Source organism: Cannabis sativa, chromosome X (genome assembly GCF_029168945.1).
Source record: "Cannabis sativa cultivar Pink pepper isolate KNU-18-1 chromosome X, ASM2916894v1, whole genome shotgun sequence".
Taxonomy (NCBI): Eukaryota; Viridiplantae; Streptophyta; class Magnoliopsida; order Rosales; family Cannabaceae; genus Cannabis; species Cannabis sativa.
Genome location: NC_083610.1, coordinates 5,134,382 through 5,278,560, shown reverse-complemented (window position 1 = coordinate 5,278,560; position 144,179 = coordinate 5,134,382). Strand labels below are relative to the sequence as shown.

Genomic DNA, 144,179 nt, shown 5'->3' with positions numbered 1-144,179 from the left:
AAATAGTCTCTGACAATGGAAAGCAATTCGATTGTGAGGAATTTACTGACTTCTGCAACCAACACGGAGTAGTGAAAAGCTTCTCCGCGGTGGCCAGACCTCAAACAAACGGTCAGGCGAAAGCAGTCAATAAAATCCTGAAGGTCACCTTGAAGAAAAAGCTGCTGGCCTGCAAAAATAACTGGCCTGAAGAGTTGCCAAGGGTGTTATGGGCCTACCGGACGACCCACAGAACCACGACCGGTCACTCGCCTTTTTCAATGGCGTACGGTTATGAAGCGATGGTCCTGGTGGAAACGTTATTCCCATCCCACAGGAGGACGACTTACGATCCAGCCACGAATCAAGCTTTGCTTTAAGAGGCTTTGGATCAAGTCGAAGAACTCCGGGATGAGTCTCAAATACGGATGGCGGCTTATCAGAAGAAGGTGACCAAGTATTTTAACTCTAAGGTTAAAAACAGAAAATTTGCTATTGGGGATATGGTCCTAAGAAGAGTCTTCCCAGCCACCCAGGAACCCGGAGTGGGGGTACTTGGGCCAAATTGGGAAGGACCATATGAAATCGAGGACGAAATCGGCTCCGGCACTTACAAGCTAAAAAGAATGGATGGAACCATTGTGCCAAGAGCCTGGAATGCCGATCACCTCAGAAAATATTACCAATAGCAAAGATATAACTTAGACTTTGTTCAAAGAGTTTGTATCGTCCAAATGTATACCTCCTCTACATGTTGAATAAAACTGAGTGCCTTAAAAACAAAGTTTCTATGCCACTCAGGGGGGTACTAGGGTATACCGCACGGACAGACAGAAAACAAACTAAGTAAAATATCCTGACCCAAAGGGCAGGTCAAAAAGTATGCACAAAAATAAAAAGCATATGTATAAAAATCCTGATCCAAAGGACAGGTCAAAAAAAAAAAAGAGAAATATGTGGCAAAAGAGATCACATATAAATATCCTAGCCCACAGGGCAGGTCAAATATATACAAGTGGCCCAGGGACAGGCCTTAAAAAATTGACTCCCCTTCAAATAAAAAACAGCTACCTAAATATATTGTCCCAAGGTAGCAGCAACTATATATATAAAAAAATAATAACAATAAGAGAAGTGGGTGGAATCCTGGTTGTACTGGGTTCATCTCAAGCGGCTCAATCAATACGCGGAGGAAGGCGAGGTCCGATACGCGCCTCTACCATGACATCAAGCTTCTTCTTCTTCTCCCGAAATTTGGCAATCATTTCCTCAGGTTTGGGGTAGAAAGTAAGCTTGATATTTTGGTCGTTGGTAGACCAAGCCATGAAGACTCCATCATCGAAGCGCTTAGGGCACCGGCCGCAGGAAATGGGAGAGAGAAGCTCGGCTCTTTTTGCCTTCTTGGAGGCTTGTTCCTTGAAGTCCCTGAGCTCCTTCAGCTCCGCGGCTAGGGCGGCCCTGGACTCTAAGTTTGCTTGGTGAGTTTCCTCTAAGGATCTCACCTTGGCAACCATCTCGTCCAAGGCTTTCCTGACCTCCCGGAGCTCCCGCTTGGCCTTTGCAGCGGCCTCACTTTCTGCCCTCGGCTCGTCTTGATGCTGGGCCTCCAGCCTGTCCCTCCGCTGGGCCTCATCCCAGATCATGGCCTCCGCCTGGGCTTCCCTCCGCTTGGCCTCCTCCTCATTGGCCTTGGCAGCAGCCTCCCGGCGCTCAGCAGCCTCCTGGTAAAGCTGCCTCTCCGCAGTAAGATCCTGAAGGACCTTCCTGACGTCGTTCATGTCCCCAAAATCAGACAGAACGAAGCCGTGGTTAATTATGTTCTTGGAGAGGCGGCCAGCCTCAGCAGCAAGCTGAACAACAATACAAGTGTAAGAAAAAATCCCCCCCCCAAAAAAAAAAGAAAAATAAAGGGAAAAGCAAAATTACAAAGCACTTACCACAGTGAGGGAGTGGCAGAGGTCCTGGACCTGGAAGATAGAGTTCAGGGAGGCACAAGTTGCGAACCGCTTAGGTGCGCACTGGGTAAGTTGAGAAGCAAACTCGCCAGTCATCTCCGCGGCGAAGGAAGCCAAGGTGGGCCCAAGGAAGCGACGGAACCAGTCCGACAGGGGGTCTAAGTTTAGGTCCCACGGATCCTGGTACTCCGGGTTGTTGATGGTTTCTTGCACCTCAACCCGCAGAACCCTCCTAAGGGCTTCCACCTCGGCAAACCCCCGGGAGTATTCGTCCATGGCATAGTTATGCTTGGCTATCCGGAGCTCTTGCCTCGCCTCGTCTCCAGGAACCGGAGTCAGCACAATGTTGGGAGGAGCAGGATGCTCTTCCATGGGAGAGACCCCACCATTAAGACCGTGGGCCGGAGTGTCAGCTCTCCGAGGCCGCTTGGGCTCTTCCTGGGCAATCATTTTGCCCTTACGCTTGCGAATCAGAGCAATTTCTTGCTCTTCTTCACCTTCTTCAACTTCCTCAGGAAGAGCCCGGAGCCCTCCTGCACCTTCGTTGACTTCCTCAGAAAAGCCCCATTGCTTTTCTTGACTTTCTCCCGGCAGCACTTCCTTGTCATCCACTAAATCAATAGTGTCGGGGGGAGCGCTGGAAGAAATCTTTAGAGCAGGGGCCATTGGGGAAGAAGCAAAGGCAGGAGGAGCCTCAGGAGTATGAACCCCAGCAAGTTGATCCAAGATGGCGTCCATGGAGATACCTGCTACAACAAAAATAAGCAAGTGTTAGAACATCCGTGGGAAACCACCGACGCAAGATATGGCAAATAAGCTAGTCCTACCCGGACTTCCTAATTCGGCCCTAGCAAAGTTTCGAACTTTTATGCTGGCAGCATCATCTCCGAGATAGCTGTCCGAAGGCCGGAACCAGCTGGATGTAATGTAAGCTGAAGGACCTAAGGGAACGGGCTCCGGAGGACCAGAACCCATCCGAGACCGACCTAGGAAATCTCCTAAGTTTGAAAAATAAAATTCCTTCAAACGATCCCCCCACCGGGTCGAGGGCATCCTAAACCTATACAGATGCTCGTCGAACCCTACGGGCCTACGACTGGCATACTCGCCAACAGAAGGAACATAATGAATTACCAAAGGAGACTTACCGCCGGCGCCAGAAGTGCTGGCACCAGGAGCCCCAGTGTTTGGCTCTGGAACCGAAGGCTGTGGCCTGGGAGCCCTTCTCTCCGATGAATCCCCAATGTGAAGGGGCTTCCCGGCACGATGATCTCCAATCTCTTCTTGAAGAGTCTTGTCAAAAAATTTAGCCTCGGACTTCCCGGCAATCGCCTGACTTCTTCTCTCCACCGGGCTCCCCACACGGAGCGCCCTCCCGGAGGCCGCCTGGGCCTTAGAGTACGCCTTCTCCTGGGCCTTCCGGTAGAGATACTCCTGGTATTTCTTCTCTGCCGTGGCGATGATCTCGTCCCGCAAGGTCTTCTCCGCGACTGGCGCCCTCACATTTGGACAGATGACCCGGGAGAGGTTAGAGTCCTCCACGGATTGATGCAGAAGGATAAGTTTGGCCTTCCTACAGTTCTCCGTAGTGACCAGACCCCCGACGTCAAGATCGGCCCGGTCGTAAGAGGCAAAGGCCTGGGCTCTCCGAAGAAAGGCCTGGGTAGGGGCAGTCCGTTCATATGGAGGGATCCTCACCCACTCAGTGAGGAGCTTCGGATGGTCCATTGCCCTAAATCCGGAGGAAAAGAAAAAGCGATGGCGATACTCCTTAACGTGAGTCTGCCTATTATACGGGACCACCCCTTCGTTAGCAGGGTGGGCCCGGAACCCATAAAAACCGTCCTTAAGTTTGTCCCCCTTCTTGGGGACGGAAACAAGTTCATAAAAATACAAAATTTCTGCCGGGCGGGGAGATCCCCATCCTCAGGCGGCATAAAAAATAAATAAGCCTGAAAGCAGGCGGTAAGCTTGGGGAATGAGTTGGTATGGCACAAGGCCGACAAAAACTAGAAAATTAACAAAGTAATCCTGAAGAGGGAGCATGGCACCGGCCATCAGGTGCGTTTGGCTCCAGGCTCCGAAGCCGCCGTAGTTGTGGTTGGGCGTCTCCGCGTCGCGAGGTGGCCGGTGATAGGTTCCTGAAGTGGAAGGCTTGATTCCAGCAACCTCCACAATGTTCTCCAGTTGGTGGGGACAGGTCAAGGTCGAATGAAGCTCAGCCGCTTCCCATCCGGTCGCTCGGGACTTATACCCCTCTTGGGCAACGGGTCCCAGGGAGACCTCCTCGAGGGTAGCCATGCGCTTACCACTTTTATTTGAGGACTTTGACCCGGAAGCAGACATTTTTCTATTCTGTAAAAAAGGGTAAAATTCCAGCAGTTAGGCCCCGTACCAAACCCTAAATCAAGAAAAAGGGAATGGGGGTCCCCTAACCGCTGGAAAGAGGCCCCCTCCGGACACGTGTCACACAAGAAACCCTAGAAGGATTCCCTGAACAAGTGTCGGGTGCAGTAAATTCACAGAAGACGGCTTTACACGATAAGGAAAACAAAAAGAAAAGATTCTGTTCTATGCCCTAAGCAGCCATTAAACGAAGAACGTATGGCTTTCTACAAAGAAAAATGCACAACAACAATAGAGGCATGACAATGGCGATCCTACCACTAGAACAGTAAATTCAAACAGACTACATGAAGAACTTAAACACTTGCATGCCCAGAAATCTCGAATGCAAGCCCAGAAAAGAACAAACAGAATAAGTAATAGCATGCCATTCAGTAATAGAACAAAGGATGCAAGAACTTACGATGAAGTGTTGAACTGGGGGTCCTGATACAAGTCGAGTGAAGACGAGAAGGACTGATAGCAACGAGCAAAGAAGAACTGGGAAAATCGCAAAGTGTTTGAAGGCTTCGTTCTAGGTCTGAGAATTTTCTCTCTAGGAAATTCGAGCAAAGTTGGCAAGAAATGGGAAGTAACCGAAATGAAGAAAAGATGGTGGCTTTTATAGGCAAAAATGCATGAGGAACAGGCGTCATCACCTACCAATCGAACGGTGAGGGAAGCGCACGATTCAAATGCCCAAAGATCAACGGACCAGATTGATTTACAATAAAGGCGGTGGAAACGCTTGAGTATCCGTCTGACACCATTAATGCGCCGTATCAATCAATGGGCGCGAAACGAATCGACCTCTGCAAAAAGTGAATCGCTGCATTAAATGCCATCATTAAATACACCCTCACGCGCTCAAGGCTCGTGCCAGGAAACCGAGGAGTCAACCGGAGGCACTTGAGCAAGCCTTGTTTCATTTTTTCAAATAAACAAGACTTGGGGGGTAAATGTTGCCCCTAATTTTGCCCAATATATGTGGACCAATCAGACAGGGACACGTGGATCAAGCAATTCACAATATTTGCTAAGTCTTTAGGCCATAAGGTAACGTCCCGGACGTAGGTCCCGGAGAAGGCATATGGAACTCAATATGCTCCCGGAAGCTCACATAACGCTAAGGCGTCTCCGCGAAGTGTCAGGTTTCTCCTGAGTAATCAAGTCGCATTAAATGCCGCATGGGAGGAAGCGTGTTGGGACTGCTACACGCAATAAAGTCTGACGGCACAACCTCCAACCAGCAGCGCCACAGTAATGATCATTTAAGTCTAGCGACGGCTACACTGTGAAGAGTCACGTCAATCAAAAGGCAATAAGGACATTCCACATAAAGCCCTACATCACCTAGGGATTTGACCATGCATTACCCATGGTATATTCATTGGGAATACCCAGCTTTATGGATACTTACAGATACACTTGTAAGGACAATTCTAGGGATTACCCCACCAAAAACACTATAAATACTCCCTCAAAGCTCATTAAATGGGATCGAGAATCTTGGGCTGCATATGAGCAAGTAGAGTAAATACTCACCAAGAACATTCTCTGTATTTATAAGGGTGAAATTCTCCCAAGTATAATATCTGTATTAAATACATCCATAAATAACAAAGACTCGTGGACTAAGGCTCGTTAACGCCCCAACCACGTAAAAATCCTTCTCTCACTTTCTTACAGCTCAATAATTTTATAATATTTTATTAGTTGCCGAAAATCTCGGTCAACAATAATATTACATAATACTAATATTTTATAATACGTTATCAGCACGAGCCTCTAACCAAGTTTTCTCCATGACAAACCTTGCAAAACTTGATTTTGTGGCACTTGATATTTCTGGAGAAAACTATTTGTCATGGATTCTTGATGCTGAAATCCATTTAGATGCTATGGGTCTTGGAGACACCATCAAAGATCAAAATACTGAAACAAAACAAAATAAGGCCAAGGCTATGATTTTCCTTCGCCATCATCTCCATGAGGGGTTAAAATCTGAATATTTAACCGTAAAAGATCCTCTTGTGCTTTGGCAAAATTTGAAAGAAAGATATGACCATAAAAAAACTGTCATATTGCCAAAGGCTAAGAATGATTGGTTGCACCTGAGGTTGCAAGATTTTAAATCAGTAAGTGATTATAACTCTGCAATGTTTAATATCACTTCTAAATTAATGTTGTGTGGAGAAAAAGTTACTGACTATGAAATTTTAGAAAAAAACATATACTACTTTTCATGCCTCTAATGTGCTCCTGCAGCAGCAATATAGAGAGCGAAATTTTAAAAAATATTCAGAATTGATTTCATGTCTTCTAGTAGCTGAGCAGAATAATGAACTTTTGATGAAAAATCATGAATCTCGCCGAACTGGGTCTGCTCCATTCCCTGAAGTGAATGCTACAATTGCTGACAATCATAATCATAGTCGTAGTCGTGATCATAATCGAAGTAATAGACGTGGTCGTGACCATAATCAAAGTCGCGGTCGTGGTCGCGATCGCGGTCGAAGCAATGTTTGGCATCGTAATGGTCAAAATAAAAATTCATATACTCCAACGAAAAGCACAACTACTGAGAACAAGGGAAAAGGTCCTCAAAATAATAATCATAGAAATTCTGAAAATTTATGTTCCAGATGTGGAATAAAAGGACACTGGGCACGTGCCTGTCGTACGGCAAAACACCTTGCTGATCTTTATCAAGCATCTGTGAAAGGAAATGAGAAAATAGAAGCAAATTTTGCCTATCAAGATGATGGTTTTCTCAAAGAGCCTTTGGATATTACGCACTTAGATGTTGCAGATTTTTTTAATGAAGATCTCATTAATAACAACATGAATATCGATAATGGAGATGTGAATGTGCACAATTAGTCACTTTTCTTTGTTATGTTTTTTTATTATTATCATTTATTTACTTTAAGGTGTTTATTTTATTTGGCATGTTTATGTAATGAACTTTTATTATTTAAGCATTTATATTTTGAACTTATTATGTTTTTTTTTGTTAATGAAGTAATGGACATTTGTCATTCTATACATGATTCTATAAATAATGGTGATGATATGTGTTTGGTGGATAGCGCAACCACTCATACAATACTTAGAAGTGATAAATATTTTTCAAATTTATCAAGAATGAAGGCAAATGTTAATACAATATCAGGCACTGCAAATTTAATTGAAGGCTTTGGAAGAGCCATTATATTGATGCCTAGAGGAACAAAAATTATTATAGATGATGCCTTATTATCCACCAAATCAAAAAGGAATCTGTTGAGTTTTAAAGATATACGTCGTAATGGATATCATATTGAGACAATAGATGAAAATAATTTTGAATATCTTTGCATTACATCTATTGTTTCAAGAAAAAAGTGCATATTAGAAAAATTACCTGGTTTGTCTTCAGGTTTGTACGTTACACGTATAAGTACAATAGAAACTCATATTATTGTGAACGAGAAATTCACAAACCAGAAAAATTTATTTGTTATTTGGCATGACCGGTTAGGCCATCCCGGTTCAATTATGATGCGTAGAATAATAGAGAACTCACATGGTCATCCATTGAAGAACCAAAAGATTCTTTTATCCAGTGAGTTCTCATGTGCTGCTTGTTCTCAAGGAAAGTTAATCATTAAGCCCTCACCGGTAAAGGTTGGAATTGAATCCCTTGGATTTCTTGAACGAATTCAGGGCGACATATGTGGGCCTATTTGCCCACCATGTGGACCATTCAGATATTTTATGGTATTGATAGATGCATCAACTAGATGGTCACATGTTTGCTTATTATCTACTCGTAATGTAGCATTTGCAAGATTGCTTGCTCAAATAATCCGATTACGAGCATAATTCCCAGACTATGCAATCAAGACAATCCGCCTTGATAATGCTGGTGAATTTACATCACATGCTTTTAATGATTATTGTATGTCAATAGGGATAAATGTTGAACATCCTGTTGCTCATGTACATACACAAAATGGTCTAGCAGAATCATTTATTAAGCGCCTCCAATTAATCGCAAGACCATTACTTATGAGAACAAAACTCCCAATTATAGCTTGGGGCATGCTATTTTACATGCTGCGGCACTTGTACGCATTAGGCCAACATCATACCACAAATTCTCCCCACTACAATTGGCTTTTGGTCAGGAGCCAAATATTTCCCATCTAAGAATCTTTGGTTGTACAGTATATGTTCCGATTGCTCCACCACAACGAACAAAGATGTGTCCTCAAAGGAGGCTGGGAATATATGTTGGGTATGAATCTCCATCTATCATTAAATATCTCGAACCCACAACTGGAGATGTATTTACAGCACGTTTTGCTGATTGTCATTTTGATGAGACAAGTTTCCCAGCTTTAGGGGGAGGGGAAAAGAAACAGCTGGAAAAAGAAATTATATGGAATGCACAATCATTATCTCAATTTGATCCTCGTACAAATCAATGTGAACTTGAAGTTCAAAGAATAATTCATTTGCAAAATATTGCAAATCAATTACCAAATGCATTCACCGACCCAAAGAAAATTACAAAATCACATATTCAAGCTGAAAATGCTCCAATTTGAATTGAAGTCCCAGAAGGACAATTAATTAATGCTTCTAAAGCACGTTTGAAACGTGGTAGACTAGTCGGTTCCAAAGATAAAAATCCTCGAAAAAGAAAGGGAGCAAATAATCAAGATGGCCCTAATGAAGAGGCTGAAAATTTTGAGGAAGATGTTGACATAAACAAATCTCTTGAAGAGATTCAGGTACCTAAAAATATTAGCAATAATGAGATCTCAATAAATTATGTCAATACAGGAAAAGAATGGAACCGACTCGAAGTAATTGTCGACAATATTTTTGCTTATAATGTAGCGCTAGAAATTATGAATGAAAACGAGGATCTTGAACCTAAATCTATCAAAGAATGTCAAAATAGAAAAGATTGGCCAAAATGGAAAGAAGCAATTCAAGCAGAATTGAATTCACTTGCTAAACGCAAAGTATTTGGACCTATAGTCCAAACACCTGAAGGTGTGAAACCCGTTGGATACCAATGGGTATGTTTACGTAAAAGAAATGAGAAAAATGAAGTTGTGAGATACAAAGCAAGACTTGTAGCTCAAGGTTTTTCTCAAAGGCCAGGTATTGATTATGAGGAGACATATTCTCCTGTGGTGGATGCAATAACATTAAGATATTTGGTTAGCCTGGCTGTGAGTGAAAAACTCGATATGCGATTAATGGATGTAGTCACAACTTATTTATATGGATCACTAGACAGTGATATTTACATGAAGATCCCTGAAGGATTTAAGATGCCTGATGCATATAATTCAAGCAATCGAGAAATGTGCTCAATTAAATTACAAAGATCATTGTATGGATTAAAACAATCAGGATGCATGTGGTACAATCGACTTAGTGAATATTTATTAAAAGAAGGATATAAAAATGATCCTATTTGCCCATGTGTTTTTATAAAAAGTTCAAGTCCTGAGTTTGTTATCATTGCTGTATATGTTGATGATTTGAATATTATTGGAACTCCTGAAAAACTTTCAGAAGCTGTGGAATATCTAAAGAAAGAGTTCGAAATGAAAGATTTAGGAAAAACAAAATTTTGTCTTGGTCTACAAATTGAGCATTTAAAATGTGGAATTTTCATTCATCGACCTAACTTATACTGAAAAAATTTTGAGACGGTTTTATATGGATAAATCACACCCATTGAGTAGCCCAATGGTAGTCAGGTCACTTGATGTAGAAAAAGATCCTTTTCGACCTAAAGAAGAACATGAAGAGCTCCTTGGTCCAGAAGTACCATATCTTAGTGCAATAGGAGCATTGATGTATCTTGCTAATTGTACAAGACCTGATATAGCTTTCTGTGTCAATTTATTAGCAAGATTTAGTTCTGCTCCAACATATAGACATTGGAAAGGGATTAAGCACATACTCCGCTATCTCCAGGGTACTATTGATAAAGGATTATTCTATTCTAATAATTGTGGGTCACAACTTATTGGCTACGCAGATGCAGGATATTTATCTGATCCACATAAAGCCAGATCTCAAACTGGCTATTTGTTCACTTGCGGTGACACTGCTATATCCTGGCGATCAACAAAGCAAACTCTGGTGGCTACTTCCTCAAATCATGCTGAGATACTTGCAATTCACGAGGCAAGTCGAGAATGTGTTTGGTTAAGATCAATGACACAACATATTCGAGGAACATGTGGATTAACATCTAATAAAGAAGTACCAACAATTCTCTATGAAGATAATGCTGCTTGCATCGCTCAACTTAAAGGAGGGTACATTAAAGGAGACAGAACTAAACATATTTCACCAAAATTCTTCTTTACACACAATCTTCAAGAAAATGGTGATATCGATGTTCAACAAATTCGATCAAGCGATAATCTTACAGACTTATTCACGAAGTCATTACCAACATCAACTTTTGAGAAGATGGTTCACAAGATTGGAATGCGTCGATTAAAGGATCTCCACGAATGCCAAAATGAGGGGGAGTAATTTCATACTGCACTCTTTTTTTCTTGACCGAGTTTTGTCCCACTGGGTTTTCTCGGCGAGGTTTTTAATGAGGCAGTTATTATGGACATCCAAGGGGGAGTGTTATAAATAGTATTAATTATGTGGATGTCCAAATCTTTTATTTATTACCATTAATGTAATCAACATTCCATTTTTCTTAGTTTCCCTTTCTCTTAGTTTCTTAATATTTGACTCTTGTATGTGTATAAATAGGAGATCACCTATTGGAATAAAACACTCAGAAAATTCTCATCTCTTCTCTATTTTCTTTCTCTAAATTATAATATTACATAATACTAATATTTTATAATGGTGATGATATATTTAGTATCATTAGTCTCAGAAAAGTATGAAAATAAATATATTGTTAAGGGAAAAGATAGTTAAGCAAGTGGTTAATCAACTTGTTTTTCTTCTTGATTTATCTTGCTCTATTTTTATATATAATGTACTTTTTGATTTATGTTTAAAATCATTCTAATTAATTATGATAATATGAGGCTTTGCAATATGCTATTTTGTGTAGAGACACTACTACAAAAACTACCTATAGAGGCGGTTTTTAAGCCCTTTCAGCGTCGGTTTTCGCGAAATTCGCTACCGACGCTGATCAGGGCGACGCTAAAGGGTTTATATGAACCGACGCCATATGTACCCCTATGGCGTTTGTTATTAGCTGGGAACCGACGCTAAAGGGTTACCTATGGCGTCGGTTCCTAACCAATAACCGACGCCATATGTGGCGTAGCAACCGACGCCATAGGTACGCGAATTTCAGTTTTTTCATTTTTTTTAATTTAATTATATAATTTTAATTATATATTTATTAATTTATATATTATTTTATTTAATTTAAATTACATATTTATTTTTTAAAATGTAAATTAAATATTATTTAAATTTGGGTAAAATACATAATTTAATTTCATAAAAGTTATTAAATATTACACAAACACTAATGTAAAATTAGTTAAAAATATTAATAAGTTAATAAATCTAACTACAAGTTAATCTATAAAAATTACATAATGAAGAAAAATTCTTCGACCTTTCAACCTCAATCGTCACCGTGAATCACCGCCATCAATTGTTCGATCCACTTTCGCTGTAGTGGTAACAATTCTGTTTTTGGATCGTATTGCTTCTTACCCCTAAATTGTTAAAAAAATTAAAAATTTATATTAGTTTATGTATATGTATATTATATATTTGTTATTATAGAATTTATATACTATAATCAATAATTAAAACTTACAGCTTTTTGATCTTGTATGTAACGGCTGGGGTTGGCACGTGCGACGATGTCCGTGATATATTTCAAAACATAAAAACCGCATTCTTGGCTTTTAGGTTGTCTTGGACAGTTTGCTTGGTTAATTCCTTGCCACGGGCCAAGATACTCATGTGCGTTCCCTATATACATGAATGCCCTGTTTGGGAAAATTACATTAGCATTTCAATTCGTTAGTTAATTTAAATTCGTTACATAAGAAGTCATTAAATTATTACCTTCCGATCATTTGTTCTATTACTTCGGGAATTGGGCAGCCACTTATAGGGTTTAAATGGATAATTTTCCTTGGCGTAACCAGCACTAGCGTCCAATGCATCCTAGAAAATTATATTGGAATATAAGTAAGATAGTGTAAAAATAATTTGAAGACATAATATAGAAATGAACAATTAGCACTAAAGAATTTAATAAAGTTTACCCGATATTCCAAGGAATAAAGAACATTTGGTGGTTGTTGTTCATTAATGATAACCAATTAGCCAATCGTCTTGCCACATCGTTAAAAGACTGACTCTTTTCTTCATCGTTGATCCCATGCACTATGAGAAGCTCTAGGTCGTAAAACTTGAAATTTTTTCTCAGACCGTTGATGCTCTCCCATATGTGCCTGCCAAAAAAATTGTTAGTGTCTTATAATAATTTAACTATAATTTGATATAAGGTTAATTAGATTAAAGAAGAGTATACATCATTCCAAACAGCATTCCCTGGTTGCCGATGTAGTCACACGTAGCAACCTGCTGTAAATCCTCTCCAGATAACGTGATCTGGGTACGCGGTGCAATGAATCCTCGGGGGACAGGAATTGTGATTATATCACGTTTATCTTTGAGCCTCAGGAATTCATGAATCATCCATTTTAGCGAATTAGGGATCAACGCCATCTTCTCTTCCGTGGACAAGTCATCTTCCCGTGCACCACGGCCTTGTGGAGAAAGCATCGGAGCTTTCCCCTTTGACGCATCACGTCTTGAGGGCGGTTGAGCGAGTGGACCCTAAACAAAACAGAACATAATATATATATATATATCAAATTTTATCCAAATTCTACCGAAATTTCGGCAGCATAACGGTTGTAATTGAATGACCCCAAAAATTTTGAACATGGTTGTATAACGACAAATAACACATATATAATAGTAGTTTGTTCATCCATCCCACCGCAGCACATATATTCGCAGAACCTACTTCACTACGGATGAATATTGAAGATATTCAAACTCCACTAATCATTAATAATTAATTTGAGTTGAGAAGTTACCTCGGTTGTTAAAATTAAGTATGGTTGATCAATACATTATGAGATAGGTATGGTTGACTTATTGTTAAAAGTCAATGGAAAATAAATAGTTGGGTTACGATAACCCATGGTAGGTTTGAAGTTATTTTAAAGGGGTTATTAGTGCGTTTTTTTTTAATACGTATATGGTATAGTCTTAAGTAAATAATCAGTATAGGAATGTATGTTTAAGAGATTTGGAAGTTTTAGAGGTACAATTAAGAAGTTAAGATATGTTTTGGCGAACTAAAAAGAAGCGCAAGATACAGGGCATGAATATGGCTGGAATAATCAATGGTATGATAAGTATGAAGTTATGTGATACCTCAGATAGTTAGTATTACAGAAGAAGTGATCATTGAGCATAACTACAAATTTATCAAGACTACAGATTTGACCACTATGGTAAAGTATCACAAAAGTAGACAAAAGTTATTGTGTAAAACTAGCTAATCTCATAATTAAGTCGACTTGATTGACAGAGTATTGGAGGACCAGGAACTAGAGGAGAGATTAGCAAATAAGATACAATGAAGTGGTAAAAGAATCAAGAGACTACAATAGGAATTAAAGTCTATGCTATCCAGGAAATAAAGACAAGTGCAACGAGCATACTCCTAAATGAGTTATATCCAATACCGATTGGTGGCTTAATGGATCATTAAAATTATATAAAAGGAATTTTAAAGGGCACAAGTGATTATTTTCCTGCGTCATGAGACTACTATTTATCATTGCTAAAGTAATAACCACGAAACTATAATAATGGAATTGTAGCTTTATGGAGGAAAAAAAAAATTAAGTTTTATGTGCATAATAACATTCAACGAAAGAGTGGGAACAATTAAAGAGAAGTTTACATAAGGTCTTCTACCCTACTCCTTGTGTTTATTATTTTGTATTGTATAATGTGTTCTCAAGTGACATGTAAGGATGTTCATTTAGAGAATAAATAGTTTTACTCTTAATGGCATGTAAGGATGCTCATAGAAGAATAAATAGTTTCACTCTTAATGTCATGTAAGGATGGTCATAAGAGAAGAATTTTTTTTTTATAATATTACGAGCATGCTATTGCAAAACTTATGTATTTAAAGCATGTATATGTAATTTATTATGATAGAGTACGTTTTGATATTTAAGTAATGTATAGAGAAATAGTAATGCTTAATTAATAAGTTATTTGTATTATATGTGTTATGAATTGATCAACAAGATATAGGTTAAATGCATATGTGTTGGCTCAATATAGTAGATAAGGAGGTAATGCGGTAAGTGGTGAAAGATATGAAGACTCAACACCCCGAGTGTTGGTAAGTTAAATTTCGAGGACGAAATTTCTTTTAAGGAGGGTAGAATGTAATACCCAGTTTAAAATAGTATTTATTTTTTTTTTTGTTTGGATATTGATTGTGTGAGGATAATTATCTTTTATTTGTGTTGTTAGTGAGTTGATATTATTGCTTAGAGTAGTTGTACCAATTTTCTAAAGAAAGTTAAAGTTGTATTAACTACGAAAGTAAAATATTATGGTATTTTCATAAGTACGTAATCATTTAATTAAAGTCTGATATGAAAGTCCATTAGGTTTTCTTTATAATATATTTATTTGATTTAAATAATTGTATAAGTGGTATTAAATAATATTATTATTTAATTAATGTGAGAAAATTCGTAAGTTTAGAGAAATTCGTAGGTTTAGAAACTGTTTTACTAAAACGACCATATCTGGAGTTTTATAACTCCGATTGAGGTGATTCCAGTGGCGTTGGAAAGATAATTCAAAGATCTATAAATTTTGTTGAAATAGCTATATCAGAATTCGTAATTTGTCTAGGTCAAAACTAAGCCCTAAAGTTACAAGATTGAGAGCTTACAATTTAAATTTAAAAGTTAGATATTTGTTTATTTAATAATTTATCATATTATTATTGTGATTATGTTAATATTATTATTATTCATAAAACTAAACGAGGTCAGATAGTATAGGTTTCAACCCTAAAATTATATCGTTCTATTCTTCCCACCTGAGCAAGACTAACCCTAAAATTTTCAAGTCATCTTTCCATTACATCCTTAGCCAAATCTGTACCACTCTTCACTCTCATCTTTTAGCTTGATGTATTTGAGGTAAAAAACTCTACATTTACTTATTTATTGATCACAATAGGAGAATATTCGTTGGTCTCCTTTTCTTATTTTTCAGAATAAAACATGTCTCAGTAAAACTGTCATATCTCTTTAAATACTCATTCGATTCTCGCAATCTTGGTGTCTATAGAAAGCTTATTGAATTTCCCATAATTCTTATGAAGAAAGGTTTTACTGAATCGAAACTTATCTATGTCAAAAATAACTATTTCTACGTTGTTTATTGTAAATCGTTTTTCATATTTTCTATATAAGTTGTCTCAGTAAAATCCGAATATCTCTCTGAATAATGATCCGATTCTAGCAATCTTGGTACCGTTAAAAAGATAATTCAATTTTCTAAATGTTTTAGGAAGAAACCATTCACCAATTATTGATTATTCTAAGTTAAAATTATTGTTTTATTGCTATAGTTCGAAATCCATTTGTTTCAGGATTTCTAGAAAACTGTTTCGGTATAATATCTATATCTCTTACGTTATAACTCCGATTTTAAAGATTTTAGTGTCATTAGAAAGGGAATTCGATTTTCTAAAACTTTTATGAAGAGAGTATTCTCTGATTTGGAATATTTTAGTATCAAAACTTTGGATTTCCGATGTCTACTGTGATTCGTTACTCCATATTCCTTCTCAGAAATAGTTTCAGTAAAACTATCATAACTCCCTTAGTTTTAATCTATTTTTAATGATCCATATATCATTGGAAAGATAATTTAATTTCCTATAATTTTTATGAAGGAAACTTTCACTGAATTCGTGTAGTTATTGGTCAAAAATAGTGTTCTTTCTGCTGTACTGTAAGAGTGCGAATTTTAATGTTAAGGCCTTGACCCATGTGTTGTTATAGGTAGTAGTGACGAGATAACAAGTCTTAAGCAGCGTAATTTGAGGTAAGGTAATTAGATAGTTTTGTATGTGTTTATTTGCATAAATTTAAATTCTTTATGTATTGAAATATGATTTATGATTTGTTATTATGAATATGTATATGGTACTGAGAATGTGTGGTATGGACACAATATGAGTTTGTGAATTGATACATAGATTATGGTTGTATGACTTGTATATGTTGTATGTTGTATTTGTATGTTTTAGGTTGTATGTTGTATGATGTATTTGTATGTTGCATGCTGTATGTTGTATGCTAACGTCCCAGGTAAAGTGGGGGTACCACGGTGGGGTATGATACGGGATAAGGCCGTTGAATGTAGAGATACCCTACCCTGCATTTTACTGAGTCGTGTATGAGATTGTTATGGTGGGTATGATACAGTGATGTTACTGTTGAATATAGAGATACCCTATCCTATAACAATGGTAGGGCTGCATAGGCCCATGTTATTATATGGGCAGATTAGGCCCAGATATTGTAGGGTCAGGCTAGGCCCGGGTTATGTAAGTAATGGCTATGATATGCCAATGTTATATGTAAAGTCCTTTTTTGGCAAGTTAGGTGACAAAATAATTTTTCCTTTTTATGGTAAGATTGCTATGCATTCATTTTCGATTTCTTACCTTTTTAATTCGGTTTTTAGTTGCCATTTTCCTTGTTTGGAAAGTTGCACTTTCAGCTGAACTTTCCTTTGTTGAAAACTTCTCAAAAGAGAAGGAATTCTCTTTTGGAAAGTTGTCTTTTTTAGGGAAACTTTGATTATTGCCTTTTCCATATTAATTTCGATTGTATCTTGATACAATCAGAATATCTAATCTGTTTTTGGCAGGAATCAATCATTGATAGAAGATCGGACCCGATTTTAGTAAGTTTCCCGTTTCTGGTCAGATCTGCTGCGTCAGCATCCGAATCTGATGTAGCAGATCGTGTATGTTTTTGGAAAGTTTTTGTACAGCTGCTAATTCGAACTTGTGGTTGCCTCTTTGGTTTCTATGATCTATAAATAGAGCCTAGAGAGCAACCATTCGGATTACCTCTTCCATTATTCATTTTTTGCATTTATCTTTTGAGAGAAGAGAGTCTTTCTTTGTTTTGTGAGAGCCTAGTTGTTCATCTAGGTTCTAGTTGTTCTATTTCTGTTCTTACTCTATCCTAGAGGTTGTGAAGAACTACTTGACTGAACAAGAGATTGGTCTTCGGGAGAAGACTTGATAAAGCCTTACTTCGGGAGGAAGTAAGCACTTGGTCTTCAGGAGAAGACTTGTTGAAGCCTTACTTCGGGAGGAAGTAAGCACTTGGTCTTCGGGAGAAGACTTGTTGAAGCCTTACTTCGGGAGGAAGTAAGTACTCACACTTCAAAGACGAAAGAAGTTCGGGCTTGAAGGTGTTTCAAGAAGTCAGATTCATAAAGTGGATTACAAAGGATTGCGGCAATTCTTTAGAGGGAGTCTAAACTTGTTTAAGTCAATTGTCTTTGTAATTTTGATACTTTATTAATTGATTTCATTCTCTGGGCGTGGCCCCGTGGACTAGGAGTGTTCGGGAGAACACTGATACCACGTATAAATCTCTTGTGTCAAGTTATTTATTTTTCTGCAAATATTTTATATTCTGCCTATTCAGTTTTGCTGTAGCAGATTTACTTTCTGCTGCTGCAAACACTTACAGTTTTTATATTTTCTTATATACAACTGACATTTGTAAAAACACGGTTTTTCAATTGGTATCAGAGCGGGACACTAAACTCTTAGTGTGGTCCTATAACGTTTTTGTGTTAAAATGTCATTTTTTGCAGAAGGAAGTTCTATTTCTAGACCACCGTTGCTTAATAATTATCCTTATTGGAAAGTTAGAATGAGGGCCTTCATCAAATCTCAAGATGAGAAGGCTTGGAGAATGGTTCTATCAGGTTGGTCTCTTCCAGTTGAGACAGATTCTTCAGGTAATACTACTATAAAATCTGACCTGGAATGGTCTATTGAAGATGATAAACTTTTTGCCTACAATAGCAAAGCCTTGCATGCTATCTTTAATGGTGTAGGTGAGGGTTACATTAAACTTATATCATCTTGTGTTTCTGCTAAGGAAGCTTGGGAGATCCTTCAAACTCAGTTTGAAGGAACTTCTGATGTGAAAAGATCTAGATTTATCATGCTTCAAACTAAATTTGATGAGCTTAGAATGTCTGATAATGAATCTTTAACTGAATTTTATGAAAAATTATCTGACATTGCTAATGAATATTTTGCTCTTGGAGAAAAGCTTGATGATTCTGTTCTTGTGAGAAAAATTGTTAGAGTTCTTCCAGAAAGGTTTGATACTAAACTTTTGGCAATGGAGGAAGCTAAAGATTTTAGCACTATGAAGGTGGAAGAATTGATGGGTTCCTTACGTACTTTTGAATTAAATCAACAGATTATACAAAAGGACAAACCCAAATCCATTGCTGATAAAGGTAAAAGTATTGCTTTGAAAGTTGTTGATAATGAAAATTCTGATAGTGAATGTGATGATGAGATTGCTTTATTAACTAAGAATTTCCAGAAATATATGAAAAAGATGGGAAATAAAAAGAACATATCGAAAGGTTCAAAAGGTAATACTTTTATTAAACCATCTGTCTCTAACAAAAAGGGAATTCAGTGCAGGGAATGTGAAGGTTTTGGGCATATTCAAGCTGAGTGTGCAAACACTTTGAAAAATAATAAGAAAAGTTTCAATGTCACTTGGAGTGATGATGAAACCGAAAGTGATGAAGATACTGCTGAAAAGGTTGCCCTAACCTCTGTTATGACTAATGTGTTGTGTGATTCATAGGTGAAAGCTAGATTGGTATGTCTGAATAATACTACCGAACAAGAGGAATCAGATTCAGATGAGTCTGAAATCTGTGAAGAGTCTCTTGCTGAATCATACAAAGTTATGTATGAAAAATGGATTCAGGTTGCTTCTGAAAACAGAGAGTTGAATAAATTGAATAAAAAATTGTCTCATCAGATTGAAATGTGTGAATTGAAAATAAAAGAGTATGAGACAAGTTTTTGTGATAAAGATGAAAAAATCACTCTCTTAAAGAATGAACTTGAAAATTTTAAGAAAAATGTTCAAATGCTTAACCCTGGATCTTCTATTTTTGAAAAAGCTCAGAATGCAGGTCAAAGAGGTTTCGCAGGCCTTGGTTCAAATGGAATGGAAAGTTCTGGAGTCACGAAGTTTGTAAAATCTAATGTTCCAACGAATCACTTTGAGGCTACAAATTCTGCCGTAACAGTTTCACAGCCTGTTGCAGCAAGAGCAGCTTCTGATGCTGCAAAATCTCCAGGATTTTCGAAAAGAGTAAGATCTCAGGTAAAAAGATTTGTTCCCACTTGTCATTTTTGTGGTAGAAAAGGACATATCAGACCTAAATGTTTCACGTTGAAAAATCTGTTTAAAACAAGGTATTTTGATAATTTGGAAAAATCTCAAAAGAAACATAAAGGTTTGAAACAAATATGGGTGAAAAAGAATTGTCTAGCTGGTTTTTCTGATAAAACTGCTGCATCTCAAATGTGGTATTTTGACAGTGGTTGCTCTAGACATATGACAGGTGACAAGGACTTTTTGACTAACATTCGGCCTATGCAATGTGGAGAAGTCACTTTTGGTAATGGCCTATCTGGAAAAGTTGTTGGTATGGGAACTCTAAATTTTGAAGGGTTACCTAGACTAAAAAATGTGATGTTAGTTGAAGGACTGAGGGCTAATTTACTTAGCATCAGTCAAATTTGTGATCAAGGGTTTACTGTTTCTTTTGATAGTGATCATTGTTATGTTCTGAATGATGACAATGAATGTATCTTGCAAGGTTTTCGATCCAATGATAACTGTTACACTCTAACCCCTGTGTTTACCTGTCATTCAGCTATCAACAACACCACAGATCTGTGGCATGCCAAGCTTGGGCATATTAATTTTAAAAACCTGAAAAAATTGTCAAATGCAGGTATTGTTCGAGGACTTCCCAAGCTTGGTAAGGAAAGTGAAGGTAAGTGTGAACCGTGTCAACTTGGGAAGCAATTAAAAATCACTCACAAGCCTGTGTCTGACATCAATACCTCAAAAGTATTGGAATTGCTTCACATGGATCTTATGGGTCCAATCCAAGTTGAAAGTTTGAATGGTAAACGATATATCTTTGTGTGTGTTGATGATTTCTCTCGTTTTACTTGGGTAGATTTCTTAAGAGAAAAATCTGACACTTTTGATGCCTTTAAAACTCTTTGTCTGAGATTAAGAGTTGAGAAAGGTTGTAATATTGGGAAAATTGTTTGAATTCGAAGTGATCATGGTAAGGAGTTTGAAAATTCTGTGTATGATGATTTTTGCAAGTCTACAGGTATAACTCATGAATTTTCAGCTCCCAAAACTCCTCAACAAAATGGAGTTGTTGAGAGGAAGAATCGAACATTGCAGGAAATGGCAAGAGTGATGTTAAATAGCAAGAATTTGACAAAGCGCTTATGGGCTGAAGCTATTAACACAGCTTGCTACATAATAAACAGAGTGTTTATTCGTCCAGGTACCTCAAAAACATCTTATGAAATCTGGAAAGGTAAGCGCCCCAATGTAAGTCATTTTCATGTTTTTGGATGTGTGTGTTATGTCTATAGAGATCGTGAGCATATTGGTAAATTTGATGCTAAAAGTGATGTTGGTGTGTTTATTGGATATTCCTTAAATAGTAGAGCTTATCGTGTTTATAACATGAGAACTCAAACTGTTTTGGAATCAGCTAATGTGGTTGTTGATGATTTTAAAGATTTTTCAGAATTTTCCACAGAAGCCAAGATAGATAGTCTCATGGATGCTCCTCCAGAAGCAGCAAAAGCAGATCCTGATGCAGCAGAACTCATTGCTGATGCTGCAAATGACAAATCTGCTGCTGCAACTGAGACTGGAGAACCAGAACCGTCTATCTTGACTCATCCAAACATCATCACTGATTCTATTCAGAAAGAACCAAGCACCAGAGTCAAATTGAATCATCCAAAAGATCTCATTCTTGGAAATCCTGAAGAAAGCATGGTAACTCGCAGAAGGTATGTTAATTTAATCAGCTTTCTTTGTTTTGTTTCTCAATATGAACCGAAAAATGTGAAGGAAGCCATGACCTTTGAGGAATGGCTCAATGCAATGCAAGAGGAACTCAACCAATTTGTTCGCAACAAGGTATGGATTTTGGTCCGAAGACCAAAAGGTATAAATGTAATTGGAACAAAGTGGTTATTTAAAAATAAAAGTGATGAGTTCGGTACAATTGTGAGAAACAAGGCTCGTTTGGTGGCACAAGGGTACACACAGGTAGAAGGTATTGATTTTGATGAAACTTTTGCTCCTGTTGCAAGATTAGAATCAATTCGTTTACTTTTGTGTATTGCTTGTATTTTGAATATTAAATTGTTTCAAATGGATGTGAAATCTGCCTTCCTAAATGGTATTTTGAATGAGGAAGTTTATGTTGAGCAACCAAAAGGATTCGAAGATCCTCAATTTCCAGACCATGTATACAAGCTTGAAAAAGCTTTGTATGGTCTGAAACAAGCTCCTCGAGCTTGGTATGAAAGGTTGACTCAATTTTTACTTTCTCATGACTATCACAGAGGTAGTGTGGATAAAACTCTTTTCATCAAGCATATAAAATCTGATTTTATCATTGCTCAAATTTATGTTGATGATATAGTTTTTGGTTCTACATCTAACCATGAAGTGCAGGTATTTGTTGATCAAATGAAAAGTGAATTTGAAATGAGCATGGTTGGTGAGCTTAATTTCTTTCTGGGTCTTCAAGTGAGACAAATGGAAGGAGGTACATTTGTATCTCAAAGTAAGTATGCTAAGAACCTTGTCAAGAAATTCGGCCTTGAATCGGCTAAGCAGGTAAGTACTCCAATGAGCACCACACTGAAATTAACAAAAGATGAGAATGGAGTAAAGGTAGACACTACACTCTATCGTAGCATGATTGGAAGTCTTTTGTATTTAACTGCTAGTCGTCCTGATATCTGTTAGAGTGTGGGAGTGTGTGCTAGATATCAAAGTAATCATATGGAATCTCATGTATCAGCTGTAAAAAGGATTATTAGATATGTTAATAGCACCCCTGATTATGGAATTTGGTACTCAAAAGATACTAATTCAAATCTTGCTTGTTTTAGTGATGCAGATTGGGCAGGCAATGCTGATGATCGAAAGAGCACAAGTGGAGGGTGTTTCTTTCTTGGGAATAATCTAGTATCTTGGCATAGCAAGAAACAGAATTCCATCTCCTTGTCCACTGCCGAAGCTGAGTACATAGCTGCTGGCAGTTGTTGTACTCAACTATTGTGGTTGAAACAAATGTTGATTGATTATGGGTTTGAATTAGGTGTTTTGACTATTTTTTGTGATAATACTAGTGCCATAAATATTTCCAAAAATCCTGTTCAACATTCTAGAACAAAGCACATTGATATAAGACATCACTTTATCAGGGAACTTGTTGAAAATAAATCATTGCAATTAGAATATGTTGATACTGAAAAACAATTAGCTGATATTTTCACAAAGGCCCTAGATGCAAGTCGCTTTGACTCCCTCAGAAAGTCTTTGGGAGTTTGCATTGTTTAATTTTATCATGTTCATAATTTTTGTACAATAGTGTTATGTGATTCTTCTCTAGCTTTTAATCTCCTATCATTGTATCTTGACAAATCATGTTTATGCTTTTGGATTATAATCAGTTAGGATCTCATTCTGATCATACTTTGTGATGTTGTGTTAAAAGGTTCATGTTACTCTTTATTTGTGTCTAGGATTAAATAATGTACTTATACAGAGTTGAGCAATTTTTGTTTCAGTCTTGTCAGGCCCCTTGCTGGAATAGAGCTACCCATACTGAGGTGTGAAAGCCATCTGTTGAGTAAGCTGGAACATTGTAATTAGCAACTATGATGAGGATGCACTACCATAGAAAAGGGCTACCTTCAGTATGGTGTGAAAGCATCCAGTTGCGGGATCAAATTGAAAAAGGCAAAAATGAAAAATCTTGCCAAGGACAATGATCCTATTTTCACTGCACACACTTATGTCTGACAAGTGTGTTCAAATCTGTAAGTCTCCTCTATTAAAATTAAATTGATAATCTTTACAGTTCACAATTTTTAGTAACATGCATATCTTTTTCCTCAACATCAATTAAGTATGAGTATTTCCTGAGATACTAATTAGTTATTTTCCTTAAAAGCATAACATGTATTTTATTTTGTCAATTGTCAATAATATTTGATTTCTTTGCTTGATTCGAATCACATATATTTATTGTACACATTGTATTTTATTTTCGATTTTAATTTAAAAAAAATAATAAAAAAAAAAGGGAGGAGAGTGTCTTGCTTCATGGGTTAAGGAAATCTTGTGCCTAAATGGTAAGTATCAACATTCATTCTTCTTTGATTTATTTTGATACTAGGGAATAGATCCGCGCTTCGCGCGGTTTTAATAATTTTTTTAAAATTTTACATGAAAGAAATTAATTTTTAGTTACGAATAAAATCTCAATTCACTCTAATACTATTTTATATTTTTTTTATGAATAATATAAAGGGGAATTACCCCATATACTGTTTTTTTTTTAATTTTTTTTCTTTCAAATTTACGGTTTGGGTTTCTAAAGTGCTTGCAGCGCTAGTTGCAATAGGGGTTTCTTTGTAGAATTCTGTAAAAAATGTTAAAAAAACTGTTTTGAAGTGTAAAAATAAAAAAATTCCTAATATAAAATTATATAATATATTTATGTAAAATTTCTTTTATTTGTAATTAGCACAAATATTAATCATATACAATAAAAATAAAAGCACATTTCGAATAAAGTTATTTATAATAATTAAAAGGTATTAAAAATATAATTTTTTTAAATGAATCAAATATTATAATGGTATAAATTTTTCTGTAATTAAAAAAATGATACTCATTTATAGTAAAATTTAATTTGTTGTTCATATATTTAAATTAAATATTTTTATAGTTTTTTTATTTATATAAAAATATTAATTTAAGTATTAATAATTTAAATATTGTAAATTTTTAACGTTTTTATTGAATGAGAGGTAGATATTTTAAAATATTATTTATTTTGTTGCAGCGCTTCATTAAATTAATGAATCATGATTTGTTATCTTTTTTATTACTATTATTATTTATAATATTAATTGTTTGTATCAATTTTTTAAGTTAGAATAATATTATTATTTTAATTGATGAATATTTTTATCTCTTCTCTTTCTTAGTGCCATATTTTTTAAACTCAATTAAGATGTATATATACATAAACTAATTAAGATGTATATTCAAAGTAATTATGAAATAAAAAAAAATTACAACTATTATAAGTAAATGGATAAAAAAATAATCAAATCTATAGAAAAAAAATATTAATTTTTGGATATTTATGTAAAGTTGATCAATTGAATATATATATTTTTATACAAATATATAAAATTAATTGAGTAAGGTATTCAATTGCCCCTACAAAGAGAAATATTAATTTTAGACAAATCGGTGTGAATGAAAAAATATTTTACTTGTAGTATTTTCTTAATGAAATAAAATATATATTGTGATTACTTGTAGTTAATAAGTATAATACTCACATAGTTTGTAAAGAGTGTGAGACTCTTACAAAATATATGTATATATACATTACTTAGAAGACATATTATAAAATAAATAAAATATTAATAGATAAATAGTAAAAAAATGTTCATAAGATGACATCTCATTTGATTTATATTTTTCTTTATATATTGAGAAAAAAAATAATGTTTAATTTCATTTTGAATAATTTAGTTTGAATATTTTTTGGGCTATTAAAAATATAGAATTATATATATAATCTTGAAATAAAATTAACTCATAATAAATTGTATATTATTATTATATATTACATCAAATATAAAAAACTTATAAAATAAATATTTATTAGATAATTACTTTTAAAAATATAAATTATGAAATGTATATTAAATGAAAGATAAAAAACTATAAGACATTAAAAATAAGATAATAAAAACTCATAGGGTAAGAAATTAATCAACCACCCATAAACAAAAATACTTTTGGATGAATTAATATGACATAAAAAGAATAATATTTATAACCTACATGGATGATGCCTACATCATTTATAAACAATGTGGGACATTTAGTTCCATGTATTTTTGTAGTTGTTTTCTAAATAAAATAGAAAAAATTCACAAAATTTTAAAATAGAATAAAAAAAATCTAAGATGCCACATAAACTTATTTTGTGCTTTCCTTTATATTATATACAGATTTTTCCAAGTAAAGATTAATCTTTATATGGTAATGTGCCTTTATTCTTGAAAGATTGATTTATTTTTGGAAAATTTTTTGGCAATTCTAGTTTCCTTTTATTTTATTTTTTTTTTTAAAAAAAAAGGGAAAGGAGTTGAGGAGTGGACGGTTTCCTTTTAAGTGTTCATGGGCTGGCGGTTACCATTTAAATTTTCAAAATTTGGTTTCCTTTTCTTGTCTTGCTTCCATTTATATAAACCAATATTTGTCATTTAACTCACCACCTACCCGAACATTTTCTCTTGTTTCTTGTATTGTCTCTGTTCATCTTCTCTCTCAGTTCCAAAATGGTGAGAACCAAGAATCTAGGGCACATTAAAAAGTTAGAAGAAACCGTTCCAACTCCTTCCAATGCACCCCCTGCTGCTTCAGTTGATCCTCCTGCTGTTGCAAAACCTGGAGATTCATCGCTTCCCCAGCGTGAATCTCAAACCGAGAAGCCAAAACGTCCACCCAAGCAAGTTGCTCGCAAATCGGTAAGACCCATTCGCACCTGGACTTCTTCTTCTGAATCGTCAAAGGAATCTCCTCCTCCATTGGCAGTTCCTCCTCCTGCTGCATCAATGCCTGGCTCCACTCCAACAGGCCCTTCTACTCGAACTCGAGCCCAGCAAGCCTCTGCTGAGAAGGAACTTCGAGCCTCTCAATCTCGTGAAAAGTCAGTCCCTCCAGCCAAGAAGAAACTCAAGACTAATCCACCCTCGGCCTCATCAAGTTCCAGTTCAGAAGAAGAGGATCCCATGGAAGTTTCTTCAGACAAATCAGTGTCTCTTCACTCTGAGAAGGACAGTGAGGACACAGAACTCGAGCCCGAGCCTCCTCGACCAAAATCTGCTTCTGCAGCAAAGGCCTCTGCTGCTGCCAAAGGCAAGCAGCCCATGGAAGATCCTTCATCTGGTAATATCCCTTCCTCTCTTTCTGGCTGTCCTCGTTTTTATTATCGAGACAATGAGCGTGACTGGAATTTATATGCAAACCGTAAGTTTGAAAGTGAGAGGAATTATGATTTGCATGCCCATCGTGTTTATGGTATTGTAAAGTTCATTCAATTTCATCAATGGGAAAACACTCTTACTGGTTTCATTGGATACATTGCAAACATTGTTAAGGATTTTTATGCTAATCTCACTGATGATTTCCTTGATGAGAATTCTAGACTTTATCGAAGAGTTTATGTTAGGGGTCATTGGTTCTCTTTTTCTGAAAAGGATATTGCTCAAGCTTTGCAATTGCCCGAGAATGTATCCAATGCTGTGATGTCCATGGATCGTGAGTTGATGCACTCTGAACTCACAGGGGCTCGTTCAGAATTGAAACCAGGGGAGAGTCTTCGAATCACTCACCTCACTTTTGCTCATGCTTCTCTTATGCGGTTTGCCTTAAGCAATTGGGTTCCAAATTCTAACAAAACCGTGGTATCTCAAGATGTGGCTTCACTCCTTTACCGAATCACTTCTGGAACTTCCATTGATTTGGCCTCACACATTCTGAACCAAATTGTCTCCTTCCGAAGAGGTAAAAAGCCAACCTTTAAACTTGTGTTTCCTAATCTAATTTATAAGGTTTTATCTTCTCAGAAGAATGTGGCTCAATCACATGAAACACTTGAGCCTCCTATCAGTGGCCCTACATTCCAGCCCTCTGAATACTTTGATGGTGTGTTCCAAAAACGACCCAAGGCTGGTGGTGCTGCGCCTGGCTTCTTTGCAAGTTCAGGTTCTGCTGCAGCAGAACTCCTGGAAGTCAAGTCTGAACTTCAGAATGTGTATACTCGCCTTGGAGCAATGGAAGAAGTCCAGCATGATATGTCCAGGCAACTGTCCTCTTTGATTAAACTCTACCGCGATTAAGTTGTTTCTCTTTTGTCGTTTTGGATTGAACTTATATCTATTTTTCTTTCTTTGTTTACTTTGGCACTACGATAAACAAAAAGGGGGAGAGATATTTATTTTTAATTTGTTTGTTGCCCAACTCTGGACCGTTTTTCCAGGGGGAGTTGTGGTTGGTCAGTACTTGTGAACATAATGTTTAAAGTTAGCATGTTTTTGTTTTTATTGTGATATTCGATTGTCTTACTCAGGGGAAGTAGTATCCTTTGCTCTTGCTAACTTTGCCTTGCAGGTACTTTATGTTAAAAATTATTTTGTTCATCTAAAGTGCCAAAGGGGGAGATTGTAAAGTCCTTTTTTGGCAAGTTAGGTGACAAAATAATTTTTCCTTTTTATGGTAAGATTGCTATGCATTCATTTTCGATTTCTTACCTTTTTAATTCGGTTTTTAGTTGCCATTTTCCTTGTTTGGAAAGTTACACTTTCAGCTGAACTTTCCTTTGTTGAAAACTTCTCAAAAGAGAAGGAATTCTCTTTTGGAAAGTTGTCTTTTTTAGGGAAACTTTGATTATTGCCTTTTCCATATTAATTTCGATTGTATCTTGATACAATCAGAATATCTAATCTGTTTTTGGCAGGAATCAATCATTGATAGAAGATCGGACCCGATTTTAGTAAGTTTCCCGTTTCTGGTCAGATCTGCTGCGTCAGCATCCGAATCTGATGTAGCAGATCGTGTATGTTTTTGGAAAGTTTTTGTACAGCTGCTAATTCGAACTTGTGGTTGCCTCTTTGGTTTCTATGATCTATAAATAGAGCCTAGAGAGCAACCATTCGGATTACCTCTTCCATTATTCATTTTTTGCATTTATCTTTTGAGAGAAGAGAGTCTTTCTTTGTTTTGTGAGAGCCTAGTTGTTCATCTAGGTTCTAGTTGTTCTATTTCTGTTCTTACTCTATCCTAGAGGTTGTGAAGAACTACTTTACTGAACAAGATATTGGTCTTCGGGAGAAGACTTGATAAAGCCTTACTTCGGGAGGAAGTAAGCACTTGGTCTTCGGGAGAAGACTTGTTGAAGCCTTACTTCGGGAGGAAGTAAGCACTTGGTCTTCGGGAGAAGACTTGTTGAAGCCTTACTTTGGGAGGAAGTAAGCACTCACACTTCAAAGACGAAGGGAGTTCGGGCTTGAAGGTGTTTCAAGAAGTCAGATTCATAAAGTGGATTACAAAGGATTGCGACAATTCTTTAGAGGGAGTCTAAACTTGTTTAAGTCAATTGTCTTTGTAATTTTGATACTTTATTAATTGATTTCATTCTCTGGGCGTGGCCCCGTGGACTAGGAGTGTTCGGGAGAACACTGATACCACGTATAAATCTCTTGTGTCAAGTTATTTATTTTTCTGCAAATATTTTATATTCTGCCTGTTCAGTTTTGCTGTAGCAGAATTACTTTCTGCTGCTGCAAACACTTACAGTTTTTATATTTTCTTATATACATCTGACATTTGCAAAAACACGGTTTTTCATTATGGTAATTACATTATTATTTATAGTATTGATATGATTATGTTATGAATATGATACTGGAGTTGTGATCTCTGTATATATGTATGGTGTGAACAATTATTATGGACCTATATGATAAAGGTTTCTATGTATACAGTTATTTAGTTATGGTTATAAAATAAGGTGTATGATATTGCTAAAACTTAATAAATACATTAATGGTATGTGTGATATTATATGGTATTGTATGATAAGCATTTCCTTACTGAGCTTTTAGCTCACCCCCTTACTTTCCCCCTACAGGTATTAGACAGGGAAGTATGTATAGTGAGTAGAGTCAGATCTGGTACGTATACTGTGAGCGGCTACGGACGGGCAAACGATCTAGAACGTCGGTGGTGCCTTAGTTTCATTTTAAGCAGTTGATAAATCTAACACAGTGGAAATGCATTATTTAAAATTATTTACTTACTGTATCTTGTTTTACAAATGAAGGATCCTTCTCTGTTGCATTTTGATTTTTAAAATCCACTGTTGTATTTAAATTATTTTTTTTTCATCTTTTCAAATTATGCATGAAAATAGTATTTTTTTTTTTTGTAAAATAAGGCAAAATATCGGGGCGTTACAATTGGTATCAGAGCCGATCATCCGTTAGCTCGAAGGATACTCACGGTATACATACAGAAGACTGAAAAAGATCCCTCTCACTATAACGTAAGTGTTGCTTTAATATATTTGGTATTGCCATTAATAGTTTTATATGTGATGCGCAGATTTTTGATAAAAATATGCCCCCTAGAATAAGAGCGTCACGTGATGTGGTACTTAGAGAAATTAAGAGCATCTTATCGCTTAAGATCGACCAGGTTTTGGGCATGGAAGATAAAATACTTAGAGCTTTGAGGGAGATTATTGCTATTAATGGGGAGATCAATAAAATAGTAAGAAAACAGGGAGCTTTGATCTGGTCACAAGAGAAGTTTTTAGTATTAAGGGTGGCACTGTCTCACGTCCCCGAATTGCTTTATTATATCGATAGCACTTGGCCTAGTACCATAAAGAATGTTAATGAGACAACTAGGTACACAATGTTGATACGGGAGTTAATTAGCAATGAAATTCCATAGTTTCTCTTTTGAGAAGACTTATACTGCAGAAGTCAATGGTGTGGAGAAAACATGCATCAAGACCGTACGGTACAAACTTAGTGATAAGAGTAAGAAAGATATTACCGATTCCATTGACCCTACAACTGAACGGGACTGTAAGGAAACAAAAAGGCCTGACTATTTGGAGGTGATAGAAAATATGTTAGTAGTGGAATTGAAGAGCCTACCAGAAACTGATGTAGAAGAGATAATTGAAAGGATGGAACTCCTTTTGGACTCAAAATCTGAAGATGAAGAGATGGTAGAAAATTTAGACGAATCAGAGTATTCCCCATCGTTAGATAATGAGGAATTAGAAAATGCAAAACTGTCTCCAACAACAAATGATAACAAGTCAAATGGAGATATACCGGATTATCATTTCGAGGTAGAGATCGGAATCAGAGTCAGAAAATGAAAATTTACCGGCATACCATCCATCGCCAGGACAAGAAGTCTCAGTTGCACCAACACCAATTTAAGAGGATGTGAGAATGGTAACACATTCAGAAAATGGGCATGAAGAGTCAATAGTTGAGTCATGCGTGGAGGACAATTAGTTATTGAGAAATTTTTTTTAGTTGTTTAGCTATTTAGTTTGTTTATTTGCTTTCCACTTTTAAATTTTAGAAGGAAAGGAATTTAACCCTTTTCTCAAAAATTTAGAATTTATGTTATTAGGAATTCATAAGACTTTGTTTGATAAATAGAAAAATATGTACTTGTTATTTTTTTGCAACATTAAGTTTAGATGTGCATGGGATCTTCTCTCCCAAGAATGAGACCCTTTTGTACCTATTAAATCAAGCTTTCTTGTAAAAGCTCACAAATACAACTAGAAAATCAATTAGAATGAATGTGAAAGGAACAACCAATAGAGGTGGGGGCTAAGGATACGTGTTCCGCTGACCCACAGATGGTTGATGTTCCAAAGAAACCAATAGTAGTTAAGGCTAACGATCTAATAAAGGCCTTGGAAGGAATACGAGCATGACTGAGACGATTTGTTGAAGAGTTTTCATAGGCTCAACGCCATAGATCACCAACACTGGTAGTGCAACTTGAGGCACATAATAAAATGTACCAATAGCTAACTAAATACCGATGCATAGGATTGTACCTGTCTACAAATGGTTAAAGAAACAGTCCCCACACCTAGTTATGAAAGAAAGCCGAACCTATAGGAAGTAGGTAATGGCTTAGGATAGTTGATGCTATACTAGACTGGGATAGGGCATTTCACCAAACTCGATTATTAAGAAGGATGAAAAAAATATATCTTTAAGGAAAAGTACTATCTTGATGGATGTTTTATAAGTTACACACTCCTAAGTTAGATAGTAAGAAGTATGTATGTGAAGACTTTAGAGATATGTCTGTTATAGAAATTAGTCCAAGGAGGACAATGCCATCATGTAAAGGAGTGTAGTATGCTGAATAGAATCTAAGATAAGAAGTTAGAGAGTAGATCGCAAATTCAAAACTTGAGGAAAAGGAGAAATTTACATTCAAGGTGACATTCCTAGATTCCAATACTCATCGATACAACAACAACTGTGTGGAGCATCACTCAAGGAGGAGAGGTTTGGAAAGCCTCGCTTAGGGATGAGAGACAAGGGAGACACAACTAAGACTAAAGTGACATGTCTTGAAGAATTTTATGGCATGGAAAGGACGATACTGGTTTCAGAGAAGTGTTGGGATTATTAAATTCTCAGGCAACATACATGGATTCAAGGAACAACATAATCAAATGATACTACAATCTACTTATGATTCATGGAAAATAGCATAAGTATGTTGGAGTGTCACCGCAAGGAGAATTAAGAGGTAAACTTTCAATGAGTGCCAATTTTTGGTTAAAGAGGTGGCATTTTAGGTCTTATAGTGCTCGAGAAGAGAATGAAAACAAATCTCTTAGAAAGATAAAGCCATTAAGATTTAAGAATTTTGACAAATATTAGGAGATTTTCTCGACCTGGAAGGCTAGTCATGGGGACTTTTAGATGGACTTTCCAAATTCAGAATACTCCATTAACAAACGTCTATACAAACAATTGAAGATCATCCAACTAGATATGGGGAAATAAGAAGAAAAGAACAAGATAGGTATTGATAATTTGGTTGCGCTTGGATATAAAATGAATTGATTAAATAAAGTATCGACTTGTGCTTAAAGGTAGTATGGGAAGTAAGAATCAAAGATCCCTCACTAAGGAATTATAAATAGTGAGTCTCTAGTAGTAAATCAAATACAAGTGGGGGTATAGGAGGTATAATAGAGATGGACAGAATAAGGTTTGTTCGGCATAGTTTGTCAATTATATATATAGTATCCTTACTCTAATAACTTGGTTGATCAATACATTATGAGATAGGTATGGTTGACTTATTGTTAAAAGTCAATGGAAAATAAATAGTTGGGTTACGATAACCCATGGTAGGTTTGAAGTTATTTTAAAGGGGTTATTAGTGCGTTTTTTTTTAATACATATATGGTATAGTCTTAAGTAAATAATCAGTATAGGAATGTATGTTTAAGAGATTTGGAAGTTTTAGAGGTACAATTAAGAAGTTAAGATATGTTTTGGCGAACTAAAAAGAAGCGCAAGATACAGGGCATGAATATGGCTGGAATAATCAATGGTATGATAAGTATGAAGTTATGTGATACCTCAGATAGTTAGTATTACAGAAGAAGTGATCATTGAGCATAACTACAAATTTATCAAGATTACAGATTTGACCACTATGGTAAAGTATCACAAAAGTAGACAAAAGTTATTGTGTAAAACTAGCTAATCTCATAATTAAGTCGACTTGATTGACAGAGTATTGGAGGACCAGGAACTAGAGGAGAGATTAGCAAATAAGATACAATGAAGTGGTAAGAGAATCAAGAGACTACAATAGGAATTAAAGTCTATGCTATCCAGGAAATAAAGACAAGTGCAACGAGCATACTCCTAAATGAGTTATATCCAATACCGATTGGTGGCTTAATGGATCATTAAAATTATATAAAAGGAATTTTAAAGGGCACAAGTGATTATTTTCCTGCGTCATGGGACTATTATTTATCATTGCTAAAGTAATAACCGCGAAACTATAATAATGGAATTGTAGCTTTATGGAGGAAAAAAAAATTAAGTTTTATGTGCATAATAACATTCAACGAAAGAGTGGGAACAATTAAAGAGAAGTTTACATAAGGTCTTCTACCCTACTCCTTGTGTTTATTATTTTGTATTGTATAATGTGTTCTCAAGTGACATGTAAGGATGTTCATTTAGAGAATAAATAGTTTTACTCTTAATGGCATGTAAGGATGCTCATAGAAGAATAAATAGTTTCACTCTTAATGTCATGTAAGGATGGTCATAAGAGAAGAAATTTTTTTTATAATATTACGAGCATGCTATTGCAAAACTTATGTATTTAAAGCATGTATATGTAATTTATTATGATAGAGTACGTTTTGATATTTAAGTAATGTATAGAGAAATAGTAATGCTTAATTAATAAGTTATTTGTATTATATGTGTTATGGATTGATCAACAAGATATAGGTTAAATGCATATTTGTTGGCTCAATATAGTAGATAAGGAGGTAATGCGGTAAGTGGTGAAAGATATGAAGACTCAACACCCCGAGTGTTGGTAAGTTAAATTTCGAGGACGAAATTTCTTTTAAGGAGGGTAGAATGTAATACCCAGTTTAAAATAGTATTTAATTTTTTTGTTTGGATATTGATTGTGTGAGGATAATTATCTTTTATTTGTGTTGTTAGTGAGTTGATATTATTGCTTAGAGTAGTTGTACCAATTTTCTAAAGAAAGTTAAAGTTGTATTAACTACGAAAGTAAAATATTATGGTATTTTCATAAGTACGTAATCATTTAATTAAAGTCTGATATGAAAGTCCATTAGGTTTTCTTTATAATATATTTATTTGATTTAAATAATTGTATAAGTGGTATTAAATAATATTATTATTTAATTAATGTGAGAAAATTCGTAAGTTTAGAGAAATTCGTAGGTTTAGAAACTGTTTTACTAAAACGACCATATCTGGAGTTTTATAACTCCGATTGAGGTGATTTCAGTGGCGTTGGAAAGATAATTCAAAGATCTATAAATTTTGTAGAAATAGCTATATCAGAATTCGTAATTTTTCTAGGTCAAAACTAAGCCCTAAAGTTACAAGATTGAGAGCTTACAATTTAAATTTAAAAGTTAGATATTTGTTTATTTAATAATTTATCATATTATTATTGTTATTATGTTAATATTATTATTATTCATAAAACTAAAAGAGGTTAGATAGTATAGGTTTCAACCCTAAAATTATATCGTTCTATTCTTCCCACCTGAGCAAGACTAACCCTAAAATTTTCAAGTCATCTTTCCATTACATCCTTAGCCAAATCTGTACCACTCTTCACTCTCATCTTTTAGCTTGATGTATTTGAGGTAAGAAACTCTACATTTACTTATTTATTGATCACAATAGGAGAATATTCGTAGGTCTCCTTCTCTTATTTTTCAGAATGAAACATGTCTCAGTAAAACTGTCATATCTCTTTAAATACTCATCCGATTCTCGCAATCTTGGTGTCTATAGAAAGCTTATTGAATTTCCCATAATTCTTATGAAGAAAGGTTTTACTGAATCGAAACTTATCTATGTCAAAAATAACTATTTCTACGCTGTTTATTGTAAATCATTTTTCATATTTTCTATATAAGTTGTCTCAGTAAAATCCGAATATCTCTCTGAATAATGATTCGATTCTAGCGATCTTGGTACCGTTAAAAAGATAATTCAATTTTCTAAATGTTTTAGGAAGAAACCATTCACCAATTATTGATTATTCTAAGTCAAAATTATTGTTTTATTGCTATAGTTCGAAATCCATTTGTTTTAGGATTTCTAGAAAACTGTTTCGGTATAATATCTATATCTCTTACGTTATAACTCCGATTTTAAAGATTTTAGTGTCATTAGAAAGGGAATTTGATTTCTAAAACTTTTATGAAGAGAGTATTCTCTGATTTGGAATATTTTAGTATCAAAACTTTGGATTTCTGATGTCTACTGTGATTCGTTACTCCATATTCCTTCTCAGAAATAGTTTCAGTAAAACTATCATAACTCCCTTAGTTTTAATATATTTTTAATGATCCATATATCATTGGAAAGATAATTTAATTTCCTATAATTTTTATGAAGGAAACTTTCACTGAATTCGTGTAGTTATTGGTCAAAAATAGTGTTCTTTCTGCTGTACTGTAAGAGTGCGAATTTTAATGTTAAGGCCTTGACCCATGTGTTGTTATAGGTAGTAGTGACGAGATAACAAGTCTTAAGCAGCAGAATTTGAGGTAAGGAAATTAGATAGTTTTGTATGTGTTTATCTGCATAAATTTAAATTCTTTATGTATTGAAATATGATTTATGATTTGTTATTATGAATATGTATATGGTACTGAGAAAGTGTGGTATGGACACAATATGAGTTTGTGAATTGATACATAGATTATGGTTGTATGACTTGTATATGTTGTATGTTGTATTTGTATGTTTTAGGTTGTATGTTGTATGATGTATTTGTATGTTGCATGTTGTATGTTGTATGCTAACGTCTCAGGTAAAGTGGGGGGTGTTGGAAATTATTTTACCAGGATCTTAGATCTACTCACAAGTATGTTTATTAACATCCTAAATAAGAACTTTCTAAAACGATAAATTAAACACATATAAAGTTTAAGAAACCTTACATTGGGTGCAGCGGAATTAAATGACTCCTTCCGTTCAGATCTCTAACCCTTGAATCCTTTCTGTAGCAGAGTATTATCAAGATCTGAACCTGGATCTCTTTCTCTGAATCCTTGATGCTGAATCTCCTTTGTTGATGATCTTTCTTCACGATCTTCCTCACTATGATTGAGGTATTGCTTGATGTGTGTGGGCACTACTCTAATCACTAAGGTAGGTTCGAAATATGAAGGAAGAATAGAGAGAGAGAGAGTGGCGGCTAGAGAAGAGAGAGGAGGCTCAGGTTTTTCTGATTCAGAAAGTGTGAAGTGTAATTTTCCTGAAGCCTTCACTATCTATTTATAGCATTCCACTAGGGTTAGGTTTGAATTATTTTGGCATTAAAATAATGAAAATATCAACTTAAAAAGCCTACAAAGGTGGCCGGCCATGGCTTAGTGGATTGGGCCTTACTTTTTGAATTTTGCAATTTTAACACCTTTTGTATCTGATTTTCTCAAAAATGCCATTTTCCTAATTCAATCATTTAAATGCCAATTCTAACTATTTAATAACTATAAATAATTATTAAATAATATTGTCATTTATCATATTTATTAATTGAACCATACAAAGTATCATAATTAACAAATATGCCCCTTATTAACTCTTTCTTTACAATTTCGCCCTTACTTAGTGAAAATTTCACAAATAGACATTGTCTAATTTGTGAATTATAATTGATTAATCAAAATCAATTACATGAGTCTTACAAACAATATTATCTCAACTAGTGGGGGGACCATGGGTCTATATAACCGAGCTTCCAATAAGTAGATCAAGAATTTAGCACTAAAATTCACTAACTTATTAATTCTTCGTTGAATCCACGCAAAGAACTTAGAATTGCACTCTCAGTATATAGAATGCTCTATATGTTCCACCATATAGACACATCATTAGTTATCCATTGTTATAATCCTAATGTGATCAATGATCCTCTATATGAATGATCTACACTGTAAAGGGATTAGATTAGCGTAACACCCTACTATGTATTTTATCCTTAAAACACTTGACCCCGTATAAATGATATTTCAGCTTATGTGAAATGAGATCTCCACCATTTATTTTCGTTTGGTCAAGCTCGAAGGAGATCATCCTTTGCTTGCTATTTGCCAGATAGAAGCTATAGATTCCATGTTTATGCTAGCGCTCCCACTCAATTGCACTACCGTGTTCCCAAAAAGTACGTATCACCCTGACCTAAAAGTAGGCTTAACTAACAATTCAAGGAACACGAATAGCCTCTTGAGATTGAGCCTAATCATAACAGGATTAAGATCATTTGATCTAGGATCAACTTGGCGATATTGAATTGAATAGATTTTACGGTAAGTTTAATTAAATCTAAGTCAAAGTTCAATATCGGTCCCTTCCGATACATACTCCATGCATCCAACCTGAGCTTTACTTTAACCAATGTTCTGGAAAGAACATAGTATTTTTCCAAATACAAGTAAACTCTTGTTGTAGATTATCATATCAGTAAAACCCTGTGTTTGATAAATCTAGGAAACTTTATTCACATAGTCATGTTTACTTTCCAATGTGATGACAGCACAATAAACATGATCAAGTATGTGAAAAGGGTTTAAGATGAATTTATAAATCAAATAGACAAGCAATTGATAAAGTGAACCAAAACATACACAAATGAATGAAAAATACTTCTGTTTCTTTATTGATGTTGAATAAAATAGATTACATTGAAATGGAGTTTTATTTAGGGCATAAAACCTAACAAACTCCCACTTGCACTAATATAAAACTAATTAGTATATATCAATTAATCCTAAATTCTGACGGTGCTTTTCAAAGGCTGTCACGGCCAGGACTTTGGTAAATGGATCAGCTAGGTTGTCCTCTGTGTCAACTTTCTCAACTAGTACATCCCCTCTTGCCACGTATTCTCTGATAATGTGATACTTCCTTTCAATGTGTTTGCTTCTCTTGTGGCTTCGAGGTTCTTTACTGTTTGCTATTGCTCCATTGTTATCACAGAGTAGTACCAGAGGCTTTTCCATTCCAGGAACAACTCCTATGCTGGTGAAGAACTTTCTTAGCTAGACAAGTTCTTTAGCGGACTTCCATTTTCTTGCTATATATTCAGCTTCCATAGTTGAGTCTGATATCGCGGTTTGTTTAGCACTTCTCCAAACCACTGCTCCACCCCCAAGAGTAAACACCATCCCAGATGTAGATTTCCTGTCTTCAAGACTTGCCTGGAAATCTGAATCAGTGTAGCCTATGGGATTTAAAGCACCACCCTTGTAGACTAACACAAGATTCCTTGTACTCTTTAAGTATTTCAGAATATACTTAACTGCATTCCAATGTTCTTGTCCTGGATTAGACTGATACCTGCTCACGATTCCAACAGCATAACAGATGTCAGGTCTAGTGCATAACATTGCATACATTAGACTTCTAACTGCAGAGGCATATGGAATATTCGCCATGTCTTCTATCTCTTGAGGATCAGTCGGTGACTGTTCCTTAGATAGACGAATACCATATCTAGAAGGCATGTTTGCCCCATTGGCATTGTTCATGAAGAATCTCTCTAAGACTTTGTCTATGTAGGTTGTTTGAGAGAGAGCAAGAGATCTGTTCTTCCGGTTTCTGATAATCTGAATACCAAGAACATAGGCTGCTTCACCCAAATCTTTCATATCGAATTGAGTGTTGAGCCATTCCTTGATGTGAGTCATTTTCTTGACATTGTTTCCAATGATCAAAATGTCATCAACATAAAGGACCAGGAATACTACTATTTGGTCTTCCTTGAGTTGGTAAACACAAGGTTCATCTTCATTCTGAAGAAAGCCGTAGGTCTTGATGATTTCATCAAACCTCTTGTTCCATGAGCGAGAAGCTTGCTTAAGTCCATAGATAGACCTGTTTAACTTGCAAACTTTCTTTTCCTGCCCAGGAAGAACATAACCTTCTGGTTGCTCCATATAGATGGTTTCTTCAAGTACCCCATTAAGGAAGGCAGTCTTGACATCCATTTGCCAGATTTCATAATCGAAAGCGGCGGCCTATGGAGAGAAGAATTCGGATGGATTTGAGCATGGCAACAGGACTAAAAGTTTCCTCATAGTCCACGCCTTCTCTTTGGGTATAACCCTTGGCTACAAGTCTAGCTTTAAAAGTTTCGACTTCGCCTCCAGCTCCTCTTTTCTTCTTGTAAACCCACTTGCATCCTATCGGATGATAGGCGTCAGGTGCGTCTACATATTCCCAGACTTTGTTCTTTTTCATGGAATCCATTTCTGAATCCATGCCGGCTGACCATCGTTTCCGTTGCGGACTAGCCATTGCCTGTTTATAGGTTAATGGATCGTCATCAATACCGTCACCTACGACCATATTGATTTCACCATCCAAGCCATAACGAGCAGGTTTTGTTGAAACCCTCCCACTACGACGAGGTACGGTTGTCTTCTGAACAGAAACTTTAGTAGTAGATTTCTTAGTTTGTTCAACTGAGGGAGTGAGATTTTCTTCTTCACGAGTGGAAGAGGACGGAACATTGGAAGGACTTATATCTGATAGCAATTCCTCTAGAACAACTTTACTTTTCGGTTTGTAGTCTTTAATATAGTTCACTTCAAGGAAGGTAGCATTTGTAGAAACAAACACTTTATTATCCTTGTGACTATAAAATAGTCCACCCCTAGTCTCTTTAGAATTTCCGACAAACATGCATACGTCGGTACGTGATTCAAGTTAGCCTTCTTTCTTTCTTAAGACATGAGCAGGGCACCCCCAAATTCTGTAATGGCGTAAACTAGGTGTTCGACCATTCCAAAGTTCGACGGGTGTCTTAGGGACTGCTTTAGATGGAACAACATTTAGAATGTCATTTGCCATTTGTATAGCATATCCCCAGAAGGACGTAGACAGAGTTGAATAACTCAGCATAGACCTAACCATTTCCAAAAGAGTGTGATTTCTTCTTTCTGCAACTCCATTTTGTTGTGGAGTGGCTGGGGCAGTGTATTGGGATTCAATTCCAAGTTCAATTAAATGATCTTTGAACTGCATATCCATATATTCTCCACCCCTATCAGTTCGCAAGATCTTTAATGATTTACCTAATTGGTTTTGGGCCAAAGCATGAAACTCCTAAAACTTTTCAAACGTTTCAGATTTCTTTTGCATTAGGTAAAGAAAACTATATCTAGAGAAATCATCAATGAAAGTGACAAAATACTCATAACCACCTCGGGCTTTGACATTCAAAGATCCGCAGACATCGGAATGCACTATCCCTAGAGGGATTTTGGCACGCTCTCCCTTTGCAGAGAAAGAACGTTTAGTCATTTTCCCTTCTAGGCAGGACTCGCATACTGGCAATTCACCTAAGACGACATTTTTCAATGGACCGTCTTTGGTGAGCCTATTGAGTCTATCAAAACCTATATGACCTAAACGTAAATGCCATAGATAAGTTTGATCATCATTATCAATCTCTTTTCTTTTTAGGTTTCTAGGTCTAGCTACACCGAAAAGTTCACTATTTAGTGAGATTTGAGTACTCGGTCTTAAAACATAAAGCCCTTGTTCCATTATAGCAACACATATTTGAAATCCATTACGAGAAATTGAACAATTTTTACTCGAAAAATTCAATATATAAGATTGTGTTTGCAAACATGAGACACTAATCAAGTTTCGACTAAAGTTTGGAATAAATAAAACATTTTCTAAAATTAAAAATCTTTGTTGAAACTTGATGCGGGCTTTTCCTCTAGCTTTGACCGATACTAATTCGCCATTGCCAACTTTAAGCTTTCACTCTCCTGGAAGCAGATTTTCCCAAGTTTCAAGCAACTGCAGTGAAGAACATGCATGGTTAGTAGACCCAGAATCAACAATCCAGATGGATTTGTCGTTCTCTAAAACACATGATTCAAAGACAAAAGCATTACCTTCGTTTGAATTGTTTAGAAGCCTGGGACATTGTTCTTCATGATGACCCTTTTCATTACAATTCGAACATAGAAGATTATGTCTGATAATTGTACTTGAAGAAGCAGTTTTGCTAGATCCTTCATACCTAGTCCTTTTCCTTCGATTATTGATTGCAAACCCAGGGGGACCCATTGCAATCAAGTTCCGTTCATGGGCTCGTAATTCTGCTTCGAGCTTGTCCATGTCGGAGGAGTTAGAATTGTTGATCATGTAAGAGATAACGAATTCGTTATACTCCGGAGGAAGACTATTAAGGATAAGTTGGACCCATTATTCTCTTGATAAATCAATTCCTAGTAGATTTACCTTTTGGAACTTCAGATTCATCATCAACAGGTGCGAGTTAATGCAACTATCAGGATGCATTTTCACACTATAGAGTTCTTTTGCTAAGATAGTAACTAAGAGAGGATCGGGGTGCGGGTTATTCATAATGACACTACAACACATCAATAAAACAGAAGTAAAGTTTTGGCTCATAAATTCATACACAATTTAGAAAATAACAAGTAATGACTTATGTTATACTAAATCTAACATAGTTTATTTTCCAAGGTATTTCAACAAACTGATACAGTGTCCCGTTTAGGCGAGAGTCAAAGCATCATCCATTGAATAGAGTTGTCAGCTCATCTAAAATGATAACCATTCTAGCAACCTTTTATTCGATCAAGATTGGAATTCAGCGTTGTCCCGTTTAGGCGAGAGTCAAGGCAATTCTATCTTATGAGCTCCCACCATTGTTTCATAATTTGCAAGTCAAGTATGGTCGCCACCATTAGGGTGATCTATACCATACAAAACACTTACAAACTACTTATCATGCGAGGTTAAACGTTGCGAAATTGCTAATGAACGTTCCTCCATTAGGGAGGATTACTCACTAAAACAAACGCGGTGTAAAACCCACAATGGAGATCGAATGTCTCTTGATTAAAAGCTCATTATTTAAAAAATATTATATGTATTTTGTATAATCATTTAAATTCGATATTATAATAATGTAAAATTACAAACTAAAGTTGGTTTAAATAAAAAAATCAACTTTAATTAGTTTTCAATTATTGTTTAAATTTGAAAATAAATTCAAATAAATATCGAACAAGTTCCATAATATAATAATGAAAAATCAAAATTGATTTAAATAAAAAATTAACTTTAATTAATTTTTAATTATTAATTAAATTCAAAAAATAAATTTGAATATAAAATGGAACAAATTTGAAAATATCTTGTTTAAGTTGTTTTAGAAGAATCTAAAAAAAATCAACTTAAATATCTTTCAAATCAGATTTAATTAAATTTAAAATTAAGTTGTAACCACTTAATTTGAAGATATTCCATTTTAAGTTAATATTCGAAAAGATATTAACCTAAAAAATATTTAAAGAATCTTAATAACCAATGCCTAAAATTCCTCAACTTAATTTTGAAATTTTAAATCCAAAAGATATTCAGATTTAAGTTGGTTAGTTGTAAACAACTAAATATCAACTTAAATAGGAATATTTAATGAAAATTTTAAATTAAGCTTCAGAAAGAATCTAGATGGTTATAATTCTATATTTAATTAAATACAAGAAAATACATATAGTTTAGCTTAGAATATAAAATTCTTTAAACTATGATTTTCTAAATTAATTTCAAAATAAATGAAATTAATTATGTTGCTAATCAATTTTAATTAGGTTAAACTAGTGTAATTAACCTAGTACAGTCATTCAAATCAGACAAATGGGCCTTCACAATTGGGGTGGTTCATGTGAGGGGAGGCTGGGTTCAGTATGTCGTACCCACTTCTATGGCTCCCAACTCTCACACAAGGCCCAAAAGAGAGGAATTTAACCTTAATAAGAATAACTGTTATTAATTGAATAGGCCCAAAAACTAAATGGGCCTAAATAAATTCTATCAAGAACTATGATAATTTATTAACAACCTACATGCATCTGTAATAAAATTAAACACATAGGCTCACACAGGCACACTTTGGATGGGTCCTATCATGTTGCTAGGTCATACACAGATGAAAGAAGATTGTAAATAAACCTGTTACAAATTATTATCTTGACCAAGGGAGCCATCAGAGCATTAGATCTGACAAAAAGTAACCATGGCTATTTGCAATCAAGTAATAATAGGTTTTTAAAACTTACATACAAGTTAAAACACATACTCCTGCAACAAGGTTAGTTGGATAGTTGGATGTAGGATTTATTTAATTTTAAATTAAATAATTAATTTCGAAAAATTATTAAAAAAAAGTTTTCGAAAAATTAAAAAAAATTTAAAAAAATTTCGAAAATTAATTAAATATTTAAATTTAAAATTAAACTTACAATTTTGAAAAATTAGGTTTCAACCAACCTAAATATCATTTCAAAAATTTGCTAACTACTTTTAAATTTTAAATGTTATTTTATAAATAAAAATTAAATTAAAAATTAGAAAAGATAAATGAATATCTTTTTCAAATTTTAAATGTAATTTAAATAAATAAAATAACAAAATTTTAAAAAAAAAAATTAGCAAAATATCTTATATCATTTAAAAATTACATGATCATAATTATCTTATTTTTAAATTTAAAATAAGATAAGATATAATCAAATTTTAAAATAAGATAGATTTTTAAGCAAGAAGATAGATATTAATTCTATTCAAATTCAAATTACACTAATATTTTGAATTAAATTTAAAAAAATATTAAATTAATTCAAAATGATAATTAGAATTGAATTAGGAATAGTAATAGTATAAATATAGAACTACACAAAAAATCGGAAGTTAATTCCATGAAAAAGCATGAAAAATCGAAGAAAAACGAAAAAATTGTGAGCTGTACGGACAGTTTTCGCGATCGCAGGAAAATTTCAGCACGTCCCGATTTTTTCAAATCTTTAAAAATTCATAACTAATTCAAATAAAATCGAAATTGAGTTCTGTAAAAAAGTAACTTGCTTAATTTTTCCATACTATCCAATAAAAATAATTCCAGAAACAGAATCGCAATTATTTTTCACGAAAATTTACAAACATCAATCAATCATCAAATAACACTCAATACAACATGATACCATCCAAAAACATACAAACAATCGTTTTAAAGTCCAAATTTCTTGCAAGTAAATCAATTACCATGGCTCTGAGGCCAGTTGTTGGAAATTATTTTACCAGGATCTTAGATCTACTCACAAGTATGTTTATTAACATCCTAAATAAGAACTTTCTAAAACGATAAATTAAACACATATAAAGTTTAAGAAACCTTACATTGGGTGCAGCGGAATTAAATGACTCCTTCCGTTCAGATCTCTAGCCCTTGAATCCTTTCTGTAGCAGAGTATTATCAAGATCTGAACCTGGATCTCTTTCTCTGAATCCTTGATGCTGAATCTCCTTTGCTGATGATCTTTCTTCACGATCTTCCTCACTATGATTGAGGTATTGCTTGATGTGTGTGGGCACTACTCTAATCACTAAGGTAGGTTCGAAATATGAAGGAAGAATAGAGAGAGAGAGCGGCGGCTAGAGAAGAGAGAGGAGGCTCAGGTTTTTCTGATTCAGAAAGTGTGAAGTGTAATTTTCCTGAAGCCTTCACTATCTATTTATAGCATTCCACTAGGGTTAGGTTTGAATTATTTTGGCATTAAAATAATGAAAATATCAACTTAAAAAGCCTACAAAGGTGGTCGGCCATGGCTTAGTGGATTGGGCCTTGCTTTTTGCAATTTTGCAATTTTAACACCTTTTGTATATGATTTTCTCAAAAATACCAATTTCCTAATTCAATCATTTAAATGTCAATTCTAACTATTTAATAACTATAAATAATTATTAAATAATATTGTCATTTATCATATTTATTAATTGAACCATACAAAGTATCATAATTAACAAATATGCCCCTATTAACTCTTTCTTTACAATTTCGCCCTTACTTAGTGAAAATTTCACAAATAGACATTGTCTAATTTGTGAATTATAATTGATTAATCAAAATCAATTACATGAGTCTTACAAACAATATTATCTCAACTAGTGGGGGGACCATGGGTCTATATAACCGAGCTTCCAATAAGTAGATCAAGAATTTAGCACTAAAATTCACTAACTTATTAATTCTTCGTTGAATCTACGCATAGAACTTAGAATTGCACTCTCAGTATATAGAATGCTCTATATGTTCCACCATATAGACACATCATTAGTTATCTATTGTTATAATCCTAATGTGATCAATGATCCTCTATATGAATGATCTACACTGTAAAGGGATTAGATTACCGTAACACCCTACTATGTATTTTATCCTTAAAACACTTGACCCCGTATAAATGATATTTCAGCTTATGTGAAATGAGATCTCCACTATTTATTTTCGTTTGGTCAAGCTCGAAGGAGATCATCCTTTGCTTACTATTCGCCAGATAGAAGCTATAGATTCCATGTTTATGCTAGCGCTCCCACTCAATTGCACTACCATGTTCCCAAAAAGTACGTATCACCCTGACCTAAAAGTAGGCTTAACTAACAATTCAAGGAACACGAATAGCCTCTTGAGATTGAGCCTAATCATAACAGGATTAAGATCATTTGATCTAGGATCAACTTGGCGATATTGACTTGAATAGATTTTACGGTAAGTTTAATTAAATCTAAGTCAAAGTTCAATATCGGTCCCTTCCGATACATTCTCCATGCATCCAACCTGAGCTTTACTTTAACCAATGTTCTGGAAAGAACATAGTATTTCTCCAAATACAAGTAAACTCTTGTTGTAGATTATCATATCAGTAAAACCCTGTGTTTGATAAATCTAGGAAACTTTATTCACATAGTCATGTTTACTTTCCAATGTGATGACAGCACAATAAACATGATCAAGTATGTGAAAAGGGTTTAAGATGAATTTATAAATCAAATAGACAAGCAATTGATAAAGTGAACCAAAACATACACAAATGAATGAAAAATACTTCTGTTTCTTTATTGATGTTGAATAAAATAGATTACATTGAAATGGAGTTTTATTTAGGGCATAAAACCTAACAGGGGGACCATGGTGGGGTATGATACGGGATAAGGCCGTTGAATGTAGAGATACCCTACCCTGCATTTTACTAAGTCGTGTATGAGATTGTTATGGTGGGTATGATACAGTGATGATACTGTTGAATATAGAGATACCCTATCCTATAACAATGGTAGGGCTGCATAGGCCCATGTTATTATATGGACAGATTAGGCCCAGGATATTGTAGGGTCAGGCTAGGCCCGGGTTATGTAAGTAATGGCTATGATATGCCAATGTTATGGTAATTACATTATTATTTATAGTATTGATATGATTATGTTATGAATATGATACTGGAGTTGTGATCTCTGTATATATGTATGGTGTGAACAATTATTATGGACCTATATGATAAAGGTTTCTATGTATACAGTTATTTGGTTATGGTTATAAAATAAGGTGTATGATATTGCTAAAACTTAATAAATACATTAATGGTATGTGTGATATTATATGGTATTGTATGATAAGCATTTCCTTACTGAGCTTTTAGCTCACCCCCTTACTTTCCCCCTACAGGTATTAGACAGGGAAGTATGTATAGTGAGTAGAGTCAGATCTGGTACGTATACTGTGAGCGGCTACGGACGGGCAAACGATCTAGAACGTCGGTGGTGCCTTAGTTTCATTTTAAGCAGTTGATAAATCTAACACAGTGGAAATGTATTATTTAAAATTATTTACTTACTGTATCTTATTTTACAAATGAAGGATCCTTCTCTGTTGCATTTTGATTTTTAAAATCCACTGTTGTATTGAAATTATTTTTTTTTTCATCTTTTCAAATTATGCATGAAAATAGTATTTTTTTGTAAAATAAGGCAAAATATCGGGGCGTTACATGATGACTGGCCCTACAGACCAACACGAGTGTTTCCAGCATGCTTTGTCCTCACTCGCACGCTTCCTGGGAAAACTTTCCAGGAGGTCACCCATCCTAAAATTATTCCAAGTGAAGCACGCTTAACTGTGGAATTCTTTCATGATGGGCTACCGAAAAACAAGATGCACCTTGTTGATATAGGTAGTACCAATCAATCCATTTAAGCTCTCTTCAACTGTGCAGTCCCATACCTATACAATCTCAGAATCTTCCCACTTGACCTTCCCCAGGCAATGTGGGATTGCACAGCTTACCCGGTATTTCCCCTTACGGATCACGGGACTACTAACTGTATCATACCAGCACTAATGCACCAGATCCCATCAGAACTCCGCAGTTAAGCGTGCTTGACCTGGAGTAATTTTAGGATGGGTGACCTCCTGGGAAGTTTTCTCAAGAAGCGTGCGAGTGAGGACAAAGCATGCTGGAAATACTCGTGTTGGTTTGTAGGGCCAGTCATCAGTCTATGAAGTAGCCAAAATGGCGTACTCGTGTATAAGTGTAACGCCCGCATTTTAAATTTACTAGACTCAAAAGATAACTTTAATATATTATATCTTTACAACTATATGGATCGGGATCCCGAGTATCAAAATACAATTTAAAAGCATTTTACTAATGTGTACATACAATATTTTTTTTTCACTCGCTAGCATGCAACATCAAAATACAGACTGCAAAATAGTAAAAGACCGAAACCCTCCAGGTTGCACTGCCGCGATATGTACAATCACTATCGAGCTCTAACTCACTGTTCCTCCAGCTTTGCTTTTCCTTTACCTACACAAGGTAGCAAACTGATGAGCCAACAGACTCAGTAAGATATGCAAGATATATATATAAAAATAATGCGATGCCGGCTTTATGATTAAACCGCCGTGAGCTCAATAATTGAGCTCACCAAATGGATAAGAACGTTCTTAAGGGAAGTACGACCACTGTACCAGATGCACTAAAGTACCAACCCTGTACTCGTGTTGGTAGAGCCATAACTGTACTCCCGAGAATTACTAAGTGTTGTACCACATGCACGACGTACCCCTGGTACTCGTGTTGGTAACACCGTAACCACATTTATAAACAACACTATACTAACACTCTATAAACCACATTCATACTAGTGCTAGTAGTGCAAACATCTAAAACAAGCATATATTCATATATATATATATATTCTTATGCTATCTTACCTCGTTCCGTGCTCAAGTGTGCCGGTCAGCCTGAGTGGAAATTGCAGCTCGACGCTTTACAGGGCCCTAAATCATAATTTTAAGAACTCGGTGAGAGACACGCTAAAACACTTATCGGGGATGTAAAATCCAAACTAAGATTAATCCTATCGATAATTAGGATGCCAATACCCTAAATTACGCAAAAACGGGAAAAACTAAGGCTCGGGAAAAAGCCCCAACCGGCAGACCGGTTGCCAACCAGAAGTCCGGTTCCTGGCACCAACCGGTCGACTGGTTGCAGCAGGCCCCCAGGAACCGAAATTCCGATTCTGAGCTGGGAACCCAAAATTCTTCCCCTTAAATCAAATCAATCCCAAATCTTCCCAAAACTTCCAGAATACCTGTATGCATTATACTAAACCAATCCCAAGCAATAGAACTCAACAAAACACACAAAATCCAATTCCACCATTAGAGAGCTATGTTTGAGTTCTTAAGCTCAAACTTTGCTCAAATCTCAATTCAACCCATAATTCCAGCTCAAACTAACTTAACCAATATTAAACAATCTCCAGATTACCAAATCAAACCCCCTTAGAACCTACAGCAACTTAAACACCAAAATTCATGCTATATACAACCTAAACTTAGCTAAAACTCAAATAAAATACCTAGGGGTTCATACCTTGATTGGAGTATCAAATTCTTGCTAGAACTTTGAGAATTACAGCAATGAAATCCCTCTTTCCTTGCGAAGCTTGGTGGTTCGAAAGAGAATGAGAGAAAGACTTAGGAAATGTCTAGGTTTTTCTCAATTTTCTATTTAAGTAATTAGGTTCCTTCTTTCTTTTTTTCTTTTTTAAAAAATATTAAACCTATATTCAGCATATATCACCATAAAAGACAAAACAAGGCTTAACTCAAAAAGACCACTATACCCTTCTAGCTATTTACTAATTAGCTACTAACCCATAAGGGTATTTAAGTCATTTTCAAACCCCTGGTAACTCCAACGCTTCAAATATCTAACAATGATACCTCGAATAAACTCTAAATCATATAAAATACGACTCTCTATAGGCCTAACGTCGCTTTCCACAGCTTCCGAACGCAATTACAGAAATTGAAAAATTTACATAAATAGCATAATAAACATATACGAACTCAAATAAATTCCCATAATTTGTATTTTTATTAATAATAACAAAATCTCATACATAAACCCTAATTATTTAATAATCCAAAGTATTAATCATATGCGGTCTTTACAATAAGAGCCATCATTCTGTGGGTGTAAGGGCCCAATAAGCTTGAAGCAGTGACGTTACATCAATATTAACTAAATAATAACTAAAAATCATCCAAACGTATATTCAATATAATACGATTGAACAAAATACCTATAAATCACTTATACTTCAATTCATAGCATCAATACAAAAATTTACTCGCTTAAAAATAACTAAACATAAACTCAGAATTATACCCATAAAAAAAAATGTAGTTTTTTTTCTTGAATGAATAAATAACGTAAGACAACCCTACTTATTACTAACTAGTGAACAAACTGCGCTTCACGTGCTGTTGTATTTATTTTTAGCAATAATTAATTTATAAAACTATGTTAAATTTCAAATTTTGATATTTTTTTATATAATATATATGAAAAAATAAGATTTAAAAAATATTACTTATAAATCTATACAAAACTCATCATAATTTTAAAATTATTGTACTCATCTTATCTTACTTTCACTATATCTCTTATAAGTTGTAATCATTATTATATTAAAGGTCATTGTCATCATCGTATTAACAATTAAGAATAAAACAATGAAATAAAAGTTTGAAAACGAAGATGACCGTGTAGACTATAAGATGATGGTTAGATCTTATGACTTATGGTATATACACACATAAATATTGTTTTAAATTGTAGATGATTTATTTTTTAAAATAACAATATATATAAATTGTAGGTGAATGATATATATTTAAAAATTAGCATATATTTTTTTTCTTTCAATTAAATAATATTAATATTTATGAAATTTTAATATAATAAAAAAATAAGAAAGTTATAAGCGTACATGAATTTTTTAAAATAAGAGTGTATATAATTGTTAAAAAAATAAGAATATACATAATTTTTTCTTTAAAAATAAGAATATATATAGATTGATAGTTTTTTTTTTTTGAAAGAATATAGATTGATAGTTGTAGCATATTTTTTTAGTCTCCCTTTGTGCGGTGTGTTAGGTATTTATTTTTGATAGTAAAGATATTTTTTTTAATTATTTATTAATTTATTTTATATTTTTTTAACTTATTATTAATAAATAAATACTATAAAAATATTATACAAAGTATGATATAATAAAATAAATAATATTGCAAATAAAAATAAATCATATAATATTTGATGGATAATTTATCATAGAATTCTAGATCCATAGCATAAACACAAATAAAATAAATCATTGTTGGATAAGAAATAATAATTTAATAATTGATGAGTAATTATAATGTAATTTAATGACTAAAAAATAAATATTTATTTTCGATAGCTAAGATATTTTAATTTTTTAATTATTTATTAATTTTATATTTTTTGAGTTAGTATGATAAATAAAATAAATCGTTGTTGGATAAGAAATAATAATTTAATAATTGATGAGTAATTATAATATAATTTAGTGACTAAACAAATAAACTTATATTATTTATTAATTAGTTAGGAATAGCTTTCAAATATTTCTAGATATGTATTCTAAATTATATTTATATTTGTACCTATTGTAGAAAATTTTGATCTATTATCATCATCCAACCTTAAAGTTTTTTAGATGGTTTTTTGCAAGTAAATTGATAGTTGGGGGGTTTGCCGCAAATTACTCTTAAAGTTTTTATTTTATTTTGTAAAATATGGCCACATAGGATAATTTTTTAGTAATTTGTCATTATCACGTGGGCAAAATTAAGACTTAACGAGGCTGGATAGACGATACCTTAAAAATGTAAACGGAACAATACTTTGGAGGATTTTCCAACCAAAATATGAGGTTGGATGATTTTTTACAAGTAAATTAATAGTTTGGGAGATTTTGCCGCAAATTACTCTATTTTCTAACAAAATGGTAATTAAATATGCCAAGTTAAAAATCCAATGAACTAAGTATAAAGAGAATATTTCATTTCATTCCATTCCATGTACCATTAGTGAAATAATCCCCATATAACATATTATATAATATATTTATATATGGAAAACTTATGGGTATTACCCATTAATTGGTAATAAACAAATTTAACTATAAATATTAATTTTAAAAATATTAAACCATTACATCTTGGTCCGATAGCGAATAATAAAAGAGAAATTTGAATTTCTATGTTTACTTTAGCAACTTAATTAAAAAAAATATATATCAAAAAATACCTCTTTTTTACACTATAAAAAATATATTTTTATCTAAACACTATAAAAATATATGTTTACTTTAGCAACTTAATGTAAAAATATATTTTTTACATTAATGGGGTGTTTGTTATGGAGATAAGTAGTTGTACATGGAAAGTATTTGAATTAAATTCTTTGTTCCACAAATAGGTAGAATTATAATTTAGTACACTTTAGTTTCACATGCCCTCACATGTAATTCTGTTACCTACATACATTCTCAGGCCATCTCCAATGACACGGCAAAAACTTATATATACTGTCATTTTTCCCTCAAAATGCTCCAACCACACTGTAAAAGTCAACATATTTTCATGGAACTCTACAGCGTCCCACTAATAATGGTGGGCACTGTAGACTACGGTATATATTTTTTTAATGATTAAATAATATATTTTAATATTTATTAATATAATTTATTAGATTTAATAAATATTTAATATTAAAATATTTTTATTATATTAATTAAATAATAAAATGATAAAGAATATATTTTTAGTTTTGTGATTGGAATTAAAAAAGAATAGTATTGAAATAGTAAGTTTTTGGTGTAGATTTTAACACTAAATATGAGTTTTATACTGAAGATGGCCTCATGTAATCACTGAGATTACATAAGCATAAGACGATTTAAATTTTGAGGTCATTATATAAAACTCAATTTTTTTTTTTTGATAAATCAAGAAATTGTATTGCACAAAACAAACTTCTTACAAACTAAACGCACCCAAGCAAAGGGCCGAAACTCTATGTATACATTTATATCAAGATGGGAATCAAAGAACAAGATTAGAGACAAAAATGTGTTATGAATTACAAAAGGAGGAACCATTCTCTATCCTTAGGCTTGACTTTTTTAGGCATCACTCTATCAATCCGAGCCTTAATGTTCCACTTTGTTTCTTCAACAATTCTAGTCGGGTTAACTCGACCATTTTGCCAAATAATTTCATTCCGAGACTTCCAAATATTATACACCAGCCCTACAATAGCAGCCGTGTATACACCCTTTTTAAATTTGGAAAGTTTTGACTTCCCAATCCACTTGAGAAGTTGTTGGAGGCTGCTGGTTTGGGCAAACCAGCTCAGCCATAACTTCAGAACCTGCAAACAATTCTCAGCAACAGAACACTCAAAGAATAGATGCTTACAGGTCTCGGGTTCCATCTCACAAAGGCAGCAGGTCCCCTGCACTTGCATACCAAATTTCAGCAATCTATCTTGTGTCTTTAACCTGTTAAGCATTGCTAACCAAACAATAACACTATGCTTTGGGATGTTAAGTCTAGACCAAGCCTCTTTACTCCAATGCAGCCTAGTTATAGGAGGAGAGAACATTTTGTAACCTGCTGCAACATGATATTTTTGCTTATGGAAAGTATCAAAGTCTACCTTGTCTCGGATATGATCTTTCAATGCCACCATTTTCTTCCAATACCAGCTGGAATGTATGGAAGGAGAGTAGGTCTCCCATGATTGACTCTTTATATAGACACTGTGTACCCATTTAAGCCATAAACTCTCTTGTTTATTTGAGATTGCCCAAATATACTTACTTATTGCAGCCTTATTCCAAGTTTCCAAGTCCTTGATCCCTAATCCTCCACCAGCCTTCGGTTGACAAATGAAATGCCAAGCAACAGAACCAGCACCTTGAAACATAGAATTCCCTTTCCAAAGGAAAGCCCTACAAATGGCTTCAATAGATCTCAAAACTTTCTTTGGAAGGATCATGATTTGACTTCAGTATGCTTGTATAGCAATGAGAACAGAGTTTATTAATGTGGTCCTCCCAGCAAAGGAAAGATTCCTAGAACTCCAAGTTCTGATTCTAGCAGTCATTTTCTCAGCTAGGATATCACATTCCTTTCCTGAAATCTTTTTCCCACAGATTGGTATCCCTAAGTAAGTGAAAGGCATTTCCTGTCTACTGAAACCAGATATCTGTATAATGCGATTGAGTTCAGCAGGCTTCATGTTACTACAATACAGGGCAGTTTTGGTAGCATTAGGATATAAACCAGATGTGAGTGAGAAAGTTTTGAGTGCCTGTAACATGTATAAGATACTCATAAACTCCCCATGACAGAATAATAACACATCATCAGCAAATGCAAGATGATTCAATTTCAGACTAGCACATCTGTCATGAAAATGAAATCCCTCTTTTTCCCCCACTTTCTTCATCAGTCTCGATAAGTATTCCATTCCTAGAACAAAAAGCAGAGGAGAAATTGGATCACCTTGTCTGATCCCTCTTTGAGATTCAAAAAAACCATGTAGACTTCCATTAAACATCAAAGAGAATCTAGGAGTTGTGATACAGTTCATGATTAGATGGATGAAGTTTGGAGGAAAATTCAATCCAACTAACATTTCTTCAATGAAACTCCACTCAATTGTGTCATACGCCTTTTGCAAATCTAGCTTTATCAAGCAACTCGGTTTGTTTGCCTTTCTACCATAGTGCCTAACCAAATCTTGACAAATCAAGATATTATGCCCAATAAACCTCCCTTTAACAAAACCACCTTGAGATTGTGAAATTATTGAAGGAAGGATGTTATTGATTCTAGAACTCAAAAGCTTGGTAGCAATCTTGTAAATCACATTGCAACAAGCTATGGGTCTAAAATCTTTAACAGAACTAGGACATTTCACCTTAGGCACCAAAGTAATTATAGTAGAATTGATTTCTTTTAAGATGTTACCTGAACTCAGAAAAGATTGCACTGCAGCACATATGTCCTCACCAATAATCTCCCAGTTGTCTTGATAAAATCCACTAGAAAATTCATCTGGCCCCGGAGATTTGTTTGCAGGTATGCTGAAGACTGCCTTTTTGATCTCATCCTTAGTGAACACCTGTATAAGTGAATCAGCCTGACTTGGAGAGAGAATCGGGCCATTTCTAAGAACCTTGCTATCTACAACCTTCCTCTGCTCTCTTTTAGTTCCAAGTAAGCTTTTATAAAACTCTAGGAATGCTGATGTAATAAGTTCAGGATCTGTAACTCTGCTGCCCCCTTGATTTTCTATGGAAAGGATTCGGTTTTGCCTTATTCTATGCTTAATGCAAGCATGAAATAAGGCAGAATTTGAGTCTCCATCTTGAATCCACTCCAATTTAGCTTTCTGTTTTAGAAACATAGAATAAGCCTGCTGCTTTTGTATCAACTGCTCACGGGCTAACCTTTCCATCTGATGTAAACTCTCCTCAAGTGGCTGTTGTTGTAGTTGACTTTGTATATTATCCAGAGAAGCCTTGGCCCCAATCACTTGCTGATGAAGATCACTAAATGCTTCCTTGTTTAAGTTCCTCAATCTCTCTTTAAAATACTTCAGCTTGCAAACAACTTGATACATCTTACTACCTGAAGTTCCCAAGCACCAAGCATCCTTTAAAAAAAGGTCATACTTAGGGTGAGATTTCCACATCCGAAAATACTTAAACGGCTTTTTCCCCCCAAATATTTGAGGATGCAAGGTCAGAATAGCTGGAGAATGGTCAAAAAGTCCCTCATTAAGAAATACAGCTTCAGCAAATTCATATTTCCCAATCCAAGCTTGATTGGCCATAATTCTGTCTATCTTAGAATAAATTCTATCATTCCCTGGTTGCTTATTGTTCCAAGTGAAAAAATTTCCACTAGCTTTAACATCCTCAAGCTGGCAAGAATTCACACAAGTAAGGAAATCAGAGTCAGGATGAGTCCTTACCCTATGCCCCACTCTCTCTTCCTTGGCAAGAATATCATTGAAATCGCCCATTATACACCAATTTTCACTAGTAGACAGATCACATAAATCCTTCCAAAGACCTTTTCTCTCTTCCCTACTATTTGAAGCGTAAATAACCGTGAGTAGGCTATTAAATCCTTCAATAGTTGAGATCCTCAAATGCATTAGTTGACTAGTACATTTGATAATATCAACAGTAAATCGGCAAGGATTCCACGCAATCACAATTTTCCCTCCCGAGTGCCAAGCAATATTTGAAGAAAAACACCAACCATTAAAAACATTTGAGTACAAGGCTCCAAGTTTTGAAGCCTTTACCCTTGTCTCGAGGAGACCAACAAAATCAATCTTTTGAGCCAAAATAAAATGCTTGATTAACTGTTGTTTAGATTGATGATTGGCCCCTCGGACATTCCAACATAACAATCTATCCATTGGAAAGAGAGGGTCCTCCCCCCCTCTTGTATCATCAAAATTCTGTTCACCATTGCTAACCATGTCAACACCATATTCACCATATCTTTCCTCAATGTTCCCATCTTGTTCTTCAAAACTAAGTGCCTGAAAAGTGTTCCCCATCCTTACTGTAGTAGGCAAGCTCTGTTCTTTATTTTTGTCTACTCTCGGGCCTGAAGCAATCTTGGTAAAGCCATCAGAATCTACCTCAGAATGTTTCTGTTTTCGGTTATCATTCTTGACCACCCATTGTTGCTTAAGAGAGGCAGCAGATTTTTTACATTCCCCAGCCGAATGACCAATCCCAGTACAATGAGAACATGTGATCGGCCTCCACTCATACTTGACACTCACTGAAGTAATACAACCATGTTCATTTTCGAATTCAATCATGGATGGGAGGTGTTGATCCATCTGTACTTCAATTAGAACTCGAGCATAGTTCAGTCTTTCCCGATTTTTAGTAATAGAGTCCTCCAAAAGAGGCTTACCAATCTGCCCAACAATTTTAAAGAGAGACCTTTGGCCCCAATATTTCAGTTCAAGATCTTCAAGTTGTATCCATATGGGTACACACTTGACATCCTCTTTCTTGAAATTAATATTAGGGTTCCAAGGTTTCAAGATTACAGGTCTTCTATTAAAGAATACATAGCCCCCATTCATAACCTGATCTCTAAACTCAAGAGATGTAAATCGGATGAGAAAAATTCCATGAGCCAAAGCTTTAACCCTGTCAACCTGATCAGACCATATCCTTTTGGCAAAACCTTCAAGAATGTGCAATGGAGGATTAACTCCAAGAACATAGCACACAATTGAAGGTTTCCAAAACAAAATTTCCTCTTCAATGTCATCAAAAGTGATTTTTACTTTCCCATTCGCCTGCTCTGTATCTTTAAATGAAGTTTCTAGGTTTCTCATCACAGAATTTGAACGCAAAATAGGGGGAATGGAATCCTTACCTTGTCGCAGGTCACTGTTACATTGGTTATTTGCCATGAGAAAATGTAGAAAATCATTTCGAGCATCTTCCCTAACCTCATCTTGCTTCTGAATCATCCTCAGAGAAGTATCAGGGGACAGAGGTCGAAACTCATGTCGATCTTCTCCCTCAAAGAGCCGATCCTCCCCTGGCACTTCCTCTTCATCTGTGACTTCCAGTGGATCAATTTCATCAATTCGCTCCATCGCCTCAGCAAGATCAGCATCAGCGTTGCCATTGCCAGCTTTCTTTCGTGAGATTTTAGTAGCAGATTTTGATTTTCTATGATTCTTGGACCTTGTTTTAGCCATAGCACCAGCCTCCCAGCTGCAAGGGCAAAAACCAGAGAAAAATCTAGTGGGGCCTCGATATAAAACTCAATTTTACTTATAAAAAAGTCAAAACATGTAATCAAGACTATCTTTACAATTTTAACCAATTCAAATCAAATCAAATAATATTTAAATGAACACAACGTATATTATTGAACACACTTTGATGATTTGATTAATAATTTTTTATCCCTTAATGTTAAAGATATGAGTGTGGTTGTGGATTGTGAAAAAAAATTAATCAAAGAAAGCTTATGTCTACATAAATGAAGGAAAGAAAAAGAAATGGAAAGGAAAAAAAAATTAAAAGTTGTTAAAAGTTAGGATTTAAATTTAGAAAGTAAAATTAATTCAAATAAATTTTCAAGCTTATAAAAACTCAACTAGAAATTCACAACAATATCTTAATAAATAAATAATTAAAATAAATTATACATTAGCCTACTATATCCACCCACAAATAGAATCACTTTATTAAAATATAAAATCCAAAAGAATATACATTTCATTATAACTAAGAGTATTTAGTCATTTAAAAATTGTAATATCCAGTTTATATACATATATTGGTATTTGGTATATTAAGTGTGATACAATTATATTATTATTATTATTATTATTATTATTATTATTATTATTATTATTATAATTATTATTATTATTGTTGTTGTTGTTGTTGTGCGTGTGTGAAGCATTAGATTAGTTAGTTTAAAATTTAAAATTTAAATTTAAATCAGCATAATTTTATCTCATTAGTTAGATTTTTATTTTTAAATTTAAACCTATTATACGATATGTTATATACGTATATACTCTAGAACCCTAGCAGCCAGATAGTATCGTATTCTTTTATTCTCACCATCTCTCAATTTTTTTTATCCTCTCTATTGAACCAAATCAATTGTTTTAATCTTAAGAGTTTCGGGGTCAGCAATCAACCGATCATCGTTCCGTGTCTTCGAAATCTTCAGGTAAAATTCGTAGTATGTTTTATTTTCGTTTTCAGAGAAATAGGTTTTCATAAAACTACCATATATCTCTCCTTGTATGTCCGTTTTCAGTGATCTAGGTACCGTTTTGAAGATAATTTAATGTTCTACATTTTTCATGAAGAAACTCTTTCCTAATTCTGATTATTTCGATGTCAAAAAATTCATGTTTTACACTGACTGTTGAATTACAGTTTTTTTAAATTTCTTTTCGATATTGCCTTAGTAAAAGTGTGATATCTCTCTCGATATCTATTATTTTCAAGCAATTCTTGTACTGTTAGAAAGATAATTCAATAATCTATATTTTCTTTGAGAAATCTTTCCCTAATTCGGAGTTCTTCCCAGTCAAAAGTTAGTATCTTTACTCGGTTATGATATTTCATTTTAAGTTTTATTTCAGAAAAAGTGTCTTCAGTAAAAATTCAATATCTCTCTCACTTTTGATCCATTTTAAAAGATCTTCATCTCATTTTAAAGCTTAGGAAAATAGCTACATTTTTTATGAATAAAGTATTATCTAGATCGAGGTGTAACTATTTTTAAAACTTTTATTTTTGGGCTGTATTCAGAAATCGGCATGATCCAGGATTTATAAGAAACTGTTTTGAGAAAACATGCATAACTCCTAGGTTATAGCTCCGATTTTGATGATCTTTATACCGTTAGAAAGGTCTTTCAATTAACTAAAAACTTTGTGAACAGTAGGACTTCTAATTCAAACGTTTTATAAGTCAAATTCTAGGCTAAAGTTGTTGTACAGTAAGAGTAATAAATATATTGAGTTTATCGGTGGACTAAGGGTTTCGTTAAATGTTATAGGGCCTAGAAGGTATCGTAGGAGTTAATTACAGCGGAGTTGAGGTAAGGAAAAATAATTATACTTTATACTTGCTTTTTATATGGTTTGAGTATCTAGTATGACTGCTTGAATAAATTGTATTGAAACTGTAAAATGTGATAGTTTCGGTGACATATTAGTGTTTTGTCGATGGATTGTATATGGCTGTTTAATCATGTTCCAGGTACTTGGAAGTGGTTGGAAACCACACATGTATGGTGATGTGGTAAGTGAGGCAGTGTACGTAAGGGTGCACTGGTTATTGATCTTGCGTTACGGTTAAGAACGTAAGACACTCCAGATTTGTATGGAAGCTGGAGTGTGAGTGTGTGGTATTTCAGTATTTGTGTGGCTGCCTCTATTTATACTTATGATTAGGTTGTTGTATGTTTGATGTATATGTTTGTGATATGATGTGTGAATGCTGGTACATAGTATTTTGTTTTTCCTTACTGGGCTTTGCAGCTCACCCCTTATTTACCCCCTATGTGCAGATAAGTAAGCCTGTAAGCTTTCGGTGACAAGTTGAGTCTGGGCAGCATGGGGTGTATCTCGTGTGATCATGTAACTGCGTGTGGTCTTGGCCATCTTCCGCTGAAAGTTTTTTTTTAATTTATTAAACTTATCGAGGATGTTGTCGTTTAAATTTTCTATTACTTTTCCCTAAGTGGTAATACTTTATTTTCAATTGGGTACCCATGTTTTGAAAATTGTTATTTTTTTTAATAAAGGCAACATTAATATCTTAACACCAGTTTATTTATGGCATCTTATTTTACATAAGTAAGGGCGTTACAAAAATAATAATAATAAATGGATCCAAATTATAACCTTTTACAAAATATAAAATTTAAAATTAAATTTAACAAAACATAACGAATAATGATATGTGTACATATAAATCACACAATGTGAACATACATAGCAAGTGAGTTATACTAAATGAGAGCCATCTCAAATAAAAGTAATTGGCGATTAGTTAACCACACAATTCTCGTGTTCAGCTACATTTGAGTCCAAGCCAATGGGTTTGACATGAACCGTTTCAGGTTGAACACAACATTTTATACCCAACTCTTCGAAAATCTTTTTAATCTCAATAACCAATTCAGACCGCCGTCGATTCTTTTCATTGAAGTCTTGAAAATTCATGGTGTGAGTAATATTAAGAGCCATTTTTAACTTGTTCACATCCTCAATGTCAAGCACCACCACACTGTGAGTAGGACCCCAATGTGATGGAGTCTTTTCTATGTACCTATTAAAAATAACATAAACAAAAACCAGAATGTGTCAACAAATGAACAAAAAAAATTGACATTAGTAGTGTTACTAAGTAAACTCACTTCTTGATTTTTTGTTTGAGTTGTGCTATCTTTTCGAGAGATGTATTGAAATCGATCGAAAACTCGACAGAATCACCCATATCTGGACTTCTGTAGTAGTTGCTGATGGGTTTTGTAGACAAGACTGAGTTTGGATAGAATACCTTTTCATTGTTGAGTTTCAAGAACACAGTTGTTAAGATGTTCATCTCTTCAACTACCAACTGTCAAAGTAAAAAATAGAGCTTAATAAGAATCCAAACCATTGAAACAAACATTTCAAAAGAATAGTGTCCTTTTGGTTTTGTACTATGTTAAATTGAGTAAACATTGTGTTAGATGTGATTGAATTAAGGTTAATTAGGATTTTCGTCCCTAAATTTTAACGTTTATCAAATCATGCTCCTGAACTTTGAATTTTTCAGGCCGTTAAAAATTTTCTCCAAAGTATTAAGATTGTTAGATTCAAGGACTTGCAAACCAATTAAGAATAAGAATATAAAGTATAAAACTAAAATAAGAATGACATAAATCCTTGAATCTAACAATCTCAATAATTCAGGAAAAATATTTGACGGTTTGAAAAATTCAGAGAACATGATTTAGTAGTTGTTAAAGTTTGGGAACAAAAATCCTAATTACCTTTAAGTATGAAAAACATAAAAAATTTAGGCTGAAATAAAAATTACCGTAACGCCATCAATGACACAACGATCTCCGACGTCGAAAGGATGCCTTATGAACACAAAGACAATGTCTTTACCAAACACAAAAACTGCCACTACAATCTGAGATGAGAAAAAAACTAGTACTTTTGTGGTATCAATTTTGATGAGTATAAGCCATACTACAATAGTCACTACAACCAGAATAACTGTCACAAGTTTGTCCACTTGACTAACTGCTGTTTTAGTGTCAGTTAGAGTATGTCCTAATGATTTTCTGCCATTGTAGATCTTCACCTGCAATAAGATCAAGACTAAATCCAGTTACAACTGTCCTTGACGCATGGCAATTCAGTTAGTTTTGATCAAGTTTGTAACTTTTTGTAATCATAATTGAGAAGTCTAAGGGAAGAAGGAGTGATCTTTAGAGGGACTTTCTTCCTAGGTGTTCGAAATTGTCTTGATTGGTGATGTCAATACAGATTGGGCTTCTTAACACGTGCCAGGGCCAGTACTAAAATATATGAGACCTAATACAAAATTATATTTTGGGACCTTATATAAAAAGTTTAATTATTATCAAGTGGTAAACATTTTTAAAATTCTTAAGAGTTATAAGGTTCAATTCTCCATAGCTACGCATTAAATATTTCTAAAAAAAAAAATAAAAAATTAGAGGTTGGAAATCTGTTAACTCAAGACTCTTTACCACAACACTAAATACTATCTTGTTATATTTTTTCTTATTATTTAATATTTTATCAATATATTGATAATTTTTTTCTTTTACAATTTCGGAGCCTTGAGCGTTTGAGAGCGTAAGACGCACGCCTATCTCACCTTACCTCAGGGCTGACCCTGTCCGGCGTGTATTCCAAAATACAAGTTGAGATGCATGCACATATTTATAGCTATAGTCTGGTCTTGTTCATATTGTAATTGTCAATTGTCATAGTGAAATAATGAATTTCTTAAGAGGAGTTCAAAGAGTAGTAGCACAACAAAAACATTGAACACCATGAAAGATGAGCCTTGTTTTCTTCCTAAGTGCTCAAACTGATCATCTACTAGAGTAACAAATGTCTAACTCAACTGAATTCATAAAATGAAAGTGAAGTTCATCAATGACAAATGAGTTGCAAAGACTTACCACCCAATCAGTGAGAGCTTTTCGATCAATTCGACCATTCTCTGTCCCAATCAGAGGAAGAACAAGATCCACTTCTTCCCTAATCATGAATCTCATGAGATCATCCTCATCAATGTACCTATATGTCATTACAAAAGGCCAAGTTAAACATAAAATTTAACCAAGCAAATAAGGTAATAACTCAAATAAGCTAGATTATTATGTCCTCACTTGGAACCAGGCCGAGCAACATTTCTGAAAATGTGATAAGCAGCAGCAGTTGCCTCCATCTCATTAGTAATCTCCTTATCATGTTCTTTACCAACATTTTCCATCTCATCCAACGGATAAGAAATGCTCGAAAGCCCCGAACTCGAAACAACATTGATTAAAGCCTTCATAGACCAAGCTGAAACCTTCTCTTGTTTCATCTTATAAAGTTGAGGCATATCAATAACTTGTGTTTCTTCATCCATGTCTCCCTTTTTTGTACTTGTAAAACTAGATTGTCGCCCCATGCTCGGTGACCTCCTAACCCTCTGAGCCTCCTCAATGAGTGGAGGCCCTGAAAGGGTTTGAAACACATACTGATGAAAAATTGATTCTTGAATCCTATCAAAGAATGTGTTGACATGAAAACTTGAAGCCAAGATTTTTAACCCTAAAGTCTTTAGAACCACAAAAATGCCCCAATGAGAAAAGTTGCAAGAGTCAAAGTTATGTACTCTAGAATTTTGGTAGCTGTTTTAGACCTTGAAACACCACTATGGTTAAAGACAAATACCCAAGTTAGAAGAACAAAACACAACCAAATAAAGACTTGAACACTCTTCTTTAGCCCATAAACAAAGTAAAGAACTTTCTTTCTAAGCAAAAAATTTGCCTCAATGAAGAAAACTATTACATGCATAAACCAATTAGTCACTAACAAACCACAAAAAATGACCATAATTAGAACAAACCATCTCCATAACTCCAAACCCCAAATGATTGTTTTCTCTAATTTCTTAATAGTCAAACTACAAACCAAACAACTAACTAAGATCACAAACAAAACCCACTCAACCAAAACTTTTGTCTTCAATTTCTTTCTCTTCACTTTCTTCAACTCAACTTTTTTATAAATCTCCTCAAAGTCATCAAGGCTTGGTGAAGTGTGCTCTTCTTCAACCACTTTAAGGGTTTTCCTGCGAGTAAGAGTCTCTTGTGGAGCTTGTTCTACATTGATTACAAATGATTCTCCATTGTTATCTGGTTTTATCTCCGGCGAAGAAGGGGTCGTTGGAGATTTATTGGGGCTTGGCCGGAACCCTGAAATCTCCGGCCAATCCATAAAAGATGCTTTCTTTGGTAATTCTGAGACTTTTGAAAAAGACCCTTTTGCCCCTTCAGCTTCTAGAATTGATTCTGGTTTTATCTTCGGCGAAGCAGGAGTCGCCGGAGGAGGCCGGAACCCTGGAATCTCCGGTGAATTCATAAAAGATGCTTTCTTTGGTAATTCTGAGACTTTTGAAGAAGACCCTTTTGCCCCTTTAGGTTCTACACTTGGAATATCAACTACAATTGATTCTCCATTGTTGTCTGGTTTTAAGCTTTTTTCCCTTACTTCCATCAAAATTCAAAACCTTTTAAAAAAGAAAAAAGGTTAGTTTGGATTGAAGATAAAATGGAAACTGAAATGCCCAGAAGCTTATTCTGATTTGTTCCTAATTAAAAATTAAACCTTTCTTCTTTCTAGATCAGATCTGGAAAATTATGGCGCGAAAAAAGAGTTTAAATATTATTAAACTAATTAAAGAAATAGTCTTTACAAGTTTTAGTTGAATAAACATATGAATGACTGAACTCAAGTCAACTTAAGAAAATGATTCCATTGTGATCTGTTGTTACTTGTACGATCAGTATCAAGTCATATGTTACTCCCATAATTTATGACTAAATTATTGTTTGTTTTAATGTTATTTCAAATCAAGTTTTAATATTTTAAAAAGATCATTTTTGGATTTTTGCCAAAAATATATTATTTTGATTTAAATTTGACTAAAAATATACCATAAAACCATATCTATTAAGGCTAAAATTTAGCTATTACTATTTTTTTTTTTCAAAATTTGATACACATTTTATATTATTTAACAAAATATTCAAAAAAAATAATAATAATAACAATACACTATATTTAAAACTCTTTATTAGATATACTCTTATAGAACTTTTCGTTCTCATTTCTTTAAGGAAAGTCGCCTTAAGTTTAAGGTTATACATAAATTTTTATAAATCGCAAATCTAAAAAATTGACGAAAAATGTAAACTGAAAAGACCAACAAAAATATAACCGGCTCTCAATTGGTATATTAAGCGGGTTGAAAATAAAACTAATCCGACCATTTCATTGGACAAGTTAAGTCTATTGATTTTTTCTTTAGTTTGGTAAGTTGCACTTATATTTTTGTAAAGTACTCTTTGTAGTATAAATCAACCAAATCTATTATCGTACACCCCTACTTAAAGCCTTTCTCTCTCTCTTTTGTGTCGTTATACGAACTTGCTACGGTGGTGAAACCTTCTTTTTTCTCATTGTGGTCACATGCTTCCAGGTGATGGCCTCCTCAAGTGGTAGAAAGAGAAATCGCAGCCTTCATCAGAGTGGCAAAGTGTCGGCCAAAATTTGGGGTCGTAGCCTCTTTAGAGTACTTGCTTCGCAAGCTCGTGTTGCAGCTACCGTTGTGAGAAAGGTACCTTACTTAATTTTAAATCTTTAAAGTTGTTGAATCCTTAACATATTTGACAAAAATAAAAATTATTGATAAATTATACATATATTTGCAATAATTTATTATATTTCATTTGATTTTTTGTAATAATTTTGTTAAGAAGAGTAGCAAGTTGAAAAAGATAAAGCAAGTTGTAGAAGACGTTCAGGAAGATAACATTTTTTTGAACATTTATTGTATTTTTTTAGTTGTTATATTGATCTTATTTAGTAAAAAAATTTGGTATTTTTTTTGTTTTGCATGTGATCGTTTATGCTTTCTTTGGTCATAATCTTGTGTTTGATTTTTATTTTTAGATCTGATTTGGTGTTTTTAAGTTAGGGTTTATGTTATTTTTTTTTAAGTTTATTTGTTAATTTATTTTGATAGTTATTTCTTAATTTATTTTTTAGCATGTAAAATTTAGTTTAGTTTATTAATAATCATAATTAGCTTTTCAAAATTAATTTTAAAAAATTAAGTTTCTTGTGTTGTTGTTTTTTCTTTTTAGTAATGTTATGTGATTGTTATTTTGGTAGTTTGTATATCAATTTATTGTTTTAGCAATTTAAACATTGATTTAATTTATTTGTTTAATTATTTATATTGTAGTATATGAAATTTAGGTTTTCTATGTTGTTAAAAAAAATTAGGTTTACTATGTTTGTTATTTTTTTATGTTAGTAGTGTAATGATTTATTTTATGGTTTAGTATTGTGATGGGTATTTTAGTAGATTGTTTATCAATTTATCATGTAGGCAATATAAAAATTAGTTTACAATATTTATGTTTACTGTGTAGTTACTTTTTTTGTGTCATTTATTTTATGGTTTATTTGTAGTTTTTTGTTTTCCTCAATCTATGTTTTATTTATACTTTTTTGTATAAGGTTTTTAGTTTACACCATTAAGTACAAGTTTACTATTCGCTTGTTGTATATCATATGTTATTTCAGGAATGTGAGAGTGAAAAGAATCAGGATAAAGTTATGTTATTTTCTAGTAAAGATAACATTTTGGTTAAAAATATTAATTCTAAGTTGACTAACGTAAGATTTTTCGTAGTACTTATTTGGGTTATTTTTTAGATAGTCATCTTGTTGGTTTTTAGTCTCAACTTGTTCATAATTCCTTACATAGGGAGCTTCATCAGAAAAATGAAAAAGATATGTAATTTAAGTTTAGTGATGAGAATTTTAACTTTAGTTTAGCTGAATTGGCTGTTGTAACTGGTATTGTGTTGGTGATATTGATTTGAGCAAGTATACACACACAAATATAATACTTTTATTGATAGATATTTTTGAGATTAGATAGTCACTGTTAGTACTGTTGAGCAGAGGTTTATGTACAATGATTTTAAGTCTGATGAATTTGTTGTGAAGATGGCTATTTTGTACCTTGTTACTAATTGCTTGATTAGTAACATGTACTCAAAAAATGATTCTTTTGAGATTCTTAACATCATTGGGGTTGGTGAGTATGGTAATTACTCATGGGGTATACCAGTATATGAACGAACTTTGCACAGTTTAAAGATTGGACTGAAGGATGTAAAAAAGATAAAAGGTGGTACTAAACCTACTGGTAAAATATTATAAAAATAATTTAAAAATTATAACAATAAATAAATTATAAAAAATATTATTTTATTTATTTTTTTCTTTTCTTTTCCCTGAAACCTAATTCTCTCCACCCTAATCTATCTTGCTTCTCCTTCTTCTTCTCCATTATCACCGCCATCACAATCACTACCACTAAAGCCACTGCTAGAACCACCACCGCAGCCACCACCACACTAGCACTAATCTTAAATCACAAAAAAAATTATCACCACAAACCACAAAAGCCACCACCAACTTAAACTAAATCCAAAATTATAAACAAAATGGGGACCCAAAGATAGCTCAAATGGGATCTATAACTTTTCAACGAGAGATCAACAAAACCGAGCTTCAATTGGCTCAATGGGACCTAGAGATGGCTCAATCAGAGTCATGGAGCTTCAGATCTGGTGAGGTCCACCATGAAGAGAGAGAGAGAGAGAGAGAGAGAGAGAGAGAGAGAGAGAGAGAGAGAGAGAGAGAGAGAGAGAGAGAGAGAGAGAGAGAGAGATTTAGATTTTATAAAAAAAGAATTATTTTTTTTTATTTTTTAAATTTTTAAATATTTAAAATTATTTTTTTAATTAATATTACGTGGACTACTAAAAATTTTTTCGTGTGTACATTTGTGTACACGTGCACAGTACACTATGATACTTAATTGAAATTTTTAGATAGAAGTATAAAGATACGAAATAGGAGTTCAATAGATTTTGTCGTCAAAATTTTAATTTTTATGGTTAAGTGTTAAAAAACATCCCTTCTTAAAATCATGTGCCAACCCTACTTTCACTAATTCACTTGATTATATTTTTTTCGTATCTAGATGAGACGCATTGTTGAATGTTGATGACCAATTCAAGAAATTTGAATTGTTAAAATGCATGTAGTGAACAATATTCTCATGTACCATTGTTGATAACTTAGTTATGCGCTCAATGGGAAGGAGTCTTACTGGAGTATTGAAAACTATGTCTTATTTTGTAAAAGTTACTCTTATTTGTTTCTAGTTGTATTTTTTCTTATATTAACAGGGATTGTAATTTTGCCGCTCATAATGTGGCTAAGTGGACGTTTACCCACAAGAGGCTTGGGGTTATCCCGTTAAACTCCATTCCGACAAATATTTTATGTAACGACCGTAAGGTCTAACCGGTTTATCTATCAAAGTACGTTTTTTATTCAAAAAAAAACTATTTAAGGCCATAATTTGATTATTGTTTGGAAACTTATCACAAAGCCATAAGAATAGCCTTATATTTCCAACCTACCTTATTTTAACACTTAACTATTATCAACAATATAATTAATTTTTTTGTTCACAAAACAAAATACAAAATTAGTTACCTTAATTATCTAAATAGATTTTTTCATTATATAATTTTATATAAAAGTTTAAATGATTTATAAACTCATTTTCATTAATCTTGTTGAAATATCAGATACACTGGAACCTTTATTTAAGATTACTCTATTCAAGAATAACCTCTAATTTGTTATAAGAAAATTAAGTCCCAATTTGGGCCAGTTATAAATAAGAATAACCTCTAAATTGTAATTAGTTATACATTTTCTAAGTCCCGTATTTACAAAGTATACCTCTATATAAGAATAATTAGTAATTACATCTTAATAACATATATACATATATTTTGTAAATTTATTTATGTAAAATTAATAATTTTATTTCAAATTATAATACATCTATGAATATTATATGTACTCTAAAATAATTTTCATATAATATAGTATTAATGATTATTTATTGTTATTATTATTACATTGATATTTTTTAGTTTTTTAATTTTTTTTTTTAGTGTAACTCTATTTAGTTATAACCTCTCAATTAGAATATAATTTACTTAATCTCAAGTATATTCTTAGATAGAGATTCTATGTATATCCATTCTCAATAATAATATTATTAAATCTTCATTATTATATCAAACTATAAAAAAATCAAGTGCAATGGAGGAGGAGGAATATGCCTCATGTAGATATAAGTCATTCATTTTTTCATATATATAAAATATATAGGGCATACATAAATATAACAACAACATAAAATATCTTTTAACATATATAATAATATAGTCTATTACCACTTTAAAATCCTATCAACAACCCAATGAAACTAATATAACATAACATAACATAACATTTTTTTTAATGTCTAAAAACCAAAATACTTAAAACAAATTTTTGTGAATTGATATTTTTGAATTTGTAAAATCCATCTCTTCTTTTTTGGTAATTTTCTGTACAGAAATTCCCCCAAACCCAAAATTTAGAACTCATTATTCACACTTTTAGCCAAGCCATGTCCATGAATGAACCTAGCATTTTCTTCGGTGTACACATGAGTTTCCTTCAACAATCTGAGATCCAGAGTAGAAAAATTACTAATTAGCCCCTCTTCATAATAAATACACAATAATAATATGTCATATTAATGTCATATATTCTAATATTATAATAATTGGTAAAAATAACCATTATTTAGATATATAAAAAATGAGTGATTAGTAAAATAAACATTTTTGTATGTATTTTTTTTTTCTTTTTGCAAAATAACCTTCCAAACATTGCGACAAAATTAGGGCTAGTCCTATGTTAAGCAGAGCTGACCCTAAGTAAAATTGAGCCTCAAGAAAAAAAATTTGGGCATTTTTTTAAAAAAATAAACAATATTTTTAAAAATTATTAAAAAAATATATATTTATTATTTTTTTTTTAGTTGGGCCCCTAATAGGAGTGGGCTTTAGGCGGGGGCTTAGCTCGTCCCTAATATTAAGGCAGATTTGGCTAGGCATGCACTCAGGCCCGGCCCTGGATATAAGCAGGTTAGGCCTCTGCCTAGAGTCCACCTAACTCGGGCCCAAAAAAAATTTGTTCCAATTTAAAATTATACATTTTTCTTATCAATTTTAAAAAATACTACATTTTTTTTTAAATAAAGGCTCAAGAATATTAGAGGCCAAATAAAAATATCATTTTAAAAATACTATTTATTAAATTTTTAAAAAAAAATTTAAGATTTATTTCAACTCAGAGCCAGCTCTAAATATAATAATAATAATAATAATAATAATGTATTCGAACGAATATTAATAAGATGTAGAAAAAGAAAATACAAATTTTTCAAAATAATTTTTTTTTCTTTTAAAATAATTTTTCAAAATGTTTAACTAAGCAAAAGTTTATTATTAATAATAATTTAATTAAAAAATTAGGATTTTAAACTTACGATAATGCAACGGTCTTATTAAGAGTAGCCGAGGAGAAAAAGAGGGCCCCACTTAAGTAAAACAACTCTCCATCGATTCTTTCTTTGATTCTTTGGTCAATTTCTTCAGCGTTGACCGAAAATGGTTGATCCGATGCCTACAAAACGACGTCGTTTTATTATTATTAAATCTAAAACCAACAAGATCTAATCTAATTACATTTAGTTTAATTTAATGATTAATTACCATAACCCATCCCCAAGTATCAGCAAAAGATGGTATATGAGCTGTGTATGCTATTACATCTACAAACCAAAAAAAAAATATATTAAAAAAATATTTATATAATTTATTTACATATTAATAATAATAATAATAAAAACTCACATTTGAAGACTTGTTTGATAGTATTGTGTATAGAAGTGAAGACTTCCTTATGAGTAAAAATTCCTGCTGGTCCAGCCTATTATTAATTAAAAAAAAATAATTAGTTAATTAGTTGTTTAAATTGAAAAAAAAAATGTAATTAGAAATATGTTAAGAATTGAACCTGAGTTACAAAAATGCCATTAGGCTTTAGTTTGGGCTTGAGTATTTTTTCATAGAAGGATTTAGTGTAAAGTTGATAACATGGGCCTCCTTCAACTGGGTCAGCTAAATCTCCAACTATAATATCAAATTTCTCACTCCTTTCTTCTAATTCAGCTCTGTATAATTATAAATTTAAATATTATTAATTATTAATTATATTTAAACACTAATTAATTATATAAAAATTAAATTAGTTACTTACTTAGCATCATTGATTACAAGATCAAGCTTTTTGTGAAGAAATGCTTCTTTATTGACAGTTAGATATCTTTGGCAGAAATCAACCACCTCCTGAAATTAATTTCACATAAATAAATAAAATAAATAAATATTTTTTTAATGATAATTAATTAATTAATTAGTTTAATTAAGTTACCTGATCAATATCACACATGACAACTTTGTCCACTAATTTGTGCTTAAGAGCTTCTCTTGCTGTTGACCCTTCTCCACCTCCCATTATAAATATAGTCTTAGGGCTGCATTAGTTATAATTATTAATTAATTAATTACATTCCAATAATGATAATAATAATAATTTTTGTATAAACTTTTCAATATATAGACTCATATACTCTTCTATTTTGATGGAATGGAAATTAATTATTTATATCAATAATACATAATATAATACATTATAAGTGTTTTAAAAATTAAAATATTAATAAAGAATCAAAATAAAAAATTAACATTTAAAAATTTAATAAAAACATAAAAGTAAAAATTCCACTGAAAAAAAAAGATCAGTAAGAAATGATAACTTTAGTAATTTTTGTATATTTTTCTTTAAAATTTATTATTAAATATTATAAATAAATAAATAAATTTTATTTATTTTTTTAATATGAATAAACTCACTTTGGGTGGCATATAAGAGCTGGGTGAATTAAACATTCATGATAAATAAATTCATCAATTTCAGCACTCTGCATTTTTCCATCTATCACCAAAACCTGTTCAAAATTATAACAAGAAAATTAAATTAAATTAAATAAATAATTATTTATATATATTTGTATAATATTCTAAAATAAATAAATAAATAAAAATAATAACCTTTCCAAAACGTTTTGTGTCTAAGAGAGCTATATCTTGAAACTCACTTGTCCCTTTATGCAGAACACTGAAAATAAAAATAAGAATTAATTAATTTAAAAAAAAAAACAAATTTATATAATAATAAGACAAATAATTATAATATATATAGTTTAATTAATTAATAAATAATTTAATTTAACAAACCTGTTCAAAGCAAAAGACCATTTGAGATCTTCATCAATTACTTCTTCATACCAACTTGAATCATTATTATTATTATTATTATTAATAATATTTTGATCTTTTTTTTCGTAAAAAGTAGAGAACCCATTAGAAAGGAAAATTTCAACAGCTTCACCCATTTTTTATTTTCTTGAGAAAATAAAAAAAGAAAATGTAAGAAAGTATATAAGAAGAAGAAGAAGAAGAAAGAAAAGCTTAGTGAGGTTTGTGATTTTTCATAGTGATATGTAGTGCTTTATATATAGTAGTGTTGGTAATAAATATATGTTTTTTTTTAATAAAAAAAATAAATAAATAGATATGTAAAAGTGAAAAAGGTGAGAAGACTTTTTAAGTTGATTTTAATTTAATTATGAGTTATGGATTATATTGAAGCTTTTTCTGATTACATTATCTAAATACAAAAGCTCCATAGGTTGATTTTCAAAACATATATAGTATTCAACTTAGACAAGATCTTATTAAATATTTTTGTAGAATTAAGGATACTCAAAAAGGAGTGCAAATATATTTTTTTTTTCAAAAAGAGGATTTTTTTTTTATTATTAATTATTACATTATCTGTATGCAAAAAGTCTATTATAGAAAAAAAAAAAAAAAAAAAAGAATCCTTGTTATATATGATATTTATTATAAATTTTTTTTTATATGTCATTGATTTACTCTTAATGTTACAAAATGATATATATATATAGATTTTTATGTTTTATATATTTCATGATATTAATTAATTAATTCTTGGGACCATACAAATTAACCTCAACAAAAAAGATAAATATTTAATTTTATATTATATTTATTATAATATAAAATAGATTAAAATATTAAAATGTGACATATTATATAATATATATTAATATAAAATTAATGTATATAATGTGATTATGAGTTATATATATATGTAATATTTATATAAATTATAATATAATAAGAGTCTCGTGAAGTTACTTACATTTTGTAATTTCTACAATTATCATCAATATTAAGTATGTAAAAAGGTATTACACATCTTAATTTAAAATCCTTATTATGCGTGCATGAGTTACATTTGAGTTCATAATATTCATAAGGGCTATGAGTTTGAATTTTAAAGTGTGTGATCTTAAACACTATAAATAAAGGTCTTTGATTCACTTGTGAAGACACTTTATTTGTGAATTTCTATCAAAGAGAGAACCTTATTATAAACTATAAGCTTGATAAATCCAGAAAGCTATGTCCGTTATTTTCTTCCCAAAGTGTTTGTGGTAGGGGGAAATAAGTTTTTGGACAAAGATATAAAACCTTGTTCAAGTTCTGTGATTCTCTACTTGACACTTGGTGTTAGTAGTGTTGAGATTGTTCTCTCATCTATAGATATATATATATATATATATATATATACTATTTATATTGTGATTTTATTTATTGTGTTTGTAATTTTCCCTTCATCTTCATTTTTATATTTATGTGTATATTTTGTTAAGAGATGTAATATTATTTTATTAATATTATTATTCTTGTATTTCTTGTCTTTGAGTTATATTTTGGCCAGGGCCAGTCTTGTAACGCCCCGATTTCCCGAGACATCACACTAGCTAGTCCGTTTAAAACCATTTAAGATAAAGACAATAAAAGACTTCTTTAATGAAAAATAACTAAGCATGAGATCTCATTATTTTTAAAACAAAACATTTATTTATTCATAACCTTAAAATATAAAGCTTTACAAAAACTATTTGAATCATAATCTTAAATGAAATATTTTTAAACCAAAACATCGTGACAATCCCCTAACATGTAATCCACGCCTCGAGCTCGCCACCCTCACTATATAGTTTTACCTTTACCTCAGTTGTTAAGAACACCTTCTTGCTACTCCAAGCACCTCAATAAATTTTCTTGTTGAGGACAAGATCCTCAAATCCCACTGCTTAAGACTTGTTATCTCGTCACTACTACCTCTTCACATATTTCTATTCGATGTCTCAAGCCCGCAAGCCTTGATTATAAATCCAAAACTTTAAGAATGAAGGTAGAAAATAAGAAGAATTGTGGAAGGTTTGAGAGGAGCAAACATGAAGAAGAATGAGGCTTTGACTAATTGGTTTGGAGAGGAAAAATAAAACTATGATAGTTTAGGGTTTGATAAAAAGATTATGAGATATCGTATTCTGATAGGTTTAGGTTAACTAAAAATAATAATATATAATAAAATGCTAAAATATTATTAAATCAACAAATATCTAAATTTTTAAATTTTAAAAATAAGCCATTTATCACGTAACTTTAGGCTCAGTTTTCACTAGAAAAATTCCGAATTATGATATAACTATTTCTACAAAATTTATAGATCTTTGAATTATCTTTCCAACGCCACTGAAATCACCTCAATCGGAGCTCTAAAACTCTAGATATGATCATTTTAGTAAAACAGTTTTTAATCCTGCGAATTTATCAAAACCTACGAATTTTTGTGACATTAATTCCATTATAATGTTATTTAATGCACTTCATACAATAGATTAAACCCACTAAATAATCTATAAAACTCTAATAGACTTTCATATTGGGCTTTAATTGAGTAATTATCCTAATTCGTAAAAACACCATAATTTTACCTTGACACTTACTATAATTTCAACTATGTTTAGAAATCTATCAATACTATTCTAAGCAATAGTCTCTATTCACTATTAGTAGAAATAAATGAATATTTATTCTCACGCAAATTGTATAACAAATAAAATTTAAAATATATGTATATTTTTACCGGGTATTACATTCTACCCTCCTTAAAGAAATTTCGTCCTCGAAATTTAACTACCAAATACACGAGGGACGTCATGTTTGTCACCACTTACTACATGACCTCCTTATCTACCTTATGGACCCAACAAATATGTACTTAACTTTTATCTTATTGGTCAAACTACAACACATATAACATATACAGTCTAATTTAAGTATTGTTATTCCTTTATACATTACTTAAATAACAAAACATACTCCATCTCAATAACTTACATATACGTGCTTTAAATACATAAGTTTTGCAATAACATGTTAGAAAATTAATAATATACCCAAGATCTATTTGTATATAACATAGAACACAATAGTAATATATAATAATTAGGTATGTGTACCTGATTGATCCATAGCAATTATCTCTGTTTGATCCACAGCAGTTACTCCAATTTGATAGTGCAATACTATCAACTAAGTCTTCCTCCCTAGATCTCTAAATCAGAAGCAGTTTATTTATCTGATTATCAAAAGGTATACAATTGTGATGAGACAATATGTATTTATAGAGTTAGGGAGGGGACTTAGCTACAAAACCCTAGTTGGGCTGGGCCTGCTCATCAAAGGCTTCAGTCAACTAGAAAAGCCCACACTTCTGCTTCACCTAGACTTTACACACAGATGCTAAGCCCATGAACAAGTGATCACCAACAATATGGGCTAACACAGCAAAGAACTATCCAGTCAACCCAAGTTTTAATAAAACCAATAAAATTTTAATGTAAGCCCAAATAAAAGTCTAACATTCTCCCACTTGGGCTACATTGATTTTAATACATATATATTATATATCAAAATAATTTTGTTTGAAAACGACTCATGGGTTGAACAACAGAAAAACATTTGTGGCCACTTTAAAAAATGATAGTTCTCTGATAGCATCTCAACATACCGGTCCAATTTAACCTTTGATAATGAACTATGACAGTCATATTGTTTTTAAATCAACAAAAGACATTCATAATCACAAATACCAAAGTATTAAATCGACATGGTCAATAAGTCTAGTAGTGTGGTAAGGAATTATGTTCAACATGTGATCAATTTAAAATAACATAATATCCTTATCAGTCCTCAATTTCACTGATACCGTGATGCTTAATAAATAAGCCAGTGAAATTAAACATACACTACTTAATAAATAAGTAAGTGTCACTAAACTTGCTTAAAACATTAAGCCAACAAAAATATCATTGTCTTTTAGTAAATATACTTAAAATACAATGATCACAACAAGATATGAACTACATGCTTTCAATTCAATTATTCTCGAGAATATAACAAAGCCTAACTGAAAGCATAAACATCCAATAATCAAAAAAGTATTGGCCCACAAAGTAGTTCATAACATCAACAAGTAAATTACATATAAATGTAATCTCAAAAGATAAAGCAAGAAACTCCCACTAACCCAAAGGAACAAAAGATTATAAAATGCTCATATTAAAAACATATTTATCAAACAATATGACACTTAATCCTTTGGTTAGAGGATCTACAAATAGCAACTTGGTCTTTCAATATCCTATCACAATGTCTCCTTTCTTAACCAAGTCTTTAATAGTGAGATACTTTATTTCCTTATATTTAGAAGCACTACTAATCTCATTATTCTTTGAAAAGAAAACAACAATACTATTATCACAATAGATTAGTATAGGAGAGGAAATAGGATCAACTAATCGTATCTCTAAAATCAAATTCTTTAACCATAAAGCTTGCAAAGATGCCCCATAACATGCAACAAATTTAACATACATAGTAGATGATACGATTAAAGTCTATTTAACACTTTTTCAAGAAATAGCAGCACCAACAAAAGTGAAAATATAGCCAGAAGTTGACTTTAAATCATCTACATAACCACCAAAATCTGAATCTGAATAACCAACAACTTAAAGATTGTTGACATGCTTATACACAAGCATAAAACTCTTTGTTCTATGCAAATATCTCAAAACTTTATTGGCTACAAACCAATGATCATGGCCAGGATCAGATAAATATCTCCTAAGAACATCGACTATGAAAGCAATATCAGGTCTAGTGCAAACCTAAGCATACATCAAACTCCCTACTGCACTTGCATATGGGATATTCTTCATTGCTTCTCTTTTTAAGTCGTTCTTAGGACAATGTTGCTTAGTAAATTTGTCCCTTTCAGAATAGGAACGAAACCAGCTTTACACAAATCCATGTTGAACCTTTTGAGCACACGAGTAACGTAAGCTTCTTGAGGTAAGCCAAGAACTTTTCGATTCTTATCATGATAAATCTCAATCTCCAAAACTAAAGATGCCTCTCCAAGATCTTTCATATCAAAATTGGAAGACAGAAAATTTTTGGTCTCATTTAGTAATGACAAATCACTGCTGGCAAGTAAAATGTCGTCTACATAAAGAACAAGAAAAATATGATGACTCCCACTGATCTTCATATAAATACACTAATCAAACTTGTTCTCGATGAAACCCAACAGTGTCACAACCTTGTCAAACTTCAAGTACCACTGGCGAGATGCCTGTTTGAGACTATAAATGAATCATTTCAATTTGCAAACCAAATTGTCATTTCCATTTTCCTCGAAGCCTTCAGGTTGAGACATATAGACTTGCTCACTCAATTATCCATTCAGAACAACAGTTTTAACAATCATTTGATGCAACTCTGAATTAGAGTGCACAACTAAATCCATAATTATTCTGAATGAATCTTTAGTGGAAACAGGTGAGAAAATTTTGAGTTTAATCAATACCTTCTCTTTGAGTAAAGCCTTTAGCCACTAAACACGCTTTAAACCTTTCAATCTGTCCCTTTTTATCCCTTTTAGCCTTTAAAATCCACTTACAACCTATTGGTTTAAAAACCATCAAGTATTAGAACTAACTTCCACACATACATTATTTTTGTCCATGAAGACTTAATCTCATCATCCATAGCTTTCTATCCATTTTGAAGAATGTGGACAATTAGGTGCTTCACTATAAGTAAGAGGTTTCACAAAATGACCAAGATTACATTCACCTTCTCCAAGGTAAATAATATTATCATCACACCTTATTGACATCTTTTGTCTTTGAGATCTCCATATAGGAGGTACTTCTGGAATAACCTCTATTTGTTGACCACCATTTTGAATGACATATTCCACAATTGGAATTTCTTCAATAACAGGATCTTCATTAACGACAAAACCTTCTTCAATAATAGGTTCCTCATCAATAGTAGGACCCTCGTCATCTTAAATAGTAGGAGCAATATATTCATCAGCAATGGGAGCGTTATCAACTAGAGTAAGAATAAGACTGCTATTATTATCATCTATTGAAAAAGATATAGGAATAAAAATTCCTTTAGATGACTCCCCGTTTCAAGAGATGTTGAAGGAATATTTTCAGCAACATCAAATTCCAGAAATTTAGCAGTCTGAGATTCAACAATTCACGTGCCATGAGTAGGACAGTAAAAGCGATATCCTTTTGAGCGCATTGGATAACCAATGAAATAACAGTGATTTCTTCTCGGATCTAACTTTTTCAAATTAGGATCATAAATCTGTACTTCAGTTGGACAACCCCATACACGAAGATGATTCAGACTAGGCTTCCGCCCAGTCCACAACTCAAAAGGGGTCTTATGAACAGATTTACTGGGAACATGATTTAAAATATAAGTTGCAGTCATAAGTGCTTCACCCCATAAAAACTCTGGAAGATTTGTTCTACTCATCATGCTTCTCACCATATCCATGAGAGTGCGATTTCTCCTTTCAGCAACGCCATTTTGCTCAGGTGAACCAGGCATAGTGTATTCAACAACTATACCATTTTCTTGTAAGTACTCTGCAAAAGGCCACATGTGTTGTCCAGATTCTGTATAACGACCATAATATTCTCCTCCACAATCAGAATGAACAACTTTGATGACTCTTCCTAATTGTTTCTCAACCTCATTTCGAAAAATTTTGAATTTATCAAGGGCGTCCGATTTTTCTTTAATTAAATAGGTGAATCCATAACGAGAAAAATCATTGATAAAAGTGATAAATACCCTTTTCTGCACAACGTGGTGGAATAAGGTCCACTAATGTCAGTGTGGATAATCTCTTATAAAGAGTGACTATAGATAGCAGTCTGCTTTCTTATTTTAGTCAATTTTTCACAAGTACAATCAGCACAAGTATTCCAACCAGAAACATCAACAGGAGGAAGAATTTTAGCTAGAAGGAATCGATCATTTTTGTTTAAAAATATGACCCGATATATCGTGCCATAATAATAAGGATGTTATTTTAATATAAGATTTCTTACCCACAATATTCACAGCATTGAAAAAGGAAGCTAAGGAAGTCAATGATAATTTGAAAAGAATATCAGAGTAAAAACAGTTTCCAATTATTCGGAGTCAAACATAATGTTAACACTATAATTGGTAAAACGAAAAGAAAATTATTGTTTAACTAAATGCGGAAGCGAAACTGAATTACTTTAAAAGTAAGAATCAAGAAAGTACTGTTCAAGACAATCTGAACACTAAACTATAATTCAAGAATAAATATGCCAACATAGATAACATCATCGCTAACATAAGTGCCACTTTAAGCTTTGACTTCTTCTCACTTATCTTCTTGAAATCCCTTAGCCTCTGGTTGTTGTTGTTTCTCTTCATATTTTCTTTATCCTTTGTTGGGCTTGAGTTGAGAAACAAAGTGAGAAGACTCATTCTTTTCATTTTTTTAGCTTGCTTGTTTCAGCTACACACTGAGAAATTAGATCACTAAAACTCCATGTTTTATTATAAGTGTTGTAGGCTGTCTTGATAAGACTGAAAGAGGCAGGAAGTGCATGAAGAGCTCGATGAATAATGAAAGAGTCAGGAAGAGGAATATTATGATCTTTCAACTTGGACTGAACATTCACCAATTTCAGAATAAAATCTCGCACTCCTTTTAATTCATCATACTTAATGGTTGTCATTTCATCCATAAGATGTCCAGCTTCAGCGTTTTCACCAGTGTTAAATAGTTTTTTTTTTCCAATGCTTTGAAATATTTCATTAGCATTTGTGGTGTTTGGCAAACCACCAAAAGATGTTCAGGAATTAAACGTTTCATAGCAATGAGACTAAGATGATTTGAATTTTTCCAATGTGCATGAAGAATTTTTGGGCAACAATTCTGATATTAGAATAAGATCAGCAGATTTTTCTTCTCGAAGGCATAAGTCCAAATCTATTATGCCTAAAGTAATTTTCACATCTCGTTTCCATGTCTTAAAGTTGAAGCATTCAGAATTCAGATGAAAACGTTATTGTTGTTCGCAGAAAGGAGACCGCAAAATTCAAAAAATTAAAACTTGAATAAGCAATATGAGCAATGCATTAGAAAATATTGTAGAGTCAACTGGTCATTATAAACTCCCCTTTGGGGTGAGAATATAACACACACATGATCTACCTTCATGAAGTTAACAACAAAGAAAAAATACATATCATTTAAGAATTTTATTACCTTTGGGCAAATAAATTTCTTAAAAATATGTATTAATTCAAGCAAAAAATAATAATAAATTTATATATTTAAATTATTACCTTTGGGCAAATAATTAAAATATATACATTTAATATTAACTCACTTCATGGAATGTGAACTAATATATGTAAATACTACCTTTGGGCAAGTAATTACACATATAGTCAACCAAAAGATATAATATTTTCTTCAACATGTGAAATTTGGTGATAAAACAATCATTGAAAAAGAATAATTTTCAACCAAATTTCCAAAAGAGATATATAATTGCTTTTATTATATTGATAATCAAAAAATAAAGTGTCCACCATAACACATTATTTTTGTATCAAACAATCAAGTTTATAACTTTAGAACAATAAATAATGGAAAAATGTGAAATACAGAATATTGGTGGAGATTACATAGTCAAGATAAATTAAATAAGAGAGTGACTATGTCATATGGAACGAGAAGAAACCCAAAAAATTTTCTATGATTTACGGATTTTGAAAAATCATTAAAAATTATTTTTAATAATTTTTTAACTGCATAATTATCATTAAAATAATAATAATTATTAAACAGCGTCAAAAAATTAATTAAAAATCACCAAAAAATCAGAAATCAAATTCTAATAATGCTGGAAAAAAGAATCGTCGAAAACGGAGTCACGAAACTACCTCACTCTCTCTCACTCTCCGGCAGCCGCGAGTGGGCTTTGTCCCAGCAGGTTGTCTTCAACCTCCAGCAACCTCCATGGCTGAAAAAACTGGGTTTTGTGCGACCCGGTTCAGACCCGAGCGGGTCGGGACAAAATTCCGGCCAAAAAAGTGACGAAACGGACGGGAAAAAGAGGGATTTTGATTGGTTTACAATTTCTAATACATGTACACTACTAATTTCGGGTATTAAGGTTTAAATCTCTGGATTTCATGGCAAAAATCCATCCGAAAATTAAGAACTAAAAAAAAAATTGATGTGATATCAATTCTCGATTGAAACACGAAATAAATTGTGTAAGAACATTGATAAACAATTGATAATGAGATATCTATAATCAATTTTAGATCAAAAACAATAAAATCAAAACACACAAATTATAATTTCATATTATAATCATATAAACCCTAAAACTTTAAAGTTAAAATTCTCTTAATTTACTCAATGATTTTGTGCAAGTAATATATCAAAAGAAAGAGAATTTAATGAGGAATAAAACCCCTAAACTTTTAAGATTGAAAAATAAAAATTTCAACATAAAATAATAACGAAATTAATATGTAATTATGGATAATTAACATATACAAATTAATTATACTAATTATAGGTTCTAAATCATATACAATAGGCAATTCGATACCACATGTCATAAAAATTAATTATATACCCAAGATCTATTTGTATATAACATAGAACACAATAGTAATATATAATAATTAGGTATGTGTACCTGATTGATCCATAGCAATTATCTCTGTTTGATCCACAGCAGTTACTCCAATTTGATAGTGCAATACTATCAACTAAGTCTTCCTCCCTAGATCTCTAAATCAGAAGCAGTTTATTTATCTGATTATCAAAAGGTATACAATTGTGATGAGACAATATGTATTTATAGAGTTAGGGAGGGGACTTAGCTACAAAACCCTAGTTGGGCTGGGCCTGCTCATCAAAGGCTTCAGTCAACTAGAAAAGCCCACACTTCTGCTTCACCTAGACTTTACACACAGATGCTAAGCCCATGAACAAGCGATCACCAACAATATGGGCTAACACAGCAAAGAACTATCCAGTCAACCCAAGTTTTAATAAAACCAATAAAATTTAATGTAAGCCCAAATAAAAGTCTAACATAACATGCTCGTAATTTTGTAAAAAAATTCTTCTCTTATGAACATCCTTATATGCCACTTGAGAACACATTATACAATACAAAAATAACAAACAACAAGGAGTAGGGTAGAAGAACTTATGCAAACTTCTCTTTAATTGTTCCCATTCTTTCATTGAATGTTAATTTTTTTTTTAACTTAATTTCCTCCATAAAGCTACAATTCCGTTATTATAGTTACGTGGCATAATTATTAAGAATGTTGCCCTACACATAACGATCCAATATATCATTCACAAACCGATGTCATTCAAACAGACCACATGTCTTCTATAAATTACATGAACTACATGTGAGCTAAAGATCGTTAAAGGTCTTCTTACGCATGCGAGCTAGCCAATATATAGGCTTAGAAGCATACAAGTTAACATACTCTCAGGAATGAGCTACATGCATATCACTATAAAAGAAACATTTACTAATCCATCCAACTAATGAAATATGAATAAAATTTACTATCAAAATCACTCTTTCTAAGAATAACTCGAGAACGAAAATCGCTTAATCCAATTCTCATATATATTTTTCTTTACTCGCTTAATCATATACCATTTATTTGTACTAAACGAAACCATTACATATGTGTAGGGATCACAACCCTAACATCATACTCATAGCACAATCATAGCAATAACATATAAAAATTATTTCAATCATATCATGTCTTTACCATAACATTGGCATATCATAGCCATTACTTACATAACCTGGGCCTAGCCTAGCCATACAATATCTTGGGCCTAATCTGCCCATATAATAACCTGGGCCTATGTAGCCCTACCATTGTTATAGGATAGGGTATCTCTATATTCAACAATAACATCACTGTATCATACCCCACTATAACAATGTCATACACGAATCAGACAAATGTAGGGTAGGGTATCTCTACATTCAACGGCCTTATCCCGTATCATACCCCACCATAATAATTTCAAACACAACTCAGAAAAATACAGGGTAGGGTATCTCTACATTCAACGGCCTTACCCCGTATCATACCCCACCATGGTCCCTCACTTTACCTGAGACGTTAGCATACAACTTGCAGCATACAACACACAATATATGAATGCAACATACAACATATACAAGTCAAAACAACCCTAATCAATATATCAATTCATAAACTCATATTGTGTCCATACCACACATTCTCAGTACCACATACATATTCATAATAACAAAGCATAAACCATATTCCAATACATAAAGAGTTTAAATTTATGCAAATAAACACAAACAAAACTATCTAATTTCCTTACGAATCACGGGGCTACTGACTGTTACAATCTATTCTTCTATTATAACCTTAATGATTAGATTTCACCCTTAACCAAAATTCAACTTAATTATTTCTAATAAAAGAGTAGAGCTTAAAATTATCTATCCATTAACACTTAAAAAAAAAAAACAAACTTAAGAACGTACCAATAGTTATATATGTCTAATTTATTAAACCTGAAACATACACTCTCGTTAGAAATACTAATATAACAACTAAATTTTTTATTATTTTTTTTTTCCTAACATACTCTATTCCAATCTGCTTATAACACAATTCCTTTTGAAAAACACTCTTCTTATGCTCCTTATTTATGAAAATAAGTACAACTTATCAAAAATCAAACTTAAATTACGTAATATAGCAATACCTTGAATTTTTTTTTTTCCAAAAATATCTCATAGATCGAATCCTACCCATAAAATTTTAAGACATATTCTTCTAAACACAAAGAAAACTTCTAGTTACACTAAAGATGTAACGCAACATAAAATATGTAAGACTAACATGAACAGATTAACTAAAACTTACAGTACAGTGAGTCGAGCTCGTCTTGTGGCAATGAACTTTACATGTTAGGGTCAACCACATCCTTTAGGACCGTATTGCTCTGATACCATATTGTAACGCCCCGATTTCCCGAGACGTCACACTAGCTAGTCCGTTTAAAACCATTTAAGATAAAGACAATAAAAGACTTCTTTAATGAAAAATAACTAAGCATGAGATCTCATTATTTTTAAAACAAAACATTTATTTATTCATAACCTTAAAATATAAAGCTTTACAAAAACTATTTGAATCATAATCTTAAATGAAATATTTTTAAACCAAAACATCGTGACAATCCCCTAACATGTAATCCACGCCTCGAGCTCGCCACCCTCACTATATAGTTTTACCTTTACCTCAGTTGTTAAGAACACCTTCTTGCTACTCCAAGCACCTCAATAAATTTTCTTGTTGAGGACAAGATCCTCAAATCCCACTGCTTAAGACTTGTTATCTCGTCACTACTACCTCTTCACATATTTCTATTCGATGTCTCAAGCCCGCAAGCCTTGATTATAAATCCAAAACTTTAAGAATGAAGGTAGAAAATAAGAAGAATTGTGGAAGGTTTGAGAGGAGCAAACATGAAGAAGAATGAGGCTTTGACTAATTGGTTTGGAGAGGAAAAATAAAACTATGATAGTTTAGGGTTTGATAAAAAGATTATGAGATATCGTATTCTGATAGGTTTAGGTTAACTAAAAATAATAATATATAATAAAATGCTAAAATATTATTAAATCAACAAATATCTAAATTTTTAAATTTTAAAAATAAGCCATTTATCACGTAACTTTAGGCTCAGTTTTCACTAGAAAAATTCCGAATTATGATATAACTATTTCTACAAAATTTATAGATCTTTGAATTATCTTTCCAACGCCACTGAAATCACCTCAATCGGAGCTCTAAAACTCTAGATATGATCATTTTAGTAAAACAGTTTTTAATCCTGCGAATTTATCAAAACCTACGAATTTTTGTGACATTAATTCCATTATAATGTTATTTAATGCACTTCATACAATAGATTAAACCCACTAAATAATCTATAAAACTCTAATAGACTTTCATATTGGGCTTTAATTGAGTAATTATCCTAATTCGTAAAAACACCATAATTTTACCTTGACACTTACTATAATTTCAACTATGTTTAGAAATCTATCAATACTATTCTAAGCAATAGTCTCTATTCACTATTAGTAGAAATAAATGAATATTTATTCTCACACAAATTGTATAACAAATAAAATTTAAAATATATGTATATTTTTACCGGGTATTACAAGTCTTAGGCTAAGACGCTTAGGGCCCACTTCTATTAGAGGCCAAATAAAAAAAAAAATTAATAGTTTTTAAAAGTACAATTATTTTTTTAGAGGAAAAAAAAGTCCAAAAAAATATTTTTTAGGGTCCAATTTTACTCAAGGCCGCCCTGAGTTTAGCATTGGTCTTTCTATTGAAACACTAATAAATTTTCAACATATATATAATTTATAATTAGTCAAATCTCTTTTTATATTTAAATATTTTTATTATGTAATTGATAAATATATAATTAGTGTCTCAATTAAATGAATATGCAAATGCAGAGCATATATATCAAAATGATTCAAAATTACTAATTTTAATTTATAATTAGTACTTTTTTAACCTTGGAATTGGAACACTTTGTTGTAATTTTTTTTGAACATTTAATGAAAGAAAAAAAATAATTATTATAAAATAGCATGCGGAGAATATGCCACTAATCATGACACCAAAAAAAAAGCACTCTAATTACAATTCTTTGTATAATTACCAATGGTGATTTATTTATTTATTTTATTTATTTTTAGGGAGAATAACCAATAGTGATTACTATTACTAGTATTCTATGAACCAAGATAAAGTATTTTTTTAAAATTCTTAATTCTTTTAATGAGAGAAAATATCAAAGCCATCTAGTTGACATTTAAATAATATAATTGATAAAAATGAATAATAAAGTAAGCATTATTAGTAATGGTGATAAACATTACACACTACTATGTTATCATGCACATACAAGAATGATTATTTATTTATTTTATGTCGGTATCATTTTTTTTTAATATGTAATAAAGTTATCTTGTCTTGTACAATTCATATTTCTAAATCTCAATCACTAAAAATGTAATTTTTGTAGTGATATTGAATTTAAAATACATCATTAATTTTAGTCTTGAATTAATTATTCATGAATTTTGAATATTGTAATTCCTTTAAACCAATGTATACCATGAAGACCAACCACTATGAAATCTTTAATTAATTATTTTGTTGTAATTTTTAAACAAAGTACCTACAATTATAATTTTATATATTTATATATATAAAAATTAAATTTTTTCAATTTTTACACTTTAAAATAATTTATATATATATTTTTATAGATTTTCACGTAAAAATTCATATAGCACCCAATAGAGCAACTTAGATCGCAATCAAAATTCATATGGTAACACACATAGAAACTATCGGAAGAACTACCAGAGTAACTCAAACCGTAAATTTTTTTAAAAAAATAATAATATATAGGTTAATTCCATTAAAAAATTTCCAAACACCAACGTTTTTTTTCATGTTATATTTTATTTTGGAAACAGCAGGTATTTTTGTTAACTTTTTGTTATTTTTGAGTGGGTAAATACCATTTTGGACCATGTGTTTTGCAAAAGTTATCAATTGGACCCTCTATTTTGTTAAATGACAAAATAAACCCTGTATTTTCTAAAATGGTACAAATAAGATCCGGAATTGATTTTTTGTCAAAATAAAATTTAATTATAATCCGATCTAAAAGTGTTATGACAAAATTATTTACATTTTTTGTATCTGTTCGTATTAGGAATTGTTTTCAAGTTGATTATATTAAAAAAAAAAAATTGTTAAAAATTAAGCTCAAGATCTTATTTTTACTATTTTAGAAAATACAAAGTCCATTTTGTCATTTAACAGAACACAAGGTCCAATTGGTAACTTTTGCAAAACATAAGATCTAAAATGGTATTTATCCTTTTTGAGTATAACTCGAAAATAATTAGGTAAATAATAATTGATGTGTTAAATTTAATTAAAATAATTAGATATTTTCCTTTTTGTATTTTTTAATATTAGTTATTTAGAAAATTAGAAAAAAAAATATAATAAAGTCTTTAATTTATTTTTATGTATAGACAAATAATTTTTTCTAAAACAAATATGACACTCTTAAGGTTTTCATATTTTTATATTAGGAGAGTAAATTCGTAAATCAAAACTTCTCTTCCACAAAAGATATATAACATCATTAGACTATATTTATAAAAATGTTAAGGGATACTACCGGTGTTTAACACTAATTATAAAGTGATATGTTATTGGTAAAGTTAAATATTGAATTAAATTTTAATTTAATAATTATTATAAAATTTCATAAATTATGATCATGTAGTAATATTGAACATCATTAGGCCTAATAATAATATTTTTTTAAATATTACTTTTAATTTTACGAAAATTAAGTTCATGGTTATTCAGTACCATTTTGAAAAACATAAAATTTGAATTGTTATTTAATGAAATAGAGAATCCAATCAATAATTTTTACAAAACACAAAATTTAAAATGGTATTTTTTCTTATAGAATTCACATACCATTATATAATAGAGTAATTAGTGATATAAATACATAAGTTCAACTCCCCGTTCTAAATAAATATATAAATTTATTTTTTTATGATAATAATACTTAAGTTATATTTTAAAAATTTTGTAGGTACTTATCTATTAAGTATCAAGTAAATTGCCAGCAATCTTAAATTGATTTATGTTATTAAATTTTTATTTTTTATTATAATGACTTAATATTTAATACTGTAAATTAATCTATATATAAGATATATTTTTTTATTTTTTGAAAAAAAAAAACATAAAAATTTGAATATATCAATTTTTAATTAATTAAAAAAAAAAAGTGGATAAGATAATAAATGAGATGAGAGAGAGATCCAATGAAGTGTTTGGAGAGTGTTTTTTTTATGTTAATAGAAGCACGCGCATGCAAATGCAATGCAATACCCAAAGCCCAAAGAGCTGGCGTGGCTTAGTGGTGGGTCCTACACACTTACACCACACTGACACGTGGTGGGCAGCATTCGTGGGTGGACCCCACTTCACTCTACTTTGCCACTTGGATTGAATGCATTTATTCATGTATCTTAGAATATGAGAATTGTTAAAATCTACCACATTCTGCGGTGTTATACTACTACAACGTAATTAAGTATGGATTTTATTTAATTTAAAAAAATAATTTTTAAAAAATGTTATGAAGGGTCACTTGTAAAAGATGTTAGATACTACTAATAACTAATAACAATAGTTGTTGAGATACACATCAAAAATATATATAATTTTTGTTATTTTAAATTGTTTAATGGTGTTTCCCACAATCCCAATCACACAATAGCAAAGTTGGTTTTTATGGGTACTAAAGTGGGGATACCATATCTAAGCAAAAAAAAATTCCCACTAAAAACAAGACCTATAAAATATTAAAAAAACTAATTATTATTATTTTTTGTTTTTTTTTTTAAAAAAAAAGAAGAAATAATAAAATGTTTGGGCGTGGGGTGAGTCCACTGAGTGACCACTACTCAAGATTTTGTGGAAAGCCCACTTTTTATTATGTGTCTTCTTTCTCATCCTTTCTATGCTCATAATTAACATTTCTTAATTTTTTTTTTTATTATTTGTTTATTATTACTATGGTTTTGGTTCATGGTATTTTGGTACCTCTCAATAGTGAAAGATAAACTCATTTGTCTTTTTACTACCCCTAAAAAAATATGAAATTTTATTTAATCTTTACATTATCATAATAATAATGGTGACAGAATTGTTAAAAAATACTATTAGTTTAGTACTCTCATCAGTGTCACACTGTTATTGGTATAATTAATTATTAAATTTTATATAACTTAAAAAAAATAATTTTTAGAAAATATCGTTAACTAATCGTGAATTGTTACTTATAAAAAAGTATTAAACATTACTAATACCTAATAATAATGCTCTAATAATGATTAATAGATAAATTAAATAATAAATATTTTAATTTATATAAATATTTACTATAATAAAATTGAAGAGAGACTTTTTGGGTGTCATTTTAATTCTTTGGAAGATATTTGAATTTTAATAATTTTGATTAATCATTTTAAATATATAATTAAGTTAATAGAAGCAACATTAATTGAAAACCAAGAGTAAAGCTTGTCTTTTCTTTTCTCATTTTGTTGGTGCTATTGGTAACAAATCAATGTCCAAAGCCAAAAATCACTTTCAAATCTTTTTAATTATTCAAATTATTTATATTATCTTATTATTTCAATGAGATTTATTGCACATATAATAAATCAATATAATTGAACCCCTCTTCTCTCATAATTAAGCTAAATAAATATAGGGGCTATTTTAAAACAAAGTCATTAGGGGCATTTTTGTAAAAAAAAACCCAAAGGTGGGAACTTTGGAAACTTTTCTAGCAATTAAGTGGGGAGGGGGGGACAAAGGGTTATTAAGGATAAATTTTGTATATAAAAATCATTAATTTTGGTCTTAATCTTTTTGTTAGGGCGGCTCATCACAATCACTATCAAGTCCTTTGTGATATGGTTAAAAGAGTTTAATTTAATCAACCTTTTCCTCTAATGTGTTTAGATTATGACAAGTCAAAGATGGTTTTTTAGTATAAGGTGGGACTTTAATTGAAAAAGTCAAAACCCCAAAGGAATAATAAAGGGTCAAAATCCAAATCTTTCATTTAAGATTTTTATAAATAGCATTTTTATTAGATATTAGTGGTGATTAATATCACCAATGGTTAGTATTTTGTGAATAGATATGGACTTTTTTTTTAATAATTATTCAATTAAAATACATAAAATTTAATATTTAATTATACCATTAGTAGTATAAATAGAATTGGAGACCACTAATATTTTTTAACATTTCACTTTTCATATATAATATTTTATATACTTTGAATGTAATTACTTAAGCACCATTAGTGTTCTTAAAGAAACACTATTAGAGTGCATGCCTAAGTACTTATTGAATTGATAATATATCTATATGGAGACATGTGTTGTGATATTGTATACATAATAAATCACCCTACACTTTTTTCATTCCCTTTAATTATTTTTATTCAAAGAGATGAGGCTTTTTGTATATATAACTTGACAATATCATTCTTTCTTCTTTCATCATAAAAGAAACTATAATGACTTTCCATTAATGATGAAACTTCATTAATGCTCAAGAACATAATAATAATAATAGTAGTAGTGCTTTGGTTAGCTTAAGTTGTAACTTTTCCTTGCAATATATTAAATTCTCTTAAATAAACCAAAACTATTATTATTATAAATATATTTTTATTTTTCAAGATTGAATTTTTACCTAATTTTTTTTTTATTTTTCTCATATTTTAATTTAATAAATAATATAAAAAATCACTAATCATTCATAATACATCATATCAATATAGTATTGAGCACCTTAAATACTTAATAACAATACTATTTTTATTAGGATTTTTATTCAAAGTTTGTTTTGTAATTTAATCTCTCAGAAGAAAAAGGTTAAATAAACAATCAAACTCTTACGGTTTTTTTTTTTTTATATATATACATTTTAAAGAATCCTTCTTAATTTTTCCAACAACAAATTTGGCACTCTCACTTAATATCATAGTGTACTAAAATTTTGTTTGAATTTTGAAAAAATAATAATAAAAAAAAAAGTTATGGTATAACCCTTTTCTGTAAAGACAAATTATATACTAACTAGACACAATTTTGATAGACATGTCACATAAAATTTCTCTTTCTTAACCAAAAAAAATACATGCACACAATCTTTTTAGGGGATAGTACATAGTATTAGGTGTATTTTGAATGAGTATTATTTATGAATGTGTAGTATTAGAGATAATTGAGTTATTATGCTTAAATTTTTCATCTAATTAAAAAAAATTCTCATTTTTACATTATATGGACTAAAAAAATTAAGAAAAAAAATTCAACAAAAAAAAAATTAAAAAAGTTGAACTTGACTATTTTTATTAAAGAGATATTTTTTGATAGTTTTTTTTATTAAGTAGCTAAATTATGCATAAAAATTTAAATTTCTCTTTTATTATTTGTCATTAGATCAAAATCAAATGATTTAAAAGGCACCACTGGTGACTAGCACTCTTATCGGTGTCATACTTAGTGTAATTAAATATCGGGTCTCATATAACTTAAGAAAAATAGTTTTTAGAAATATTGCTAACACACCACCTATATAAGGTGTTGGACACTAATAGTGGCCAATAGCAATGCTCATATATATATGAGCTTTGTTATTGGGCACCAATAGTGTCCAACACTTTTTATAAGTGACGTTTCACGATTAGTTAGTGATATTATCTAAAAGCTATTTTTTAAAAGAGAAATGCTAAAGGGCACCACTGGTGCCTAGCACCCTCCTACGTGTTAATATCGCTATTAGTGCAATTAAGTATCGGGTCCCATATAGTTTAATATAATAATTTTTATAGAGTATCGCTAGCTAATTGCAAGTCGACACATTTAGAAGGTGCTAGGCACCACTGGTGTCCAATAACAATGCTCTTTTTAAAATTATATGAGATCTAATATTTAATTATACTAATAGTAGTATCACATCAAAAAAGATATTAGATAATGATAGTACATTTTAACAATTGTCTAATATAAATATATGATATTCATTGCATTCATTGATGATATTATTGATGATATTGATAATGGGGTTTGGGGACACATTTATTATAACTTGTGCCAAGCAAAAAGGAAAGCAAAGGCGTGGTGTTGCCTACTCTATTATTATAAATTAATTAGTATTAGTAGTAGTTTCAATAATATGAGTTAGGTAATAACAATTTATTATTATTATTATTATATTTTTTATAATAATTTAGAAAAATACCAACAAAAAAGAAAAGGAGACAAAATGTGATTATATTTTGGTTTGGATTGATGTTGGGAAGCATAGAATGGTGCTCCAAAATCCCCTTTTGTGGTGTGTCTTCAAAAAGCCAATGTCAATTATGATAAGGCCGTCAATTTGTCCACCACACCCTCCTCTTCTATCTCATCTTAGTGCTTTTAGAAGGTTAATACAAAATAGTATATGTTTTTGCAAAAGTTACCGATGAATCAAATCTTCTGTTTTATTAAATGATAAAATAAACTTTGTATTTTATAAAATGGTAAAATTTCGACAATTTGTTTTTAACATAACAAACTTAAAAATGTAAACAATCTTGTTATAGCACATCTAGATTAGATTATTATGAATTTTTATTTTGACAAAAAATCAGTTCAGGGTATTATTTTTTATTATTTTAGAAAATACACAAATTAATTTATCATTTAACAAAATAGATAGTTCAATTAGTAACTTTTATAAAAATAAGTTCTAAAATTATATTTACCCAATATATATTAGATTATTTATTATGTAAAGAGAAATATTAAATGAGATGGTCTAAGTATTGGGCTTTATATAATTTAATATTAATTATTAAAAAAATTATTAACCAATCACAATATCATTCATAGTTGGCTCAAGTATTAGGCAGTTTGGACTACTATACAAGATCTCTTATACTAAAAATTTTCTTGTTTTTGTTATCTCTTTATATATATATAAAGAGATATATTTTTTTATAATGTATACATAATAAATGTTCATAACAACAAATATACACTTACAAAAATAAATTAATAAAAATTTTTGATCCTAATACACATGATTTTAAAAATTTTGCCTTTTCTAGAATTTATGAATGTTATTTTTTAAAAAAAAAAACGAACTTATGAAATATTCAGTAATACCGTTTTAAAAAAATAAAAAATCTAATTTTAATTTTTCGCCAAAAGCCCCTAAATCATTTGGGTCGGCCTTAAGAATAGTGTTAGATATCACTTTTATCTAATAACAATGCTCTTGTCTAAGAGAGCTCTATTGTTATTAGGTACTGTCATGTTCAACACTACTGCGAGGTAATGTCTTAAGTAGTTAATAATTTTTCGTAATAATTATTATATTAAAAGAGAAATACTAAAAAATACAAGTGGTATTGGTACCTAGCACCCTTTAACGTGTCATATCGCTATTACTATAATTAAATATCGAATCGCATATAGTTTAATATCATAAATTTTATAAAATATTATTAATCAATCGTAAAGCACCACCTAGAGATGGTACTAGACACTGCTGATACCTTATAACAATGCTCCATACCTTAAATGAATATTATTAATCAATCGTAAGACACCATCTCGAGATGGTACTAGACACATCTACTAACAACCTCTAAGACTAGTGCAACACAACTACACCTTCCTCCTAGGACCAAAACCCTAGTGAGATTCAATGCTTAATGCTTAGTGGTGCACTTGAATCTCTTTGTTTATACATCATCAATTCAGCTCGGATTTTCATCATCATTGTATTTTGAATTTTTATTAGTTTATATATATCTTTGTACTATTTTGATTTTGGCCTTAATTTTTTATTTATTTTTTACTTGTATGTTATCTTAGCTATTACCATTTAACTCTAGCATTGTTATTCCTATATGGCACTATATGATATCCAATACCATCTGGGATAGCACTAAAGTGAATTAAATTGTGTTAATATTTAGATATTTGATATTAGGTACCCATAGTGTTCAATATCATTATTAAGTGATGCCTTACTAATGTAGTTAAGAGTTTATTTTTTCTAAAATATTTCAAATTATAGTGACTAGTTAGCACATTGAATTTATACAAAATTAAACACGTAATGTCTATACATTTTTTAATTAATATAATCACAAAAATATACAAAGTAAAATGAGTTGATAATATTTTTTAAAGTAATTTGCGGCAAAACCCCTTTAATTATCAATTTATTTGTAAAAAACCATCCAACCTCATATTTTGGTGGGAAAATCCTCCAAAGTACTGTTCCGTTTACATTTTTAAGGTGTTATCTATCTAGCCTCGTTAAGTCTTAATTTTGCCCACGTGGCAATGACAGGTCACTAAAAAATTATCCTACATGACAATATTTTACAAAATAAAAATAAAAATAAAAAATTGAAGAGTAATTTGCGGCAAAACTCCCCCAACTATCAATTTACTTGCAAAAAACCATCCAACCTTAAAGTTTTATGAATGGTTTTTTGCAAGTAAATTGATAGTTGGGGGGTTTTGCCGCAAATTACTCTTAAAGTTTTTATTTTATTTTGTAAAATATGACCGCATAGGATAATTTTTTAGTGACTTGTCATTGCCACGTGGGCAAAATTAAGACTTAACGAGACTGGACAGACGACACCTTAAAAATGTAAACGGAACAGTACTTTGGAGGGTTTTCCCACCAAAATATGAAGTTGGACTGTTTTTTACAAGTAAATTGATAGTTAGAGGGGTTTTACCGCAAATTACTCTATTTTCTAACAAAATGGTAATTAAATATGCCAAGTTAAAAATCCAATGAACAAGTACAAAGAGAATATTTCATTTCATTCCATGTACCATTAGTGAAATAATCCCCATATAACATATTATATAATATATTTATATATAGAATACTTCTTAATGGGTATTACCCATTAATTAGTAATAAATAAATTTAACTATAAATATTAATTTTAAAAATATTAAACCATTAGATCTTGATCCGATATCGAATAATAAAAGAGAAATTTGAATTTCTATGCTTAATTTAACAACTTAATTAAAAAAAAAAATATCAAAAAATACCTCTTTTTTACACTATATAAAAAATATATTTTTATTTAAAATATTTAAGTCGAATTCAACTTTTTATTAGGGGTGCACACGGGTCGGCTTTTCGGGTTTTTCAGGGTTTTAGGTTCGGGTTTTCGGGCTTCAGGTCTTGGAAATACACAACCGAACCTGATTTTCGGGTGTACGGGTGCGCCAGGTTTCGGGTCGGGTTTTTCGGGTTGGGTATGGTCGGGTTCGGGTCCTATTGGGCTAAGCCCGAATGTTTAATTTATGGGCTGCAATAAAATTTAATTTTTAAAATACCATTTTTTTTATTTTTAACATTAGTTGGACCTTTTTTTTTTTATAATTAATAATAATAATAATAATAATATATATATCAGTATTAATATATGAAATGAAACTGTATGAATTGAGAGAGTTAGAAGTCGTGTGAGGTGAGTCTGACTATTGGTAATTGTTTTTTTGGAATCTGTTTAAAAAAATGAATCATATTAAATTTACAACAACTTCATTAATGAATACTTAAACTCACGAATAGTTTTTAGACTTAGTAATGAATAGTCTTTTTTTTTTTTGAATGTGAATCCTATTCTTGATTAATTAAGTATCATTAATATTAATTTTTTTAAAAAAAAAATAAAAATTTCGGGTTACTGGTTACAACCCGACCAAAAATAAACTGCTTATCCACACCCGAACCCGAAACCCGATTTAGGCTTTTCCGGGTTCAACCCGACCCGACTATACGGGTTTTCCGATGGTCGGTTTTTTTGGCAGCGGGTCGGGGCGGGTGTTCAGGTTTTTCGGGTGTGCGGGTCCAAATGTGCAGCCCTACTTTTTATATCACTTAATGTAAAAATGAAAATTTTTTCTAATTAAATAGAAAAATTTATCATAAAAACTCAAAATTTTCTAATATTACCCATTCATGGATAATACCCATTAAGAGTGCACCCATATATATATACAAATATAAAATATATATAGAGAAGATGGGAGGGACCAAAACTCAATTTGGCTTCCATGATTTAGACTCATCAACCATTCCCACTTAATGATATGTAATGCATATTACTAATTTTCTCCACAAGTACCTAAAACAACATTAAAAACATGTTTGGAATAATAATCATAATAATTAAAAAAACCACTTCCAATTCTTAAAAGAAAAAAAATTGTATTTTCATTTCATATTATATATACACATATATAAATAATTAAAAAATATTTAGTTGAAGTTTTTAAAATGACACACCATGGTGGAGAATAGTAGTGGAGGAATAAGAAAACCAATCTTTTGTTTTGTTTTTCTTTTTTCTTTTCTAATGGAGGACACTATTGAGATTGATTTTGACTTTAGGTTAGGGAAATTTGATTTTCTATACTTATAAAATCAAAAAAAAATTTCCCTAAACCAAAAATTTAAAACCTAAAAAAACTATTCCTTTTTTTTCAAAACCCCAAAAATACCCCCCTCACAATATTCTCTCTCTGCATCATCTCTCTCTCCCTCTATCTCACCCCAACCGCCCACCCTCACCCGAACCACCCTCACCCACCCACGTCAACCCCAACGCCGATAACCACCCTCACCCCCGTCGACCACGACCCCAACCCCTCCGACCCCAACCCCAACCCGAAAGAGCAACCCCAGTCTCTGAAACTTTTTTTTTTTTCCTGCGATTTGAGAGAGGGAAGAAGACAGAGGTCCGATGGTCGGACCTTGGGGGTCCGATGGGTCCGACCATCGGACCCATCGGACCCCCAGGTCCGGCCAGATCCTTTAATTTTTTTTTTTTTTAATTTTTTTTTTTTTTGTTTCTGCGATTTTGGAGAGAGAGGAAGAAAGAGGTCCGATGGTCGGACCTTCGGGTCCGATGGGTCCGACCATCGGACCCATCGGACCCGAAGGTCCGACCCGCTTTTAATTTTTTTTTTTTTTCCCCGCGATTTGAGAGAGGGGAAGAGAGAGGTCCGATGGTCGGACCTTGGGGTCCGATGGGTCCGATTGGTCGGACCCCATCGGACCCCATGGTCCGACCATCGGACTGGGGTGTGGGATTCTTGGGGCCAGAAGCTAGATAGAGAGAGAAAGAGAGATAGTTTTAGTTTGGGGGTATTTTTGGGGTTTTGAAAAAAAAAGGTATAGTTTTTTTAGGGTTTAAATTATTGGTTTAGAAATCAAATTTTTTGATTTTCTAAGTATAGAAAATCAAATTTCCCTTAGGTTATTATATTTATCTCTAGTATTTTTGGTTGGAAACTCATATCCCAAAACCAAAAACATTTAAGTCATTGTTTGTCTATTTGAGTTCTTGTTTTGTTGTGGTTGAGTGGTAAAGGTTTGTTTGGCATAATAATAAATTCACAATGTAAGATTGTGAGGATTTTGGGATTTCATAAAATGTAAAATAATAAATTCTTTGTAGAGTTTTATAGATTTATGAATATTGACAAGAGTTTTGGGGGTAGTGAGGCCACTTGTCCTTGTTCATAAGATATTAAATTATTGTAATATGAACAAGATGAGTATTTATTACTGAGTTTTTTTGATCGATTTCTATTCTTATTTATTATGAGAGTATTCAAAGGTTTATAATAGTGGTAAAAAGACCACCATTATCGTGTTGTGTTTGCACTGTACTTTGTACAATTTTCTAAACATGATTTTAGGACATAATTGCTTATTTTATTATTATGGATGTTGGGTTGTCTTAAGTGTTTTGTGAAATTTAATTTATCCATTATTTACGATTTGACAGCTCATTTATACCGTCGTCTATTGATATATAGAGCTCGTGAAATCAAGATATAATGGACTTAAACCTTTAAATACACTTGTTAGAGTAACGCATTTGATGCTTTTTCTCATGTCGCATTAAATACATATACAATGTTCGTTTTAGTCCTTATCCTTAAGTGACATGTCACATCTCATTAGTCCTCGCGTATCTTTCTCTTAGTACACATGGCGAGTGTCCTACAGCATTAGTCCCCTTACCTCTTGATTGCTTCCTAAACTAGCACGTATTTTGAAAAAAATTCTAAACATTAACAAGTAACAAAAAAATAAATTAATTGTGGTGTAAAATCTATCCCATACCGTATTTTCTTTAAGCCAATACTATTAAAGTTAAATTTTATGAATAGGCTAAAAAAAATAGATATAGCAATGAATTGATTATTTCGCTCTTCAATGCTACAAATATGTTCTATCTAGACAATAGAAAACTTCAATTGAAAATAAAGATAGAATATTTTTATAAAAAGAAAAGAAAAAATGGGCATGGCCCAAAATTTAAAATCACCAATAAATACTAGAAAAATAGTGTTAACAAAACCAAAGCTAATGTATTTACTGAAACATGAAAGTATTATCTTTAAAACCTAATATTCTTCTGCAATGGTGGGGAAACTATGCTTCAGCAAAACCTACATAAAACAAATACAAGAATCGGTTTTTTCTTCGAGAAATAAAGTTTAGGCAACTACTACTGGTGGTGGAACCTCAACGACATCAATGTCAGCAGCAACCTCGACTGAAGGAATGTACTCATCGTCTTTTGGAGGATGGATGGTGATCACATCCGGCAATGGTGTTGTTGGGCCTTGCTTGCCCTTGGGATCCCAGTCAAGCATGATCTTAACCTTGATACCGAGCACTCCCTGTTATGGTTCAACAAATAAAATAAACAAAGATTAGATCGACGGACTAGAATATCGAGGGACTCGGACCTCAGACCTTGTGGAGCAAGAACATGCAAAAGAGGAAGAAGAGAGAATTTACAGACCTGTCTGAGAAGAACGTGTCTCACAGCTGAGTCTATGTACTCCTTAACGGGTTGACCGGATGAGATCATGTACCCGTCTTTGAATTTCATCGATTTTGCACGCTGTGCTCTGAGCTTTCCACTCACAATAACCTGTGTGAGAAGAGACATTAGATTTACAGGACTAACGGATACCCTAACGTTAGAAACTAGATAATGACAATTACAGAAGTTAAAGTAAAAAAGTGGGAAAATACCTCACATCCCTTGGCACCACTTTCCATTACAAATCTCAAGACACCATAGCAAGCCCTGTAAGAATTTGCCAACAACAAATTTAAAGAAATTTTCTAGCAAAAAATCACAAGACATGAGTACAAACATAATATAAACCCGTCTGTAAAACCCCTAAAAATCGTAAAGCTCAGGAGGACAGAGGGAATGATGCACATATCATTTCAACTGGTTGCTTATGTGATTAACACCTATGACCATCTCCAACTCCAATTTAAATGGTGCAACTTTAAGTAACATCATTTCACTATTTCATCTCCTACATATTACACCAGATAATAAACCAAACAAATATTCCAAATAATATATACATCTATAAACTATTTACTTCAATTGGGGCTTGTATTGTAGGAATTTTTCCCCTTTATTTTTTAAAATACAAGTTATAATCTTTAATTGAGTAATTTAAGGCACATTATACACTATAATGTTATTTTAAATCAAATGCATGCCACATCATATTGTGCATTTTGAGTGAGTAGAATGAGTGTGTCTAGCATTACTCTAGACATTTATTTCAATACTTTCAAAATATGTAATACAGAACTAAAAGCTTTTTTAATTTTGGAAGTGCAACACTATTTTGCACTTTTTGTTTATGACAATACGACAGGTGGATTGATATTCACTTTTAATATATCAAAAGAATTCAAATTTGTTGTCCAAGATAAGTTCCGTAATTGGTATCTAACCTATTAGATTAGATTAAGACATGTGTTATCCTAATTTACTTGGTTAGACACCAATTAAGATACCTAATTTAGACAACAAATTTGAATCCTTATTAAAATACAAAATACTCAATAAATTACACATGTCAACAAGAGTCAAATAAGAGTGTAAAAGGAGTAAAATAGAATATTTCTAACACTCCTAATAAAAGATTAGTAAAATAAATGTTAAAACCAATGTTTAAAAAAACGCAAATGAGCCTTGAGGCGTTTTTTTTTTGTAAGGCGAGGCGTAAGCCTCGAGGCGTATGAGGCGTAAGCCTCAAAAATTAATAGAATCAATACTTTTAGAGCACCTAAGAGGAAGAAGAAGCAGCAAGCTTTTTTTTTTTTTGTGGGTTGAACTTGAAGCAATATGCAGCAGCTGTGTGCTGCTGTGAAGAAAGAGATGAGCTGCTATGAAGAAATAAAATTAGGGTTTTATTTTTAAGTTTTATTTGGGCTCACTTAAGTATTTTATTGGGCTTTTTTATTAATGTTTATTGGGCTTTTTTAAAGTTTTTCAAGTCTTTTAAATTAGGCAGCAGAAAACTAAATTTTAAATACCAATTTGGGCCTTTTTTTAGGGCTGAAATAGCCCATTTCACACACAAAATTTAAGGCGCACGCCTCTTACGCCTCAACGCCTCACGCCTCAACTCAACGCCTCACCACATGAGGCGTACGCCTCACTTCTTCTCAGCAAGGCGCACGCCTTGAGGCACTGTTCAAACGCCTCAGCTTGAGGCGCGCCTCAAAAACGCCTTTTTAAACATTGGTTAAAACTTATAGAGATAAAAGATCTTTGTGGTGTAAAATTTGACGTAAATGATTGGAGATGAATTAGTGATTTAATGTAAAAGGTACACCAAAATGATGTTCAAGTTGCTTTATATTAGGTTGTAGGGTGGCCTTAGTATAAACATCCTAATTCTAACTATTGGCTTTAATGAATCACATTGCACATGAGAAGTTGAAGCTAGTGATATGAAATCAAAGGAAATGTTCGACCCCATCCAAAATGCAAACAAGGAACATGAAATTATTCCAGACTCATTTGAAGATAGGATAGAATCACATAATATCGTCATCCTCAGACACGAAATAGGTATTTTACATAACCTACTCGCTGTAAAGATGACTTAAGTTAGGTCGTTGTAAAAAATGATAACAATAACTAACCACTACTTCTAACTATTGGCTCTATTGGATCACCTTGCTCGTGAGAAGTTGAAGCTAAAGATACAGAATCAAAGGAAATGTTCGACTCCATCAAGAAAGCAAGCAAGGAACATGACATTATTCCCAAACTCATTTAAAGACAAGATGTAATCACATAATATCGTCATCCTCAGACACGAAATAGGCATTTTACATAACCTACTCGCTGTAAAGATGACTAAAGTTGAGTCATTTGTGAAAAATGATTACGATAACTAGCCGCTATTTCAAACAATTGGCTCTATTGAATCACCTTGCTCGTGAAAAGTTGAAGCTAAAGATACAGAATTAAAGGAAATGTTCAACCCCATCCAAAAGCAAGGAACATGGCATTATTCCCAGAATCATTTGAAGACAAGATGGAATCACATAATATCGTCATCCTCAGACACGAAATAGGCATTTTACATAACCTACTCGCTGTAAAGATGACTTAGGTTGGCTCATTAGTAAAACATGATTTCGATAACTAACCCCTAATAGTAGACAAATATTTGTATAATCGTGTAAGTGAACTTGAAATGATGAGTTTTTCCATATGAAAAAACTTAAAAGCCCAACGCCATATGAAGATGAATTCAGTGATTGGTGTAATTCAACATCCCATCCAGTGAAGTTGGGCACCATAGCAATATTCTAAAATTATAAAAATTCAATCTTTCACACTGTTATATTATCAAATTACCCAAAACAAAGATCAAACATATATCATTACAGATTCAAATAAAGATTTAAAAGGGTATCTATACCTGCGAACAGCAAGGCCACCAAGGAGCTTGTATCTCAGAGACTCAGCTTGAGCAATAGCACAAAGACCCCTATTGTTAACTTTCTCAGCATAAAGCTCCACACTGTTCTCAGGAAACTTAAAACGTTTCTGTACAACCGAAGTCAATTCCCTAATTCTTCTTCCCTTTTCCCCTAATCACATTCAAAATTTCCACCATTTTTACACTCTCAAGTCAGATTCCAAACCAAAAACTATAAACCGACATCGTTCAATTCAATATACACAGCTGAAAATAATAACAACAATAATAATAACAATAATCAAAAGAAATCAAAAAGAGGAAAAGCACCGAGAACATTTTGAGTACGAGTAGCTCTGATGATAATCTCAGTGCGCATTGGAGTTACTCTAACCTCAACGCCAGAATATCCATCCTCCGCAAGTTCTCTGGTCAAAACCTCATTCAACTCAGCGAAGAAAACACCATCGGCTACAAACTGTTCACAAAATCAAAATTCAGTAAATAGATTCTTTCTTTCGCCATAATTAGAAGATTGAAGATTGAAGATTGAAAATGTACCTTTCGCTTCTTGCTCATCTGAGTCGCCATTTTGGGTTGAGAAAGCAGAGATTAGGGCTGCCGTCAGCAATGGAGTTTGAGGTTTTTGGCTATGGCGAGAGTGAGTGAATGAAACCCTAATAAAAGGTTTTAAGAAAGAGATAATCGAAGGTTTATATAGTAGTGACGTGAACCAGGATTCGACATAAACGACGTCGTTTCCTGCTCTTATTTTTATTTTAATTATAAAATTTGATTAATAGTTTTTTTTTTAAAGATTTAATAACACAAATTTAATTGTAGTTATAATATTTTTTTTTACAGAAAAAAAAATAATTTTGATAAGGCACAAAGTCAAAGAGATTTAGAGATCAATAGAAAAATAATTTCATTAAATAACTAAAGTAAGTTGGGCGGAAAATTAGACTACCAAACTCTAGAATCATTTAGAGAGATAGCTAACTTAGCTAAAGAAATGAGCAAAAGCCAACTAGAGCAATTTTTTTAAAGGGACGATTTTTTTTTTTTTTAGTTTTTTTTTTTTTTAAAAAAAAAAAAGAAATTTTATGAACTAAAATCAAATATTCTCGTCGATAAGATGAGTAATGGAATCATTAATTACGCCATTGGTTAATTGACTGGAAAAATTATGAGTAGACTAAGTTTTGCTAAGTAATTGATAATTTTATTTCTCTCATGTTGCGAAAAATAAAGTGACATGAACCAATATGATAAAGATGCATAAAATATTGAATATCTCTAATAAATAATGTCATTTACAGAACAATTGTGATTTTACTAAATGACCAAAATAACATTCAAGCAATCACTCTCAAAAAAATCAATTTCATTTTTTTTTTTTATAAATCACCATTTGAGACTTAAATTTGAATATTATCTCATTGGTCTTCAAACACCTTGATCTGCCTGCTTATCATCTTTGACCACTGTCCAAATCCCAACTGACCTTTTACATTACTAATCACAGTATTAATATTCAATTTAAACATACCGGTTACGTTGAAACTCAGTCAAGAGGCTCAGATACTTTGAAGCTCATTATTAATATTCACTAAAACTTAAAATGAGAATAATAAAAAAAAGTAATGTGCTTATAAAATGAAGTGCCACTAGCAAGTGTGTGTGTTGGAGCGCACCCAAGAGGCTAAGTTATTTAGGAGGGGTGGCGTCTACAGTTCGCGGTGGGGGTGGCATCGGTTCTTGCGCTTGTGGCTGCCTTCGATTCGTTTTCTGAAGTGTTGGTTCAATGAATTCTTAACCATTGGTTAGTTTTCATTCAATAATAGTGTTTATTAGGGGTGAGCAAAATCCAAGAAACCGACCAAATCGAGTAACCCGACCGGCCGAACACCGAAAAAACCGACACCGAAAAAATCGAAAACCGAAAAAACCGACTTTGGTTAAAACCGCCTTAACATGGTCGGTTTTAATGTCAATCGCAAACCGACCGATTAAACCGAGAACCGAACGAACATATATTATTATGTAATATAGATTATTTTTGTACATATTTAATATACAATTTTATTAATCTAAGTTTACTTATATCTTTTTTATTTAAAGTCTCAATTATTTATTATTTATTTTATTATAATTTGATGCATTTATGTATTATATATACACATTCATAAAATAATACTAATTTTTTAATATAACTCATTACCATGTTAGTAGCACAAACAATTTGAACAAATTTTTAAAAAATTATTTTACATTATTTATTTAACTAAGAAAATTTTATTTTTAAATTATATGATATTTGATACAATACTTTAATTTTTTAGTTTTCAAATAATTATAAAAAATTTAAAAACTTATTTTTTTAAAAAAAAAAATGAAGTTCGGTTTGGTCGGTTTAAACCGACCAAACCGTGGATTAAAACGGTCGGTTTTTTTTTATATTTTTATAATGGTCGGTCGGTTTTCGGATTAGAACCATAAAAACTGAAAACCGAATTTTGGATTTTTTTTGTGTAAAAAACCGACCAAACCGACCGTTGCTCACCCCTAGTGCTTATCATCCATGTCTTTCGAAAACTTTTTGTTGTATTGTATCTTCTAATTTAGGTCATCATTTCGAGTTTATTTGTCACTTGTTCTATCCAGGGCCGGCCCTGAAACAAAATGGGCCATAGGGAAAAAAAAAAAATTGGACCATTATGTTAGAAAAAATGTGGTATTTTTCAAAATCGGTAAAAAAAATGTATAATTTTAAAAGAGGGAAAAAAAAAAATTTAGCCCGGGGCATGGCCTGGTTCTATCGTGTCAATGATAACATGAATTTCTTAAGAAAAATGATTAAGAAACAAGGAGAAGAGTTAATATGAATAATTTGCTAAAATATTATTAATAAATGAGTGTAAATTGTATAAAAATTGTTAGGCTACAATTTCTATTATAATGATATCTTGACAGGAGGCTTCAGTACATAAGATCTGTTTTCTTCTTTTTTTGGCGATGGCAGTTCGATCGGGAAACCTTCCAGTGGCCCCACGAGTTTATGGGGATTCGAACTTTGGAACAAATGCGTACTACTAGACTGCTACTTAGGGTTGCTGCAATAGAAAAGATCAAGAGCTAGAAGTCTGAGTGGTACAAGCAAACGAGGCTCGAATGGGTTATGGGGGTTCGACAGAGAGGGCATTCAGGCTTTTCATTGCACCATTCCATAATGCAACTCCTACAAATTTGCATACCAAACAAACAGGTTATATAATATGTATGGCATCAAAGGAAAGAAAGATAATTAGATGACAGTTAGTACCAGCAGAATACATGGCCGCAAGGTGTGGCTGTCGGGTTCTGGCGATTACTTAGGCAAAGCGTGCATTTGCTAATCGACTGCATAAGTTAAGGGAACCAAATTAAGATATTCATTTCAATACATACATAGTTAGATTCCGTTAAATTTAAAAGTAAGGATACCTCTGAAGTTGACGACGAATCGTTTACCCAACTTCCTTTATCAGTGTCGGTTGTTACCAAATTACCTTCCTCGTTTAGAATAGGCAAACCTCCACCTGTAAACTCATCGAGTAAGATCACCTAGGATTTGAGAATGGTTCGAAATTAAGAAAGTTTTTATAGTGTTTTTTCGGGTTTTAGTGGCTGATGACATTCAGAAACTGAGACTAACAACTTGAGTAATATAACCAACATTAATTTAACCTGTTGAGGCATGATGGGCTCCGAGTGTTGCCTGACGGACTGAACTTGTAATCGAGGACAAATTGCTACGACGTAGACCTTCAGCAGCTATAATACATAGCTGAATTAGCAAAAACACTCCCAAAATTTGGTATCTGTAGAAAGGGAGATAAGCGTATCTATTAGTTACATATTTGTTTTACAGAAGGATGAAGATTTCGGAAACTCTATACATACCTAGGCCTTTGATTTAAAGGTTTTCCAATAAAGACATAACTAATTCCAGCGGCACGTTTAGAGATATGATAATAGAGGCCTGCACACATTAGAAGTATGACAACAAAAATTAGAACATCTAACACAACCGAGCAAAATTCCACTCGCGATGAACATGAATGAAAATAAATTAGTGTTACCTTCAAAGTAAAAGAACATGAGGTTTGCGCGAACAAGTAGTAGCATGAATTCCCGAGCAAGAGGAAGCACCTGAGTACAACACCAGTACGGATATATTAGAAAGAAAACAAACATGTTAAAATTAACATGAAGTTGCAAGATTAAAAGTTAGAATATGAATAAGTACCACAGGCCATCTTTGAATTCCAGAGAGCCATAACCGATTGAATTTCTGTTTCAACCTTGATAAAGCAGAAACAGATTGCTCTGAAGTAGAAGTGGATGAACTATCAATCATCATTGTAGATGAATTAACACGATCGCTATTGCTTCCATAGGGATCTTCAGATAGTGAATCTGCAAGAACAATGCCACGAGAAGCAACTCTCGAGCTGTGAAATAGAAAATTCAGAAGCCTTTACTTTAAGAAACTGTGTTTAAAGAAGTAAATAAAAGAGTAAAACACAGTATTGAACCTAATTCGCTCGGCAATGTAAGGAATAGCATTCTGGTAAACAATGAAAAGTGCACGCCTGGCCGGGGTTGGTGGAAGCCCGTAATGTCCTGCAACCTGTTACAAGAACCATAACAGAAATGTAAGGAAAACATAAAACTCAGGATCAAGCATAATAATCCCACCCGAAAAAAGGGAAAACCAATACTAAGGTTACAAACCTGGGTGATGTCACAGTACTCTTCTCCCAGAGTTTGCTGCCCTGAACCAGTAGTCAACACATAATAAAGCATCTGCCCCAGTAGCTTAGTCTACAATAACCATAAAAACAGTTAGGTTGTCTACAATAACCGTCGATTTTCATTCCATTCTTTTATTTGGTTGTATTTGAAAGTATTCGAATGCTTTTCCACCATAAAAGGCAAGACCATACCAAAGTTTTCATGCATTTTAGATTTTATTCTATTCCTATTCTCATTCTTTTACAGCAGAAATGGAGTACATGTACAACAATTCAACTTTCAGACATTTTTGAACTGTTAAAGAAGAACAAATAAAACACAATCAGTTCAAGAATTCAACAGCTGCAAGTTAATGGCTAAACCATTTAGAAAAGGCATAAATGGGAAAAAGAGACTAAAAATTAACAGAACCCAATTGAATTAGTTAAAGAATTCAACTTTCAGACACATTTGAACTGTTAATGAAAGAACAAATAAAAACCCCATTATCTCAAGAATTCAACAGTTGAAAGGCACCAACAAAAAATTACATTTTTCAGACAATTTTGTACTGTTGAAGAAGTATAAAACAAACCCAATTGATTTAGTTCAAAAATTCAGTAATTTCAAGTTAAGGCTAGAAGAAAGAACAAACCTCATTCTGATAAGCTACGGCAACTCTTGTACCTATACAAGTAAAAGTTACAGAGATTTACTTACTGAAAAAACCCAAAGAGCCGAAATTTCAAGATTATATAAACAAATTATGAATTGAATTACCGAAAAGGTGTCGAAAAGCATCGCGGCAGGCATCGTAGACGAAGGACGCGTACTGTTCATCTTTCTCGGCGGCTCTCATGATTTCCGGCTGAGCAGCCAGCGGAAATCTCCGTGGAATCAGCGGTTCGGAGCTGTTAGGACCCATTTCACCTCCGCTCGAGCTAGCCTCGCCGGAATCCATTCCCTCACTTCTTCCCAAACCCATTTCTCTCTCTCTATAGCTAAGCTTTTTCTTCTTTTCTAATCTCTCTGTTAGTTTCATCAATTAACAAAAAAAAAAAATCTAGAGGTTGAAGATTGTCGTTTGTGAAAACTTTATGTCGTTTTGGCTTAAAGATGACGTTTACACATAAACGACATGTGCTTTATAACTTCAGGTTATTGTATATGAAAGCCGATGCCGATGTCGTTTAGTAAACGACATATCGTTTGTGAATAAGACTGTCATTTGTAATAAACCACATCAGTGTTTTGTCTTAAATATTGTCATTTAAAAAAAACGACAATTCGTTTTATACATAAGTTGTCGTTTATAAAATCGATGTCGTTTATAAACAACATGTTAAGATTGTCGTTTATGAAAATATATGTCGTTTACTTGAGATTGTCGTTTTTAACGACATGGCCTAAATAATTGTCGTTTTGATTAAAGGCAAAACAAAGTAAAACGCCGTTGCCCGCGATCGAACCGTGACGTGTTAAGATTGTCGTTTTGTGAAAACCGATGTCGTTAGCAAACGAAATGATTGTCGTTTATTGAAAATGTTGTCGTTTTTTACGACATGGCCTTAATAATCGTCGTTTGTTAAAAAACGACATGTCGTTTTAAGTTAAAGGCAATACAATCCAAAACGCCGTTGCCGGGGATCGAACCCGGGTCACCCGCGTGACAGGCGGGAATACTTACCACTATACTACAACGACTTGCTTGTCATTAATCAGAAACTTCATATATTTTGGCCGATATATTTTTATTATTAATATTTGTGCCAAAAAAATTTATGTAGCTGAAAGAAAGAGATAACGTTCTTCTGGTAATCTGAGCCTCTTATCCAAAATATATATATATATAAATACATATAAAAATAACAAAGAAAAATTTGGAGCCATGGCAGTGTCATCAATGGCCAAAGGTTCAATATTATTACCATTCCCAAATCTTGTTCCACAAAGATTTAGTAATACGTCATTAAACTACGTCGTTTTCCAATCAAAGCAACAACAATTAGTGAAATTTCATATGATAAGAAGCAATTCAAATGACACATCATCATCATCATCATCTACGGTTGAGACCACAATAACATCTCCTGAGGACGCAACAACACAAGAAGAAGAAGATTCTATTGAAGAAACAGAAGAGTCTCCTTCTTTGATTTCTGCTCTTAATGTTGAAAGGGCTCTTCGTGGCATACGTAATAATTATTCTATTTATTTTTTAAATTATTAATTTATTATAATAATAATTAATGTGTATTTTAATGAATTAAGGACTAATTATTGAAATTGTTTTAGAGTACAGCCATTACAGATGTAGATTATTATGGTAAGCTTGGATTATCAAGAGACTGCTCACTTAATCAGGTCATTTACATAATAACATTATTATTTATTTTTCTCAAGTTTTTTTTTAATTTTTTTTAATAATTTTTTGTTGTATTTTAATTATTTTCTTTTCAAACAAAAAAAAAAGTTTACTTGATTGATACACAGTACTAATTGATTATTTTTATATTTTTCTAGTGATTTTTTAAAATCATATTAAGAAAATAAGATTGTATTATTAATATATGAGTAAATTACATATTTGTCACTCTCAAAAAAAATTATATATATATTTGCTCATAAAACTTACAATTTTCTAAAAAAATATATTTATAAGGAATAATAGACAATTAAATAAAACATTTCAACTTCTATTCCTATGTTTCACTTCTATTTACAAAACTCAAAAATTAATTATAGGGAAAAAAGTGGATAAATGTGTTACAAATTCTTATTTAAATTTAAAAATAATTTTTTATATTATTTATTTGATTTATATACTTTGAATAGGTTAATGATGCCTATAGAATAAAGAGTGAAGAATTGAAGAATAGAGGCCTAGAAGAAGAAGAACTCAACAAAGAACTTCAACTCTTAAAGGTAAGTAAGTACCAATAAAAAAATGTGTTATTTTCTTATTTATTTTAAAGATTAATTTTTTTAGTTCCAAAATTATTAAGAGTAATAATAGGAATGTGTATGTATACATATAGGAATCATACATAATTTTGTCAACTGTGGAAGAGAGAAGACTATATGATTGGAGTCTTAGTAGGAGTGAGAAAACAGATAAATATGTTTGGCCTTTTGAAGTTGATTCAACAAAACCACCTCAAGATGAACCACCTCAACAGGTCTTCTTCTCAACCCTATTTTACTTTCTTTAATTTTAAATAAAATCATGTTGTTTGTGATGTTTCTTTTGTGAGGATAATTGGTATATGTTTGGAACTAGAATTTTGAGGAAGAGAAAAAGTAAAGAAATAGAATTTCATTTTCGAAATCGGGAAAGATAAAGAGATGGTGTTTGTTTGGCTTTATATGGTAAAAATTACTTTTAAAAAGAAAAACATAGAATTGCTTTTAAAACCCAATAGGGAGTGATTGGTTAAATTTTTTAAAAATAATTTTTTGAAAATTGAGTTAAAAAGAATACAAAATTGGAAAACATCAAAACATTGTTCTACATATTATAAACATTTTTTTATTATTTTGTCAAACATATTTTTTTATATATATTTTTTTGCTCACATACCCGAATCGAGGGCTTGGACCGAGTCTAAGGCTCAAGGTATGGGTTCGGGTTTGAGAGCCTGTGTTGGGTCTGGGGTTCAATGTTCGAAGACGGGTATGGGTTTAGGTTCGAGGTCGACAGTGTTACATAGTCTAGGGTCAGGTCCGTGTACGGGGTACGAGGTCAAAACCAAGTACAAGATTCGAGTCCAATGTTAGGGTTTAGGGTTGACGTCCAAGGTCAGGATAAGGTCAGATTCATGTCGAGGCGTAGAATATTATTTTATTTCAGTGAAAAAAATTTCTAAAAACACAATTTAAAAAACCATTGACTAAATGTATCTTGTATTTAAAAAATTACAAAAATTATTTTCTGTGCCCATTTCCAAAAATAGTAAGAAAAAAAAAATATTCCCAAAATTTTAGAGTACTTTTTGTAAATTTTTAAAATTTGTCCATTTCTTCTTCCTTCAAAAAAAATTCCAAGTAAAGACTTCACTTTAACAAGTTTTAGTTTGAAAAGGGTCAAAAATAGTGTGTCATTTAATTATTAAAAGAACATACATAGATTTAACTCTAGCAATTTTTTTCTTTCTTTCTTTGAAAACCACTTCAATTTAATCTTTTTACCCATAAGAAATATAGAAAGAAAACATATTTTTGTTATTTTGTTAATTTAATGATATTTTGTTGTTGTGTTTTAATTTGGCAGGAGCCAGAGGACATTGGGCCAACCAGAGCAGTTGGATATTTCATATTGGGTTGGGTAATATTGTCCACTGTCTTGTCTATTGCTCTTAATCGATAATTAAATCACATCATCATTCATTTCTGTATAAATCCATCTTTATTTATCATTATTTATATTGTAAAATAATTAATAATAATCTGTATAATTTTTTTTGACACTATAAGATCATCACATGCAAAATTTAATATTTTAATTAAAAGTAAAAAAATTAATAATAACTTTATGATTAATTTAATTATTATTTTATGATGTATGATAATAAAAAATAATATAAATAATTAATAACTAATATTATAACTAAATTATTCTAATAAAATAATAAAAGTAAATAATAAAATTATTTCATAACAAATATTGTAATAAATTTACACTATTTTTTTTTTGTCAAATTTATGTCCCCTTCAAAACATATTTTTTAACTAAATAAATTGTATTATAGCCTTGCATCACTTATTTAAGGTGCCGTTTGGTAATACTTTTGTTTTTTAATTTTTTAATCACAAAATGAAAGTAAAATTTTTGTTTTTAAAAAATTTATTTTTAAAAAACAAAAATGCATTCTGTAACCACTTTTGTTTTTCAATTTTAAAAACAGAAAACAAAAGTATGTTCTGTAAAGTTCATTTTCATTTTTATTTTTTGATTTTATTTAAGTCGGATCAAGATCCAGGGTTGGATTCGGGTTCGGGTCAGAAGCCGGGTTCAGCGCCAAGGCCGTGAGAAGGGGATTTAAGTCCGGATCTAGTTGTAATCCAAAAGATTGATTAAGAAAAAAAACTGTTTAAAAAATTATTGAAAGTAATTTTTTTTTGTTTTTAAAATTTTAATTTCTAATTATAAAATTGAAAAGTAAAAACAATTTTATAGAATGTGTTTTTGAAAAATATTTTCACTTTTCCACTTTTAAAAACAGAAAACTGATTAAAAAAGTATTACCAAACGCCACCTAAGTTATTCATAATGTTTTGAAACACCATTACGATCCATAACTACAATATAATTTATAAGAATTCAAGGAATAAAAGCATTTTAAATGAGTATATGTTGGATCATTACCCTATTCTTAATTTTTGACAAATTCACCATTAAAAAAATTGAGCTCATAACTGTAATTTTTTTTAAAAAAATTATTTGACCTAGATAGATCTCTAATATCAATTCGATCCATTTCACAAACTACATAGTCCAGATTAAGGTAAATAGCGGAATAAGTACCCAAAATTTTAAGTTTATAAGCGGCATAAACTCAATGTTTATTTTTAGCGGCATAAGTACCCAATGTTTGTAAAACTGTAATTTTTCTTCGATTTTGTCAGTACAGACTCCGTTTTAAATTTATTAAAATAACATTTAGAAGTAACTAATACTACATGTTTATGTCTAGATCCAATGATCAAGAATCTAAACCTTATATGTGGCATATTTAAGAAAATAACAGAATTTGTAAGGATGAAATTAGAAAAAAATTACAGTTTTACAAATATTGGGTACTTATACCGCTAAAAATAAACATTGAAATTATGCCACTTACAAACTTAAAACTTTAGGTACTTATGCCGCTATTTACCCTCAAGATTATCATTTAGTAACAAAAAAATTAATCGTGCATTTATGCTAAATAAAGTGGCAAAGAATAAAAAATAAATCGATCCAAATAAGGCACAACATAGCCTAATAGTCATGCTTATTGGCCCAACTCTAGGATAAAAAGGTAAATGAAGACCAACTCGACCTCAACAAAAAGCTATATGTATCCCCAAAAATATGGATAAAGGCAAAGCAACTTAACTTCTACACTTAATGCTGCCCTATCAAATATTAAATGACCATAATGATGGTATTACCACTATTGGTTTATTATTGAATGCTAATTCTTAGATAGTATTTGGTTGAAAAGGATAAAAATATAAAAATAAAAATAAGAATTAAATTTAAAATGTATAAAAAAAAATATAAAAAACTATTAAATACTTAATAATATTTTAGTACTTTAAACAACTAAACAAATGAGTGAAACGAAAATTAATTCATTTTCATTTCTTTTCATTATCTCGAACCAATCGTCGAGGACAACTTATTCTACCATGAAAATCTAGTTGTGTCACAATAAATAGAATACTCTCTTCCTTGGATGAGCAAAAAGAAGTGGATACTTTAAGAACACTAAAATACGAGTAAAGAAATTGAAGGTTCTTCTAGTTGTTTGTGAAGAATAATAGAATTTGACCTTGGTTCTAAGTGTAAATGTTACTCTTTTCCTTTGCATGAAATATGTTCATTTTTTTTTTTAACCTCTCCCAAATGCTTAATAAATATTTTATATATAATAATAAGCTTTCTATATAGACAAATATTGACAAAAAAAAAAAAAAAAAACAAAAACTTACAACAATAATAAATTATGTTGTATTACTTAATTACAAGTAATTTACGACATAAATACATAAGTTTAACTCCCAGCTGTAAATAAATACTTAAATTATACTTTTAGAACTTTGTAAGAACGTCATCGTTAAATATCAAATCATTATCCACGTGTCATTTTCTTATTAGTATGTTTAATCTAATTTTTTTATAAAATAAAAATTTAATGATGTGGACCGATCAAAAATTGTCACGTGACAATTTACTTAATACTTAACAGTTAGATACTTACTAAATTTTTAAAAATATAACTTAAGTATTAATATTAATAAAAATTAAACTTAAATATTTATGCGGCAAATTACTCCACAATTATTAATTTAAAAGATAAATTTAATAAAATTTAATTACATTTTTAAATTTATAAAATTTAACCTAATTTCATATTTATTTATAAAAAATTATATCTAACTTTTTTTTTTATGAATTCTAACTAACTAATTTTATTAAACAATAAAATAAATAAATAATTTAAATATTATAATTTATATAATTAATTAATTGAATTAACATCTAATTTAAATTTAAATTAAAATTTATATAAAAAACAATAATTTTGTTGATACTTTTAAAATAAATTTAAATATTTAAAAAAGTTAAAAAAAATTAATTAATTAATTTAACGGTACTAGTATTAACTGTTAACTTTAACAAAAAAAAAAATTGGTAAACCAACAATTTACGTTAAATAGCCATATTAGGAAACTAAGTTGATATTACGTACAATATAGTTAAATAAACATATACTTTTCATTTTTTTAAAAATAATAATAATACTAGAAATATATTATGTTTAGTAAAAAAATATATAATAGAATGATAATTCTTTTAAAATATGTACAATGACTTTAAATTTAAATTTCAATATTAAAGAAATTAGTTAAATAGACTCCTTTAATATAAAATAAAAGATAAAAAAAGTGAGTTTAAATTTAAATTGTAATATTTAAAAAAAAAAAAAAACTTTTATTATATAGCCAAATTTAATATAATGTAGACAATAGACATATGTACACATAAGTTTTGTATTATTTTTATGTTATTTAAAAAAATTAGGATTTATTATTATTTCAATAAAACAAAAAACTTTCAAGAATTTTGCCAAAAAACAAAATTAAAAAAAAAAATCAACAGTTTTTTTAAAATAATTAATTATAGAGAACTTCTTTTAAAAAAAAAAAGCTGAATAATTTATTACATTAAAATTAAAACACTGTACTAATGAAAATAACGAATTTATAAATATATTTTATTTTTTTTTTTTAATAATCCAATTCATGTGGAATTTTCATTGCTATCACTTTAGCAACAAAACCATCATCGATCTTTCAGCTCAGTTTAAAGGGTGGCTAGATTATATATTACTCATAATTGACTCAATTAATTAATTTTTCTAAAAGAATATTTATTTAAAAAAAAAAACCAATAATTATATTATAGCCACCCTTTTAAGAGGAGCATAAATGGAAAGGAGTAAATAATTTGACACCAAATTCTTGTACCAATTTCTTCTACACCAACCGATATAATATCATGAAGTAAAAGATGTTTTTAACATCAGTTGGCACACACGAAATCGATAAAAGAAATTGGTGTTTTTCGGGGTTCTGAAAAAGAAAACATACCTTGGTTCTCCTCTGCAAGAATCTCAGCATATCAATGCTGCACTGGTTAATAATTCCTGGCTATCTTCAACATCTCTAAGCTAAACAAAAAAGTGAAGACTAACAAAGTTAGCACGAATACATAAACAATAGTTTCATAGTCCGAAAGCCCGCTGTACTACATCTGTATCATCAAAACCAATATTAGCTCAGAAAGAATCTCTAATTTTGTATGAAAGTAATTACCCTAATAAATCCATCATCTTCTTAGAGATTAAAAACCAAATTTATACAAATACCTACAAAAAAAATGAGTGTACCAGAGTGATCAGTGAATTGTAGAAAATGTACTTCATTTCATTTCATATATACCGCTATAGCTCGGGAATGATTATCCCCTCTCTATAGCTTTTTTTCTTATTCAGTGTCCTCTTTTCCTCTTATAATACCGATAGTCTTCTGAACCATCTTCATCTGATCCGCTGATCATTTTCCACCTCTCGTAACTTGATTCAGAGTTGTTACTCTTTGACCTGTACTTGGACTTTTTCAAACTTCGCTCGGCTTCTTTATGATTTTGATTATGCTTTTTCACACCAATATTAGAACTCGAATGCTCTTTTCTTACATCGTGCCTTTTAGAGCTTTTATGATGGTGAGTTTTCCTCTCATCATCATTTCGACTGGTGCTAGAGCGCTCCCTATCTCCATCATGCCTTTTCGAGCTCTTATAGTGATGCTTTTCGCCCTCATCTCCGTTCCAACTGGAGCTGCAGGGCAGATTGTCAACTTCAGAGCTTAGTCTTTCTGACCGATGATTATGTCTCTGGTCTCTACCACGAACCACTGAAGGAGTGCTCTTGTGATGATATTCATCAGCTGAACGGTGGTCATCATCAATGTGATTACTGCGATAATGCTTCCTCTGACAACCTTGTGCAGAGGTATCTGCTGAGTAGCTCAAAATCTTTTCACGAGGTTTGCGATCATAGGATATTTCTCTGCGACCAACACGACTCAGCTCATCAACATCTCGAGTTTGGTTGTCAGTCGGAGACAGCTCTCTGGAGAAAAGTAGTGCATAATATTACATAAAACATATATATTAGATAAACTAAAATAAACTATAAGGATTTCAATGCATAGAAAAGGAATATTTGAAGGAAAGGCCCACTTTTGGTATGGTAAAACATAAACCTTGTTAACAAACTAAGTTGATAATTTGATGAACCATGTTTTTATAATTTGGAAAATAGTCATTTGCTATGTGAGAAGCTCAAAAGTGAGTCAAATTTTCCTAAGAGTCCCCATTGCATGCACATCCAGAACCACAAATACTTACCTCCTAAAATTATGATTTGAAAGCATTCGACTCTTCTCATGTTCTTGAAAGCCCGAAAACTCAGGATGACTAGCACGATGGTTTTCAATAGTTCCTCCTGAAGGCGCTACACCTCCCATCCTCATGCACCCACTGCAAAGTTATTTGAGTGGCAAAAATCATATAACTATATCAATACTTGTTTCAAATTAATAATTAAAATGGGACATCTTACGAAAACATTGGTGAACAGATTAGAAAATTACCCAAAAGTAGGCACCGGGTGATACATTGGTGACACATAGGTAGGAACAGCATAAGGGACAGATGGGAAAAACGACGCATTAAAAGGTATCATCCCACCATTGCCATAGAAATTTCCATACGGCCTCGCATAAGGCACAGGAGACCCATTCCAGTATGGCACAGAGCTTGGCATAGTCCCAGGAAACATAGCACTTCCTGTAATTTCCAAAATAGGTGAGCATTCACACATCTTCAAGTCTAAAATATGAGATGTTAAAGCGAGGTATCGACTAAATACCAGTCTGAGGCATGGGACGTGGGCTTATTATAGCAGCTGGACAATCTCTAATGAAATGGTCTGGAGAGCCACAATAGTAGCATGTTCGAGCACCCTGAAATCATCAAGATAGATTTGAATCAGTTTTTATGAACTAAAACATGTCTAAAATGTATAATGCACAAATTGATTTCTTTTCTAGATATCTAATTTTGCTTCAAATAGAATAAAAAATCATGATGGCAACTTCAATATTAAGCTTATACCAGTCTGAAGCAAAAAAGAAAAAGCGAGAGAGGATACATATACATATTAAAGCATATGAGATATTATTTGAACATCATCTAGTTGTTCATGTAACTTTTTAAGGTGTAGAAATAAATTGTCCACTCACCTTTTTGTGTTTTGCAGACTCAATATTGGTCATATGTCCACCTGAAAAGTTATAATTTATTACATCACAAGAAATGGTTTTAGAATATATCTGTAGTGCAAAAAATACAGATCCTACCTTCATTATCAGTCCAGCCTTCCCTCTTTCTCTTCATCATAGATTTAGCAGCAGGCACTGTCATAGATGAAAATTATATATTAAGAGCTAAAGAAATAAAATGAAATTGTTCTATCCCTGAACAACAAAAGAATAATAAATTTTTCCAGGAGAGAAAATTCTGGGCAGAAGGTAAATAAAATAAAATAGAAAATCCATAACACGATACCTTCATCAAACATGGGCTGGCTTTCTCCTTGGAAATCATCAAAATCCACCACATCCCCGGGTCCAATTTTATCTATATGCTTCATCTTGTGTAACAAAGGAGGTGATTTCAAAGTATCATTGCTTCCATAATGGTTGTACACATTCATTTTAAATGGCAACTTTGATTTACTAGGTGATTCTACAAATATATGATTTGATCCCTTCCCAGTTTCAGAGGGAGAGTGAGGCAACTCTAATGCTCTTCGAAAGACGGACACACCACATGAGACATCTTTAGCTTGAATTCCAGACTCTCCATCTGCAAGCCAAGTTAAATAATAAATTATTAAATTGTGTTTCCCATTCAGACTTTGATAACACTTCAACTTGTATAAGATACCTACCAGGGGCATATCGCTGACAATCGTTGCCTGAATCAGCAGTTAAATTTTGGGACTCAAGAAAATGCTCAATTGCTTGCCTAAGAGAAAGATTTGGCAAGAGATCTTGTACTCTATATTTGGTAGAGAAACATTTAGGACAACTTTTCTTCTCGAGAAGCACTTGATAAATGCCTGAAAACAAACTCAGAACAATCACAGAGATGACTTAAATAACACAGCTAACAATTGTTCTTATTCATTTTTCATGAGTAAAATAAAGTTCAACAATGCTGCAGTAAAAAAAGAAATACACTTACATTTATGACAAAAACTATGCTGGCAACAAGGAATCATCACCGCTTCCTTAAAAAACAAATTGCAGATGGAGCATTTAAGCTCTGAAGGGAGATTGACATCTAGCAAAGCTTGAGCTTTTGTGTTATCCACCCTAGAATTTCCAAATGGCTCATATAATCAGTTCCTTAACAACAAAACATAATATAAACAATTCGTATTGATATTTTCTAAGACCAAATAAATATACTAACAAACGATACCCTACTTTTTCATTTCATTCTGAAGTTTAGGCTCCGACTTCTTCTGAAACAAATCCCCCTCATTCGCATCATTGGCAGGACCTAAAAACAAAATTAAAATTTACTAAATATAGATCTCTACGAGAGTAAATATTTTCAAAATACAATCAAGAACATAACATACATTCTGGAACAGCATTACTGAGATCGCTCCCATCAAGTTTCTGACATTCTTTCAAAGGAGACTCGGAACATCTGCAAATAAACAATGTTTTAGTAATCAAAAGTTTAATTGTATTTCAATGTCAAGTAAAAAATATTCACAAAAAAAGTGTATATAAGCGTGAGTATACATTGATGCAGTGCCAAATTTCGGAGGGTCACTATTGATGCAAGTCCTCTTCTCATCAAGATTGGAACTAGATAAGGTCGCCTCAACAGGATACAAATCAACCCCAAAGTCATCAAAATCGAGTGTCTCGGCATTCTGTTAAGTAAAACACAATACCAAAATGAAAAGTGAGGCAAGAAACTAACAATTTGAGATCCACACTTTCTTATTTCTTAAACTTTTTTGATAAATTTACTCACACACCAAACACAACATTTACACTGTTACCAAAACCCGAGTTAAGGCTTAGTAACATAAATCTCATGAATTATTTCCTTAAACTTAAATTGCTACTGTTCACAAATAATAGAACAGTTCGAGAATCCCAAGTATTATCAAATCGTCATAAAATTACTAATGGAAGCCGAATTCCTAGTTAATTCAATTTGAATTTGCCTTGTATTAGTAAAGAAATTAAATGAGTCAACACTTGAAAATTGGAAAACAGTATAACATATATGCAAAAGTACCTGTGAATTAAATGGATTGAGCTTCAAGGTTTCATTCATCCGAAGATTCTCGTGTGGATTAGAGATAGGTCCAGCACTGTAACAAAATTAAAAGGAAAAGTAAAACACAAGTTAAGAAATTAGCTTAGGGAGAAAGTTAATCAAATTCCCAGAATCATACATGTTTCCTTGAACCAATTCAGCAGGAACTCTCTTGATTATCACACTGGAACCATCGGGAATTTGAAAGTTGTCGTCAATATACTCTGCCATTAACCAAAAATCAAAATCAAAAATCTCAAAAAATCCCTATGAACTAAACTAGGGTTCGGATATTTATCAAATACAAACCAATCGAAAATTGAAAGCTAACCTTGACCAGTGAGAGCATCAGATAGTAGAAGATCAAAATCTTGACAAAAATTGAGATTTTTGAATCGGGTAATCTTGGATTTGAGATCGCGAACAGAAATTGAAGGTCGACCATCGTCGATATGGACGGTGTCAAAAATCAAGGAGCTTCTGAATTTGAAGCTTACTGCCATGGATTGAAGTCAACACGAAAATTGGATCATCAATTTTGGGAGAGAGAATGAATTTTTGATTTGGGGAAAAGGGTTTTGAATATTTGAAGTAAATTTCAATTTATGATTTGAGATTTAAAGATTAATTAGGACTCTTAATACTAATTAACTTAGATCATATCATATTAAAGCTTATTATTATATTATTATTATTATTATTATTATTATTATTATTATTATTATTATTATTATTATTATTATCAAAAACATGAATAATGTATATTTTAAAATTTAGACTAAATTATAAATATAAGAAGTTAAATTAATATATGTACTATCCATATTTAAAGGATTTTAATATGAATATTATTTGTTTTTTTTAAATGTATAGTAAATATATTTTATTTGGGTAAAAAAATATTGTGAACAAATGAATAAATAAATATAAATGAATTTCTTATGTTAATAATATTCATGTGTATATAAAATAGGAACAAATATTTGAAGAATTAATTTATATAAATTGAAACAAAAAATTTTGACATGATAATTATTTGAGTAAATATCATTTTAGACGTTATATTTTGCAAAAGTTACAGATTAGACATTCTGTTTTGTTAAATGATAAAATAGGCCATGTATTATTTAAAATAGGACAAATGGGACCTTGAATTGATTTTTTGTCAAAATAAAACTTAATAATAATTCGACCTATACGTGTTATGACTAGGGATGCACACGGGGCGGGGAATTGGCGGGGAGTGCTCCCCCCGTTCCCATCCCCGTTAAGGATTTTAATCCTCATCCCCGTTTATTCTCCATCGGGGATGGGGCGGGGAATCCCCTAATGGGGGCGGGGATGGGGCGGGGAATCCCCTAATGGGGGCGGGGACGGGGCGGGGAATCCCCTAATAGAAAAATAAAGTTTATAATAAAATTTTTAATATTTAAATATATAAGAATTAAAATATTACACATTATTTTTTGCTTCTCCCTAATTTTCTCTTCAAAATTTCTTTCCTCCCATTTTTCTTTCCTAACAAACAAGGAGACGACACTGTTTATTTTTTGTAGATAACAGAAACGACACAAAGAAAACAAAACTTAGTTAGTGCGAGTATTCAAGTTTCCAAGTTATCTCTAACTCTCTTAGATGAATTATTATGTTTTACAGAAAGAGTAGTGAATTTAAAGATCGGTACCCTATATTTAATTTGTGTATATTTTTGTTAGGTTAGATATTCCCTATAGAAAGGGAAAGTTGGGATATGGATACAAGTGCTGAATTGTATAATTATATAGAGCATTGCTATTGGGCACTAGTAGTGCTTAGCACCCTTAAAACGTGTCACCTTGCGATTGGCTATCGATATTCCCTAAAAGCTATTATATTAAATTATATGGGACCCGATACTTAATTAGACCAATAGCGATATTGACACGCAAGAAAATGCTTAACACCACTGGTATCTTTTAGCATTTCTCAATTATATATTCATCTTTGCATGGCATATGTTAAACCCTAAATAAACAATTATTACGTACAAGCTAGTAGTAATAATTTACATGCATATGATGATACCTAGGTAATAATTTCAATGAGTTTAGGGCTTACTATATTAACTACTATACATTTTGGCTCCATATATTGTTTATTATGAAAAAAAGACTAAGAGGTCAAGTTCTCAAGTATTTCTAGGTCATCCATCATATTTTATTTTTCTTATGCTATTATATATAATATTAAGTTGAAATTTTGGATTTGTCTAACTATAGAATTTTACTTTTTCCAATGTTTAGAAACTCTTCTTTATTATATTTATAGTATCTATATGTACATATTATAATTTACAATAAATATTTAGTATCATATAATTTAATATAATAACTTTTTAAAAGTAGTAACAATAATAAACATGCAATATCTATTGTTAATTAATTAGAAAATTCTATACACCCAAAAAAGGATACAGTTGTTTTAGTTTTTGTATCCTTTGTCTCTTTTTTTTTTTTTTTTGTCTTTTTTTACTAATTAAATTTTCTTACCCATAAAATATTTTTTGCATTTTTTGTCATACAAAGAAAAAGAAAAATGCATTACAAGCATAAGAGAAGACTTTTAATAATCTCATCTAAATATAATTGATATATAATAATTAGTACGTAATTATAAATTCTACAATATAGTACATGTGCCATTTATTCTAAATTAGGTTAACCTATCTAGCTCGATACTAAATACTAATTAACTATATATCATAGTACATAATAATAATAATAATAATAATAATAATAATAATAATAATAAATTAGGTTAACCACATTCACGATCATCAAGATCAAGACCCTGATCACGATGATCATCATCTCCGCCGTCATTAATATCAAAATTATTATAACAATTATCATCATTATCATTACATGGAAGTTTCCATAGATCCACAGCTGATTGATCAAGAAGAAAATTTTCAAAGTCAAAGTCAAAATCAATATTATTATTATTATTTGGTTGAAAATTAGTATTTTTAAATACTAAACCCTTGTTTGTAAATTTTGTTGCCTTAGTTCGAATTGGCACTTGATAAGTAGCAGTATTGTGTTTGGTGTCGTTTTCTTCAATCTGTTGTTGTTTTTGAACAAGTTTCTTCGCTAGGGTTGTGTTCCAATAATTTTTTATTTCATTGTCTGTTCGACCTGGAAGTCTTCCTGCTATTAGTGACCACCTATACGTACAACCACACAATGCATGCATGGCTAGCTAGGGTTAGACTATTATATAAATATATAAGTAAAATAAAATGGGAGAAATATTTAATATATCACTAAATACTTATTATTTCACAATTATGTGTATGAATAGTCCGAATAGATTGAGGCATTGACCAGTAAAATATAATTACATATATAAAAAAATGTCAAAATTAAAAAGAAAATATTAAATAATATACATATAACTTAAAACAAAAAATAATTATGAAGTAATAATTATTTTTTGTTTTAAGTTATATGTATGACGAAATTCTTTGGCAGATCGAGGTAGTCGGGAAGAACGAGGTTGTTCGGCTCGATACGTCGAAATTCCTGACTATTGAATGGGAACAGGTTCATCTTCGAAATATTTTTCCCTTCCAATATTTTTCTATTGGAGCTTCCCTCATTCCTTTTATCGAGCATAATGATGCGAATCGTGCTTTAATGAGTTCTAATATGCAACGTCAAGCAGTTCCTCTTTCTCGATCGGAAAAGTGCATTGTTGGGCCCCAGGTTGGAATCCCGGTGGCTCTAGATCTCGGGAGTTCCGCTATAGCCAGAACATGAGGGAAAGATCGTTTATCTCGAATGCTGACAAGATCATTTTATCGGGCAATGGAGATACTTTAAGCATTCCATTAGTTAGATATCAACGTTCCAACAAAAATACTTGTATGCATCAAAAACCCCAAGTTGCGCGAGGTAAATGTATTAAAAAGGGGCAGATTTTAGCCGAGACGGTCTTTGCGACGGTTAAGCGGCGAACTATCTTTGGGAAAAAATGTATTAGTAGCTTATATGCCATGGGAGGGGTACAATTTTGAGGATGCAGTACTCATTAATGAGCGGTAATGTATATATGTATTTATAACATATATTTCATTTATACTTGAAATTTTTTGAATAATTTAGTGTGTGTTAAAAAAATAAAGGGTATAAACCGAAAAATTGTATTGATAAAAGAAAATTTAATATTACATGTAAATTATTTAAATTTTTTTAAAAATAAGTAATATGAAATTATATTAATTAAAAAAAATAGTAGAGTACAGACAGTTAGAATTATATATAATTAATATATGAAAATGTATAGAATGAAAATTAACAATAATAATTACCTATTGCCCAATAGCTTATGAAGCCTAATAATTAAGTCTTCTTCTTCCTCAGAAATATTTCCTCTTTTAATATCTGGTCGAAGATAATTTAACCACCTCAATCTACAGCTTTTTCCACATCTTTGAAGACCTAATTAATTCATAATAAATATATTAATTATTAACAAAAACCTTATGATCGATAATTAATTTGCATAAAATGTATACATATTAATTACACTAATAATAATAAACAAAACCTAATTATAATATTCATAAATTATATTTCTTAATAATAAATTCCTATATTAATATACAGCTCTTTCCACATATCTTTTAAAGACCTAATTAACTCATAATGAATATACATTAATTATTAACAAAACCTTATAATAATTAATTTGCACAAAATGTGCATATATATATATATATTCTTAATAATATATATAACTATTAATATTAATATATATACACTAATAATAATCAACAAAACCTAAATTATACTTTGCATAAATTATATTCTTAATAACAAATTCCTAATAATTTATACAGGTCTTCATCTTTGATGACCTAATAATTAAAATTAAATAATTAACAAAAATAAACATTCTTTTTAACCCTAAATCAACTAGACAAACTCGGTCTCAACAATATCAACAACATCAAAAGAGAGATTAGACTCCGAAAAAATACGATCAACATATAAAAAAGACGCTCTAATCATAAGGCGAGCAACCCAATTAACAAAAAAAAAACTTATATAATTTGCATAATGTGCATACATATATTCTTAATAATAAAAAGAAAATTAACAACATTTTTATATATTAATAATAAAAATAAAAATTACCAGCTTGTTTAGGAAGGTTTCTCCATTTTCCTTCACCATGAGTTTTGATATAATCAGTGAGAATTTGGTCTTCAAGAACAGTCCAAGCTCCTTTGTTCAATCCCTTCTTAGAACAACAAGGACTTCTTCCCATTATAATTATAATTATAATTAATTACTTAATTATAGTAATTTCTAAACATTACAAACCCTTTATATAACCACAACTTCAAACTATTCTCATCCCAAATTGGAATTAAAAATAAATATATTAATTAAATGGTATTGGGTTTTTTTCAAATAATAAATTTAACCAAACTTTGTTGACTTATATGAATTAAATTATATTAATTAAGCACACTTACATTAAGTAAATATTTTAATTAGCAAATGTGTGAATAAATTTCAAATTATATTATGTAATTATATAATAATTATTGTTAGGTACGTACATTATTGCATGAAATTGGCCTAGTCTTAGTAACTACGTACAAGTACGTGCCTTAACGGTTGTTTATATATAAATATATATAAATAGTTTGTTAATCGTGATTTAGGTATAGATACAATTAATATTTAATGATGAGTCACTATGTGATTAATAATTGGGATTAGTTTGACTTGTGTTCATAAACTAAATTGAAAACACTAATAAAGCTCTATATATAGTTAATTAGTAGTGAAGTGAAAGAGATTTTGATCCCTTTAAAAAAAGAAAAGAAGATTAATTTGACTGTAATTTAATTAATTGGTTCAATTTGCCAATTGAGTACATTATTATTAATTAATTAATTATAATTTGAGGTTTGTTAATTAAGTCTACTTCGACTTTGTGGGTAGACTAAGTGTCAGAAGCTCTAAATTTTAGAGAGAAAAAATCTAGAGAGAGAAGTTCTGACTTTGTGGGTAGTTTTTTTACAATAAAAAATAAGCTAAGGGATCCCTAACGGCACTATTACTGCTCTCCTTTTATAGGTGAAAGGTGGTCCACAAAAATAGGGAGAAAATACAAATAAGATGTCTTTGACTGCTGATGATGATCTAACGGTGAAAATTAGTTCTTTGTGGTTATGATCATTTTTTAAAGCCCCGCGGGTTGCGCTGGGGTAACCTAGAGCTTATTTTTGTAACTTCCTTGGGGTGAATTTTGACGATGATAGTTTCAAAATTATGTCTAGAGTGTGAGACATGACTTGATATAGCATTAGCTTCAAAATGCAAGTTGAATCGCGCCAATCAGATCAAAATTGAGTGAGTTATGGCTATTTTACTAATGGCAGTCCATGACCCAGTGTCCAAGTTGACATCTAGCGCCCAAGTTGACATCCCAGCACCCAGGTTGACATATGACATCAACCTGGACGCTGGATAAGTGTAAAAACGTCCAAGGGATGTACTATAAGATGCCTAAGTGATATTTTGATACCACTTAGTCCATTTATATGTTTTAGCGAAGCTAGTCACCAGTTCTGGGAGATGTTGTTGTTTTGCAGAATTAAGAGACTCGAAACTCTTCATTTTTGGGTGAGCTGGAAATGAGAAATGCAAAGTTGTGAATTTAATTTCTCTGACTTCATAGATCATTGTCATTGTGAAAAACTAGACGGACGGTCGAAATAGCATCCAGTAGGACATTTTGTTGGGTTTTGTGCCCTAAATAAAACCCATTTTAATATAATCAGATTTACTAGTTAATAAAGATCAGAAATAACATTTTATGTTGCATGGTTCACATGATTTATTTCATGATTATATATAATGTATAAATTCTATTAAGTCCAGAACATATGTATTTGTTAATGATTATAGTGTTGTCAACACAATAGAATATAATCTTGATTATATGTTTGAAGATTTATTCCCTGATTTGTCAGTTCACTGGATTTAGACTGGCATGATAATCAGCGATAGGTATTCTTACACCTTGGATAAGTGTTATGTCCTTTCCAGGGCATTGGCAAAGTTTATTAGTATCGAATGTATGGAGTATACATTGGAAGGGACCGATATTGAACTTTGATTAGATATGTTAACTTTATCGTAATATCTATTCAATTCAATATCACCTAGTTGAACCTAGATCAAATGATCTTAATCCTGATATGATTAGGTTCGATCTCAAGAGTATTATACATGTTCTTTAATTTGTTAGTTAAGCCTACTTTTAGGTCAGGGTGATACGTACATTTTGGGAACATGATAATATAATTGAGTGGGAACGCTAAACATAGATATGGAATCTATAACTTCTATAGGTATTTAGAAGTGAAACGATGATTTCCTTCAAGCTTGGCTAAATAGAGATAAATGGTTGAGTACTCATTTCACTTCGCTGAAATATCATTTATACGGAGCTAAGTGTTTTAAGGATAAAATACATTGAAGGGTGTAACGGTAATTTAATTCCTATATTATGTAGATCATCTATTAGAGGATCATTGATCAAATTAGGATTATAACAATGGATAATTAATAGCATGTCTATATCGTGGAACATATAGAGTGTTCTATATGACTGAGAGTGCGATTCTAAGTTCTATGCGCGGATTCAATAAGGAATTAATAAGTTAGTGGATTTACTTGGTAAATTCTTGATCTGCTTATTGGAAGCTCGGTTATATATGCCCATGGTCCCCATACTAGTTGAGACCATACTGCTTGTAAGACTCAGTTAATTGATTTTGATTAATCAATTATAATTCTAAAGTTAGACTATGTCTAGTTTATGAATTTTCACTAAGCAAGGGCAAAATTGTAAGAAAAGAGATTCTAGGTTTTATTTATTAATTAAGAGACTTTATATGTCTAATTAATAAATATATTAAATGACAATATTATTTAATAATTAACTTTTAGTTATTAAATAATTGAAATTGACATTTAAGTGGTTAAATTGGAAAATTGGCGTTTTTGAGAAAATGAGATGGAAAAATGACAAAATGGCAAAATTACAAAGTAGGGCCCAATCCAAAATCCTATGGCCGGCCACACTTGTAGAATTTTACTATTTATTTTTCTATTATTTTAATGCCAAATAATTCTAACCTAAACCTAGGTGGTTACCTATAAATAGATAGTGATGGCTCACATTCACACTTAACTCTGTCAGATGAAAACTGAGCCTCTTTCTATTTACCCTAGCCTCCACTTCTTCTTCTCTTTTCTTAATTTTTATTCAGCCTTGAGTGATAGAGTGAGTGCCCACACACATCAAGTGGTATCTCAATCATAGTGTGGAAGATTGTGAAGAATCCAATCAACAAGAAGGAGAATTAGCATCAAAGAAGGAGAGAAAGAGATCCAGGTTCAGATCTTGGTGATGCTCTGCTACAGAAAGGAATCAAGGGCTAGAGATCTGAACGGAAGAAGTCATTATATTCCGCTGCACCCAATGTAAGGTTTCCTAAACTTTATATGTGTTTATTTCATTGTTTTAGAATTCATATTAGGATGTTAATGAAACATACTTGTTAGTAAATCTAGATCCTGGTAAAATATTTCCAACACATTTGTCAACCTAGGCACTGGGTACTTACTCTTGAGCTCCCGAGATTTTATTTTTGATACTTTCAAGGCTTCTAAACTTGAGGACAAGGCCTCCTACCCTGTTTTTGACCATTCCAGATTCAATGGTTGCATCGGATTTGGCATTTGAGCATTCAAAGGCATTATCAACTTAGGCACTGGGCCTAGCCGCCCTAGGTCAACCTAGGCACTAGGCCTAGCCCTAGGTCAACCTGGGCCCTGGGCCCTGTTTCCAAGGACTCGGATTGTGGGTTTCTCCCCAAGTTTGCGTGAATCTTCGTTATTTCTGATGACGAAAAAAATGTCTGGAACACTTTTTACTGAGCTGGATTGGAAACAAACCAGGTTGACAATATGTCAACCTAGGCTCTAGGCCCAGCCCCAAGTGTCAACTTAGGCGATGGGTCCCCCTTTGGCCCTTTGGAAATTTTGTTTGGTCTCGAAAAATAGTTGAATCTCAATATTTTCTGAAAACAAAAAAAAAAATATGCTCAACAGAATTCCTAAACAACTCCATTTTAAATGGCCTAGGTTAACAAAATGTCAACCTTGGGCACAGGCCCCAAGTGTCAACCCAGGCGTTGGGCCCTGTTATTTGTACCTAGGAGTTGTCCTCCAAAATGACCTATTTCCCCATTTTTGTTGAAGACAAAGAGAATGCAAAAGTCATATCTTGGAAGGTGCCCAGATTGACAAATTTTAAACCTGAGCGTTGGGTGCTCGGGGCCCCGGGTGCTCAAAAATCAACTTGCTCCAATTCTGATTCTGATGCCTTCAATATGTCTGTGGTATGTCTAGTTGATGTCCCAATAATTTTTTTGACCATGCAGCACCAAGATGGTCCCGAAAAACGAAATCCTTGTTGAGGATGTCAACCTGGGCGCCGGGGTGAAACCCTAGGTACCCAAGTTGGCTTCCGGGTTACAGGTTCGTGTAATTTTAGCTCTCGGTACTTGGATTAGGTTGCTTGTCTTCGTGATACAAAATACTAAAAGATAGTAGGTTAGATTCAAGTTTTTGAAGTCTGAACTTGCATCTCGGAGATTCCAAAGTCAACCTGAGCGCAGGGCTAAGGTCCCCTCCCAGGTCGCGACTACTATGACTTGGGTCTACTAAACTCTGTTATGTCATCTTTCATGCCACGTGTCGTCCACATCATCAGAGAAAGTTTTCAGTTATTATTTTTTATGTTGTTTGATGTTGTTTTTCTGTTACTTCATGTATTTTTCTTGTTATTGTTATGTTATTTTTATAGAACACAGTATAAATATATATATAAAAAATTGAACGTGAAAATGTAAAAACATTGTTAAAAATAGTAATATGTATAAATTTTCTAATATTAATTAAATAACTAATCAAATCAAATATACATACAAATTCAGGCTCGGGATTAAAAAAAAATTACATACACACAAATTAGTCTTAATTAATTACAATATATTACACACAAAAATCCACTTATTAATTCATAGATTAATTACACATTGTAGACCCAAAACCCTAACATAATACAAGCTCAAAAATTTTGGGATTTTAACGAGAAAGAAAGATCTAAAAATGACCCCCATCTACATATATTTATATTTATATATATAAAGACCTTAGATATCATACAAAAAGAAGTAAAACCCTATAAGAGAATAAAATGTTAAGTGAATCAATAAAACAAATTAATTATTATTAGTCTCATCAACCTCTAGAAAATTACTCATCCACACCAAATTCAAAGGCTCATCCCATAAAGTTGAGTTAAGGTAATAATTATCTTGATCAAAAATACTAATAATCTCATTCCTTTTTGAGCACCCAATATCATTATCATAATAACCATTATGATTATGATTATAATCATTATGATAATTATGATCAACCTCTTTGATCATCTCTTGAACCAATTTCTTCTTCTTCTTAGTTTGTTTCTCTTTATTTTGCTTCATTATTTTTTTGCTTAAATGAGAATTCCAGTAATTTTTTATTTCGTTGTCAGTTCGACCAGGTAATCTTCCAGCAATTAGTGACCACCTATATATAAAAATATTTATATTTTAAAAAATAATATATAAAAAATGTATAAATATAAATGAGATAAATAATTAAATTGAATTAATTAATTATATTTACAAATATTACCTATTTCCCAAGAGTTTATGAAGCCTAAGTATTAAGTCCTCTTCTTGGTCAGAAATATTGCCTCTTTTAATATTAGGTCTAAGATAATTCATCCATCTCAATCTACAACTTTTTCCACTTCTATTCAAACCTACAAAATTATATAAATATATATAAACGTACTCAAATCCATAATCAAAAATTATTTTTGCATGTGAAATATAATTAATTGACTTATATAAGTTCAATAAAAAATCCTACCAAACAATAACAAGAAAAAGTGGAGTTTGGAATAGATTATCTATACCGAAATATAGGTCGATGCTTTAGTTAGTAGTATTGGATAAATTACACTCGAAAACTCGTTTGCACAAATTTAATATTTGTTTGAATGATGATTGTGTGGTTTGTGGGTTGGAAAAAGAATCTAGCTAGAGAACATATATTCTTTGGATGTCATTTAAGTACTGTTGACTAATTTAAGTATTTGGTTGGAGTGGAACACAAAAGCTATTTCGATTCCTTTCCTTATTCGCTAAATCTATAAGTCTAAGAGGTTTAGATTTTGAAAACAAGTTTGGTATATCATATTTGGAGTAATAGAAATGAAGTTTTTGAAATTTGAAAAGTTATACAACAGACTTTATTGTAAAGAAAATCAAAGTTGATGTAAGGATTAGAATTAGAGCCATAATGCTCAAAAAAGTACTACAAAAAGATAACCTTGTTTTTTTAAAGTGTTGTTTAAATTGTATTATTGTTACGTGGTAATATGTACTCATTTAGTATTAAAAAAAGATCAATAAAAAGGTATTTAATTAGTCTCCATTAGGTTTTGTTTTGGACCTTTGAATTTTAAATTTAAAATTTAAGTGTAGTATATAATTTTATGATATTTGAAATAATTATATATATATTGAAAAAAATGATCTTGTATCAAATATATAGACATATTTTCTCTTAACTATTTTCCTAAAGTAAAATCAAAAGTGCACACAAAGACAAAGAAATACATATATAATTTAGAAAATAGAAGAGATTAATTAGACAATAGCAACTCATTCATTACATATATATATATATGTATATGTATATATTCATTAAAAAAAAAACCTGCATTGATAGCAAGAGATTGCCACTTGGTTGGGCCATGAAGTTGAATAACTTGAGCAAGTTTTTGGTCTTCTTCTGCTGTCCAAAATCCTGATCTGTTGCCTTCTTTATTCTTCAAAGTTTGGATACACATTTTCTTCCTAATGATACCTTTGTCTTCTTTACATCTTCAATAAATTCTTATATATAGGATACTTTTATAGGGCACCTCCTAAAAGGGGTTCACTTAATGGACCAACAACCTTTATGTGTGTCAGAATTTATAGTTGTTTACGTTGTATTTATTTAAGATATTTTGTAAAAAATTTAGTGATTTAAAAAAATTAGCATGCCAAAAACAGGATTCAAACAATCTGTTACACGCAAGAATTTTTTATTTTTTAAGCGTATGAAATAGACTGTTTGGAACCATATTTTCGGCTTGTTAAAATTTTTTAAAATTTCTTAAAATTTTGTAAGATGTCCTAAATAATTACAACGTAGACAAGCATAAAAAAATTGGACTAAATTTTTTTTCCAAATGTCAAAAAGATAAAAGATGTATTGGTAGATTCCTTTTAGGGTTGCCTTTTAAATTTTTTTTTTTATGTATATTATATATACCAAAATATGTATTCACATGTTTTATACACTACATGTTCTGTCACTTTAATGGGTCATATATAAATTAATATATTTTATATATATAAATAAAAACAAACCAATAAATGTGGAGAATATTAATTAACAAATAATTAAGCTTTAATATAATATTTTTTAAGGTTAATTTCTCCAGGTTAAAAAACTTAAAAAGATCGAGTATGAGAAAATTATTATTTATGATCGACATTAGTCTAAAAGATATAATGTCGTTCGAAAAAGGTTAAATGAAAATAATAATAATCCAACAATACGAGGAACGACTTGGTAATATTTTTACTAATACTCTTATGTTGTCGTTTCTAAAATTCATATTTGTTGTAGTGTAGTTTGGGTGGGTTTCTTGAGGAATGGCCGATGGCGGGGGTTCTTGATCTGGTGGCTCCTTGGCTAGGTTTTCATGGGTCATGGTGGTTATTTTCGGGTTTCTAATGGTCAAAGAGGGTTGGGTACGATTGGGGTATCTTAGATAAGGAAGCTTTGGTGATGATCAATCCTATTATTTTTTGTTTTCATTTGTGTCTTGTTATACTCTATATATTTTCCTGATTAGTTTTTAATTTTTTTTCGATTTAGATGCACAAGTCATTTCAAGGTATTCTCTGTTGTTTTTTGACAACATATTTTATAGTTCATTAATCGATATATTTAATGTCAGTAATTTTACACATGATTTTTCATGATGTTATTACCTTCTTTTCTTGTTCGGGAGTTGTTACTATCTCATTAACGTGTATTATATATTTATTCAAACAAATATCATTAATTACAAATAAAAATTTATTAATAGAGAATTGCTAAAATATATTATTGGTGACTAGTATCCTCTTTAGTACTATTACTGTAATTAAGTATCAAGTCTCATAAAATAGGTATTGAACACCATTAGTACTCAATAACAATGCTCAGATAATACACTACCATGTGATGAAAATTCACAAATATTAAATTTATCTTAATAATTTATGATCTCTTTTTTTTCTTTTAAAAGTGTACTATATATTGATGATGACATTAGCACTATATAGTAGAATGATGTATAATTTTCAAAGGAAGGACATACATTTGTAATAATTAATATTGAAACTTGAAACTATGTGTTTGTTGTTTTGTTTTTTGTCCATAAGTTGTGTGAGTTTTTTTCATCAGAAGAATTTTTCGTATAAAAATTCTTCTGATGAAAAAAACTCACACAACTTATGGACATTCATGTCTTTATCACCTTTTCTTTTGTTTCTTCTTTCTATTATTGTTATTCACAGCTTTTTATTTTGTCAATATTCAATCCCACTTTCAAGGAATCATAATTTGTTTTATTATTTTATATAATATAATATTTAAATTAAAATATATAATACTGTAAAAAATAAATTATTTTCAATGACAATTTTTTAGTTTTAATATAAATTTTTGGTAATTAAATTTGATTTTTAGTCACAATATAAAAAGTTACTTGTGACTAAAATATAATATTTTAATACAAAATGTCACCAATTTAGTTTAGTCACAACAAACAAGTATTGTGAGTAAAAATATATTTAGTCACAATAAATTATAATTTTTGTGACTAATATCTTTAGTTACAGACTTTTTAATTACAATATAAGAATGATGATTTATAATTAGTCACAACTTTTTACTTTTAGTCACAAGTTTTATTATGGTTAAAATTAAATTTTTTAGTAGTGTAATAATTTACTATATCATTTTATATAATATAATATTTATATTAAATCAATTAGTACGATAAATAATATTTGTCAAATTATAATATAAAAAATATGAAGTTACATGTATGTGAATTATGGTGTCTAAAAGGAATTATAAATTTTTTATATTGATGATCATATGATTTGTAACCCATCTTCATATTATCACTTAATTAGTAAATTGAGTTACTATTGTATTTGAATGTGATTAAATGATAGTTATGGAAATACAGTTGTTAGAGGACTTATATATTTTTATTTCTTATAGGGTGCATAGATGACATAAAGTCAATGTGTGAAGTTTTAGACTGTTTGGAGTTATTTTGCTAAATACTAAAAAAAATTGATAACTAGTTACTTGTTACCAATTTTCATCTCAATTTTCTGTGTTCAGTCTTTCACAGAAAAACCCCTAAACTTCTCTACTGTGGCCGCTCCAATTGGGTCCTCCGGCCTGCCCACTTCGCCGGTTCCCTTCCTCTCATCTCAATAAGGTGGCTGCCACTAGTGGACATAGTTTACCTTCTCCGAATTCGGTTGCGAGCGGTGGTGATAGAACAGATTTGTGGCCCAAGAGGGAAGACTTCTTGTGGTGGTGATTATAATTTATTTATGCCGTCTTTTAGATAAGTTCTCCTCTTTTTTCTTTTTTTGATTTTATTTCCTGCCTTGTTAGTTTTTAAGCGATTTCTTTTCTTACTTTATTATTATTTTTGTTATTAACAAGTTTATATCCTATTTCTTTATTTTATATACTATGATTTATTTGGATATATTTTCCTGCGTACCATATGTAGCAAATGATTCGTGATTCTGTGCATATTTTAATCTCATGTTGCAGAGGTACACCGTACATCTTTACCGGATACGATCAACTGTATGAATGCATCTCCACTAAAGGTATATTGGATTCAGTGTTATTTTGGACTCGCGATGAGTTGCGGTTTGAGCGGGTGGTGCGAATAAGATGGCGTAAATTGCGATCTTGATAAGAATTATGGTCAAAATGGTCGCGTGAAAGCTTTTATTGTATCTTAATGCCTAATTGATTTTGGTTTCTATTTTGGATGCAGCCTTAACATATCTCATTTGCCTTGATTACCGTTTTTTTGTATTGTTTTGGCCCTTTGCTACTTTCCTTTTTATATTTTATATAATCTTCTTAATTATTTTATTTTATATACAGTATATTATTTTCATTTATTGCTTAATTAATGGTGTTAATTTAGGGCATTTATTTCTTATTCTTGCCAGGTATATAATATTTGATTTATACAGGTAACATTAATTGTTATATACATATAATAATATATATTAATTATATAAAGTTATTATTTCTGTTTTAATTATTTTTAATTTAATTAATTTTGATTTTATATATTTTCAATTTTTTAAGTTATGTTGTTGATTTATTCTAATTTTATTTCTGAGTTAGTGAAATGCGTCTAGATTTTAGTACTTTTGTTTGAATGTTTGCAAAGTGTGATGAAGTGTTTTGAGTTAAAATTTTAATTTTAGTTTAATCGTGGGTGATTTCGTTCAATTTAGTGTTGGGTTGAATGCTGAAATGGTGGTTAGTTGAATATATCTTGTTGTTTGTTTTTGGTTTTGTTCTATAATGTTGAGCTGTTATAATGAGATATATTGTAATCTTTTTGTTATTGCTTTGTTTTATATTTGCGCCATTTTTATGGCTTTGGCGCCTTACAAGGCTATAGCGCCTATTATATGGCTGGCCCCTAATTATTTAGGGTAGTTTGTTTAAAATTTTCACGACTTCTTGCATTGAAAGTATAACAAAATGTTGGCACAATAAAATTGCAAAGTAAACAAGTTATACACTAGAAAAATTTTACTAGTTGGAATATAAGGGTTATTTAAGTTAAGGTATGATGTAAAGAAAATTTTAAAGTGATATTTTAAAAATATTTTCAAGTGAAATAAGGTTTAAAGAGGATTAAGTTTAAACAATAATAGCTTTTAGCTATGGTTGGTTCATATTTTTAGGAATTATTAGCAAAAAGAGAAAGTGGTGGAATTTAGTATTCAAATTCTAATATTATTATTTAAAATTTATCAAGTAATTGGAAGAATAATAAATACGAAGATATTGTATTAAAAGGAGGTGGGAACACTAATTGTCAAATGCGATTTTATTACGTTCAAATATATTTGGGAAGTCAAATTTTATGGAATTTGATTTGTAATCTATGTCGTATAGGAATGTATCATTATAAATGTTTTTATAGTAACTTAAAAGGATACAATTTTTGGAAGTTTTACAACTTGTCTTTTAGAAATTAAAGTAGGAATAATTATGTCATAATAACTGAATTGATTTATTTTAAGTAATTTCATTTTAATATAGATTGATTATAATCAAGTTTTACCATAAATAAATATGTATAAAAATTACTTTTTTGGGATAAGTACAATAAAGAAATTTGTAATATTTTAGAAATGGGGACATTAATAATGAATTAAAATGGTTGATTTTGTCTATTTTGGGAAGGATTATGGAATAAATGGGTCATTAATGCTTAATAATTAAGGTTATTTTGGTTCATTGTATTGAATTACACTAGTCATTGATAATCAAGGTTATTGAAGTACATTATTCGTTGCTTACTTTATTATTGCGATAATTTTCAAAGTAAACTTTTGATATCTTATGGATGGGAGCATTGCAGGGTTTTCTTTGTTATTACTAGATTACATATCAAATTTTTTAGGTTTTAGGGTCTTAGTAAGGGATAGTAATCCTAAGATGATGATGAAGTAAAATACAAGATTTAAGTTGTTTATTGTAGGGTTTCCCTTTGGCTAGTTATAGTATTTTATATGGGGATCTAATTTTTTCGGTTTTGAGTTTTCGGTGTTTTAATCGGATTGATAATTTTCTAATAAAATTTTTGATTTTTTTGATTTGTTTTCGGTTATTCAGATTCGTAAGCTTTGGTGACGGCTATCAACAACGTGGAGATGTATTTCAACAAATTAGGAGCGTTGTTTGAAGATGTTATAGCTTTATTGTCTAAATTTCCGGGGGCAGTTTTGTCCCATGTGGCTCGCGCTGAGAATTTAGCGGCCCATGCTTGGCAAAACATGCTCTGCAGTTAGACGATGAGCTATCTTGGTTCGAGGAGGTTCTAGCGCCGGTGGCGGACGTGGGCGTCATAAATTCATGAGTGATTGTAATCACTTTGTCAAAAAAAAAAAAATTATGATTTTTGTGACTAATATCTTTAGTTACAGACTTTTTAGTTACAATATAAGAATGATGATTTATAATTAGTCACAACTTTTTACTTTTAGTCACAAGTTTTATTATGATTAAAATTAAATTTTTTAGTAGTGTAATAATTTACTATATCATTTTATATAATATAATATTTATATTAAATCAATTAGTACGATAAATAATATTTGTCAAATTATAATATAAAAAATATGAAGTTACATGTATGTGAATTATGGTGTCTAAAAGGAATTATAAATTTTTTATATTGATGATCATATGATTTGTAACCCATCTTCATATTATCACTTAATTAGTAAATTGAGTTACTATTGTATTTGAATGTGATTAAATGATAGTTATGGAAATACAGTTGTTAGAGGACTTATATATTTTTATTTCTTATAGGGTGCATAGATGACATAAAGTCAATGTGTGAAGTTTTAGACTGTTTGGAGTTATTTTGCTAAATACTAAAAAAAATTGATAACTAGTTACTTGTTACCAATTTTCATCTCAATTTTCTGTGTTCAGTCTTTCACAGAAAAACCCCTAAACTTCTCTACTGTGGCCGCTCCAATTGGGTCCTCCGGCCTGCCCACTTCGCCGGTTCCCTTCCTCTCATCTCAATAAGGTGGCTGCCACTAGTGGACATAGTTTACCTTCTCCGAATTCGGTTGCGAGCGGTGGTGATAGAACAGATTTGTGGCCCAAGAGGGAAGACTTCTTGTGGTGGTGATTATAATTTATTTATGCCGTCTTTTAGATAAGTTCTCCTCTTTTTTCTTTTTTTTGATTTTATTTCCTGCCTTGTTAGTTTTTAAGCGATTTCTTTTCTTACTTTATTATTATTTTTGTTATTAACAAGTTTATATCCTATTTCTTTATTTTATATACTATGATTTATTTGGATATATTTTCCTGCGTACCATATGTAGCAAATGATTCGTGATTCTGTGCATATTTTAATCTCATGTTGTAGAGGTACACCGTACATCTTTACCGGATACGATCAACTGTATGAATGCATCTCCACTAAAGGTATATTGGATTCAGTGTTATTTTGGACTCGCGATGAGTTGCGGTTTGAGCGGGTGGTGCGAATAAGATGGCGTAAATTGCGATCTTGATAAGAATTATGGTCAAAATGGTCGCGTGAAAGCTTTTATTGTATCTTAATGCCTAATTGATTTTGGTTTCTATTTTGGATGCAGCCTTAACATATCTCATTTGCCTTGATTACCGTTGTTTTGTATTGTTTTGGCCCTTTGCTATTTTCCTTTTTATATTTTATATAATCTTCTTAATTATTTTATTTTATATACAGTATATTATTTTCATTTATCGCTTAATTAATGGTGTTAATTTTGGGCATTTATTTCTTATTCTTGCCAGGTATATAATATTTGATTTATACAGGTAATATTAATTGTTATATACATATAATAATATATATTAATTATATAAAGTTATTATTTATGTTTTAATTATTTTTAATTTAATTAATTTTGATTTTATATATTTTCAATTTTTTAAGTTATGTTGTTGATTTATTCTAATTTTATTTCTGAGTTAGTGAAAGGCGTCTAGATTTTAGTACTTTTGTTTGAATGTTTGCAAAGTGTGATGAAGTGTTTTGAGTTAAAATTTTAATTTTAATTTAATCGTGGGTGATTTTGTTCAATTTATTGTTGGGTTGAATGCTGAAATGGTGGTTAGTTGAATATATCTTGTTGTTTGTTTTTGGTTTTGTTCTATAATGTTGAGCTGTTATAATGAGATATATTGTAATCTTTTTGTTATTGCTTTGTTTTATATTTGCGCCATTTTTATGGCTTTGGCGCCTTACAAGGCTATAGCGCCTATTATATGGGCATTTTAATTATTTAGGGTAGTTTGTTTAAAATTTTCACGACTTCTTGCATTGAAAGTATAACAAAATGTTGGCACAATAAAATTGCAAAGTAAACAAGTTATGCACTAGAAAAATTTTACTAGTTAGAATATAAGGGTTATTTAAGTTAAGGTATGATGTAAAGAAAATTTTAAATTGATATTTTAAAAATATTTTCGAGTGAAATAAGGTTTAAAGAGGATTAAGTTTAAACAATAATAGCTTTTAGCTATGGTTGGTTCATATTTTTAGGAATTATTAGCAAAAAGGGAAAGTGGTGGAATTTAGTATTCAAATTCTAATATTATTATTTAAAATTTATCAAGTAATTGGAAGAATAATAAATACGAAGATATTGTATTAAAAGGAGGTGGGAACACTAATTGTCAAATGCGATTTTATTACGTTCAAATATATTTGGGAAGTCAAATTTTATGGAATTTGATTTGTAATCTATATCGTATAGGAATGTATCATTATAAATGTTTTTATAGTAACTTAAAAGGATACAATTTTTGGAAGTTTTACAACTTGTCTTTTAGAAATTAAAATAGGAATAATTATGTCATAATAACTGAATTGATTTATTTTAAGTAATTTCATTTTAATATAGATTGATTATAATCAAGTTTTACCATAAATAAATATGTATAAAAATTACTTTTTTGGGATAAGTACAATAAAGAAATTTGTAATATTTTAGAAATGGGGACATTAATAATGAATTAAAATGGTTGATTTTGTCTATTTTGGGAAGGATTATGGAATAAATGGGTCATTAATGCTTAATAATTAAGGTTATTTTGGTTCATTGTATTGAATTACACTAGTCATTGATAATCAAGGTTATTGAAGTACATTATTCGTTGCTTACTTTATTATTGCGATAATTTTCAAAGTAAACTTTTGATATCCTGAGCATTGCAGGGTTTTCTTTGTTATTACTAGATTACATATCAAATTTTTTAAGTTTTAGGGTCTTAGTAAGGGATAGTAATCCTAAGTTGATGATGAAGTAAAATACAAGAGTTAAGTTGCTACTAGCCAAAGGGTTTCCCTTTGGCTAGTTATAGTATTTTATATGGGGATCTAATTTTTCAGTTTTTGAGTTTTCAGTGTTTTAATCGGATTGATAATTTTCTAATAAAATTTTTGATTTTTTGATTTGTTTTCAGTTTATTCAGATTCGTAAGCTTTGGTGACGGCTATCAACAACGTGGAGATGTATTTCAACAAATTAGGAGCGTTGTTTGAAGATGTTATAGCTTTATTGTCTAAATTTCCGGGGGCAGTTTTGTCCCATGTGGCTCATTTGAGAATTTAGCGGCCCATGCTTGGCAAAACATGCTCTGCAGTTAGACGATGAGCTATCTTGGTTCGAGAAGGTTCTAGCGCCGGTGGCGGACGTGGGCGTCATAAATTCATGAGTGATTGTAATCACTTTGTCAAAAAAAAAAAAATTATGATTTTTGTGACTAATATCTTTAGTTACAGACTTTTTAGTTACAATATAAGAATGATGATTTATAATTAGTCACAACTTTTTACTTTTAGTCACAAGTTTTATTATGATTAAAATTAAATTTTTTAGTAGTGTAATAATTTACTATATCATTTTATATAATATAATATTTATATTAAATCAATTAGTACGATAAATAATATTTGTCAAATTATAATATAAAAAATATGAAGTTACATGTATGTGAATTATGGTGTCTAAAAGGAATTATAAATTTTTTATATTGATGATCATATGATTTGTAACCCATCTTCATATTATCACTTAATTAGTAAATTGAGTTACTATTGTATTTGAATGTGATTAAATGATAGTTATGGAAATACAGTTGTTAGAGGACTTATATATTTTTATTTCTTATAGGGTGCATAGATGACATAAAGTCAATGTGTGAAGTTTTAGACTGTTTGGAGTTATTTTGCTAAATACTAAAAAAAATTGATAATTAGTTACTTGTTACCAAATTTTAAAATTTTACACTATAGGCGACATGTTGCATGTTGCCAAGGAAGGCGACATGTCGCCCGACTATTTTTCAGCAAGTATTTTTTTAATGTTTTATGAACGTTGTGATTAGTTCTTATAGCTCTCATACATTTAATAAAAATGATATTTTTGAAAAATTCTTTCAATAAGGAATTGAGGTATAAGCAAAGGGCATTTTACAAAAATACTGGATTTAGGGTAATACTTTTCAATTTTACTGCCACACGGCAGAATTTACATTTATACTGTCCTCCCCCCTTTTTTTTTTTCTTTTATACTGTCAATACCAAAACAAAATATGAGGCCTCCATCTTTGACAATCACAGACATAACCACCACAACAACACCAGGACAACCGGAAAATAACCATTAATTCCGACAAGATTGAACAAAAGCAGTAAAATCGACGTCAATAAATAATCATGGCAAAACAACGGTAAAACAACACTAAAACAATCAAACAAAACAAAAGAAAAAAATGATTAAAAAAAACAAACAATCTGCTGCACAACCTCAACACCAGATGCAAAATCAACTATATTTGCAAGTCTATTCCTAGAAAATTATAATAAAAAAAAACTACTAAAACAACACTGAAACAACACAAAAACAAATGAAGCAAATATAACTACTTAGAAAAATATAAAAGAAACACACACCTCAAAACTCTCTTGTGAGTGAGCTCGTCAAATGTATTTATAGGAGAACCAGAAGAAAAAAACCACAAAAATAGCCAAGGAGAACGAAGAAGAAATATATTTATAGCCTCCACCTTCCACACTCACAAACAGAACCATCACAACAACACGAGAACACCCAGAAAATACCTATTAATTCCAGCGAGATGGAGCAAGGGCAGTGAAATCGGCATCAAATAAATAAATCATGAAAAACAACAGTAAAACAATACTAAAACAATACTAAAACAAATAAAACAATAAAAGAAAAAAAATGATCAAAACTTAACTATGTTGTGCACATCCTCTGTAACGCCCTAATGCTAAGGCACGCTACAGTGCTTTTTCAATTATTGTGCAATCTTTGCTAATCAAAGAAATTTCTCGAAAAACGTGTCAAATTAAAACTTTTTCTTTAATTATTAAACTTTGTAATATAATATAATATTTACAAATATCGGGATCCCGATTTCAAACTTTTAAAAATTTACTGTTTAAACTTTACATTTCAAAATACATAACTTCCAGGTCGCACAGCGACTTTCAAAATATAAATCCCAGATGTCCAGGAATAGAACAACACTCGAGGTCGCGCGCTTGACATGTACGATCTCACCGAGCTCGGGTTCATTCTGTTCGGCCTTCGCCTTTCCTTTACCTACACATGGAAGTAGAAGCGTGAGTCAACGGACTCGATAAGAAATGCATATAACATACCATATAATTTCGAGCACAGCAAATAGGCGCCCATACACCTATTTACGAGCTTAACAGAGATGAGTATGAACGTTCATTACCGGGGTATAACCCTTTATACCACATACACATCGTACCTCGGCACATGCAGTGTTGGTAGGGTTTATCCGATCCTTTGAAATAACAGCGAGTGATGTACCACACACCTTAGCATTTTTCCATGCTTGAGTTGGTATCACTGTATCGTACTCATAATCACAACAATCACTGTACCAATACACTCTATAACTTATTCATACAAGTGTTGGTAGTGTTTAACATAATTCAAGCATGCATATATAAACACATATACACACATTCAGATAATCACATCATACATTATACACGGTTCTTACTGTTTTCCGAATTCAAGTGTCTTTGGCGTCGTGAACGGAATTCACGTGCTAGATGGATGCCACAATCACAACAATAGTAATACGGATGAGTGACTCGCTAAATCACTTTCAGGACTTGAAACTTGAAACTAAAAGTTTCCCTATCGATAAACCTCATGAGAATACCCTAAATATCTAAAAATTGGCCAAAACTAGGGTTCGAAAATTCCCCCAACGGTAGACTTAGGTTCCCAACCAGAAGCATCCGGATCTGGGTCACCAACCGTCGACCGGTTGGTACGGACCACCCGAAGGGTCGATTCTCTCTTGCAGGAACCAAAAATCATCCCCACTTGATTCAATTCAATCCCGATCTTTACCAAACTCTCCGGTATACTGCCACAATGCATACACGATAATTTCCGAGGCGATAATTCTCGAATAAACCATCACGACTCAAGTTGCCATTAATGAACAAAGCTTTGAACTTTAAACCTAAAATTGCATAAAAACCATCCACACCGCTTTAAAACCGGCGGCTAGGACTTAGAATCAACTCAACTAAACCCTAAAATTCAAACCTTAAATACTTTAAAACCTAACGACCACTTACTCCCAAAATCACATGTTCAAACTAAGTAAAAAGCTCAAAAATTACATAAGCAAGAGTTACAGGAGCTTACCTTAGATAAAACCACTTTGAATCCTAGCTTAGATTCACGAAATGGAAGGAAAAATTGGTTTGATCCTTGATTTGCCTCGGCAGAATAGAATAGAGAGAGAGAGAGTTCGAAGAGAAATGTTTTCTTTTAATTTCTTTTCTTTTCTTTGATTTTCCAAATTGGGAAAAGGATTGATTAATCATTGGCTGAAAATTAAGGTGCTAGGTGTCAATAACTTGGGCAGCCACCTCACTCAACCATAAACAAAAGACCAAAATGCCCTTAGACTTAAAAGCTAGGTATTTCTAAAGCTAGGAGGTAAAATGGTCAAAATCCATAACCCTAGCTCAATCCCGATAATTAATTTTCTCTAAAATATTCCCCAGGTTATAAAATAGGGTTCTAAACTTACTCATGTGATTATCTAGCCATCCATCGCATTTTAAGATTTGTCGTAGAGCAAAAATTACAAAATTAACATTTTTCACATATAAGCTAAACAATACCCCTAGAGTTTAATAAAATCTCCGGAATTGAGAAATTATAACTCTAATATTTATTTCTAAATATTGGGGTCCACAAATAAATTAATTCACAAATAATAATAAAATAATAAAAATTAGTGCTAATTGCCTTTTCTAATCCACATTACTAGAGCGGTCATTACATCCTAAATACTAAATGCACTATATTTGCAAGAAATTTCTGGAAAATTAGAACAAAAAAAAAACCACACTAACTCTTATATTTTCAAAAAAAACGTAACTAAGAACTTCAAAAAAATTTTTTAAAAAAAAAAAAAAAAAAGAAGAAGAAAAGAAAAGAAGATGAAGAAGAATAACTGAACATGAAAAAAAATAAAAATCATGAAAAACAACAGTAAAACAATACTAAAACAAATAAAACAATAAAAGAAAAAAATGATCAAAAATTAACTATGTTGTGCACATTCTCAATACTAAATGCACTATATTTGCAAGAAAGTTCTGAAAAATTAGAACAAAAAAAAAACCACACTAACTCTTATATTTTCAAAAAAAACGTAACTAAGAACTTCAAAAAATTAAAAAAAAAAAAAAAAAAGAAGAAAAGAAAAGAAGATGAAGAAGAAGAACTCAACATGAAAAAAAAAATAAAAAAATCATATGTTGATGGAGAGAAATAGAGAGAACTTGAGGAAGTAGAGAGTGAAAAAAATGAAGAAGATGATGAATAGTAAGAGAGAATAATGGAGAAGTGAGATTAAAGTGAAAGAAATGAGTTTGAAATATTTTAGGTGACATATTTTAATCATCAATTTCAATTAAAAAAATAATAAAAAAAATATATATATGTCACTAAAGTGACAACACAAGTCACATCACACTTTTATACCTTTAAAATATAATATAATTTTAATTAAAAGAAATTTAACAAAAAAAAAACCCCACTGCACACGTTTTTTACAGTTTATAATATATATATATTTTTATTTAAAGTTTGCAAAGGCAGTATACTGCCAAAAAAAAAAAACAGTACAAAAGTAAATTCCACCGTGTCACAGTACAAACGAAAAAAAAAATGAAAAAAACAGTAATA

The 144,179-nt window shown here is 31.6% G+C and overlaps 9 protein-coding genes, 1 long non-coding RNA gene and 1 other non-coding gene across 11 annotated transcripts; 1 reads left to right on the top strand and 10 right to left on the bottom strand.

Moving 5' to 3' along the window:
- Positions 1-52,604: 52,604 nt before the first annotated feature.
- Positions 52,605-53,525, bottom strand: LOC115710908 (uncharacterized). The gene has a single exon (XM_061105769.1). The coding sequence runs from the start codon at positions 53,523-53,525 to the stop codon at positions 52,605-52,607; it is 921 nt and encodes a 306-aa protein (XP_060961752.1).
- A 6,452-nt stretch (positions 53,526-59,977) lies between these two features.
- On the bottom strand, positions 59,978-64,170 carry LOC115718009 (mechanosensitive ion channel protein 10). Its single transcript, XM_030646979.2, is given in 6 exon segments — positions 59,978-60,393; positions 60,482-60,684; positions 61,150-61,422; positions 62,276-62,393; positions 62,486-62,930; positions 62,933-64,170. Coding segments are annotated over 6 exon segments (2,256 nt in total). The 5' UTR covers positions 63,867-64,170; the 3' UTR covers positions 59,978-60,110.
- Positions 64,171-68,607: 4,437 nt separating this feature from the next.
- On the bottom strand, positions 68,608-71,937 carry LOC115706322 (thermospermine synthase ACAULIS5). Its single transcript, XM_030633940.2, has 10 exons — positions 71,672-71,937; positions 71,486-71,552; positions 71,288-71,382; positions 70,806-70,908; positions 70,632-70,720; positions 70,389-70,545; positions 70,226-70,301; positions 70,085-70,143; positions 69,859-69,995; positions 68,608-68,989 (listed from the first exon to the last, which is right to left on the bottom strand). Exons 1-10 carry the CDS (start codon positions 71,827-71,829, stop codon positions 68,899-68,901), a joined length of 1,032 nt encoding a protein of 343 aa, XP_030489800.2. The 5' UTR covers positions 71,830-71,937; the 3' UTR covers positions 68,608-68,898.
- A 1,402-nt stretch (positions 71,938-73,339) lies between these two features.
- On the bottom strand, positions 73,340-77,224 carry LOC133032630 (uncharacterized). The gene is made up of 2 exons (XR_009685222.1): positions 74,839-77,224; positions 73,340-73,651 (listed from the first exon to the last, which is right to left on the bottom strand). It is a non-coding gene; the product is annotated as an uncharacterized LOC133032630 (long non-coding RNA).
- Positions 77,225-97,827: 20,603 nt separating this feature from the next.
- Positions 97,828-102,055, bottom strand: LOC115706314 (small ribosomal subunit protein uS3z). The gene is made up of 6 exons (XM_030633928.2): positions 101,896-102,055; positions 101,665-101,812; positions 101,335-101,506; positions 98,618-98,672; positions 98,382-98,513; positions 97,828-98,256 (listed from the first exon to the last, which is right to left on the bottom strand). The coding sequence occupies exons 1-6, from the start codon at positions 101,923-101,925 to the stop codon at positions 98,071-98,073; spliced, it is 723 nt and encodes a 240-aa protein (XP_030489788.2). The 5' UTR covers positions 101,926-102,055; the 3' UTR covers positions 97,828-98,070.
- A 2,164-nt stretch (positions 102,056-104,219) lies between these two features.
- LOC115706299 (peroxisome biogenesis factor 10) lies at positions 104,220-107,151 on the bottom strand. Its single transcript, XM_030633902.2, has 11 exons — positions 106,894-107,151; positions 106,769-106,800; positions 106,114-106,203; positions 105,915-106,009; positions 105,626-105,830; positions 105,459-105,528; positions 105,280-105,358; positions 105,064-105,197; positions 104,821-104,915; positions 104,660-104,736; positions 104,220-104,575 (listed from the first exon to the last, which is right to left on the bottom strand). Exons 1-11 carry the CDS (start codon positions 107,096-107,098, stop codon positions 104,473-104,475), a joined length of 1,185 nt encoding a protein of 394 aa, XP_030489762.2. The 5' UTR covers positions 107,099-107,151; the 3' UTR covers positions 104,220-104,472.
- A 594-nt stretch (positions 107,152-107,745) lies between these two features.
- TRNAD-GUC (transfer RNA aspartic acid (anticodon GUC)) lies at positions 107,746-107,817 on the bottom strand. The gene has a single exon. It is a non-coding gene; the product is annotated as a tRNA-Asp (tRNA).
- A 90-nt stretch (positions 107,818-107,907) lies between these two features.
- LOC115706284 (NAD(P)H-quinone oxidoreductase subunit U, chloroplastic) lies at positions 107,908-110,602 on the top strand. The gene is made up of 5 exons (XM_030633882.2): positions 107,908-108,308; positions 108,416-108,477; positions 108,949-109,038; positions 109,152-109,292; positions 110,384-110,602. Exons 1-5 carry the CDS (start codon positions 108,002-108,004, stop codon positions 110,477-110,479), a joined length of 696 nt encoding a protein of 231 aa, XP_030489742.2. The 5' UTR covers positions 107,908-108,001; the 3' UTR covers positions 110,480-110,602.
- A 4,035-nt stretch (positions 110,603-114,637) lies between these two features.
- LOC115706269 (E3 ubiquitin ligase PQT3-like) lies at positions 114,638-119,479 on the bottom strand. Its single transcript, XM_030633859.2, has 15 exons — positions 119,127-119,479; positions 118,935-119,019; positions 118,775-118,850; positions 118,267-118,400; positions 118,098-118,168; positions 117,940-118,015; positions 117,695-117,825; positions 117,399-117,569; positions 117,014-117,313; positions 116,806-116,862; positions 116,689-116,729; positions 116,316-116,409; positions 116,038-116,233; positions 115,793-115,924; positions 114,638-115,514 (listed from the first exon to the last, which is right to left on the bottom strand). The coding sequence occupies exons 1-15, from the start codon at positions 119,296-119,298 to the stop codon at positions 114,872-114,874; spliced, it is 2,379 nt and encodes a 792-aa protein (XP_030489719.2). The 5' UTR covers positions 119,299-119,479; the 3' UTR covers positions 114,638-114,871.
- Positions 119,480-121,380: 1,901 nt separating this feature from the next.
- LOC115717994 (transcription factor MYB123-like) lies at positions 121,381-124,108 on the bottom strand. The gene is made up of 3 exons (XM_061105470.1): positions 123,976-124,108; positions 123,147-123,276; positions 121,381-122,000 (listed from the first exon to the last, which is right to left on the bottom strand). Exons 1-3 carry the CDS (start codon positions 124,106-124,108, stop codon positions 121,592-121,594), a joined length of 672 nt encoding a protein of 223 aa, XP_060961453.1. The 3' UTR covers positions 121,381-121,591.
- A 4,819-nt stretch (positions 124,109-128,927) lies between these two features.
- On the bottom strand, positions 128,928-131,246 carry LOC115702438 (transcription factor MYB114). The gene is made up of 3 exons (XM_030629895.2): positions 130,705-131,246; positions 129,613-129,742; positions 128,928-129,504 (listed from the first exon to the last, which is right to left on the bottom strand). Exons 1-3 carry the CDS (start codon positions 130,835-130,837, stop codon positions 129,153-129,155), a joined length of 615 nt encoding a protein of 204 aa, XP_030485755.2. The 5' UTR covers positions 130,838-131,246; the 3' UTR covers positions 128,928-129,152.
- Between the last annotated feature and the right edge of the window lie 12,933 nt (positions 131,247-144,179).

Excerpts from the sequence above, each read along its gene's own strand:
- LOC115710908 (XM_061105769.1), bottom strand. The coding sequence starts at position 53,525 with ATGATCCTTCCAAAGAAAGTTTTGAGATCTATTGAAGCCATTTGTAGG.
- LOC115706322 (XM_030633940.2), bottom strand. The coding sequence starts at position 71,829 with ATGGGTGAAGCTGTTGAAATTTTCCTTTCTAATGGGTTCTCTACTTTT. Across the intron at positions 70,546-70,631 it reads CTTGTAATCAATGATGCTAA|AGCTGAATTAGAAGAAAGGA; the intron begins GTAAGTAACTAA and ends ATAATTATACAG. Across the intron at positions 70,302-70,388 it reads ATGGCATTTTTGTAACTCAG|GCTGGACCAGCAGGAATTTT; the intron begins GTTCAATTCTTA and ends AATTAATAATAG.
- LOC115706314 (XM_030633928.2), bottom strand. The coding sequence starts at position 101,925 with ATGGCGACTCAGATGAGCAAGAAGCGAAAG. Across the intron at positions 101,813-101,895 it reads AGATGAGCAAGAAGCGAAAG|TTTGTAGCCGATGGTGTTTT; the intron begins GTACATTTTCAA and ends TTTTGTGAACAG. Across the intron at positions 101,507-101,664 it reads TCGTACTCAAAATGTTCTCG|GGGAAAAGGGAAGAAGAATT; the intron begins GTGCTTTTCCTC and ends GAATGTGATTAG.
- LOC115717994 (XM_061105470.1), bottom strand. The coding sequence starts at position 124,108 with ATGGGAAGAAGTCCTTGTTGTTCTAAGAAGGGATTGAACAAAGGAGCT. Across the intron at positions 123,277-123,975 it reads AAACCTTCCTAAACAAGCTG|GTCTTCAAAGATGTGGAAAA; the intron begins GTAATTTTTATT and ends TGAATTAATTAG. Across the intron at positions 122,001-123,146 it reads CATAAGCTATTGGGCAATAG|GTGGTCACTAATAGCAGGAA; the intron begins GTAATTATTATT and ends TTGTACGTATAG.
- LOC115706269 (XM_030633859.2), bottom strand. The coding sequence starts at position 119,298 with ATGGCAGTAAGCTTCAAATTCAGAAGCTCCTTGATTTTTGACACCGTC. Across the intron at positions 116,234-116,315 it reads ACGTCCCATGCCTCAGACTG|GAAGTGCTATGTTTCCTGGG; the intron begins GTATTTAGTCGA and ends TGGAAATTACAG. Across the intron at positions 115,515-115,792 it reads TCAAATCATAATTTTAGGAG|AGAGCTGTCTCCGACTGACA; the intron begins GTAAGTATTTGT and ends ACTTTTCTCCAG.
- LOC115706284 (XM_030633882.2), top strand. The coding sequence starts at position 108,002 with ATGGCAGTGTCATCAATGGCCAAAGGTTCAATATTATTACCATTCCCA. Across the intron at positions 109,039-109,151 it reads AAGAACTTCAACTCTTAAAG|GAATCATACATAATTTTGTC; the intron begins GTAAGTAAGTAC and ends GTATACATATAG. Across the intron at positions 109,293-110,383 it reads AAGATGAACCACCTCAACAG|GAGCCAGAGGACATTGGGCC; the intron begins GTCTTCTTCTCA and ends TTAATTTGGCAG.
- LOC115706299 (XM_030633902.2), bottom strand. The coding sequence starts at position 107,098 with ATGGGTTTGGGAAGAAGTGAGGGAATGGATTCCGGCGAGGCTAGCTCG. Across the intron at positions 106,204-106,768 it reads CCGTAGCTTATCAGAATGAG|ACTAAGCTACTGGGGCAGAT; the intron begins GTTTGTTCTTTC and ends TGGTTATTGTAG. Across the intron at positions 104,737-104,820 it reads ATTCGTCGTCAACTTCAGAG|TCGATTAGCAAATGCACGCT; the intron begins GTATCCTTACTT and ends TAACTTATGCAG.
- LOC115702438 (XM_030629895.2), bottom strand. The coding sequence starts at position 130,837 with ATGTGTATCCAAACTTTGAAGAATAAAGAAGGCAACAGATCAGGATTT. Across the intron at positions 129,743-130,704 it reads ATCTCTTGCTATCAATGCAG|GTTTGAATAGAAGTGGAAAA; the intron begins GTTTTTTTTTTA and ends ATAATTTTGTAG. Across the intron at positions 129,505-129,612 it reads CATAAACTCTTGGGAAATAG|GTGGTCACTAATTGCTGGAA; the intron begins GTAATATTTGTA and ends TTTTATATATAG.